The 143,470-nt window shown below is 47.4% G+C and overlaps 3 protein-coding genes across 3 annotated transcripts in view; 2 read left to right on the top strand and 1 right to left on the bottom strand.

Moving 5' to 3' along the window:
* Positions 1-2,966, top strand: part of FKBP14 (FKBP prolyl isomerase 14) — a 7,264-nt gene extending 4,298 nt beyond the window's left edge. The window contains exons 3-4 of the mRNA XM_016222321.2: positions 1,278-1,405; positions 2,595-2,966. Of these exons, the coding sequence (XP_016077807.2) occupies positions 1,278-1,405; positions 2,595-2,753 (287 nt within the window). The 3' untranslated portion in view covers positions 2,754-2,966. The remainder of the gene's footprint in view (positions 1-1,277; positions 1,406-2,594) is intronic.
* Positions 2,967-23,424: 20,458 nt separating this feature from the next.
* On the top strand, positions 23,425-44,455 carry SCRN1 (secernin 1). The gene is made up of 7 exons (XM_016222322.2): positions 23,425-23,583; positions 32,899-33,080; positions 34,262-34,464; positions 36,500-36,694; positions 37,806-37,971; positions 41,315-41,495; positions 43,182-44,455. Exons 1-7 carry the CDS (start codon positions 23,425-23,427, stop codon positions 43,338-43,340), a joined length of 1,245 nt encoding a protein of 414 aa, XP_016077808.1. The 3' UTR covers positions 43,341-44,455.
* Positions 44,456-50,090: 5,635 nt separating this feature from the next.
* On the bottom strand, positions 50,091-134,063 carry WIPF3 (WAS/WASL interacting protein family member 3). The gene is made up of 9 exons (XM_087820875.1): positions 134,000-134,063; positions 78,681-78,793; positions 68,197-68,329; positions 66,386-66,517; positions 61,086-61,823; positions 58,841-58,990; positions 57,785-57,886; positions 52,567-52,643; positions 50,091-50,677 (listed from the first exon to the last, which is right to left on the bottom strand). The coding sequence occupies exons 1-9, from the start codon at positions 134,061-134,063 to the stop codon at positions 50,654-50,656; spliced, it is 1,533 nt and encodes a 510-aa protein (XP_087677001.1). The 3' UTR covers positions 50,091-50,653.
* Positions 134,064-143,470: the final 9,407 nt, after the last annotated feature.

The raw sequence follows: 143,470 nt of genomic DNA, 5'->3' as shown, positions 1-143,470 counted from the left end.
CAAGTGTATTCTTTCATCTTCCTGCCTTTATTGTCTCACCTTTAATATTTAATATAGTATTAGTCCCTTACTTTTTCGCCACACTGCATTTAACTCAGCTATATAACAAGTAGAGATCTAAACTTGAGTCATTTCCTTCCAGCTGAGCACCATGACACTAACTCCGCTACTATGTATTTAACACTAGTTCTGTAGTCCTGTAGCACCTCGCTTGCATGTCACCTTTGGAAAGACACCGGTTCTCTCGACGGCCTAGTGCATGTCCCTTCCCTGGGTAGACCTGCAACGGTAAACTTCAGCACGCAGCGTAAGTCTTGTTCTCTTCGGCACTTACAAATGCCCTTTCATGGAAATACATGGGCTGGGGAGACGAGAAATATTTGTCCTATTTACCCAGACCTGTATGTTAAATATAGTTATAAGGAAAGAGTTGGAAAAAAATGGTCTATGCTACCCAGAAAAAAAAAAGTTTTTTAAGGTCTCTGAGACTTTCCCAATGCTCTTATTACTTTTAAAGATTTTTATCTCCCTTCTGAGGAATGTGTTTTAATTTCTCCCCTCTCCTGAAATTTCTTCCACATGTGTGTAATGTCCTAACTTTCTGGTTTGTAAAGCCTGTAAGAGAATTATATCTGAGTAATATACGTGGAGAGCTTATTATTTATCAAGCATAATGACAACTATTTTGCATGGACTTACTTTCCTTCATCCTTCCAACAGACTCTTGAGTGGGCGTTATTGTCATTTGTATTTTGCAGATTGGGAAACTGAGGCTCAGAGAGGGGCAGAAGTAAGCTGCCACCTAGATAGAAGGACACCAGAGCTCACTCAATTATAAACCGCCTCCAGTGGTAGAAGTGGCAGTGTTATATATATGTCTAGGTCAGGACTTTCTCACCCAAGTTACTAAATCACTTGTACTATAGTTAACTCTGAAATAGCTAAAGCACTTTAAGTCATTCTTGACATGTAATATGTAATACTTTAATTATATTTGACATTTTAATACCCAGGCCATTGGGCATGTGTGTATATGTAAAACAATTTTTAATTGCAAAGCCCAAAACAGACTGCTTTTGGTCTATTAGTTTGGGTTATTTCTTCTTTATTTGTTTGAGTAAAATACGGTTATAAGTGATTTCTGTTGTAAGTGGCAATCTTAGGAGGGCTCTTCATTTAATTCAATTAAAAGAATATTTTGTCCAGTACCCTAAGTTTCCTGTCACCCAAACTTTGGGTTCTTTTTAATACAACTTAACCCCCTCTCCCCATGTCAGGTAAAATACCCCCAGAGAGCACACTGATATTTAACATCGACCTCCTGGAGATCCGAAATGGACCGAGGTCCCATGAGTCATTCCAAGAAATGGACCTTAATGACGACTGGAAGCTCTCCAAAGACGAGGTGACCGTTCCTCCCTCCCGCTCTTTCTCTTCCTGTCTTTCAGCTCACTTTTCTAGAAATATGTTTTTAAAGAAAATTTATTGTTAATTTGGGTAGAATATTATTTAGAAAAATCGTCTTGAAATCCCTGTGCTTTGAAAATGGACTTTTCCCTAGGAAATCCCAATAGGCCCTGGAGATGTATTCTACATTAATCCACAGAGCCTTCCTCCGGATGCTCGCCTGGGCCAAACCGAGCATGCGAGTTGCTTGCTGCTGAGTGCTAGGAGCTCACTGCAAAACACGCTTAACAGCCACTCTCCAGGCTCCCACAGAAGCTGCGCAGCAGGTATTTCTCAGGACATCCACGTTGCCTGTGTGGCAACTCCAAAGTGCGAACTGTCCTGGCAAAACGGATCTTTCAAAAACCCAGGGCAAGGCAAAACAGTCCATCTTACGCACCGGGCAGAAAGAAAAACAAAAAAAGCCAAGGAACAAATGTGTAGGCTGGAAGCACGGTTTCTCCCTTCCTTACACAAAAAGTAGCATTAAACCACCTTCATCTTAAAAGTAAATTATATACCAGACGCTTGCCTGTTGGTGGTAGGGGGAGGAGAGAGGATTTGAAGTTGCTGATCTTGTGGAAGGAACGATAGGGATGTGACTGAAAGTTAAAATGCAGGTTGTAATCCATTATAGCGAATCTAGCATTTAATTGGGAGCAGCGTTTTGTTGCAGCTTTAAATACCTGAGTGAAAACGGAGACTTGAGTCTAAGCACCATGCATCAGGTTGGAATTTAATTTCTGAGATTGGTGGGTCATGTGGCATGATCGTAGCCAGGCCCGCTGCGTGGACTCTTCTGGATAACTGGATGGACGGGAAGACAGCGGCCTTTCCAATGCTTGGCTTTATTCGGACTCAGATTAAGAACAGGTGGTTTGCTTTCATTGGGTGTCCTGCAGATGATCTCAGTCTGACCTTTGCTGCTGAGCAATATTCCGCATTTCTGCTGTAGCAGTATGTCAAGAGTTTTTAAGGGAAGGAAGTCTTTGTAATTCTCTTACTATCATTAGAAACATGCCATAAAGTAGTTGTGTACTAGTTGTTATTTATCATTAAATGAGCGACCGGTCCAGTCTGTGATGTGGATCGACTCGGTATGGGTATCTTATGAATTAGAAGTATTAACGAGACCCATTCTTTCGTAGGTTAAAGTGTATTTAAAGAAGGAGTTTGAGAAGCACGGTGCGGTGGTGAATGAAAGTCATCATGATGTTTTGGTGGAGGATATTTTTGATAAAGAAGATGAAGATAAAGATGGATTTATATCTGCCAGAGAATTTACATATAAACACGACGAATTATAGAGATACATCCTCCCCCTTTGTGTAGCATCCATCCCCAAAGAGAGGGCAGCCGTCTTTAAAGAAAGTCTTATTTTTTAACATTGTTTTATTCTGTTCTTGCTTTTTTATTTTTATATATTTTTCTGAATGTTATTTAAAGAACCCTTTAGGGTTTCTAAGTACCCATTTCTTCCTGGTGAATTACTGGGAAGAAAAATGTATTTGTCTTTGAATAAGAATTCTGGGCCATTTTCTACTTTCACATATGAAGTCTTATGGCTTACTTGTAATTTTAAAATATTACAACTGTGACCACATCTAACATAAGAGCACGTATAGCACAAATCAGCACCCTCTGCGTCTGCTTCCCTCTGTTCTAAGTTAGATGGTGACATTTGCAAAGCCTTTTGCAGTAGCCCAAAGCTTGCTCTTTTCATGTTATTGTGAAACAGTGTGTCTGTACCTGCCTTTGAGTCTCTGCTGAAGAAACAGGAAAATGGTTGTTGAACTCTACTTGTTAACAGTTACTGCTTTACTGAGGAGATGTGCAATGAGGAGTGATTAACAAAGTTAATAACTTATAATATCGAACATTCTGCCTAGGACTTAAGCTATAGTATACGTTTTGTTCCTGATTGCTACTGACTTACCATGATACATAGAACAACTTATTTATATGTTTGTTTCTTCTTAATAAAATGTGTCAAAATATTGTAGACGAGGTAGAAAGTTGTATTTAGTCAGTGCTTACTTTTTAAGGCTAACAGAGTACCCTTCCTGGTTTTTTAATTAATAGTCTATAACTAGTGTATTTTGCTATAATAACATTGTGTCATGATTAGTTAACCAGTCAAAATTTCCCCATTTCTGCTCCACAGCAACTGCTATTAAATAAGGTCTCTCCTGGGTCAAAATTTCGATAATTTTATTATGTTTTCTTCAATTGGCTTTTATCCTTAATAGTTTAAAGTGTCCAAATCCCCATTTGTTAAGAATAGTCTTTTATCATTTACAGAGTGACCTCAAATGTATCATTGACTTTCATTCTCATTGGTCTGAAGCCCATGAAAAAAGCTGGAGGATCTTAATGTACCTGTTTTATAGATGAGGAAATGGTCATTCAAGGCGATTGTTGTGACTAAGGTCAAAAGCTAACTTAACTGAACCAGATTTCAGCCCCCAAGTTCATTACCTTTCTACCGCCCTCTACTATGGAAAAGTAAAAACGTTCTTTGCATTCCCTGGGTCTAATTTTCTCAATTGGCTTTCCTAGCTGTCAACTCTGTTTTTTTGTCTTTGGGTCTTTATCTTTTGAAGATACTTCACTGGCTATTTCTGCTGCCTTAGAATTCTCCCTGTGACCCAGAAGTGGCTCTGGTTTTGTTGAATTATCTTGGGGTCAGCAATGAATTGCATCAGAAACCCTGTGTGGTGTGGGGTTCCCAGTGTGTATCTTAGGCCTTTCATTCCTGTTTAGCTCTAGATCTTCTGTCTTTGCTTTAAAGGATTATGAACAACTGTTACATCATATGTAGACTCCTTTCACTGATTCTATGTTGACCTTACCCTCACTGACACCTTTCTCTGACGAAATCAGCTAGAGCTAGAAGACTTAAGTTCACTGCCATTCTCCTCAACCTGCAGGAGTTAGAGGTCACAACACAGAAAAAGCCTTACCTATGAAGAGTGGAAAGGAAGTAAGCAGCTTGTCACGTGGTGCCACTTTGTAGAAACGTTCCCGATGATGCTGTCTACGGCAGAGCGAGAAGTGAAAAGAATTGTGGTTATTCAAGCAGCATATTCCTTTATCTCATGTCAGTTTGTATCAATTCCCATCTAAGCATTTAGACACAAGTATGAAATGAAAACATGGAAATAGGTTAGGGTTGTCTTTAAGTTACCTGTCTTTTTTGGCTGAGTTGTCTCTTTGCACCTTTCCATTTGTGGGAACAATCAGGCACGAAAACTGTGACTTCACTTGTATGTAATTTGACTCATTAATACCGCTAGGTGTGTCATATTTAAATTTATAGGACGACGCGATGGTGTTCTTATCAAAATAAAATTTATTTGGGGAATAATTGGTTTTATGAAAAAAATCTTCAATTTCTTCAGCAGTTTTATTGATTTTTCTTAACTTTTTTCTAGGTTTTATATCAAAACCAAGTGAGGAAGATGGACAGGTAGTTCAGGGAGGGATATAGTGACACTTTGAATGCGTCTGACTATCTGCTCTGTTTAGATATGTTTACAAGAAAAGCTGTGGTTGGGTTCAAGTTGTTTTGAAATAAATAAGCCTTAAACCTTGAGCATTGAGAACAATAGTTAATAGTGGATTCTGGGTGCTGGAGAAAGTGTATGTGGGTTTTTTGTTTGTTTAATGGTGGTAGTTAGAATTGTCCCCATGAGAATTGGTTTGGGATTTTATTGTGTATCACGGGTGGGTGTTATGATGATTAATGCCTGCAGAGTAAATCAGTGCTGTAAATTACCTGATGTAATTAAATGAAAAGCGGGGGTGCTGTAGAAATAACCAGGAAATGATTTCTGACTCCGATGGGGACTAGCTGTTTGAAACTTTCCCTGTGGAAATGAGCTGTAGGCCTCATCTGACTGATACGGGCTGTGGCTTACCTCCGGGATGCTGTTTAGATGTCAGCATGCTCTCTCTACCCTTGAATTGAGTGTACGGGCGATTCCTTAGTGTTGCTTGGAAACTGCAAGAGGAGAAAAGAGAACCTGGTGCCATGTTATGGGAAAAAATACATTCCTCACCTTTTTTGTTAAAAAAGCAAGTATCGTTGAATTAACAACCCAACTAGAAGAGAGAAAAGAGCCTCGAACTTTCCCCAAATCCTTCTATGTTATTGTTTCAGAATTACCTATCACCCCCACTCCTTTAGAAGAATACACAGTCAAGAGATTTTGGAAACAAATAAAATTATATTATCTTCATAATATAGAGATGTTTATATGTGTATGCATGTGCATATTTGTGTGTGGCACGTAGTGCACTACTGCGTACAAACTATATGGTTCGTGCATATAAAGTTTTCTCCTGAAGGTAGCTATTGAAATGCTCTCTCTGGTATATGATGCTCCCCCTGAAAACTCGTCTTTAACTTTAGCATAAAGCTGTTTCACTTATCATTTAGGTAGAATTTTTTACTAGTTCTCTAAAACCAACAGTAATGCTTTTCACCCCTTCAGCTTGAGGTTTGTGGAGGGGATTAAGTGGCTCGTTTTGATGTAGTCCGTAGGTGATGGTTCAGGAACCGGGTAAAAACAGCTGAGAGGCTCCTGGAGACCTGAGACACTAGCACTCTGTCTTCGGGCTCCTTTGTTTGCAGGCTCTCTGTGTCCCTGTGCTGCTAATGAAGCCTCTGGGGTGCAATGACTTCAGTGAGGACGGGTCAGCCAGTGACCTCCAAAGCCAATCCAAGTGGCTGTGAGCTAGACTAACATCAGTTTTATTTTACGATCTAAAAACAAATGACATGAGATGTTTCCTGAGGCTCTACTCTAAAAAATCTAGAGTAAAGTGAATGCTGTCCCCGGGTCTCTAGTTACAGCTGAATCATATCCCACTTGGGAATTTCTGGGAATTTACAAGTCATTTCATTAACTTAAAATTCCACTCTGTAGCAGGCTCAAAATAATGTGCTCTTTGGTAAACAGTTGCAGGAAAAACAATTTCACACATAATGCAAATTGAGGTTTGGGGGGGGGTATAGTTTTCATTAATATAAAGAATGAAGTAAGGATAAGGGGGCCCTTTGGGGCTTAGTTCCAGTTTCTCACAGCATTTTCTCTTTCATCTGTTGGACTCACTCTGGCAGAATGCATTTTATGTTACTGTAACTCTAAGTCTGGTTTTTGGCCTCTGGTTAGAAGCGGGGAACATTATGACGTTCAACCACATATTGGTGGTTCTTTCCACTGTGATTGTACCTCCTGGAATTGTGTAGCTGTTCTATGCAGAATGCATTCTGTTTGAGGCATTCTAGATATTTAAAAAGTGGTTCTTAAATTAGTGGGTAAATTTAATTAAATGGGTAATTATACCTGTGTAGAATAACCAAGAAGAGTACAAATACAGCAGATTTGCCTTAAAGTAAGAGTTGGCACTTGTGGAAAAATAGGAAAGAATGTAAAAGGCTCTTACAAATCCCCACAGCATAATTGTTCTAGAGTTTCTCTAGAGGCAGAAATTTCATACATTCTGTCAATAGGTGGAATCATTGTTTAATCACCTATAGAAAGGACGTCTTTATTTAATTTCTAGAGCAATTTAGACAGACTTTGTTTCCTTCTTTCAAGAATTGGAAAATAGCCCTGGCCAGTGTGGCTCGTTGGTTGGGCCCCTCAGGTGCACCAGGAGGTTGCTGGCTCTGTCCCCAGTAGGGGGCGTGCAGAAGGCAGCCGGTCTATGTCTCGCTCTCACATCGACGTTTCTCTCTCCCTCTTCTTCTCCCTCTCCCTTCTACTCTCTCTAAAAATCAATAAACTATTCTTAAAAAAGGAATATTATTATTTTTAAAAAAGACTTGAGAAATAACTAATAGTAACTTCTGTTTAAAGTCATATCTTATCTCAAGGGAGCAGTGGTGTTAACATGGCAGATATAAGAGGCTCAACTTTTACAATTCTGGGTAAGGTTTCATCTATAAAAATGTGCCTCAGGTGTCACAAGATATTAAGAACAAGCCCTGTTTTAAAACTGTACATAGCATAAGGTGGACCTCTTCCATACAGGTGAACTAGGAAAACACATCTGCAAGAAAGGATTAGCTGGAAACTCCCAAATCTCATCCCCTGGCCTGTTCTTTGATGGCCACAAGGTGAAGACTCAGCGATTCCCCTTTGAATTATCTGGACGGTAGACTGAGCCCACCAATGGCTCCTAAAGGTTGAGCCGTGAGGGTGATGTACACATAATAACTCGTTTTTAAAACTAGGTTCAGAACACTGATGAACTGTCATTTAAAATGAAATGGGAACCATTCACTGAAATGACACATTGGAATAACTGAATTTGGAAACCCATCGCCTCAATATAATGAGCAGGGTTTTAACACCTTTTGCCAAAATGCAGCTCATGGTTGTCTAAATGAGCAGTATTCAAAGGGCTCGATGGAGCATTCCAATTCTAAAAATAATTTAAAAATAGATTTTAATATTTATATTCTCTCCTTGTCTCTACTCAGTATGGGCAGTCATTCTGTAAATTGATCTGAGGGTGTTCTAGAGGTCTGTTTCTATGGTAACCAAATCCAGAAAATCAACCTCCTAAACACGGCTGGCATGGAATTAAGGCGGGCGGCCGGCTAATCTTGACCAGTACTTTTCTTTCTCATCTCTTCATGGCTTTTCTGTTAGCTCCTTTCTCTGGTTCTCCTAAGATGATATCCGAGGCAATTACACAGGCTTTCTTACCCACACCCGAGTGTCTCATTCATGTAATATCGCCTGTCATTCATTCCCATGAGATTTCCCCAGTGACAGGTCTTTTCCTCCTATTACAATTATACAGGAAAAGAAGCACCAAGTGGAAAACACCTCTATAAGCAACGGGTTAAATGTATTTCTCAATTACACACGTCTTTTAAGCTCCTCCAAAGCATTGCATAGGGTTCTTTAGACAATAATACTGGTTAGAAGGCCAAATTGTCATTGATGATTTTTTCCTGTGGCCTAGGTTTGAGTAACCCTCATTTTTTATCATCTTTTCAACTTGTTTACATTTCCCACTATGCTAGATCAATGTATTTATCTATGCATAATTCTCATATTACCTTAAGGGCAACATATAATATATGCATACATTCTATACTTTTCTTGCTTGCCTCTGACCTCTTGAGAGGAGAGCCTATGACATGCCTTTTTCATCTTTGTAGCAATAATGTAATTCCTAGCACAGGTGTTCGATACATGCTTCTTGTTACATTAGTATGTTGAAGTTCTGTCAGTAAAGTATGTATTTGTAGTTCTTAAAGTTGTGGGTCTAGTTGAGTCTATATCAGGACACTTAGTTCCTTAGAGGCATTAAGATTAGAGTTCCTAGGCCTCCACATCTGCCCACGGAGGAAAAACTGCTGTGGGACTTGCTATCCTCATTGGTACGGTCACTTTCCATTGGTGTTCGGTTACCTTCCCTTCTTCCAGTCCAGGCCAACTGATTACTCATGTCCAAATCAAACTAGAAATTTATGAAAGTACTTCATAGTAATCCAAATTGGGGGATATGTGAAGAAATACAGTTCTGACATTTTTCAGACCTGTCAGGATCTAATAGTTTATGGTTTCCTCATTAAATTTATTTTCATAGTTGTGTTTGTAAAGAAAGCCAGAAATGTTTCCGTAGTGCTTTTCCCCTGACACAGGGGACTAGAGGGAGATTTTATGAGCATCTCTCCGTGACAATGCATAAAAACTGAAGTTACCAGCCCCCCTTTTTTATTCTGGAAAAAGAGAAATTTTTGCCACCTTCTATGAAAATAAAAAAGGAAATCTGGTATACTTCTATTTATTAGCTCTTAAATCTCTGAACATGGCTAGACAGAGTATAAATGACTGTGTAATATTTGCAGGTTATTTTAGACAATTTTTTTCCTTGCAAGGTAGCTCACAGAAACCTTGTAATGTACTCACACCTACACCCCACCTGACTGATAGAGGCCAGTGAGTCAAACCCTTATTGGTATTTCTTGATGTTCTCCATGCTTGTTTGGCTGTTCTTTCCCTTATCTCTATTTGTGAGGCTTTCCACAGCAGCAGGGGCTGTCTCTTGCATACGAAGCAGAGACAAAGTGTATTTAATAAATGTTAATAATACTATATAACTAGCTTCTTCGTGCAGACCTTGGGGAAAGCAGATGCCTCTCTCTTTGCATGCCCCTGGGCTCTTGGCCCCAATGCCCTGGGGTTGTGTAGAGACACATCAGTGGGCTTCAAAGATTTCAGGCCAAGCAGGTAGCCTGCAGGCTCCCATGTCTGTGTTTCATGCCGCCACCGAGGGAGCAGCATGGTGTGCAGGTGTCACCCTTTACATGAAAACTGATACACTGTGGCTACAGGAAAGCATCGAACTGGGTTTGCTTTTCTAGAACTGATGACTTACTGAATGCCCTTAAACTAAGCATTTACTACGTCGGTGGCTCTCAGGCTTCAGTGTTCAAGAGAATTAACGAGCTAGCGTGACAAAATGCAGGTTCCCTGGGCTCAACCTCAAAGGCTCTGAATTCAATAGGAATATTTACTACTGATTATTTAAAGTCGTCGGGCTACGGTTTCCTTGGTTGGACTAACTGCACACTAAGGTCGCTTTGTGGAGTGTGCACCACTGCTGTCTACAGTATCTGCACTGATTCCCGCAGCCCTCTCCTCCTACCCAGCTGCTCCTGCGGCAAACCACGAGCATAAGCACAACATCCAAAAGACATGCAAAAGGGTCTCCTTTCCTCCCCTCCATCCAGGCACCCGGTCCTCCCTGGTGGCATCTATTATTACAGTTGCTAACATATCCTTCCAAAGACATTCTATGCATTTGCAAATTAGAGTACAGACGTATATATTTTTTCTTCCCACAAGCGATAACACACACAATGTTTTGCACATGGCTTCCCTCCCCTGCTTAGTATAGGCTGGAAATCTCTCATGTCAGTGCATAGAGATCTTCCTCATTTTTCCATAGCTGGATAGCACTCCATTGCACTGAGCTATAATGTATTTGAATAGGCCCCGATTGACACATGTTTGTTTCCAATCTTTGCTAGCACAAATAATACAGCAATGGATAACAAACTCATATCATTTTACACCTGTGTCATATCTGTAGGATAAATTCCAGAAGAGGAATCCTCCAAAGACCATATATGTGTTTATTAGTTGGGGAGATACTGCCAAATTGTCCTCTGTGGAGGTTATAAAACTTTTTTATTTTTCCTAATCTGACCGGTGGAAAATGCTACCTTGTATCTTAGATTTGCAGGTAAGTGAGCTCGAGTATCTTTTCATGCGCCTGAAGGGTATTGCATTTGTTTTCCTGTGAACTTGCTCCTTACAGGATAGTCTTCCCTGCGATTCATAAAAGGCAGGGTCTGTGTTTTGTTAACAGATAGACGGGCATGTCAGGACCAATGACCTTGAGGCCAGCATTCACACAGACACCTCCCCCCCCCCCCTTTGTCGCCTGTCTGTATGGAACCTTGGCTTTGCTACTTGCTGTGTGACCTTGGGAGAGTTACTTAACTTCTTTGGGTCTCATCGCCCAAGTACCCAACATAGGGTCTGGCATATCGACATGGCACAGGATGGCATCCTTAAAACCAGGGAATTGGCTTGAACCTGTGAGTCAGCCAAGCACAGGACAAGCTTCTCCGCAGGGAGATCTTGCTTAGGCGCCAAGCCCCGCACGTAGCAACCCCACGGCGGGGTCCTGGCGAGGCGCCCGGAGGAAGCGGGGCCTGGCTGCTTAAAGCCCGGGTTCTCCCTTTAGAGGCAGCTGCCACCCTGGCGATGTAAAAATCGAGCGAGAAGCACCTCCTGCCCCGAGAGCCCCGGCGCCCTCCCCCGCGGAGCCGAGCGCGCGCTGCAGCCCGGGTGGCGCGCGGCCCCGGGGCCCCGGGCGCGCGGGGCGGGTGGGCCCCGCGGTCACGTGAGCCGGGCGCGCTGCTGGCGGGGCGGCGGGGCCCCAGCGCCCGGAGTCTGGGGAGGGGGAAGCGCCCGACCGCCGCCTCCGCCGCCGCAGCTGCAGCCCCGGATGTCGCCGCAGTAGCCGCGGCCCGGCAGCACCCGCACCCTCGGCGGCCGCAGCCTCAGCACCGCAGAGCCGAGCCCCGAGCCGCCGCCCCGCAGGTGAGCCTGGGCGCGCCCGACCCCCAGCGCGGGGCGCCTGCGGCGGCGACCCGCCGGGTTCCCTCCACCCGCCATCGCCACCTTCTGAGCCTCGTCGCCTCCGCGGGGCCCGATCGCGCCGGCTGGGGCTGGGGCGGGCTGGGGTCTCCGGGGAGCAGGGAACTGGTGGCTTCGGCCCGGGGTCGGGGGTGACTCGGGCTTGTGGGCTGCGGGGGCGCAAGAGAGGGACGCCCCACCCCGGGCGCGGCCACCGCACCAGGTGCGCACCGGTCCGCGCTCCCCACGCCCAGCCCCCTCCTTGCCCCCACTCCCTCTAACGCTCCCCCGCACCCCCCACGGCGGCTTTTCCTGAGTTTCCTATTCTCGGTTTGGAAGTTGCGGCCCCCCTGGGGTGGGTGCCTGTGCGCCCCCGCCCCGCCGCCCCCCGGGCAGCTCTCCGGGTGGGGGCCCCGTGACGCGCGGGAGCCGCCGGCACCTCCCCGGGAGGGAACGCACCTGCCGCGCGGGTGGGCTCGCCGGGCGGGGTCGCGGAGGGTGGTGGGCCCCCGGACCCTGTCCTCTGGAATGCGCGACCCCAATCCTGTCCCCGGGACTGCGCGACCCCAATCCTGTCCCCGGGACTGCGCCCTCCCTAAGGGCCAGCGCGCGCGGGCCGGGCTGTCGCTCTGGTCCCCAAAGCTGCGGGGCCGGACTGGGACTCGCCCTCGGGCCACACCCGGGCGGTTCTGGGGGGGAGGGGTGTCGGGGCAGGTTCACCCGATGGCGCCGGCATGGGGGTCGGGGCGTTTGGGGGGCACTGCCTGGGCAAAGGCCCTGGGGCACGCTGAGATGGTTTCCCACTGCAGCTTGCTTTTGCGTCCCCGCTTCCCTTGCCTGTCGGGGGCGCCGACTTATTTGGCGACGTCTCCCGTGAGGTCTGAGACGAGGGTGGCCTGCGAAGCGGGAGGAGCGCTGGAACTTCAGAGACTCGACGGGAACCGGGATTTAAGGGTTAAACATGTCCAGCCACCCAGGTGCCCCGAGAAGCCACGTTTGGCTCGAGAGCGCCTTGGAGGCGGCGGTGGCAGCCTTCCCGCAGATAGGGTGTGTGTCTGCGGGGTGCAAGCCCGACCAGCCCTGCCTCCCTGGCGGAGGAAACCTAGGATAGTGCAAAATGGGAGCGCGGAAAACCAGGCCAGAGGCCCGCGGCCGACCACAGCCACCCGGCCACAGCCACCCGCCGCCCTGACCCGCCCGGGGAGGGACCCTGGGCGCAGGAGGCTCCCCTGGGTGTCGCTGCGCCCAGCCCCAAGGCGTGGGTAGGGAGTGATTTTTGCAGCCGGCTAGATTTTAGGGTGCTGTAGGGTCCTGGGGAGCTTAAGTGGGAGGACCTGTAATATATTTTCTCTAACTTACCCAAAGCTGGTGCAAAGCCCTAATTAAAACTCTGTGGTTCTGATCTGGTTTTCTCCAGGCTCCACTGCAGCTATGTGTGTGGCTGCTGGTGCCTGGGTGTGACGGTAACTCCAGTGCCGTTTCCCACCGACCGCTGGCTTTGCAGAGAGAGATGGGTGTCTAGGGTCAGCATCCTCCTAGAACCGCAGACACAACAGATACCAGGGGCTCAGAGCGGGTCTCACTGCAGGGACGGATTTAACACCCAGCCAGCACTGACTCACTTGGGGATTTCTCTCTCTCTCTCTGTCTGTCTCTCTTTTTCTTAATAGCCCCTCTTTCCCTTTCCACTGCTGTAGTGCCAGCCATCTTCTCGCTGAGGAACAGGAGATGCCTGCGGAGGCGTTTGTTTTGGGGGTGATGGGATGGAGGGAGATTAGCAGGAAGGTGGGGGTGGTCATGCTGGAGCAGCCTGAGAGAGGGAGCACTGTGCTCTCAACCCCCCATTTACAGCCGGGAGGCGGCAACCAGCCGGGGCATGGACCGCACCCAAGGGCACACAGCCGGGTGGCCGCTGGCAGTGAGGACTGAAGCCCAGGCCTTCTAACTCCCGCAGTTCAGGGCTCCACATGCAACATTTCAGGGGGCGCCTGTCATGAGGGTGGCCAACAGAGCAACCCACCCCAAACTGTACCATGATTTCAAAAATCTATAGGTTTCCTAATTCAGGCCCGTTTAACCTCTGACACTGTGCCTCATGTTCGCAGTTTGCGGTGGCGAAACCGCCTCTATATTTACACTCGGAAAACATTATTTTGTCATAACCTTCGAGGCCAGCAACGCATTCTCTGATAAAAATTAGTAGCTGATGCTTGTGGAGAACTGATAGGCTATTTTTTTTTTTTTTTTTTACAAAAAGAAAACAAAGTGGGACATGTATCTAACTTTAAGTACAAGGAAACAAGCCCAATTTAAAATACTATGAAGCAGCACTGCAGACAGAGGCCTTTTCTATAATTGGAACCAGAATCCTCCGAATCGTATACGATGACCCCAGATCTGCTGAAGCAAAACTAGAAATCGCGCCTGGGTGAGCACTTGTGCAGAGGCGGGAGAATGTGGACCGTGCCCCTTCGGGCACTCTACCTCCACCCGCGTGATCTGCAGAAGGTGGGCGGGTTGCAGGCGGCAGGGACCTCCCTGGCCATGGTGACGCCGTTAGGAGTGAGGTCTGGCTGGACATGTTGAAGTGAGGACAGCTGCTGATGCCACGTGTGCCAGTGAAAAAATAACTTGCATTAAAGCATGAATGTGTAGATTCCTTCATGGAAATTCCCCTGATGTGCCAAAGGTATTTAAAAATCACAAGTTTTAAAAATATACAAGCACTGGCCCCTTGTGTGTGTTGGAGAAAATAAAAAAATATATATATATATACATAATCCAAAGTAATTTTTAAAAAAATCACCCATGATCCCTTTATCCAGCAATAACCAGTCATTATAAAAGTTTGAGGTCATCCTCGTGGGAGCCAGCGAGCCTAGGTCTGCGCTGTCCAATTCAGTAGCCGCCAGCTACTAACCGCATGTGGCTGTAAACACTTGAAATGTGGCTAGTCTGAACTGGGGTACGCTGTGAGTTTAAATTACACATCAGATATCAAAAATTCATATTAAAAGACTTTAAAACATCTCAATCACTTTATATTGATTATATACTAAAGTAATATTTTGGATGTATTGAACTTAAAGGACATCTACGGTTAAAAATAGTTTCACAAGTCTCTCTTTCCTTATTTAGATGCGGCTGCTACAAAACAACATTACCTATGTGGTTCGCAGCCATCTCCCATTGTATTTCTGTTGGACTGTCTTGGTCTAGGTCATTAACAGAAAATGGGGCCTGGTTGAGGCATGTGATTCTGTTGGTGGAACTGGATGTGTTAGGAGAGAAGCTGAACAGAACCTGGAGGGGAGGTGGGCTGGGTGGGGCAGGGGTTCAGGAGTGAGCGCTCAGGGGACTGGAAAGGGAGGGAGCTGAGGGCTCCCCAGCTTGAGTCTCACCTGATGCAGAGCGAAGGAGCTATAACCATCTCATGGTTAATAAGATGGTTAACCTCAAGCTCCTTCTGTCCTTACTGGCTAGACGTTTAACCCGAGTCTCCCCTAAGGTGAGCTAGACACCCTTGAAAGCTCCCATAGGCATTTCCAGTCACCATTTTAAGTTGGGTTACTGCCTTCCTCTGTTGCTTGTGTACATGAGGACCTCTTATTGTAGATGATAAAGAACTTGAAAATATGTTTTTAGCTCCTTTTCTCCTTGGGTTGGACAAAGCTCAAAATACACGCTGGTAATTCATCAGACTTCTTAAAAATCCTAATTAAAGTGATGTACCCTTCTGAATATTTTTTACTTCTCTCAAAGAAAAACCTTAGTGTATTTTAAAATTGCACTTAGCAGTGCCCCAGTGACCTGAAAGGATAAATGAAATGTCTTAAAATGTCCTTCTTAATCACTAAAGTGATCAGATTTTTTACATAATTAAAAGTCCAATAATGTGAGCTTGCTATAAAGAGATTTAAAATGTATATATACACACATATGTATATATACATACTCATATACTCATATACATAGATTCACATGTATCTAGACATGTTCCTTTTGATAATAAAATGGGATAAGTTTCCAAGTGGTAAAACACAGCAAATGGCTGAGGCATGAGTGGGCACTTACAAAGTTGTTTTTAAGCCCATTTTGCAAGGTATAACTTAACCCTCTGGTTACTAGCAAGATATAAATCTTATTACTACTTTATTTTTTCTGTAGGAAGTAAATGTTTAGCTAATATTTTTACAGGGACAGGGTATAAACCACCATTTTAAGAATGGGAAGATGCTTTTAAATCCTACTTTGCAGAGTTAACAGGTACGCATAAACCACGTTAATGGGAAAAGATGGGAATAGACAGTGTATTGTTTAGATGGGAGGGAAAACAGATGGTGGGAAGAGGAAGGTCACAGTCCAAAGCAGCCCTGCCAAATTAGTGGACACAATGGCAGCAATGTAAAAAATGAGAACAGAAGGAAACGAGAGGGCCCTGGCTCTTTCCCACAGAGAATGCTTTGGGCTGGTAACCGCAGGCCTGCCTGTTTCACACAATCTCTTGCTTTCCCTCCATTATCATCACATCTTCAGAGCCCCGCTCAAGAACAAGTTACGGGAACACATCTTTTTTAGTGTTTCTCTATTTTAGATACTCTGCATACATTATCTCATTTAACCCCCATAACAGTACATGGTAGACAACAGGACCACGTTTTATAGATGCAGAACTTAGTAAGCGGTGAATGGCACCTGGAATTCGGGTCTATCTGACTCTTCCTTAAAAAGCCATAATGTAGCCTGGCTGGCGTGGCTCAGCGGCTGAGCATTGACCTGGGATCCAGGAGATCGAGGTTCGACTCCCGGTCAGGGCACATGCCCAGGTTTCGGGCTCGATCCCCAGCAGGGGGTGTGCAGGAGGCAGCCGATCAGTGACTCTCTCATCATTGACGTTTCTCTCTCTCTCTCTCCCTCTCCCTTTCTCTCTCTGAAATCAGTAAAGATATATTAAAAAAAAAAAAAAAAAAGCTATAACGTAAGCATAGTCGGGATTGGCGCAAAACTGGCAAACCCATCACCAGTGAGTAGCAGGAGGGAGGAAAGTGAACATTTATCTAGTGCCCACTGTGTACAGCTACAGGACTAGATGTGTTTCACATGGGCAACGTTGAGTGCTGCGGTGTGGATGGGGCATTGGTCCCATTTTCATGTGTGGGACCCCTGGCTCAGACCTTTCATAACCTGCCTGTTTCTCACAGTTAGTGGGGGGAGCCGGGAGATAAACGAGGCCTCTTTGTCTCTAAACTGTGTCATTCTCCTGTCCCTGTGAACATGGGGCCAAGCAGGCAATGCACATGAGTGCAGTTGACCTGACACTGAAAAAAGGAAAACAGCAATAGCCCAACGGGGACGGTGGTGGTGCTTTCACTGGCTTCTGTCAGGCAGTGGAGGGGACGGTGAGAGGAGCCCATACCCTACTCCAGTCTCGCTGTCGTGTGGGAATGGGGACCTGGTGTTGCCAGATCTTTTGAATTTTCAAGAGAAGCCAGACTTTCCATGGAAAAATCTCTAGATTTTAAAATGTTAGCTGCTATGTTCAGATTAAAAACCACTATCTAAGCCAACCAACACTCTGGGCCAAAGCAAAGGTGCAGCCTGGCACCCCAGTCCCATGCCCTGCCGCTCAGAAGAATGTTAGCTGGTGACTGGCACGGAGAACCACAGGCGCAAACTCCCAGAGGTGGGTGTTGCGCTTGAAATTAGAGAAAGGGAATATTAAGCAGCCCTTAAAAGACACCAAGTGTCAGTGAAGAAAATCTTCAAAAGGTGAAAAAACATTTCCACACTGCAAAGAATAAGCCACAGCTCTGCAGCCTGAGCGGATCAGAGCCTGAGGAAGGAACAGCCTTCATCATGTGCCTGCTCTTATCCTCATGATGACTCAGTTCTCCTGTGTCTCAGGTGGTATCCTGAGCACCTTATAAGTACTTGCAAGTTTCCGCTCCTTCAAACCTCACCACAACCCTGTCGTTAGCCCCATTATAGAGAGGTGACATGGGGCTGAGAGTCAAACCCAGGATGACTCCAAAGTCTTCTTACTTAATATAGTCTTTCTTTCATTAGATAGTTCCTAACTCTAGGCGTTGGCTATTAGAAGCTGTAATTCACTGGCCCCTAATAGTCGGCTTCTAATAGACTCCTAAAGCTTTATGCTCTACTATTTTTTAAAAAATATATCTTTATTGATTTCAGAAAGAGGAAAGGAGAGGAAGAGAGAGAGAGAGAAACATCAATGATGAGGCCATTGATCAGCTGCCTCCTGCACGCCCCCTACTGGGGATTGAACCCGAAACTGGGGCATGTACCCTGACTGGGAATCGACCTCCTGGTCCATAGGTTGACGCTCAACCACTGAACCACAGAGGTCGGGCTGTGCTCTATTATCTTGAGCCTTCTATCTTCCACTAAGAAATACTTAGCAGAATCTCTTTTTCAGGCAGAGCTGGATGAATCTGAGCTAATTTATAAGCCTTTCATCAGCTGGTGTTTACAACCCAATTTTTTGTTGGATAATTCCTTCCCCACACACCTTATTTATTCCTTCCTATTCCAATAGCAGACATATGAGAGAAAAATCCATTTATAAGTGGGTATCATTTGTCCTATTTTCAGTCCAGCAGGAATATCAATACTTTAAAAAATAAATTTATCCATAAATAAAATGATAAAATAATTTCTTCTTTGCTTTTCTGGAAGCTGGAAATTCACAGACATCCGATTCAAACTTATGCAGTCTGCTCAGTAAAGCTGGGAGCTTGGAGAGAAGGCAGGCTAGCCAGACGCTTGGGTTTCATTACCTTGTACAAGTAAAGGCACTTTGTCATAGTGATTTGCAAGACCGTTAATAAGGCTGTAGCTTATAAAGACAGTCATTTCTCCTTCTCGAGATTCAAGGCTTTCTTATAACTGGATAAGGTGACGGAGGAGGGACACTCTGTAGCTATATGGAGATAAAAGGCAGGGCAATTTGGCTGGCAGGCAGAGAAAACCCTAACTGGGCTCAGAGCATTCACACCCCTCAATGACTACTCACTGAACTTGAGGACAAAGACCTTTTCTCCCAGGCAGCTCCCTCGCTCCCAGGCCAGACATTCTGTACGTGGTCTCCTAGCTACAGGGGTGCCTGCTCCACCGCAGGCCTCCCCCAGCCTCCTGCCACGAGTCAGAGGACGAACATTGGTAGATGCAGCTCCGTGCTGTGAACCCCAGGGAACCTGGACTTCTAATATCTTGTTCCCAAGAAGTCCTGAATCCTGAAGGGAGCTTGATGAGGACAACGAAGGTTAGAAATTGAGCTGGAGGATTCTTCACCGTGGCTAACACCACAATATTTGAGGCTGCACCCTCTAGTACCACAGTCTCTAGCTACATGTGGCTGTTTAATTTAAAAAATACACATTACGTGAACTCGACCACCTTAACCGTTGTTAAGTGTGCAGTTTAGTTGTGTTAAGTATGTTCACACTCTCGTGCACCAGTCTCCAGAACTTTTTTGTCTTGCAAAACTGAAATTCCATGCCCATTAAACATCTCCCCACTCCCCCCCCCCCCCAGCCCCTGGTAACTACCATTCTCCTTCCTGGCTCTATGGATTTGACTACTCTAGGAACCTCATGTAAGTGGAATTATACAGTGTTTGCATTTTTGTGCCTGGCTTATTCCACTTAGCACAAAGAACAGATAAATGTGCTTTAAAATATTCTTAACGAATACTTCGTAGGAAATGGCTGTCGGTTTAGCCATCTATGGGAGTTCAATGGGAGTGTTTCATTCATTGGGACTGTTAGTTTATTGCTAACCTGGCAAGAATCCTAATGGGTATTTAGCACAAAGAAGCCGTATTCAGTAGAATAAGCGTGTTGCTTTTAAAGGGTTCTGCCTGAAACCCACAGCAAGAAATGCTGTATTTCAACCCAGTACCTGCACACACTTACATTTTGATGCCTGAACTTGAAGTTTCTTGTACCAACACTTATCCTTACTATGTGAAGTGCATATATTTTTTCTAAACAATGATTCTCTTAAAAAAACTGATCTTACTAAATTGAAATCTTGTCCACTCAATTGATTTCATAGCCCAAGAAAAGGCCACAACATACAGTTTGGGAAACACTGTTTTTGACACGCCTGGGTTCAGTTTCAGGCCTACAGTGTAACACCCACCCCGACCTCTGGGTCCCCAAGCTCAGCAAGTGGCTTCAGAATTATTCCTCAAAACAAACAAGTTAAAAACACAGCCATCAGCAGGGCTTCATTTCTGGGAAAGCTCTGTTCATTGATTTTAATGCTGGTTTAAGTAGAGTTAGTTACAATTGAAAATCCATTCTTAAATGGTTACGCTCTGTTCCTTGAAGCCAAATATAAACGATGAAAAAAAATTTATGCAATAAGTTTCATATGGATGAGAGCACATTTTGTCGTTTGAATAAGTGAAAGACTTCACAAATAAGTACTCCTGGGATCGTGGGAAGCCGTAGCATGAAAATCTTCATTTCTGGGGTTATTGGGAAGTCGTAACGTCCTTCTGTTCAATAGGCTTCCTACTACCCAGGTGTGACTGTTTAAATGTAAACTAATTAAAATTTGTAATAAAATTAAAAATTCAGTTTCTTAATCACACTAACCACACTTCAGTAGCCACACGAGGCTAGTGGCCACCACGTTGGGCAGTGGGGACAGAGCATTCCCATCATGTGGAAGGTTCTTGGCACAGCACCGGTCTACGGAGCAGAACAGGATCCAGCTGAGTCATCGCCGCGGCTCCAGTGTGTAGGATGGGGATCCAGGGAGACTAGATGGACAGTCGCCTTGGCTAGTTTGCTGCTGGTTGTGATACACAGGTTGCTGGTTCATCTTGCATTTAAAAAAAAAATAGACATTAAAACCCTGCTCCCTTCTGGCATTCCCAGTCATTTCCTGAATTCAGTGGAAAATCAGCATCCCTGGCTCACATACCCCTGGCTTCTGCTGCGTCCTCATCATGGTCAAGTGGCCCCGATGACTGGGTCAAGCTGACCAGGCAGATGTCCTGGCTGAAGAGGAAGTGCTTGTCAAAAACCCCGTGCCTTTATTTTCTATAGATGCATCTCTTAACTGCAAGACCAGTGGGTTCCTGCTCTTTTTAAGGATCAAACACAGTAAGGTTTTCTCATAGAAGAAATGGCCCAACAATCGGGGGGAAGGGACGTCATATTTCACACCAGAGGCATACAGGCACAGATAGCTGGGTCCTTTCTCCATCTCATTTTATCCTGGGTCTCTTTCCCTTTATTTGGCTCAGCCAGTAATTCTTCCCACCCCCAAATTCTAGGAGCCCTCTCTAAAGGCACTTTATCTTATAATTATTCTAGGTCTTTCTTACACATACAGAGGCTTTGTTTCTCTCTCTCTCCTCCTAAACTCTGAAGACAATGCAGTTTTTGTGAACATGGGAAAGGTTAAGGGGAGAAAGAACTGGAGTCTCTGTATCTTCCAGCCCTTTCTTTCTCACAAAGCGGAGAGGGCCTGTTTCTCTGAGCTGGGAGCACATTATTTTCAGAGTTAGGGGCTGCCCTGAGCAACGCAGGGAAGAACTCTGACAGCCCTGGGCATGCAAATACAGACTAACTTGAAGTAGCCTGTATGCAGACATAGCAATACGGTCCCTCATGAAGATGTTTCTAGACATAGAATGTAGCTGACTCTGCAATTTGATAACTGCTCCAGTTATGAGTTCTGTTTTGATTGGCTTGCCCAACAGCACTTTTGAGATGCTGCCCTATTTGAACAGTCAAAACCCAAATTAAATATCTTATACTCATGTAGCCTCCAGAGTTTACCAAATAGGTTCTCAAGCATCATTACATTGGATACTCATGATAAACCTATGGGCTGGGGCAAAACATTTGCAGAAGAGAAAACCTAGGCTCAGAGGGGTAAAGCGACTTGTTTAGGGTCACACAGCTAATAAGTAGTGGGGCTGAGTTTCGAATCCCAGTTACTTTTCTGAGAACAGTGCTTTACTTTTCATTTATATTTTGGATTTGTAAAGTAAAATACATTTAAGTTGGGTAATTAATGACACAAATACGATAGTTGGCTCAATAGATAATGTTGAGTGCCTATAGTAACGGGGTGGGAGAAAAAGCATCTATAGTTAGGTGGCATGGGTCCTGCCCTCAGGGAGCTTTATTTGAAGAGCAGCAACGAATGCACCTATCCTAGAACAAACTGGGTGCATTAGTGCCACGGATGCCGAGAAAATGACCGAGTACTTTACAGACGATTTTCTGAAAGAAAAGGACTTTGAATCAGATTTTGACGGGAACTCACTATGACTAAGAGAAGAGCATTCATTCTCGCCAGGTGCAGAGGCGGGGGGTGAGAAAGAGTTGCACAGTCAGCTTCTGTTTGGTGGACTATTAAGAAAGGAGAACTGAGCACTTGTTCATTACTTATTGAAAATCTACCCTGTCCTGCAGAAGACATTGCGTAGAGCTGGGTTTACAGCAGTGTGCAAAAGACACATGGTCCCTGCCTTCATATGGCTTAGATTTTTGAGAGGAAAAGACTTAAGTATTGATGATTGGTAACAAAATAGTTACACAGATATTGCAGATCTGATGGTTTGTATCCTCTGGTGACATAAATGAGTGTGGCATTTGAGCTTGTATGCGAAGGAGCAGTAGTTAACTCAGCAGACGGTTCTGGTGCAGGGATCAGGGAAAGGAGTGCTCAAGAAAGAGGGCACAGCCTGTGCAAAGGTCCTGGGAGTACTGGAGGAACTGGGAGAAGGCCTGTGTGCTAGAGCTGAGAGAGTGGAGGGGGCAGTGACTGGAAATGAGCTGGGGAGGGGGCATGAACTTGGTCAGATTTTGGTCTTTACTCTAAGAGCTGCGGGAAACCTATAAAGGATTTTAAGTAGGAATGATATGGTAAAATCTATCCGTTAAGAAGACCACTTCAGCTACAATGTGAAGAATGTTCTGGAGGGGGTATAATAGCTGTTACAGAGTCATCCATTAGGACGCTACTGCAGTGGTCCAGGCTAGAGATGGTGGTGCTTGGTGCAGGGGGCTGGTAGTGGAGATGGAGAGAAGTGATGGTTTCCATGGAGATTTGGGGGATTGAATCTACAGGACTTGGTGATATGTTAGGTTCTGGAGAAGCGGATGGTAAGATAGTTCCTGAGGTCTCGATGATCTCGTGGGCTGGAGGTGGAGCTGGCCACTGCGATGGGAAACCAAGCAGCGAGGATGCTCAGTGACCAGGTAGAGAGAACAAGCCAGCTGGAGAGGAGGGAGGGAAACCAGGAGGCCCTGGACTGTCATGTCATTGAGAGGCAGGAATAATATATAAAAGGGGGAGTCTCTTTCGATCTAAATCTAGACCCATTTCCATCACTACTCCAAAATCCATTCCATGGCAGCCATGTACCTCTAGGTCTGAGGCATCTCCGTAGGGCTCCGCAACAGGTATAAGGATGGCTTTTTCTGTTGCTGGGACAGGTTGCCGTGTGCGTGTGTTTGCTGCCTGGAACAATAACCTCCTTTCCTTTCTCCGACGTCATCTCATCGCACTTTTGGCCGGCACTGCTGTTTGTTGCAGATCTGAGCTTGTTTGATCCCACGGAGCACTAAACACTATCTGGGCTCCGCAGCCTGGTAATTCTACTCCAGGCGCCCGCCTCCGTGTGCCAGCTGGGAGCGCGTCCCAGTTCAATGCTCAGGCTGTGTCAGCCGGTGAAATGGGCCCCAAGGACTCAGGGTGGGAGCTAGGCCCGCTCCCATTCAGCCTGTGGCGTCGCTCTCTTCTCAGGATGGCTGCAGCTCCTCCCAGCTGCTGCTTGGTGGCCTTCCCGCCTCGTGCCAAGGACGGTCTGGTGGTGTTTGGGAAAAACTCGGCTCGGCCCAGGGATGAAGTGCAGGAAGTTGTGTATTTCCCGGCCTCCGATCACGAGCCCGAGAGCAAGGTGGAGGTAAGTGAGGTTCTGCGGTCTCCCTATGAGTGCGGGCGCTCTTCCTCTCGCTACGCCCAGGGCGCCGTAAGGTCTCCCCTGGAAGTCTGCCCTCCAGTCCAGACGGTCAGGCCAGCTCTGTTGACTCCCACGTCCATGAGGTTTGTGTATGGCCTTCAAAACAGGGTCCTGTGGAGGATTCCGGGTTTGTTGCGATGACCCCTATTTTATAATTAAGTAAAACATTTGCACGGTTCCAGAGTCAAGTCTACAGAACAAGGCACAGGCAGACTTCGGAGATAACGCTTTGGTTCTAAGCCACCGCAACAAAGCGAATATCATGATAAAACGAGCTGGGATCTTTTTGCTGGTGGAGTGTCCGGCCTTCCATTTGTAAATAACGCAGCCTCTGTGGAGTACTAACTGGACTGATCCAAAGGGGTGACCATCTTTTAAGTTATATAAATGTCTAATCGCTGTGCTGACACCCGAAACTGATACGATATTGTGTGTCAACTGCAACTGAAAACAAAACACAAAACAAAGCACAATAAAACGAGGGGTGCCTAGAGTCCGAGGAGTCTAGCTTCTGTTTTCCTCATTTCTTCCATTTCCTTTTTCTCCTATTGGTAACCATGTTTGGGAAGTTTTCTGGTTTATTCTTTCATTAAAACAATGACACATATATGTGGTGAACCACACCCACCCACGCAGGTGCACATCCACGCCCCCTTCCCTCCTCGCTCAGGTGCCGTGCGCAGTCCGCTTCCCTCCACTGGGCTTCCTTCGGCTAGACCAGATCTGGGAGACCCTCCGCGTGGCTGGCAGAGATGCCCTCCATTCCCCACTTAGAGCCGCACGGTGCCCCCTCCTGTGGGTGAATCATAGTTCAGCCCGCCCCCTGTTGCTGGAAATTTGGGTTGGTTTTCAGTGTTTTGCTATTTACGAGCAGTGCTGAAGCGAATAGCACTTCGTCGGCCACAGTGTCTGGTCTTGGTTTATCTTTTCTTATTATGTTAAAAAAAAAAAAAAAAAAATCCAGCTATTCCTACTTTGAGTGCTTACATAAAACAGTTTTTGTCAGTGTTTCTTTGGGATCAGTGCCTAGAAGTGGGATTGCTGGGCCACAGGGTAAATCAGTGTGCACTTCTGTTAGATATTACCAGGTTTCCTTGTAGGTGGCGTTCCATTTTGCATTCCCACCAGCAATGCAAAACAAGGCCCACCTCCCCGTATCCCTAGAGGGTGTTGTCGGACTTTCATGATGGCTGTTTTGTTAAGTTTACATTCTGCTATTTTACTAAAATACTTTTATTGGCTGGGCCAGCACTTATCATAGATTCTTTTGGGGTTTCCAGGTAGATCGTTATGAAACCTGCAAATAGAGGTAGTTCGATTGCTCCTAAATCTAGTTGTTTTCTTGTCTGATGGGCCCCTAGCTTGGACTCAACGTCAGTGGTGGTGGCGACTGTGGGTGCTTGTGCCTTTGTGCCTGACCTGAGTGGGGCAGCCTCTGATGCTTCCCCATTGAGCGAGGTGCTGGCTTTGGGACTGAGAGTCACACAGCTTTATCATGTTAGAAAGTAGACATCAATTCCTATTTTGAGTGTTTCGAAACCCCCCCCAAGGAATAGATGCTAAACTTTGTTAAAGGTCTTTTCGGTCACTTAGCAGGCATCTCGGATTCGGACTGTCGAGGTGTCGCGGTGCTTGTGTCCACGGAACCCTGGTTTGACTTAGCAGTGGCCCGAAGCTCGAGAGTAGTGACGCTGGCCATTCGGCCACGCCGAGGGGAAGCCGGAAAGTGCCTCCCTTAAGTGAAACGGTGAAAGGTCTCATCTTAAGGTGTTTTAGCATCTCGCAGCATCACAAGAAGAAGGGCGAGGTATTTGGGGAGACAGGCTGTATTCACATAACTCTTATCACAGTATATTGTGGCTTTTGTTGTTGTTGATAATTCTTACCCGAGGATGCTTTTTTCAGTTGCTTTTCGGAGAGAGTGGAAGGGGGGAGGGGGAGGGAGAGAGACACGGATGCGAGGGAGCCACGTCGATGGGCTGCCTCCCGGACGCCCCGACTGGAGCGGCGACCTGCAGGCCCGGGGCATGCCCTTGACCGGGAATCGAACCACGACCCTTGGGTGCACGGGCCGGCGCTCTCACCACTTAGACATGCCGGCCAGGGCTACAGTGTATTGTTTTAATTGTTCTATTTTGCCATTAGTTATCGTTCATCTCTTACTGTGCCTAATTTATGAATTAAACTTTCCCACAGGTATGTTGGTATAGGAAAAAACATAGTATAGAGAGGGTTTGGTACTATCAGGCATCCACTGGGGGTCTTAGATATCTCCCCCGCAGATAAGGGGAGGCTACTGTATAAATACGTCTGAAATAAATATTTTAGAAAAATTTGTTTTCCTTTTTGGGGCATAGGCTAAATAAATATTTTAATCTCACGGTTACAGTCGTTTTAGGAAATAGATTCTTTTCACTAGCTAGCCCACGGTATGTTATTACTCACATACACTGTAGGTTGAAGTTTGTCCCCTTGCATGAATAAGTGTAGCTTGATACGCCCCAGAATGAGTGTCTCAGGCAGCCCTGACCTCTTTTCTGGGTCTCATCCCTGTGTCTTGAGCTAGCTCTGCAGGTAAAATAACCCCACACGCCTGAAACCAAATTCATTTTTCCCATCTCATTTGCTCCATTTCTTTGAACAGCTCTGTTGTTTGCCATGTAGTTTAATCTAGAAACCCGAGGGAAACATCGGCCCTCGTTTCCCCGCTCACCCCCAGATGCACGGGGACAGCTGTGACTGAGTCCTGCTGTTTCCTCTCCTGTGTCCCCATCTCCTCCCACTGCCCCATCTCATTCAGACCCACCCCCGTCTCCCTTCTATAATCTGCTTATTGGTGTCCCAGTCTCATTGTCCTGGAGTCTTATCCCTGCGGGGTCACCAGAATCCCCCCTTCCCCCAAAACACAGCTCTGTCACTGCCTTGTTTAAAAGTTCTGGGCTGTGTTTACAGGACCAGAGTCCCAGCTGATTTGTGTGCCAACAGGGTGCTCACTTTTCCCTCTTTCAAATTAATAGACTTAGTTTTTAGAGCAGTTTTAGGTTTACAGAAAAATGAACAGACAGTACAGAGAATTCCTATACATAACCCCTCACCACCCCACCCCACCTGCCAGCTTCCCCTCTTATGAACATCCTGCCTCGGTGCGGAGCGTTTGTTGGAAGTGATGAGCCAGTAAACACCTGCCATAGTTTACATTGGGGCTCACTCTTGGTGTTGTACATCCCATGGGTTTGGACAAATGTGTAATGACACATACCCACCATTAATTACAGTACCAGCCAGCACAGTTTCCCTGCTATAAAAATCCTCTGTGCTCCACCTGGTCATCCCTCCTGCCCCCAACCCCTGGCAACCACTGATCTTTCTACTGCCTCCATAGTTTTGCCTTTTCTAGAATGTCACGGAGTTGGAATCACACAGTATGTAGCCTTTTCAGATTGCCATCTTTCACTTAGTGATTTGCGTTTAAAGTTCTTCCATGTCTTTTCCAGGCCCGACAGTGCATTCCTTTTCAGCGCTGAGTAATATTCCACGCCTGGGTGTACCATCGTGTACTTTTCTTCACCCGTTGAAGGACATCTTGGTTGCGTCCAAGTGTTAGCAGTTAGGAATGAAGTTGCCAGAAACATTTGTGCGCAGGGTTTTTTTTGTGGACATAAATTTTTAACTCACTTGGGTGAAGATACTTTTTAATGTAATTTTACATTTTGAATAGGTAATATATTAATGTGGTTCAAAGATTAAGTGATACAAAAAGGTTTACAGTGAGAAGTCTTGCTCCCACTTATTCCAGTCGACTCAGATTCCCACGTTATGTAGCCCTTTCTATTAATTTGTGGACATAAATGTGAATACTTAGCCTTTTCTTTTTCTTTTTTTTATGAAAGTAGCACATTATATACATTATTCTGAAACTTGATTTTTTTAAATATAGAAGTTTAAACTTATTGAAAAGGCCTACAATTTGCTTTTTCCTGTTTAATAATATTTTCTGAAGAGTTTTTACTATCTGTACGTAGAAATGATGATTTTTTTTTACAGCCGATAGTAGTCCATTGTGGAGATATTCCATAACGTATTTCATCAGTTTTAAAGAACTGACTAGTGCTGGGAGATTCTGTGACCCTAGGTCTCAGTTCCCAAACTCCTCTTTAGCACATGCTCCTGAATCTGCTTTTCAAACTTAAGCTCACGCCTTTCATTCCCTCACAGTTATACCTGTCACTTGTTCCAAGGACCGAAGGGCAGGTTCTTTTCCATATTTGGGCCTATGAGCCACCGTAACTATCATGCTACTTTCATAACAGCCCCCACTGGCATATAGAAGTTATTTTTTCCACTATGGGAGTGAGAGCTTCCCACAGAAACCCATCTATCCCTCAGCCATCTCGTGATATTTTAAACATGCATATTCTGTGCTTTTCCTAGAAATGTTATACTGAGTGTTGACGTCCCAGACACTCATTTTCTGAGAATGACCACGTGCAGAAAGTCATCCTGATGACTCATCCACTCACCCACCCACCGTCCCAGCTGGTCCATCCTGGCAGGCGGTCTTCCCTTCCAACTTGTCCAGCTCCCCACCTTTTAACCTCCCGTCAGTCCGTCCACCTGTCTGCCCATCCATCTGTCATCTACTGTATGTCAAGGTCACTTTGCTGGAGACTGCAAGAACCAGAGATCGGGTCCTCCGGTGCAGAGCTCCTATTTCTAAAATTACATGCCACGCTTCCATTCAGTGCACAGTGTCTGAGCCCAGGCCTCTGCACTGCCCATCCTCGAAGATCTCACAGCTTCAGGGAAATAAAAAGCAGCTCTTCTAAAATGCAGTCGACATCTTTTGTCTTAATTTAGACTCATCTGAACCTTAAGGGCACATTTTCAAAACCAGTCAAGGAGCAGACAAGACACTGGGATACAATTTTTTTAAAAAAACCCAACGAACCAAGCAAAACCTGTCGGTGAGGATGAGCAGTGCTGCTTGAGAGTTGCAGATTTTCTGAAACTAAAAATACTTCTCTGAACGCAGCCCGTTGCCCCGCCTTCTCCTTTCCTACGCTGAGGATCCGGCTGACTCATCAGCTCCCTCCGTGGCTCCCGCTAGCGGAGCCGGGCTGCGCTCCCATCTGAGGCCAGCAGGTCGGACAAAGGCTGTGCTTCACCCACTCAAACGCCCGCTGTGTGCGTCTCTATCGCCCCTTTCACGGGCGAGATCCAGAAATAGTATGTGCCGGAATGTGCTCGGGCAGGCGGCCGCCTGAAGCTGACGGTGCTTTTCCATTTTTGAGACAATCACGCAAAGTAATAGAGGGCTTGCTCTGCAGGAGAATTGTCTCCTGTCCTTGACTCTAGGGCCTGGTCAAAGCTCATCTTTTCACTCTCTGACCTGGCACGTGTCCCCACGAGCCACCTGAAGGGGTGGCAAGCTCCATTCAGGCGATACCTTTAAAACCTCCACCATCAGGCAGTTCTGAGGTTTAGAAGTCGGCCTCCCCACGCTCCCCGCTCTGGGCGCTCTCCTGTTGCTACGAGGCCGTGGCCTGGTCCCCCAGAGGTCACACTAGCCGACAGATCTGTTTCATTAAAGGCTGGTTAGGAGTGGATGTGGGGGAGCAAGACAATCTGCTCGTCACTTTCGCAGCTTAATAACCAAAGCTGATGCCAGACCCGTCCCTTAAAGATTGATCGTTTAAGTAGTGAGTGTTTTATGTTTTCTTTCCCTTTTCTAATATAAATTTGGGCCCTGGCCGGTGTGGCTCAGTTGGTTGAGTGTCATCTCAGGCACCAAGAGGTCACTGGTTCCATTCCCCGTCAGTGCATGTGCCGGGGTTTCGGGCTCAATCCCCAGTAGGCGGCCTGCAGGAGGCAGCCATTCAATGTTTCTCTCTCACTGATGTTTCTCTCTCTCTCCTTCCTCTCTCTCTCTCAAATCAATAAAAACATTTTTAAAAAAGAAATTTGGCTAGGAATTTTGACTAGGGGAACTAAACTGTAATTGTTTTCACCTCACTGAAAGATTTCGGGTGCTTTTTGTGTTTTTTTTTTCCTGGTGAGGCCTCTGCTACCTCAAATCCCACTTACTCTCTGCCTCGTTAGTAATGTGGCGAATGTGAAGGCCGTTTGAAAAGTGCCTGCCTGCCTGCCGTGTTCATGCTCTAGGTGTCTGACTTACAACGTTTAGTTAATTATGTCCTGTGCAAATGTCCCTTATTTGGAGGTTTGCTCCCCAAGTGGGGCTTTAAATAACCCATCTGAGCAAGACAAGCGTGTCCATGCTCCCCAGCCCTCCCAGACCTGGTGCGATTAGCCAGATTTCAAACACGGGGGAGTGCGTGTGAGCTGCAGCCACAGAAGGGCCCGTGTCAGGCCCGGGCTTCTGCGGTTCATGACAAAGATGCCCCGAGGGGCGGGTGTTCGGGCTCACCAAGGCCTGGGTGCACGCACATGCCTCCTCCGCACCCCCCCTCTGTAGCCCATGAGGGGGATCCTGGGCCTCGGCTTTCCGCCCACTGCTTAGGAGAGACTGAGCTGGCCCATCTGGCTGCTTGGGGATCTCCTTCCTCCCTCCTCATTATGAGTTTGGCCTGAAAAGTGTCAAGTTGGCTGCATATATTTTGAACTCCGACAAAGACCATATGGTCTTTCTGATTCAATTGTCAACAGTTTTGTTAGTCATTACTTACTGAACTCCTGCAGTCCTGCGACTCAGTGGCATCACAGTAGTTCTCCTAAGTGGTACGGTGGGGACTTCCCTGCACCAGGAACACACCTGTGACATCCCCCATTATCCACCTGTGTCCTGCCCTTTATTCCAGACCGACTCAAATGTCACCCACTTGTAAAGCCTCTGGCCGCTTGGATGTGTTCCCTCTTCCCTTTAAATCTCTATTATGCTCCCTTGACCTTTGTTACTCATTCACTCATTCACTCACTCACTCATTCATTCATCCATTCAAGAAAAGGTTTATCGATGTCTCGTATGTACCAGGCTTGGGCTAGATCAGTGAGCTGAACAGCAGAGACGCCTCCCTGCCCCCGTGGCAGGAGCACACACAAACAGCACGTGCGATTCCCGAGTCAATCAGATGTTGTTTTGGGATAAATGTAATGGATGAGAGAAAGCAGAGCAGGGGTGGGTTGGTCAGAAGTGTAAGGGGATGGAGGGGCAGGATGCAGTGCATTTTAAGTAGACAGGTCTCAGTGACACTTACTGAGGCTGGCCTGGGGGTCATAGCAATTTCTGCTGTGCCTTCTCCATTTTTCCCAACCAGAAGGATGGGGTTGGACATCTCATTGATTTATCTGCCAGCAGCACTTAGCACAAAATGCTTTGTGTGTGGTTGACACTCTGTAAGTAATTGGTGAAATGGAAATGAATGTGTAAAAATGAATTTGAGGGCAAATAAGTAAACCCGTTTCCTATTTTCACTTTTTTCTTGCCTGTAAAAAATCATGATAAACCTGTGCTTAAGAATCTGAGATTCCTTCCGACTTATTCTTTTCAAGACAGAATTTGTCACTGGAGCTCAGTGCACACAGGGCTTTTGAAGACTGTTGGGCAAAGCCTGGACTCCTTTTTACATAAAAGAGTGCAAGTTTAAGATATAAACTCCAGTTACATGTAGACGAACACAGAGGACCCTGGCTTAGTTGTTTACTGCTTTGGCCAGGTTTTGCTCTAAAAGAATCATTTCGTAAAGTAAATGACTTTTGGCAACCGAATGAGGGAAAGCACTTCAAGGGTATATTTTAGTATCAATTCACCATGAAAAACTCCATGTTGTCCTGACAACCTCCGGCTTTCATTAGCTTTCAGTTGACAAATATTCGTCAGGTGAAATAACATTATCCCAGCGCACAGCCACATCCACCATGGATGGCGAAGATGCAGATGCCACGTGACCAATGAGTGTGCATTTCGGCTGTTACTTGTGGGTTAGAGATTATGGAAAATCAATGCGGTGGAACTTCCTGGGCTGCATTCAGCCGATATAATTGGGTCTTGAGACAAAAAAAGATCTAAGGCTGCAGTTGATCCAATGCTTTCAGCTTCCTCATTTAAAATGTAAATGGCTGCTGTAGCTGATACAGTTGTCCCTTGAGAGCTGAAGCGCTCCGTGTGATTTAGAGCCCTGACTTCCATAGTGCATTCGCCACACACGGGGCGCATGGCAGACTGATGGAATGTCAGACAGGAGGCCCCTTCTGCGTGACCTGGCTTAGTTATCCAGCCGAGTTCTCCCGTGGGCCCAAAGTGGGGGGGGGGGGAGCCAGCAGGGAAGGCTCTGAGGTACCCGACCCCAGGCCCACGCCTGTTCTTCCATTGGCGTCTCAATGCACTTCAGCCGGTTCTGTTGTTTTCACTCTTCCATGTAAGGGTTTGTGTGAAGGAAGGGTTCTGAGGCTAAAGACACTTGGAAAGAACTAGTTTGATCTCGACTGGCTCATTCATTTTCCAGGTAAAGACACAGTACCTGGGGGAGGTGAGACCACAGCTCCACGTGGCATGACTGTGGTTCTCGTAGCAGTTAGAAACCCACCTCTTTGGGACTGTTCCCGTATGTACCCACCTCAGGGGCTGAGTGTGGGGATCAACTGGGACAGACAGGGAAGCACAGTGTACAAGAGAGTGTGCGCTTAATGCGTTAGTTAAATGTAAGGTATTGTCATTTTCTCATTTCTACCACTACAGCAGTCTTGTAGGTTGTCAAACTGTGCTCCAGGGAACCCTAGCGATCATTGCCGGAGGCTTAGGGACCTCCCGTCTTCACACAAAGCATCTTCTTTTTTCTACGTCAGGCTTCTAGGTAAAGTTTCTTTTACAGATAGGGCTCTATACTGTTAACAATGTCTGAAAACCTCTGATAGAGATGGGTTTTTGCAACTGAGAGTAAATAGCTATGTCTGTTTGAAATGCTGGCATTCATCTGTGTCTATTGAAGTGATTAGCCACAGAATATTCAGATGGGCTGAATCCTGGTTCAGGAAGATGACCGCCATAGATGTAGCATCATGGACAGGCCGGTTGGAACCAAAGAGACTAAGAACTGAGTAACTGGCAAGACAAAGACACCGTGGAGACCTGTCAGCCGCACTGAGATTTGGGGTGTCTTTTAAGTCCAGTATTCCCAAGGCCTTTTATTTACTTATTTGGTCTGTTTGTAACTGATGTGGTGGTTCAGTGTAAGTACCAAGGTGAGAACTGAGTGGTACCTGACAGGCGATGGCCCCTTCTTTCCTGTCTTCATTTTTTAGTGCACTTACATTTCAATCGACCAAGTTCCCAAGACCCACGCCATTGTGATAAGCCGACCTGCCTGGCTTTGGGGGGCAGAAATGGGAGCCAATGAACACGGAGTGTGCATCGCCAACGAGGCCGTCAATGCCAGAGAACCGGCGGCTGAGACGGAAGCCTTGCTGGGCATGGATCTGGTCAGGTACTGGTGATTCTTTGAAACAACTGCCCAGGATGAGTGGGGGATGGACACAGGATTTATCTCCCTCCAGACCTCATATTTTATAACACAATGCTCCCCAAGAAGATGTGTGCCATTTGATATAAACTTTGAGGTGATGGGAAAACAAAGAATAGATTACAGTGATTATTCAGTAATAAAAAATAAACAGATATTGATACATGCTACAGCATGTCGAATCTCAAAAACATTATGCTAAGCGAGAGAAGCCAGACACAAAATGTCACATCCTGTATGATTCCATTTCTATGAAATACCTAGAAAAGGCAAACTCATGGAAACAGCAGATTAGTCATTGCCCGGGGAGCAGGCTTCCTTTATCTCTCAGTCATTTGTTTTTCGGCCACAGTGTGCTGCTTCTCCAAACTTACTGATCACTTGTTTGATCTTGGGCACCTGTGCTATATATTTTCATGTTCATCATCTCATAAAACCCATCCTCTTATCGACCCAATGATATAGGCGCTTATTTTATAGGTGACACAAAACTGAAGTTCAAATATATTATGTAACCTGCCCAAGGTCACACGGAGGGCAAGAGCTGTGCCCTATTGAAGGGGTCTATTAATTGGAAGTGCTGGGAGGAGATCGCTGTGTCACTTCAGAAGAAATACTTTTTGATAGCTGACGCTGTAAGCCACCCAGTAGAGATAGGCTCATGGGCAGGCTGAAAGGCAGAAAACCATAGGAAAGGATTGCTGGCGTGCTGAGCAGCAGCCCCTTCCTGCCGAGATCTCTGAGCCGGCTGTACGCACCCAAGACGATGGCTGGCTGTGGGACACTTTGATGACCGACCAACCAACCTGATGTAGAACAGCAGCGAGCAAGGCTGGACTCGGCAGAGATTTCCTTTTGCCCAGAGGTGGGAGGGTAGAGGCAAGAGGGTGGATAAGCCAACAAAAGGGGTCTTGCTAAGAGCTAGAGGGGAGCTGGCCAGGTCCATGGGAGACAGCTAGAAAAGAACAAGGGAGGTGGCTGAGCCACTGGGGTCCTGACTCTTCTGTGTATGTGGGCTGGGGATGCCCAAAGACAGAAAACACCCCCACACTTCAAAACTCAGCCTCCTCCCAATCTTTGGTTACTATGGTAATACTAACATGGCAGGAAATGAATGAGGTATACCTCTGGTTATCTTACTTCAGGCTTGGTTTAGAAAGAGGGTCAACGGCTAAAGAAGCCTTTGATGTCATCATTGCCTTGTTGGAAGAACATGGACAAGGTGGGAATTATTATGAAGATGCAGGCTCCTGCCACAGCTTCCAGAGTGCTTATCTGATTGTGGACCGTGAGGAGGCCTGGGTGCTGGAGACCGTAGGGAAGTACTGGGCTGCTGAGAAAATCACAGGTGAGTGGGTGTGGATGGCGAAGAGCTTCGTGGGCAGAAAAGGCCGGGATAGATGTTGCCTGCTGCTGCTGCAGACTGTCTCTGTGTTGCCTCTCATCTCTGGGCTGCTGCTTCTAGAGAGGGAGCTGGAGTCTTCTGAACCCAGAGTGAAGGGATGTCCACACTTGGGAAGCATACTTCTGACATTTCCTATTTTCTGTTTGCTTTCTGGGCAGGACCCATTTTAGACTACCAGCAGTTTCATGATCCAAAAGTGTTACTCTGTTAATCGGCCAAGGGGATGGTGATTTTTTCCATTCCATTTATGATAGGTCAATGGGTTACTGCAACAGGGAGTTGCCCCTGATCACCCCAGCCCTGGAGCTCTTTGTGCTTGGACTGTTCCTCTAAAGGAGGAATTTGGATTTGTAGGACTGTTGAGTTCTTCTGCGCCAATAAGCCCATGTCACTGGGAGACAATGTTTCTAGACCAGCAGAGGCTAGGGAATCTACCTAGAGGGATTTGCTGCCCAATAAATTTCTGCTCTGTGCTTCCTGCAGCATCTTGTTCTAAGACAGTTCTGAGGAAGGAAATGTTAGGGATGGGAGTGGCTGTCTTGTATCATCGCCTCAGCACCCTCATACTCTGGACAGGATGGAATCCCAGAGTGGGCCCAAGGGCTTCCAGGAGGACTAAAGAGTTCTAAGAATTGGATAGCGAAGCCCCTCTTATATTCCTTAGGCCTGGATGACAAATACATGGCACGTTCACGCAGCTCTCCACTCCCATGCCCATGGCAGACATGGCTAGTAGATCACAGAACTCTTCTCTTGTTGAACTGAAACTTGGCCTATGTATTTTTTGCAACTGAATTTACCAGGAAGCTTCTTCCAGTTCTTTAGAAATAATGTCAGGGCTGAAACCTGTTTGCCATCTGTCTGAGGGGTGACTGGAACCAAATCTGAGCTGAGTTAGAAGCAGAAGATCTGTTGCAATAGCTGGGAATCAAGGCTGTTGTTTTCTGTGGCCTAAGTCAGTCCAGCGATCAGGGTTGCTGTGGACAATGGGCACGTTGTATCCTAGAAAAGGTTGCTCCACCCAGGCAGTGAGATCTGGCTGTGGTTTCTTGACTAAGCTGTGCAAAGTCTGTCTCCCTGGAGGAGGGGGCGGCTTCTCATTCTCACAAGGGTACAGAATGGCACCTTGAAGCAATCTCAGAGCGTTTCTCCACCCACATCTGCCCCATATACCCAGGTGTGCCTGCCTGCCCTACTTCTATAGTAGCTACAGAACTAATGTAGCTGGTGTGGCCCAACAGGTCTCCAAGCCTCCTGCGATGCTGGAACTTAAAACTCCCTTAAGAAAAATTCTCCTAAAATAAAGTCTTACTATTGAATGGTCCATCAAGGAGACTATTGGTTCATGCTGAAAAGCAACCATATTGCTTTTAATTACAATGTAAAACTTTTTGATATATTGCATTTTAGCTTAGTCTCACTTCAAAATACAGCTTAAAAATCCATCTTATCAAAATGAATGTTGTCTTTAACTATTTAAATTGAAAATATCCCAACCATTCCTTGGACTCATTGATTTCATGTCTCCTGATTGCAGTAGTGTGATTGCAGTAGGATTTAATGAACTCTGGCCCCTGAATGCTAAAATTTTTGAAAGCAAATGACTATTATAAATCAGCCCTCTAGAAAAATAACATGTGTAGAATTATTCACAAGTCTTAAAAAAATCTTAGTGTAAATAATGTCAAAATCAAGTATTTAGGCCAAAGCTATTTTTAATTTTTATTTATTATTTTTATTTAAGATCAAGTGACCGTTGCTCGTTTACAACGTGATGACGCTGGTGGGGATTGGTCAGACCTTCTGGGAGATCTTCTCAGAAGAGGGCCAAGGATTGGCTGTTTCTCTCTTCAAACATGGAATTTGTTTCATCCCTGTAGTTAGTCACGTTTCAGGAGAGAGATTCCCTGTAAATTTCCTTTTCTTGATTAAGTCTTTGTTAGTGTATTTCCAACTAACTGGGCTTTGTACTCTGCAGAGGGCGTCAGGTGCATTTGCAATCAGCTTTCACTCACCACTAAGATTGATGCAGAGCATCCTGAGCTCAGGAGTTACGCTCAGAGTCAAGGCTGGTGGACGGGAGAGGAGGAGTTCAATTTCTCCGAAGTTTTTTCTCCAGCTGAGGACCAGCTACACTGCTGTGCAGGCAAAGACAGCTTAGAAAAGCAAGAAGGTGAGCCATTACATCCCTTACGACTCTCCCTCTCACACCCTTTGTCTTGTGGCTATTTTAGAGAACTCAACTTAGGAGGGTGAGCATGGAGGAGCAGAGAATAGACCTTGTATATAGAGACCGACTTGTGTTAAAGTCCCTGATGTTCAGGCAAGATGAGACGTTGCATTTATTCTTACAGGATGCTTTCTTATCCGTGGAAGTTTGCTGCTGCTATTTCTTCTTTAAACACTGTCATTGTGATGCTTATTGCAGCCTTCCTTATACCTCAGCGTTTGTATATTTCAACGATCTTCTCCCTAATTTAATCTTCCCATTAGCCTGTCTTTTGGGAGCATTGTCTTTTACTCATCTTAGGATCCCCTTGTGACACCTGTTATAGTCCTTTGTTCCATGAACATTTATTAAGTTAACTGTTGAATTTTCTTCATGAGCCCTCTGTCTTCCACCCAATTATCAACTTAGTCAGAACCCATATTTAGGTAAATATGGTGATTGGATCCAGCTTGTTACTTTTGTGCCCGAGCGGAAACCCTTCCAAATAAATCTCAACGGCCACATTTTATATCTGCTAGTGATACATGTGTTTTGTTTAGTCAAACCTTTGATCATTTAGAATACCAGCCAGCACACTATGACCTGTCGTCAGCCACCTGTTTTGTAACTAAAATTTTATTGTGACGGAGCCACACCTGTTTGTTTGTGGCTGCTTCTGTGCTGCAGGGGCAGAGGTGAGCGGTTGCAACAGGTAAGTTACAACAGAGATTGCATGGCCCATAGGTCTAAAATATTTATCTGGCTCTTTAAGAAAAAGTTTTCTGACCCTTAATCTAGAAGAACATTTAAAGACTTTTCTGTAGAACTTAATAAATATATTCTGGACAGGATGTTACACACTGGTCAGGATTTATTCCATGGCCACACCTAGCCACAAGGGAAGCTGGGAAATACAGTCTATAGTTAGGCAGTTATGTTCCCAGCTATAATTTAGGGGTTCTGTTATGAAAAAGGTAAAGGAGTGAATGGATTTTGGTTAGCAACCTGCCACAGTTAAATCTCTCTTCTCCCTGTCCCTGTCCCTGTCCGTCTCCCTCTTCCTCCCTCTCTTCAGAAAGCATCACTGTGCAGACTATGATTGACATCTTACGGGACAAAGCCAGTGGCGTCTGTATAGACTCCGAGTCTTTCCTCACCACAGCCAGTGTAGTGTCTGTCCTGCCTCAGAGCAGCAGCTCACCGTGCATCCACTACTTCACTGGGACCCCAGATCCCTCCAGGTTCGTCTGAACACAGTCACGTAAGCAGAAAGCCTGTGCCTCCCTCCAAAGCTTGTCCAGCAAGTGTGCACCGAATTCCCGCACCGCCTTTTGCACAGCCGAGTCACACTGTTTAGTCTTTCTCAGTGTGGCCTTGCAGCACAGAGAGCTTCCATTAAAAGATGTCCTTAGCTTTAGTCACACAGCATTCATCAAGATCATGGGATCCAGTTGTTTTAAATTAAGCAAATACGTATCGAGTGTGTATCACGGGCCAGGCATTGTGCTGTATGTGGGGGATGCAAAGCTAAACAAGACACATTGAGGCAGCGATTACAGGACTGCCCAAGACTTGTCAAAACAACCAATTCCCATGAGTTAGAGGGCAAAATGGCCCAGAGGTGAGGCGGATGGGAGCAACTTCAAGTGCCCTGGCTAATACTTTCAGACATTGTATTTTAAGGGGTTGCTTTCTGCCCAGGAACTTCAGCAAAGAGGTTAAGAGCATAGCTTCTGGAGTAAACTGCCAGGATTCTGAATTCCACCTCAGTCGGTTAGTAGCTGGACAAGTTACTTAATACCTCTAGGCTTCCGTCTCTATACTGTACAATGGGGATAATGCTGGTCTCTAATTTTACCTGCTTGTTGGGCCTCATTTGTATTTTTCAATTACAGTTTACATTCAACATTATTTTGTATTAGTTTCAGGTATGGGCCTCATGTTTTAAACTACTGCCAATATCAATAGATACTTCTAGCAGGACCTGACTATTAAGTTCTGGATAAGCTATTCTTAGTTTTTCATTCACTCATTTATTTATTCAACAAGCACTTATTAAGCATCTACTGTGTACCACATAGTGTGATTTTTGGGTACTAGAGACCAAGTGTGTACAAGGGAAGAGGTGGCATAAAGGAGACGACGAAGAGGAACACTTCACAGAGAGAGGGACTCTTGAGCGCTGGGCATTGACGGAAGAGTAGGAGTTTGTTAGGGACAAAAAGCAGGAAGGACATTCTGGGTAGAGGGAACAGCATGTGCAAAAGCATAGAGGCATGAAAGCTTGTCTCCCAATGCTGGTGACTCAACAGCCTCTTGTGAGCGCTCCCTGCTGGCCTTCAGGGGTATGTGCGGGCACTGGAAGCGCCTGGAAGGCTTTGCCGAGTGAGGTCTTGGACCAATATTGCTCTGTAGGGAGTAGGAGCCTTCAGAGAGGTGGGTTGAACTAAAGAATGATTGTACCTGCCCCCCTCCCTTGTGTCAGACGCCTGCTCTGACAGTGCTTAGAAGACAGGCCTTGGTGACACCAGGGCAGTAAAATAAAGGAATTCTGTTTCCTGGGCTGAAGTGCACACGGCCTAACACAGTTAGAGAAGTGGGCTAGGGTATAACCTTCATATATTGCAAATGGGAAATTTCAAGTAACATTAAAATCAAATTATTCATGGGTCAAATTAATTAAAAAGACCTGAAGGAAGATGAGGAGCCTTCCGGAAGACATTCATTTTTATCTCCCGTGGTCAAATGAGCTGCATTTCCGACAGTGACTGTGGAACTGTCATAGGTTTTCTTTCTTATTCAACATTTCAATATTTCTCTGTAATTGGGCATGTTCAACGTTTTGTATTTTGTCAGCAGGGAGGATAATTACCCACTCCTGGGTTTTAGGTAGTAACAGGAGGGACATTTTACTGGTTCCTGTTAACAGTGAGAGCGTTAGGGAGGTGAGTTGGGGCAGGAAGATTATGATCAAAGAGCAGGGCTGCCTGACTCATCCCTCCCAGGTCGTGTGAGAAACCGCAGGACACGGGCTGACTATTGTTCTGTCTGCTGCCGCCCTTCTCTGCCCTTTGCTCACTGTATCAGTTGTGGATCCTGTTCTCCAACAACTTGTTCTCGAATTCTCTTCTCTCTCCTTCCCTCCCTTCTTTTCCTCTCCTGCCTCCTAGCAAATACCAGGTACTATGTAAGGCTGAGAGTTGGAAGGAGGTGCAGAAGTCGGAGTGCAAGCTAGAGGGAGATACAAAAGAGCTTTAATTCCTCTAAAAGGCAAATTCCATCTTATCAATACTCTGTTGTGTCAGCTGGTGCCTCAGTCATCCATATAGTGACACTGGTTGGCTTTTGTGCACTGGTTCTGTCCTTTGGAAACAGTTTCGCAGTTGTAGGCCAGTATTTGTTAAAGCTCCGCTGACGTGAAGATTCACAGAGGGAAAGGGTGGAGAGGTATCCTCACATTGTGAGACTGTAAAATTCGGAGTTCTGCAGTGAACTCGAGCCAGCAAGAACCGATTACATGAGTACTTCCCGACTCTGTGTTCAGTGATGTTACGTTAGTAGCTTGAAATGGGCCACAGTGGGTGTATTTACACCACAGAAATTGGCAGACACCATTAACTAGGGCTTATTTCCCTCCCCTTTGACAACAAGATATAGTTGTCAAACCAGCACACCACTGGAGGTCCCCACATCTGGAAGACACACACAAATACTCAACATACAGGGTGGATAAACCAAGAGGGGGAGAGAATTTAAACATTTTCCATTTTAAATAGTAGATGGCTATTTCTCAATCCATTTGTATTAGGCTGTGTACTTCGGCCCAGGAAACAGAAAATAGGGAGGAGGTTCTAGGAAACTTCCTAGAACTGGTGTCTGATGTACTTCAACTAGAGACATATGCCCAGGTATGCGCAGGTATATACACACACACACACACACACAGGTCCATTTTCCCTAAGATACATCCATTGTGCCAAGAGAGCTGAATCGGAGTGTTTGCATTGACCACCTACTGTGCCCACAGCTACCCGCCTTCTCACAGAGCCAGACTTCTGTTTCTCTGTGGTGTGTCCTCTCTGGGGTCCTTTTTTGTCATCTGTCTTAATCGGTCCCTTCCCTGAGTCTGTCAGAGATATTTTTAAAATTTCCAAATGAGGTAGAGCCTAAAATAAAAGAGAGCGCGAGATGGGGTCTCAGAGCCTTCCTTTCCAGGAGGCCACTTTCCAGCAAACCGCGCTAGAGAAGGGCTGCCTCTCTCAACTTAGAGAGAGGACCACGGCGCTTTCTACTTGCCTTACCTTACACGGCTGAAAGGGGCCTCGAATGGTCTTCCCAGAACAGAGCAGGTCTGTCTAGATGTCTCCTCCCTGTAAAGCGGAGAAATTGCAGCTTGGGAAGTGGCAGTTTCACGAAAACATTTACTAAAATATGCAGTTGTCTCTCTCTTCACATGCACCCACCCACCACCCACAACCTACCACCCACCACGGGTTGGCTCAGGAAAGGTTTGCCAAGTGAAAGCACCGCTTCTGGGTTTCCTGGAGCCCCAGCCTGGCTGAAGCACCTCTCCTTTCTCTCCAGGTCCGTATTCAAGCCTTTCATCTTTGTTGATGATGTAAAACTTGTCCCCAAAGCACAGTCTCCCTGTTTCGGGGACGATGATCCTGCCAAAAAGGAGCCTCGGTTCCAGGAGAAGCCAGACCGTCGGCATGAACTGTACAAGGCCCACGAGTGGGCACGTTCTGTCATTGAAAGTGACCAGGTGAGCCTGGGGGTGGGCCCGTGGAGGGGGTCGAGGCCAGAGAGAACAGAGCCAGGAAAGCAGCAACGAGCGAGCTCACCATTCCCCCCCCCCAAAATCCAGAGCCCCAGCAGAAGGGAGGAGGAAGGACCGTGGGTGTTAGATGCTCATCTGCCCACAAGCATTTATTTAACAGCTTGGAACGGGTCCAGTTTCTTTGGAAGAAAGGGACACTTTTTTTTTTTAATCCTCACTTGAGGATACTTTTTCCATTGCTTTTCAGAGAGGCTTGGGAGGGATGGGGAGGGAGAGAGAGAGAGAGAAACATCGATGTGAGACACATCAACCGGTTGCCTCCCATCGGGGGTCCGGGATCCAACCTGCAACTCAGGTACATGCCCTTGACCAGGAATCGAACCTGTGACCCTTTGGTGTACAGTCCGACCCTCTAACCACTGAGCCCTGAGCCAGACCTGCCAGGGCAAGAAAGGGCCACTTTCAGGTAAACCGAGCCTGCATTCTGTGTGGGCCGGGCGAGCACAGGGGACTATACGTGAGGAACATAAAGGGCAACGCAGGCGGCAAACCCAGTGGGTTCAGGAAGCATCTCTGAGAAGGGCGGTCTCAGTCCCAGAACTCACCCTTCCATGCCACAGAAGTAACCATTTTTTACGTGTGAAACTCGCACGGTGCTGTTACATGTTTTCCCTGCCAACCATTTCCCTGGAGCCCTGAGTCCCTCTGGTCCCTGATACCCAGTTCAGTCCGGGGCTGTTCCCAGGGGTTCCCGCCTGTGCATATTCTCTAGGTGGGTGACAGTAAGCCCCGGGTGAAAACATCACCTTCAAGGACATGGTTTTGTGGATATCAGGCAGAGGTAGGAAGGCTGTGCATGCTGAACTCTTCTACACAAACTTTCAGAGACGAGACCGATGGATCGGATGGGTTTTGAAATTTAGAAAAGACTGTTGGTTTGAGTCAGGGGTGGGTGGTCACAGCAGCTTCTCCCTTCAGGGTCTAACTGGGCAAATGAAAGTTTCTCACTGTCGTCCCACTTAGAAGAAGAGATCTCACCGTCTCAGAAAACAAGTGAACTGGGTTTGTTCATGGACTCCTTTATTCATCCAACAGACACTCACTGGGAGTGCCTACGATGTCCAAGGCATTGGAGGGTCGAGCTAGGCCCAGGAGCCCAGGGTCTAGTGGGGACACAGGCAGGTAGACAAAGCTTCACGCAGGAAGAGAACAATTTCCCAGGCCGAAGGGAAGAGCCTGGACTGGGGAGCCCAGAGGAGAGGCTTGGGAAGGGGCCTGAGGATGGGTGCCGGCTGACCAGGCACCGAGGGGAGCACGCTGGCCTGTGCAGCTGTGAGAATCAGTATTGAGTATCGAGTATTGAGTATTGGGCTGGAGGAGTCCAGTCAATTTCAGTCTGGCTGGAGAGAAGGGGCCCTGGCCAGAGGTGGCTACTGAGTAAGAGCCTGCGTGTCACGTCCGGCCTTCTCGCAATGTCACTCAGGACTGTATCCTGAAGGCAGCGGGAAGCTCTGTAGGTATTCTGAGCAGAGCAGTGATGTAACTACATTAGCATCCTGGAAGGATCCCTGTGGCTGTCATGTAGGCCACACTGAATAGGGTGGGTCCCTCACCCCGGGAGGCTTTCAGGGTTCATCGCAATGACCCCCCACTGTGTTTGTCCTTCCCCAGGAGCAAGGTCGCAGGCTGAGGAAGACCATGCTGGAGCTGGAGAAGCAAGGCCTGGAGGCCATGGAAGAAATCCTGGCCAGCCCCGACCCCCTGGACCCCGCCGAGGTGGGGGACCTTTTCTATGACTGCGTGGACACGGAGATTAAGTTCTTTAAGTGAAGCAGGCACCCCCTTCCCCCGTCTTATTTAAAATTTCCCACCGTACTAAGTTACCAGCAAAACAAACCGCTCTCCTGTTCGAGTAAGACGAGAAAGGTCCGCCGGGGCCGCCCCTTCTGAAGCCAGATCGAACTGTAAACTTGTGTTCTGCCCGGAAACTCGAAACGCCCCCTCCGCCGTGTGGTCCCCATCCTCTGCCGTGTGACATGTATCCCGTGTGCCCGTTGTTTTCCTGTGTGACTAGTTGTGGATGTCAAGCTGCTGTTATTGTATTCCAGTGGCAATGGACACATTAGCCTCTTTGGGGGATGATCAGAGTTCATCGGGTCTTGAAAGGCAGGCTCCACAGTGGGAAAGCAAAATCTTTTGAAGTCTTACACTCTCTCAGTGACAGTTTCTTTCAGGTTAACAAAAGCATTGCTTTGACTGGCCCAGGGTCCTGTGTGCGCACCCGAGGGAGAAGCTTCCCGGTGTCCCTTAGTTTGAGTCCTAGTCTGTCTGTATCTGTAGCGCAGAATGTCTCCAGCTGTGTCTTCTCAGGGACACATCTGGAGGGAAGGAATAAAGGGGTCCTGTCCAGTCCCAGCTCTGTCCCGATTCCCGTGACCCTCAAGAACCTACCTTCTGTGCCCTGTGCTGTGTGCCGGGACCCATAAACTGCTTCCACGTGCGGGAAAGCTGGGCGTGTGTCAGCTGACCCGCCCACTTTAGAGCGCCAGAGGCAGCCACACCTGGGGCTTCCCGAGTCACCGCGTGGATCTCCCGGGGGCACGAGGCCCGGCCTGGTTGCCGCCACCTAGTTTAGGGTTCATCAGATGGCCCCAGGGCATAGTTCCACCCCACAGAGCTGCGAAGCTCTCAGCTAACGAGGGGAAGGAGGAACTTCTGACGGTTTCGATTCCAGTTCAAGTAGCTGGAATCTGAGCAGCCGCCACACCATCTCCGCGGAGACTCTCATTAAACCGATTTGTTTCCAACGTCGTGTTCGCGTGAAGGATTGGACTTATCACCGGAGCACAGAAAAGCGTGTGAGGAAGAGCAGATGGGCTCAGCACTGGGAACACAGAGGGCAAGCAGGCCACAGATGGAGAAGCATTTCGCTCCAGAGTAACTGCCCAGCCTGTTGTATCCCACAGAGCTGTGTGGGGAGCAACTGGCTTTCCCTGGGCCTTCCCTTTATCACCCCCGCCCCCCCCCCATGTGTCCCAGTAGCTGCCTTCGGACTGGTGGCTGAAGTGGGCAGGTGGTTTGGGGGGACGCTTACCTCCAGCTACTGGAACTCTCAGCCACTCTGGGAACGGCAGGGGGCAGGGATGATGAATGTGGTAACACACCAGCTGGCGGGAGCACAGCAGCTTAATTACTCCTGGCGACCCCTCAGAAGCAGCGCATCATAGGCCACGAGAGCTGGAAGGGACTCGCGTCCCATGTGCAGGTTTTATCGGAACAAATGTTTCCCACCAACTCCCCTTGGCATGAGAGCCCCATGATCTTTTTGCCCAGCAGGTATGTAAATTCCGGATGTAAAATGACTACAGGTGGTGAGAGCCGGGAAGACCGAGCTGACAGAATTAATAGCAGCCGTTGGAGGTGGTTTGTGGACTTTGAGACTTTTGTCCAGGTTCTGGCTTTCACGGTTGATTAACTGAGGGTCTCCTCTGTGGAGCTGCCATTCTGAGAGGCTGTCTGCAGCTGCTGAGGGAGGAAGGGTGGGGGTCCAGAATGACGGGTCCCTCATCTCCCCCTAAACGCACCTCCAGAGGGGCTATTTAAAGCAAGGTCACGTAGAAAGCCTGTCTAAAACGTCACAACGAGGTCTCACTTCCCCCTGTTGTGGAAACATTTCCTCGGACCTGACATGTCTGGGATACCCAAGGTGATTCGGGGCTTGACCAAAAGGAATCTAGTGAGAGTAAATTACACAGAGGCCTGCTTTTATTATTACGGGCCAAACAAAGGTCACGGGTCACCAGCCAGCCTTATGCCACCTCCCAGCCAGTTGTGCTGTGGGAAACACAATGGGTGCTTCTGTTAGGGGGCATTGACCTTAGCCCAGCACTTCAGAGAAGGGCCAACCCTGACTGAGAGCCGCCTGGGCTAACGCCCTACATCACGATTGCAGGGCCCCTGTGTGAGCCCTAGAGGGCGAGGCAGCGCTCCCTGGCACAGCCTGGCACAAGTTAAAGCCGCTGGGAAGCTTCCATGGGGCAGAGAGGCGGTCTAGGTACAGTCAGAGCCAGTGACCGCAGTGGACAGATTCTCCGCACACCGGGAATCCCGGGGAAGGACAAGAAGAGAGCAGGGGATCTGCCACGTGGCCGTACTCACTTCTAGTGACTTGTATTTACTTATACTAACAGCTTGAAATACGCTAGCAGGCTGTCGCTGGGGGGGGGGGGGGGGGATGTTTGTCTTTAAATGCTCCAGACAGACTCCGCTTTTGAGAAATGCGTATCGTTACACGGATAACGTCTTGACCGGGGATTGCTTTTCTAAAGGCAATATGGAGAAAATGGATAGCCAAGATGAACTGTGAAAGTAATGCTTAAAGGCCAGAGTGTAAATAGCTTCCTAAAATGCCATTTGTGTATCCATTAAGTGTTGGGGGGGGGGGGGCTGCATGCTCTGTGCAGAAAGACATGGCCATAGAGGATAGACTGTCCCCCACCTGCACCCCGTAACCAAGCATAAGCTAGCTAGTTAGCGTTGTCTAGTAGAAAGGATTCACCATCGAGGGGGGCGGCCCTCGTAGTCTGGGGGAGGGGGCAGGAGAGTGAATTCAAGCAGGAGGAACGCTTTCACTCTTGGAGGTGGTTTGGAACTTTAGGTAGAGTAAGTATGTACTTGAAATTATGGTGGTTCTTTAGTGCCCTGTAACACAAGCCTCAGTGTTATTAGAAAGTCTTTCTTACGAGCTAACAGCATTAGCAGTGAGGTTCCTTCACTACCGGGTGGATTATTAGGTATAAAAAATAATTATCAACCAGGCAAGCGACTTCGCTCCCTAACTGATGCCACCCCACACTGGTACAGGTGTGCACAGCTGTGCCGGCCCCCAGGGAAGCCGGGCAGGGCCGATGCGTCTGTTATGAAGCCACTAACCGAATTCTTAACTGCGGAGCAGACGAGCCCCTTATGGGGAAGGCCTCTCCGCTGAGCTCCCAGTGTTGGCAGGGAGGCGCGTGGAGGAGGGAGGGAGGGGAAGCCACCTAGCTGGCCACTCCCGTGTGTGGGGAGGGATGGTGGGTCCCAGGCACATGCTGGCCTGGAGCTTCCCTGTGCTTCCCGCAGCCGTGGCACGTCCTTCAGCAGGACCCTGAGCCCCACCTCCCCTCCCCCCCGTGGTTTTCGTGGACCGTGCTTTACCTGATGGACTGTAAACATCCCTGAGTGTCACGTGCAGACTTCCCGTGGGGATGAATACGCACGTGTCTGCAGCCACGTTGTGAGACGTTAACCGTGTGAGCTGGAAAATGCACTTGGCAGGGATAAAAAGGGAAATCTTTGTTTCCTGCGGTGGGAACTGACTGTGTAGTCGTAACAGCCTTTTGTACGAATATCTACAAGCCAGACAACTTCCCCGCCCAGTGCTTGCCCTTGGAATTGTCTCTGGATACATCAAGCATACAATAAAAAAAAATACTGACACAAACGTCTGGTGGCCTCTCCTGTCTCGTGTCCCGTGAATAAACGTGGGCATCAGTCCCAACACAGAAAATGTGTGAAAGGGGATCTAGTTTTTGGACTTGAATCTTCAGAAAACCCCATCAGTCCAGCAGTCTCCCCCATCTTGTACCATTCAGTACATACATTCACTGTCTAAAAGTAAATACCTTCATTTTCTCATGGCGTTTTCCCTGTGTGTGTGCGTGTCTGTGTCCAAACTTCCCCTTTTTATAAGGGCACCAGCCATGTTGGGTTAGGGGGTCCACCCTACTCCTGTAGGACCTCATCTTAACTAGTAACACCTGCAATGGCCCAATTTCCAAATAAGGTTACATTCTCAGGTGCTGGGGGTTAGGACATCAACCTAAGAATTTTGGGAAGATGTAATTCAACCCACAACAGAAGAGATTCGTGAAGGAAGCCAAAGCCTCTGGGGCTGGTAGTTGCTTCTGGAGTCCAGAGCACTTCTCAGTCCGTTGCTCCTTCCCCCTGCAGGCAGCACCTCTCCCCCCTTCATCTATAAGGGGTGCCTGGGGTGGTGGAGACTTCACCGCCCTCCACGGCAATGGCTTTGCAGTGCATCACCCGCTTTGTCAGTTCTCCCGGACTATTGCTTCTCTCCGCTCAGACTGGCGCTCGGGTCATTCACGAGCTTACTGTACCTCCACAAATAGGAGAGCGCATAAAACAAGTCAGGCCCTGAACTCATTTGGATGCAAAGCGTGTAGCAGCTAACTCTGAAATCAGCTTCTAGAGATTTATTTCCAGAACATCTGTGAATTCTAATGACTGTTCCCTCCGTTTCTCCAACAGCAGAGCTGGTGGAGTGTGGTCTGGGCACTCAGCAAACGTCTAAATGGCCTGCCTGGGATGCAGCCAGCGAGAGCTCCATGCTGAGCACGTGGTCAGCAAACTCGCTGTACCCTGGGGTGCGGGGGGTGCCGATCCCTGGGTCTGCTGTGACCCAAGGGGTAAGGGCTTGCCCAGGCATGGAGGTTGGGATGATACTGCTGCTCCAGACAGGAGGCTTTTTGAGGGGCTTGCTAAGGTGGGGGGGGTGGGGGTGCTAAGTGCACTTTAGGTTGAAAATCGTTCCTTTTTAACACAAGTTAGGAATTCATAAGCAATACTCTCTGCCCATATTGATAAAACTGAATAGAGTGTTACCCACTTTTTAAAAAACTGCATTTAAAGTTTTCCCTCGGTTGGTTTTTCCAAGTACTCATTAGTTTAGTTAGCTTGTGGACACCAGGAAAACATTAGATGAAACTTTGTGGTTTAGTGGGAAATGTCAGCTCAAAAAAGAAAGGCCCTGATTCTAACACAGGGTGTCACAGCCACGTGCTGGGTCCTGTGTAAGTATCAGTTTTACTCTGTCATTCTTTTTAAAAAAATTATTTTTATTCTGAGAGAGGAAGGGAGAGGGGGAGAGAGAGAAACATGGATGTGAGAGCAACACATCGATCAGCTGCCTCCTGAACACCCTGATAGGTTTCAACAAGGAAACAACCAGGAGCATTACCACTTATTAAAGTTTATTAGGTACAGAGAAATGGATCTGCAGAGGGAACATCAATAAATATAAAATACGTGTGAAACAGGGGAGCACGGACGACAGTGTCCTGTTGCGAGAATATGCGAGGATGGGGGGCGCCGTGACCCGCTGTCTCTGTGTGAGTTTATGGTTAAGGGGCTCAGCCGTTGTCCTGCGAGTCCAAAGGGCCCGAATCCAGCGATAGGTCTCGAGAATGCGACGCCGGATTCCTGAGATTTCTCCCTAACGGCCATCCGTGGTTTCTGCTCATCCTTAAATTTATTTTTAAGTTTCTAGCCCAGCGGTGCAGACCCCGAACGTATCGACACCTCATCAGGGATATCTAAACACCTGCCTTTGTCTAGGGCCTTCTTAACGTGATGATTAAATCCTTTGTAATTATTTTGTACGACTGGGAGGGAGTAGAGTGGATACTGTTTATAATAAAGAAATTCCGACCTTTCGGAAACTTTCCAGAACCCATGAAACAAATCAGCTGTGCCCAGAGCCGGTGACCTGGAAAAGCTTTTCATGGATTTAGCTGTTAGAATTTGGCTCGATTTCGTCCCCAGAGAAGGGAACCTGACCTTGCTCCCTGGCTTCTCTCCGCAAGGAGGAGACACCACAGTGATGCAGCGCAGCATCTCAGCCTTCGCTCGGCCACAGTGAGGTGTGTGCAGTCACCTGTTTGCCAAAACCCTCCTATCCGGCTACCGTTTTTGGACGGCTTGGTCTGGGCATGATCCCCTCGAGGTGTGAGCTCTGAGCGCACGAGAGGCTGGTTCCAAAGGAAACATTTTGACTGCCCTCCCAGCCTCTCCCTCCCCAATTTCCTTTAATCTGCAGCGATTTTGATAACAGACCAGGGATCGGCCTGTTTCCTTCTGTTTCCCCCCTTCCTCTGTCACGGCCTTCCTCTCCGAGGACGGGGGCACCTGGGGTCAGCAAAAACACACTCCATCCCCTCGCCAGCTCCAGACAAAGGGTGTGAGCAGCGGCCAGAGCCCATCCTGACCCGCCCCACACTCTGGGTGGCTGCACTGGGCCACTGCTCCCCCCCAGAGAGGTGCCCGCCACCAGGATGTCAGACCCGTTGGTCTTCAGCTCAGAGGGCCCTAGGTTTTGCCTGATGGCTGGTCCCAGGGATGGGGGTGGGGAACCAGAGAGTTGAGGCAGATAGCTCATAATATGTTTCAGTTCACATTTTTTTCTGGCCATGGAAATCCAGCGCTTGGGGGAGAGAAATGAAAAAAGGCCTCTGAGCTAGAATTAGTAACTTACTCTAATCATTAGTTTTGCAGGTTTCTCACTTGTAGGGAAAAGAGCGAAATCTCATAAAGCTGGCTCTGCCTCACCCTGGCTGCCAGGATGGGGCTGGGAACGTGGGGGGGGGCACGACAGGAGGCAAGTCCTGGGGACTTGGGCACGAGGGGCACTGTAAACAGAGCATTGGCTACGCGTAGGGTCCTTCAGTTACAAAAGGGGCCTCGCCCGCTCCTGCCTGGACTTTGCGTTATATTTACATTAGGCAGCAAAAAAATCCCTGTACTGCGAGACGGAAGCGAGACGGGGCGTCTCGTTCGCTGGAGGCTGTGGCATTGTCTGGGTGTGGGGACACCGGGCCTCTCTGAGCTGTGCCACTTATAAGGCATTATTTGGTTTGGTTCTGCAATTTGTGTGCTGAGAATATAAAATCAGGCCAAGAAGAAGCCGCCATGGATACTGCGACGTTGGGGCTACTTGCAAACCAAGGAATCTTCTAAAAATGGTTCTGAATCTAGGAAGGGCCAGCCTGCCCGCGTATATACAGTTATGGGGTGGACGCTGTGAGGTGGGGCAGGGTTCTGTCTGCACCGACAGACGAATGTCAAGATGCATCTTAAAAAATGGAGAAATGGTGAGTGCGGTTTTCTTAAAAAATAAAAATCGACTATAATACCGAGTTAAAGCCTGTGCAAACCACGTATTTACAATAAATAAATGCTCCACTCGGAGCCTGTATGTCAACTGCATTGCAACGTGAGTCCGGTGAGGTCAGATGCGGCCTCCTGGGGACGCCGTCCCACGATAGGGAGCCCCGGGTGCTCGCGGGACGTTGGCTTCCTCGGTCTCCTCACCGGAGCGTCTTCAGAGATAACTGCGGGAAGACGACGACATCGCCAGGTGGGGTTAGAACACTCGCCGCACACAGATGACCCACCCGGGACGGCACTGAAGCTCTCTGTGCAAGGCCGCCAGGGCCTGATGGTCCCATTGTATGCAAGGAGCTGATTTTCACTCAGGGGGGGTCTCGGGTGGGAAAAGGGAGAAATGGGACATGTAGTTGATGGCATGAGGGGATTTAATGCCATTTTATAAACATGTACAGGACCAGGCAACAGCAGATTCCCTTGACAGGTGCTCTGGAGAAGCAAAGAACTTGCTGGAGATCCCAAGACGAGGTGACGGGAAAGGAGAAGGGCCCTTCAGGTTTGCAGTCCAGGGGCCCACCTGTGCTCGCCTCACCTGGGCCCCGTATCCATGAGAACACGCCCGCTGGGGCTGTGTGTGGGACCCAGTGATTTCTCCGGGCGATTGCTTTCTGGCTCACTGAAGTGAAGACGAATTAAGATGGTGACCAGCTAGACATAAGGAAGACCTGACTATGGGGTGACCAGGACGGATTTTGCAATCCATCCTTGACTAGACATTTATGGGCTCGGTGATCTAGGCGTGTGCCTGCCACGAGGCCAGGGACCAGACACTGCACAATGGAATGGCAAAAATGCACTAGGAAGAGAGGAAAACTCAGTCCTAATCTCCCAGAGCAAATGCCTGCGAATAGTCTTTTTTACTACTGGCGTATGCTTCCCTTAACTGCAATCGTACACCCAGTTTTGAGCCTATGACATTTGCGAATGGTTATTGCAATTCTTGGATTAGCTGTGGTAGGAAAGGGGGCTGTGCTCTCTTCCTTCGAGGAACTCATCCCAGCTTCCAGGAACCTAACCCCTTCCTTCTCACGGGACTTTCCTTGAGGCTCCATAGAGCTGCAGAAGGGCCCAGTTTAATAGCGGGTCACCCTCTGTCACACAGAGCTCAAGACAGGAGGCGGCCAGGTAGGGCCCAATAGGTGCTTTCAGAGAAACAAAGGGCCTTTAAATATGAGGCCCTATCATGTGCAGGGAGAGACGTCATCTCCACCTAGGTTAGGAAACACTTGTATGCAAGTTGCCTCGGGTGAAAATTGAGGGAATTTCTTGTCTTATCACACAGGCACCTGTCTGATTCTCCTCCCAGCTTCCTTCTACAGGACTTGAACTGTGACAAAATCTGGCCCAAATAAATGATATTGTTGATGTCCATATGGGATTAAACTTAAGATTTCCAAATTTGGAACATCAAATGATACCAAACCATAGTAACAGAATTCTCTCCCTTTAGTTAAAAAAAGAGATTCTCTAAAAACATATTACATTTGTTGTCCTCAGTCTTCTTGGTATATCATTGTGTCTAATGTAACTGCTATCATTCTCAAGACATGATGCATTTAATACTTTCCAATATTTTTTCAGCTCTTTTTATGTCTCACACATTCTTGCTTTAGCCAGAAATTTCAAATAAAAATGCTAATTAAAAAAGTAAAAAAAAAAAAAAAGTATAATGTTGATGGGGGAAGATAAACCCCCAAGGGTAAGAAACTATGTGTTCTACAGACGAGAGAGGACATGCAATTATGTTTTGTAAATGTTAGAGCCTTTCTCTCAGGCTCCTCAAGCCCACATAAGGAGGGCAGAATGAACGGGGGGTGGCCCGGTGACTGGCAGAATGATTCCACGGGGGTTCTGGCCACCCGACTTGCTTCTGTAGGTGGTGGTGATTCCAGTGACCCCCTCTTTCCCTCTCACTCTCTAGATTTTGAAATTCTGAGTGTCCCTGCAACACATTTTCCCTGAGGAAAGAGTCTGAGGAAAGATGTGAAGCTGTTAGGAGAAGACACACCCTCACCGTCTCCGAGGGCCCCGAGGGCCCCGAGGGACGCGATACCTGAGAGTTTCTGCCTTTGATGTCATCGGAGCTCTGCCCGGCAGCCTCAGCGTGGAGCCAGGGACCAGGTGTACGGCCTGAAAGACACAGGGACAATCTCATCATCTTCTGGCGCGGGGCCGGGCCTCGCACGTCACAGACTCAGGCTAAACCGTGCTGACAGCAGCGGCCGAGGAACCGGAGTAATGCGAGCCGGTCAACCTGAGACCTGCGGGCTGCTGGCCCCAGACGGCGCGTTTCCACCGCTGCTTCTGCGTCCCCGGCTGTGAGTACACAGGTCACGTTCAACATGCTGGGGGAACAGGTCCCGGAGGCCTGTCATCTCAATGCACGGGACAGCGTCTTAGCTCAGAACACCGCCAGCGCTGGTACCCGAAACGGGCCACGCACTGTACCAGACTTGATTTAGAAAGAGAGCAGAAGCTGCCCTGGCCGGTGTGGCTCAGTGGTTGGAGCACCGGCCTGCGTACAGAAGAGTCGTGGATTTGATTCCTGGTGAAGGGCACGTACCTGGGCCGCAGGTTGATCCCCGGCTCCGGTCAGGGTGCACGTGGAGGCAGCTCATTGATGTGTCTCACTGATTTTTTTCTTCCCTCCCTCCTTCCCTCCCTCCCCCTCTAAAAATCAATGGAAAGAATATTCTTGGGTGAAGATTAAAAAAAAAAAAAAGAGCAAAAGCTAAGTACATGCTGACAAAGTCAGGCTCTGTTCCACCAGGATTCAACTTATTCTCGAAAATATATTATGTTTAAACATTACACAAGCTATATATAAATATGTTCTCATAATTGAGAATTCAACAAATACAGATGAACACAAGGAGAAAGAAACCAGCCTGATGATCCTTCTCTGCCTCCCCCCATCCCCATTTTCCGTCCCAGTCGCCACCGCTCAGAGCTGGGTGTTTACTCCTGCAGGTGTTTTTTCCTGTGGCATCTCCTGTGTATGTACGTGTCTATATGCAGATATGTGTCTATATGCAGATATGTGTCTATATGCAGATATGTGTCTATACGCAGATATGTGTCTATATGCAGATATGTGTCTATATGCAGATGCACGGGTTGGTTGGTCTATCTAGCTGAGTTTGAAACCCACATTCCCAGACGTTCCTGTGAGGACTTTTCCCGAGAGGTGTTCCGAACGGTGGCCCTGATGTCCCTTTCTTTGCTGCATTTGGTACAAGACTCTTCTGTCCTGCTTCTGTCACAGACTAGAATTAAATAACGACATCCCCAAGCCCTCCAAACCCCCAGCTGCTGTGCTCCTTATAAAGCAGTGCGAAAAGCAGAAATATTCATCACAGGTTATTTATAATAGTGAAAACCTGATAATAACCCGTGTTCAATACAAGTGCTTAGGCAATCTAAGTTTATTACCATGTGATGGAGTCATAGCAGCTGTTTGAATGTTTACAGAGGCTCAAGTAATTTGGGTGATGCTGAAAAGTAGGAGAGAAAGGCAGGCAGGAAACTGTATAAATAGAATGACCTCGGCTATTTTTAAAATTCATAAAAATATGAATAATATACTGAATGGATTCCTCCCGGATTAACTGGTTTACTTTAATCTCTGAAAAAAATACTTTTCAAGTGTTCTACAATGAACCTAGAAGTCATCTTAGGAATCTGTTCAGGTAAGATACAGTTTTTAGAATGAACTACCCCACAGGAGTTTACAACTTATAAACCATTAATCCAATAGGCATTGCTCTTTTCATTAAAATGCTTTTTAAATGAATGAGTGCATTTGTTTTAGGATAAAGGTATTTTCGGGTAAATGACATAAGGTGTGCTAGATTTTAGCCAGTTTATTAACTAAATAAAAAGTAAAAAGACACCGATATATAGCCCTGACCTAATTCCACGGGGCAGTGTGACCTCGAAATGACTATTCTTAGATTTAAGAACCTCCAGTCTACTGCAGGAAAGGCTTCCTCTGGGCCAGGGCTTCTCACTGTGGCCCATTACGGGCTGGCTCATCGTGTGGGGGCTGCCTGTGTGCTGCGGGCTGGTCAACAGCATCCCTGGTCTCTACCCACTGGATGCCAGCAGCACATCCCCTGTGCCCCAGACCATCCATCACAACAAAAAGTGTCTCCAGACAGCGCCAGTGTCGCCTGGGGGCAGCCTTCCCCCACTGGAGAGCCACTGGGCAATACAACAGGCTTCTCCATAGCTCAGCAGCGCTCACCGGTTTGCAGAAACACCGCTGGCAACCAAAGGAGAACCACTTTCTTCATACGACAGAAAGGAAAGCTCTGCATCTCTCCTTATGCATCGTTGATGGGACTGGAAGGTGACGGAATGGAAAGTGGAAAACACTATGGTGGTTCCTCAAAAAATTAAGAGTAGACTTTCCCTACGATCCAGCAATTCCACTTCTAGGTAACGCAAAAGAATGAAAAGTTGGGTCTCAAAGAGATAACTGTACACCCATGTTCACGGCAGCATTTTCACAGGAGCCCAAAGGCAGAGCGGCCCAAGGTCCACTGATGGGGGAGTGGACAAACAATATGGTGCAGCCACACAACGGGATGCTGCTCAGCCCGAAGAGGGAAGATTCTAGCACACACTCCAGCGCGGGCGAACCTCGAGGACATCACGCTGAGTAAGATAAACCAGTCTCAAAAAGCCAAACTCCGCGATTCCGTTTACACGAGGTACCAAGGGTAGTAAAGCTCACCGAACCAGAAGGTAGAAGGGGGGCTGCCAGGGGCCGGCGGAGGGGAGAATGGAGACCTGCGGTTGCATGGGGACAGAGTGTCCGTTTTGCAAAATGAAAGGAGCTCTGGAGAGCGTTTGCTCAACGATGTGAATGTACTGAACACGACTGAGCGGTGCACTTACAAAGGTTTGGGTGGAAAATTTCATCTTATGTATAATAAACCACAATTAAAAGTAAAAAAAAACAAAAAAGAAGGAAGCGTTAGGGTATCTGTGCTGTGTGCTTGTCAGGAGAGAGGGGGGCGGGAGGAGACAGGGGCCAGAACTGCCACGGAGGGCGAGCACCGTCTCCCGGGCCGCAGAGGACTCTAATCTGGGGGAGCCAGGCCGGCGGGTGACAGGAGGAGCCCTGTAAGGAGAAATGCCATCGGACAGGCATGGCCCATATCAGATGCGCACTAATAGAATTAACAAGGTTCTACCCTCCGGCGCACAGGGATGGCAGGGACATGCTCATTTAATTCTGCTGGGACGCTATGTTAGTGTTTTGTGTCTGCCAATTACAAATGCCACTTCTGCGCGGCAGGACGTCAGTTCACTTAGTAGGTGCGCCCCCCTCCCCCTTCCACCTGCGCCTGCCTGAGCGTCAGGAGGTTGATTTGGCCTGGACGCTGGTCTGAACATTTCTGTGGGATGAGAGGAGCGCAGCACAGACTGCCCGCCGCGCCCTCCTGGCGAGCTGCGTGGGGCACAGCTCTCCGTGTATTTTCAGGGATGAGACTGGGCACTGTGGGCTCAAAACGCAGAAACTTTACATTAGCGCTCCCTGAGCCTGGAGGCACAAGGACTCCAGAGCACTTTACTGAGAAAGGCTGTGTAACAGAAAGAGATTTTTAAGAATCTGCTTTGCTGGAAAGGTCTAGGGCAGAGCTCAGCAAAATTCCGTCAACAGACCAAATCCAGCCAGCCCCTGTGCTTGTGAATCAAGTTTTACTGGAAGACAGCCATGTCTGTTCACTGACGTATTGTCTGTGGCTGCTTTCACGTGCAAACGGGCAGAAGCGAGTAGCAGTGGCAGAGACCGTCTGGCCTGCAGGCCTCAAATATGTCATCTCTGACCCTTTAGGTGCAGAGGTGGGGAACTCCGGCCCACGAGCCATATAAGGCCCACAAAATCGTTTGGTCTGGCCCTGCCAAGGCCTCACCAAAGAGAAGTAGTTCCAGCCATCACATTAGGGGTGAGTTAATTAAATGTTTGACCAAATATTTTTAATGTTTGACCAGGCTAATTTTTAAGTTGATATTTTTGTATGGCCTGTGAATGATGTTATAAATATCCAAACGGCCCTTGGCATAAAAAGAGTTCCCCACCCCTGCTTTAGAGAATACATTTCTGGACCTCTGGCTTAACCTAGGGGTCAGCAACTGAAAAGCCTTGGGGCCAGGGGACCAGGTGTGTTGCAGTCTGGGTGTAACGGACAGCAGTGGGGTTTGACATGAAGGGGGGCAGCTGCAAACCAGCAGGAATCTGGCCCTGGACAAGGGACCTCACCAAGGTCCCTGTGAAAGAGACTCAAGGAGTTCCTGGTCTGGGGCTAAGCCCAGACACTGATGGTTTTGTCATTTTCCATGCTGGTCCACAGAAGCCTGGGATTGGGGCCTTGCTCAGGTTGTGGGTGGGGAACACAGCCAACCTCACCCCATGGGGTTGACTCTGTCCTGTCTTATGGGCTCCTGCGCAATCGGACTGGCTCAGCACCAGACAAGAACTGGCCCTGTTGTAACTAACTGGCAGCATCACTGTGCGGTCAGCGCCCCAACTTGTTTCCTTTGCTTCCTGGGTTCCTAAAGTACTTGCCTCCCTGGCCTTTGGGCCTGAGGGGCCGACTGGCCAGCTGCTCCCTCTTCCACTCTTGGGGCTGAACAGGTCAGCCGAGGGAAGGCCTCCCTAGGAGCCTGGCTACGCGATGAAGCCAAAAGGAGGCAGCTCTCACCGGGCTGAGACTTTCAGCCTTAGCTGGACATTGGAATCACCTAGCAGCTTTCAAAATTGCCAACACCCTGGTCCTGTCTGGGTGTTCTAACTTAGTCGGTCTAGGTGTAGCCTGGCCTTCAGGAATCTTACGTTCTCTAGGTCATTCTAATGTGTAGCCGAGGCTGAGAACCACTGACCCGTGGACACTCTTTGTTTCATGGTGTGCCACAGTTCCGAATTGGCCTTTTTTGGGTTCTTCCTGGCTATTAATGCAAAGTTCCTGTATCCCATTTTCCTTGGGGTGTTTAGCTCCCTAGTCAAAAGCCCCAGAGAGGGGAGGGACAAATGGTAAATTCACCCAACTCTGATGCTAAACCACTGACTCTGGCATTCTGTAAAAGCCTCTAAGTGAATCCTTGGGGACTGGGACTAATCAATGTTCTGAAGCTTCAGCCGTCCGAGCAGCACTGCGTTGCTGTACAGTTCGGCGAAATCGGAATAGGCAGGCTGCAGCCAAGCGGCGAATTCTGGAGTCAGGGAAAACCAGGAGTCCTGCCAGAATCCAGGTGGTACTTACTTCTGGGGATCTTGCTGGGGTAAATCTTCTGGCAGGGTTTATACTCGTCTGGAGGAGGGAAGTCTTCCACGGAATGGAACGTGAATTTAGACTCGAAGTCATCTGCACAGGTGGGAAATGGCAAAGTTGCTCGGGTTACTGTGATGACCCACGTTTTGGTAATTTCCAGGAGCACATAGGTTTGTATGCCCATCGCCAGGGTTTCAATGGCAGGGCTATTCCCCGCAGACACCCATCCTCCTCTCAATTTTTACTGTTTAGCTGGGACAAAGGGAATCGGGAAAAATGAGATCAGCAGGCTCTCCCCATCACCCAACTCAAGTTATGTCAACCAACATCTTAAGGAAGCTTCTAAAGGGAGAAGAGCCACAGGGCTCTCCGGGTCCAGAGTCAGGGGTGGGGAACGTGGCAGCAACAGGGACAGCAAAGTCCCCATGGCCTGAAGCCCCTCCTGAAGTCTGGGGTAGGGGGGCCTGGGTGGGGAGGAGGGGGTGGAACAGAAGCCCCCAGCCTGGCTGGCGAGACGGAGCATGGCCTGTGTCCAGTTGTGGACCTGGGCTCCCCAAGGCAAGTAGGTTCTGTCCTGAGCTCTTGATGGCAAGAGGAGAGGGGTCATGAGTCTGCTGTGTGATCTGGGCTTTGTGTCTGATAGTAGCTCAACCCACAAAGGGATCCAAAGAGTTTTGGTCACATCTGACCCTATGTTGACTTTCCTTCCTGTCTCCGTATTTTTGCCCTGATTGTCCCCTTGCCTGCTGGGCTTCTGTCCATCCACTCAGCTTGTCCGAATTACTCTATTCTTTCTGCCTCATGCATGGATTTCTCCATGGAGACAGATACACAGTTTAAATGTTGGTTTTCTTCCCTCTCTCTAAACTCAACTGGAAGGTTAAGAGTGGGTTCTGGGACCCTCCGGAAAGCCGCCAGAGAAATCCTCTATTTAACACAACCTGTGGGCTGTTCTATGCTACAGTGAGCTCCCTGTTCTTGCAGAGCATGCACCCTGGGCTGGTGAGCTCCCTGCTGGGTCTGGGGTCCCCCCTGCCCCCCTCTTACCAATGATGTGCAGGCTCCCGTTCCTCAGCTGACCTCCGGGCTGCGGAGTTGGGGTCCAGCCTGGGGCCTGTTGGCTCCTGCTCGAAAGCTCCGTGGTGGGTGATCTTGCAGGGGGCACTGGGGGTGGATTTAGCTTCCCCCCGCTGGTCCCTGACAGAGAAGATGATGGTGGATTCAGATACAGGAATGAATGGGGACAGCCGATGCTATAAGCTTCTGTGAGGGGTGAGGGATTGAGACCTTCGGATCTAATATGACACGGTGAGTAGAAGGGAGCCCCTGGAGCCAACCTGCTTGGGACTGAATCCCAGTTCTCCCACTGGGATAGTAACACGACCTCTTTGTACCTCAGTTCTCTCATCTGTCAGATAGGAATAATAATAGTACACACACCTCCTAGAGTTGTGGAGTTAAATGAGCTGTTTAAGTCAAGTCGCATGCAGTAAGGGCTCAGTAAGTGTTAGCTGCTGCGATAACCTTAGTGACAAGGACAACCTCAGTGACAAGGACAACCTCATCATCAGATGGTACAGCTCCCAAAAGGGAAACCACTGCAGAGCCCTAAGAAAGGGAAGGACTGTGTGTAGGTGAGGCTCAGGGGGAGGCCAGGTGAACAGCTGTCGGGGGCTCGCTCCTGCCCCGTTTCTGTTCACACTGTTCCCCTGCACTGCAGACCCTCGTTTCTCCTGCCAATCTAAATCCACCCGCCCACAGGGCCCAACTCACACCCCACCCTCCTCATCGCACCCTCCCTGATGACCTCTGGGGGAGGCTCTCTCTCCTTTACCAAAACTTTTCTGTCTGACTCCCTGGGCAGCTAATACCTGCTGTCTCCCACATCAGGGCAGGCAGGTGTTCTGCATCCCACACCACAAGGTGATGACCATGCTCCGCCAATACTGTGCCAAGGTGTTCACAGCTACAACCGCTTTCTCTCACCCCAGAGAGAGGAAGTAAAACACAGCCAAATATGACAGTTTTAATCCCTGGATGATGTTATTATAGGTAATTTAAATTCCTTTCTAGGCCCGGCCGGGCGTGGCTCAGCGGTTGAGCGTCGACCTAGGATCCAGGCGATCGGGGTTCAATTCCTGGTCAGGGCACATGCCCGGGTTGTAGGCTCGATCAATGACCCTCTCATCATTGATGTTTCTGTCTCTCTCTCTCCCTCTCCTTTCCTCTCTCTGAAATCAATAAAGATATATTAAAAAAAAGAAAATTCCTTTCTATTTGCTCTGCAATGAACTTGTATTATTTTTAACGCAAGGAAAGACATTTAGAAAACTTTATGCATCAAAGGATTTTCTAAAAGACCAAGGAATATGTGTATAAGTGTGGATGTGTGTTGGGGTGTGTATGTTGTTAAAAATAATTTTGGGGAGTTTATGAGTGTGCTCTCATGGATGGATGAGTGTGCAGACGGGTGGGTGTGCTTCCCATCAGGAGGACACCAAAAGTAAATGGAGCCGTTTACTACCCGGACATCAGTCCTGGGGCGTGCATGCTCAGTCCAACATCACCGCTGCTGCGTAGGTGAAGGAATTATCCTTAATACTTGGCTGAAAAGGCAGACCCTCAGTTTTCTTGAGTCAGCAGGAGAACCTGCCAAAACAAGGCAGAATGCTAATCCCATCCACCGAGGGCCTGTGAACATCGTGGCTGGGAGCCAGGCTGTAAAAACTCAGGAAAAATTCAACAGGACAGCTGGATCTGAACCAAATGCATCCACGGCCCGTCCACCCCGGGAAGTAGGTTTGGGGTCTGAAGGGCGATGGTGAGAAGAAAGAACCCTCCTCTAGATCTCCCAGTTGCCAGGCCCTGTTCCAACAACTGCCTGAGGGGGGAGCTATTGCTACTCTCATCTTACAGGGAGGAGCCGGAAGCACAGAGAGGCTGAGATTGCCCAGGGTCACACGGCGAGGAAAGGCCAGGCGACTGAGGCCAGAACCCCCGGTTTTGGTCTGCGTGACCTTGGACAGGTCTTCCCGCTCCCTCCATCCTGGTTTTCTGTCTCTAACATTAATACCTGTGACAATAAGTCCCACAAGTCTTTCTTGCTCTCCACAGGGGCACTGAATAGGTCTGTTCTAACCAAAATCCCACCAGTTAGGACATCCCGAGGTACTGCCAAGTGGCTCACAGGAGCAGGCCTCCGGCTGAGGCCCTGGCACCTCCACAATTGCTGGCAACGTCAAGTGGTCCTCAGACCCCCCCCCCCCCCCCGGACCAGGACAGCTGTGCCCACCTGGACCCCGGCCCGGTCTCCGCTTCTGCAGGAAAGGCTGGGACCCGGGAGGGACGGCGGGCGGAGCCGGCAAGGTCTGCACGCTGGGCTTCGGTGGCTGCACCTGGAAGCTGGGGGACTTGGGGGGCAGCGGGGGTGGGGCTTCACCACTGTTGTTAGCCCCCAGCATAGGGGGCGCAGGCAGCAAGGCCCTCGGGGTGCAGGAGGCGTAAATGGCGAGTGGTGGTGGTGGTGGCGGTGGCGGCGGGCAGGGAGGCTCCGGAGCATCCTGGGTGGGGCTGGCGGCATCGGCATTGAGCCCGGGGTACCCACAGGGTGGGAGGAGGGGGAGCGGGGGTGGGATGGGCGATAAGTGCAAGGGGGCCAGCTGAGGCTTCACCGCCCTGTCGCTGAGAATGGAGGTCTGGGGAAGTGGGGGTGGCGTTGGGGGAGGTGGCGGAGGGGGAGGTGCGGAGGGCAGAGGGGGTGCAACCGCCAGGGCATTCCCTTTGGTCTGTGAGCCAGGCGGGGACACCATCGGAGCTCTGACGGGGGAGGAAGGGGGCAGGGGTGGGGGTAAGGGCGGGGGAGGTGGGGCGGGCACGCTGGGGCGCAGAGGGGCCGTCCTGGCTGCACCCTGCGCCTCCGAGGCGTTGCCCAGCCTGGGAGACGCTGGGGGGTTGAGCGGCCCGCTGATGGTTTTGGTGGGAAGCCGGGGAGAAGGCGCTCGGGAGCCAGGGGCCTGCCCTGTCTTGCCACCTGGAAGTGAGACAAGTTCCGAGTTAGCTCAGCGACAGAGGAAAGAGAGACCTCAGGTGTGTGGGCAGCAATGCCCGGCAAGACTGTCCGCCTGGAGAGCAGAGGCTTCCTGCTTCCTGAATATCTAAGGTGACTCCCAAGCCAGGGGGAAGGCACCCTGCTTCGGGGATCCAGGTCCAATGACCCTGAGCCTCCTTGTCGCCTGGCCTCTGGAAGTCCCACGCTCCCTTTCCCGAAGACGGGCCCACTTCTAAGGGGCTCGCTGCCTCCGGGGGTCTTGGCTGCCTCAGCCCGGAGATCCTGCACCCTCTCGGCCACACCTGAAACCCCACAGACTGTCTACGGTCAGCGTTTGTTTGTTGGGCTTCATGGAAGACTGGGGCGGGGGTGCTCCCTGGGAGTGGCCTTGTGTCACTGTACACTTGCATCACGTGTCACTGCACACACTTGCGTCACGTGTCACTTCTTTCCCGTTTGTACCTCGGTCTCTCTAAGGAGAAGATGTTTCTCTCCGTTTACTGTACAGAAGTTCTGTAATCACTGCGTATGGATGCTTCTGTTTAGGAGGCATTGAAAGTATTTCTTCCCTGCCCCTGCCGTTACGGTCCAGTTGGTGGAGCATCGTCTCGCGCACCAAAAGGTGGCAGGTTTGATTCCTGGTCGGGGCACATGCCCCGGTTGGGGGCTCCATCCCCAGTAGGGGGTGCGCAGGAGGCAGCCGATTGGGGGTCCTCTCTCATGGGTGTTTGTCTCCCTCTCCCTTCCTCTCTCTCCAATCAATACAAACATATTTTTAAAAACATTTCTTTCCCCCAAAATACAGTGATCTCTCTAAGAGGAGTTCTGGGGAATGCTTTTTTCCATGTTTCAGCACCCTTCCATTTTATAATTCCCGAGAAAACATGCAGAAAACCCCTTGAAAACATGCTTGCTTCTCCCACCTCTAACCTCCCGGATGCTGCAGAATAGGAAACACAGCTTTCACATAAGATCACTACCCCAGCCTCTGTTGGTGGCTCGGAGCTTGTCAGTCGATGAGTCAGTCTCCAGTCTGTTTTCCCAACCGGGTGCTAAATCCTACCCCAACTTACTTGATGCCAAAAGCCAGGCCATCAACACAAGGTATGGTTCAGGTCACTTGGGCTGAAGCTAAGTGGACAGGACTGTGGTGTCTGGCTTCCCAAACAGAGGGTCCTCCTCTGTCTATGATGTGACAGCCACCTGGACAACACTACTCTTTACAGTTCTCAGCGATGGAATGGCTGACTTGATCCCCCCGGGGTCTAGGGCAGGCATGGCCAGAGCAGCTTAGCTGACCGTGACAGGAGGGGAAGCCCCCACCTGGCCTTCTACCTCCTGGATATCCAACATTCTGTGTGAGGTCAAGGGCAGAGATCAGGCTCAGGGCTTCCTGCCTCCGGCTTCTCAAACCTGTTTCCATAGTCCGCAGAGATGGTGGAGCCCCAGGCAGCTTCCTAAACAAGGCAAGGCCTCCCTATGCCCAGCTGCTGGGTGGACTTTAAAGGGTTAACAACGCTGAAGAACAGAATCAGCCCCTGAATGACCAACCCAAACTCTTTAAGTGGCTGCGGACACCATGTTTCCAAGATTCAAAAACCCGCCAAGTGAGTCAGTTCGAAGTACAGGAGCCTTTGCTTACTAAGCAGCCAACTAAATGAGAAACGGGCAAACCCATTCTTATCATAACATGAGCAGAGAAGCAAGGATGGCACTAATCCTCCTTGGCACTAATCCTCATGCCCACTCTGGGATCACGCAGAGCTGGCAGCCTGCGTTTAAGGTGAGACCCGCGGGAGAGAGAGGAGCTGATGGCGTGAGTGCAGCGAGGAGAGCAGCCAGGCACCTGGCCAGCAGAGCTCCCGCAGCGAGTGCCAGGGAAGGAAGGGAGGAGTTTGCCAACATGGCATAAGCGCCAGGCCCTAGAAGCCCAAACAGAAGCACGAAAGGAGCCCGTGCGTCGGGGGAAAGGCCAGCTGGGGTGCACGCAGGCGGCTCCGCTGATAGGAAAGGAATCAGCGTCTAGGGCCTGGGGGTTATCAGAAGATGAAATGTCTTCTTTCAATGTGCACATGTTTCCAGAAGACCTTGGACTGCACGGAAGTCTCGTTCCACATTCTGTACAATTGTATCTTATTTTTATGATCACTCCCTTGAGCTCTAAGTCAGGGCCACAGTATGACTGTTGGAGACCCTAGGCACTCCTGCTTTAAAAAAATATTTAATATTACACTTTGCGACTGCACTGCTATAAAGACAAATATAATCTTTGACGCTAAAAATTCATGGTTTTTTCTCCCCTGATTTTAAAAGAAATTCAAACGTTTTCATGGGCCCCTAAAAGTATTGTGAGCACTAGACTCTGTGCTCTCTGGGCCTAATGGCTCTGAGCAACCATACTACCCACTCACACATTTCATTCAACAAATACTTACAAAGCACCTACTATGTGCCAGACATTTTTAAGGCAATAAACAAAACACCGTTCTTGCCTTCCTGGAGCATAGATAGAGGGAGAAAATGAACCAGTAAATATGTAATATGTCCAATGGTGGTAAGTAATACAAGGAAAACAAATCAAGATAGAGGGGATATGGAGAGAGTGGGACTCATTTTATATAGATGATGAATAAGCCTCACTGATAAGTTGACCAGATGCCATTTGAGCAGTGACCTGAAGGAAGGGAGATAGTGAACCATGTGGACATTTGTGGAGGAGTGTTTCAGGCCAAGGGAGCTCAGTGCAAGGGCCCTGGGGCAGCAATGTGCCTTGTTTGTGTAAAGAACAGCAAGGAGGGCAGTGTGTGGCTGGAGTGCAGGGCTTGAGCCAGCAAGAGTGGTAGACAAGAAGACCAGAGATATAGCAAAGGCCAAAGTCCTTTTCTCTGAATGCCAAGGGGGCTGAGGGGAGAGTTCTGAGAGAAGAGCCATGGTGTCTCACCCTGACATGGCACTAAGGCCATGCATCTACCTATTGGCCCTGATCTTGAGTTTCCTTCCTGTTACAGGCACCATTAGTCACTTCATTATGGATTTTGATCTCCTCTAAAGAGATCAATACTTGATTTCTCGTAGTGGCTCTAACATCTGACACGTGTGTCCTATTGGAGACAAGTGGGAATACTGTTGGCTCCCTTTATCTGATCCCTCTTATAACCTGACTGGGGTTATTTCTGTTAAGAGAAACTAGTGGAATTTTTATATCCCAAAGGATGTTTCTTTGGTACCATGCAGGAAGTTTGAAAAAGAAGTGGGTGCAGAAGAATGCCGGGTCTCAGGATGACCTTGGTGCTTTCTTGTCTGAAAAACCCTCAGCAAAAATGGTGAAATGAAATGGCCTCTGAGAAGGTTCAGGTTAGATTTCAAAGCATCCCACGGTCCTTATCTGTGCTAGCCTTTATCAGTAGGTGACAGCAGCAAATGCATCCCTTAATGTCACACAGCCACAGAGCCCATTACGAAAGTTAGCCAAGTCACATGGCAGAAGATTCTATACCAGGGATGTTTGGGGCTTGATATTCCCTGGATTAATGAAATTCGTTGAGCTTATCAAAAAAGAAAAAAAAAAAAAGGAAAAACACTTTTTCTGCACATAATATATATTTTCCTAATTTTAATGCAATGTTTCCAAAACATCTGATACCCACTAAAACACAAAATGACTGCGGTAGACTGGTTGCAAAAATTACCTCGATTATCCACTTATTCCTGATCGCACAACCTTTGAAATGTGATCTTGCAGCTCCTCTCACCAAGGGATGAATCTCTTTCCCCACCCTTCTCTCTGCCTGGCCTTGCGACTTGCTTTGGAAAAGAGGGTAGAATAGGAAGTAATACTACGACCCAAGTCTAAGCCTGGAGAGGCTCTGTATGCTTCTGTCCTCTCTGTTGGAACCTTGCCATCACTATGAAAACAAACCCCGAACAGTCTGCTACATGTTGAGTGACCATATGGCTCAGTCAGGTCGGTGGGCCCAGCTGAGGCACCAAAGATATGAGATATAAGCTGAGCAAAGCCACCTACCCAACCTGTAGATACTAGAGGGAGTCCAGCTGAGACCACCCTAAATTGCCAACCCACGAATTATAAACTACATAAATGGTTGTTAAAAGCCCCTAAGTTTTAGGGTATTTTGTTACACAGCAATACCTAACTGATACAATGACTAAGAACCTTTAAGACTTAGTCATTGCCAGCGAGGCCACAGTGAGGTCACTAAGATTTCCTAATGTGACTTACACCTTCTGTCTGTGCTTTGCAGTCTGGGCCACACGGCACCATCACAAAACACTGTGCACTGTGGCCAATCATTCTTCATTAATCCAGAGGGAAGATTTAAACAGAAGGATGACTTAAAAGATCCCTCGAGCACAATTCTGTGCTTTGGAAATTTCTGGTGCTTAGGCTCCCAGGTGCATGATCTCCTACCACACAGCTGCTCACTAGGACTGTGTCACCTACTGGCATGTGAAGGATGGCCCAGTTGGGTCTACAAGCGAAGGGAATGAAGATCACAAGGTAGCTAGTCTGGATTCCTCCTTACCTGCTGCATCCCTCTGGCCTGCTGGTCGCAACACAGGAAAGCCACCAGCAAACAGATCTCCCAGGGCTGGGGGCGTGCTCCCTCCTCGAGAGTTTGCAGAGCCTCCCGCCTCTTTGTTGGTTCCTTTAGGACCTTTAGAGAGAAGAGGCAGATAATGGGGACTTGTGAGCAGAGCTGAGCAACCAATGCTCACCCAGGGCCACAGTCTGACACTGCCCGTGGCAACCTTCCCGTCTCCCGGGCAGTGTTACTCTTCTGGATGGATCTTTCCCAAACACCCTCTGCCTCGATACCTTGCAAACTTGTGCCCCCCCCCCCCCATGTCTGCTGCCCTCTCTGGGCCTTCCAAAGAACCAACCATAGGTAGTTGACCACTCTGAAAAGTGACCAGAACCAAGGACCTATCTACTGCCAGTTAATAGATGCCAATGGAGGAACTGGCAGCACCTATCAAATGAGAAAACCCAAACATTCTACATATAGAGCTGGTCCTGTTTTCAACTTGACTGGTTGTGGGGGGACTAGGCAGAGAGAACCCGCAGATTTAACTCAGGCAGTGATTTTAACTTCTGCGCACAGAGCCTGGCCCTGGACGGCAAACGGGCAGTGAAGGCCTGCAGTGATCTGTGCTTCAGTGTTTTCTGTTCCTGAGCTCCCACTCCCCGAGCCCCGCAGGCTTCCCTGCACCTGTCTGTCTATGCAAGAGAAAGCTGAGGAGCCCTGGAGGGGAGGCGTCACTAGTTCTTGCCTTCCAGATGTATGCGATTACTATCTACTTAAGACGAGAAGACATCCAGCTTAGAAAAGGACTCCTGGCAGAAAAATCTTCACGACCTGAAGTTAATGTGCACAGAGAAATTAATCCACAGGGCCCACTGGTGGGTGAATGTGGCCGGGTTATTCTAAATATTAGTATTATCCGTTACGTACTCATTGCAATGATTAGGAAGTGAGCATTTCCATAAAATGGACTTCTCTATTGGGCTTAATAGATTATATAGTGGGTCTCACCAGAAACTAGTTTTTATTGTAATTGTTGAAAATTTCTTAAAATAATTTGTCTATCCTTGTGTGTTAACATATATAATTACAGATACTAGATACAATTATATTTTGGGGGCTATCTTTGAGAATTGACAGAATGCTCATCAATGAAAAATGTAGGAAGACATCATAATGCCTGACAATGATAAATAATTCTGCATATACTGATTGTATCAACCTTTCACTATCTTGACACATACATAAAGGAGCAGGCATTATTATCTCTCCCATTTTGCAGGTGAGCGCACTGAGTCTGGAAGAGGTCCTTGGTTTGTCTGGTAGCAGACGCAGCAGCCGTCTGACCCAAGCCCGGGGCTCTGTTTACCCTCTCACATTCTAGAAGACACAGGAAGCGGCAGCCATTTGATCCTGTGAGAGAATTTAGAATAAATCTTTCTCCTGGTGGAAAAACAAAAACTTTGCATTTTTTAATGCTGAGGCTTTTCTTTTTCTCTCATTGAGTTTGAGGACTATGCTGACATAGCGATGTTTAAATGTTACCTTGCAATGGATAAACACAAAGCTGACATAGCGATGTTTAAATGTTACCTTGCAATGGATAAACACAAAGCGGTGTATCCATACAGTGAAATATTATTCAACAATAAAAAAGGGGTGAAGTACTGGTTCCTGCTACATGGATGAACCTTGAAAACATAATGCTCAGTGAGAGGAGCCGGTCACAAAAGGCCACATGCCGTATGATTCCCTTTATAAGAAATATCCAAAATAGGCTCACGGCAGCCCTAGCCCCTGCGCTCGCTTACTCTCGATCTGCGGGGCGCTGCGGTCGTTGATCTGCGTGACCTTCCGAAGGCGAGTCCCTTGCTGGATGTCGGCTAACAGTGCACTCCGACCTTTGGGATCTGTCTTTTTCAAGCTGGAAGCATCTGTACTCGCCTGTAAGAGGAATGCAATTATAATCAGATGTAACATTTGCAGATAAGCCCAAAGTCCTGTCCCCTGTGAGGTTTACCTCCCACAGCAGGTGACCGAGCATCCAGGTGAGCCCCAGAGAGAGGAAGGCCCCTGAGACTTCAGCAGCGGCCACATCTGTCAGGCTGAGCACGCTTCAGGGGAGATAAGGGGCCTTAGGAGGTCTTTGAGCTACAGATAGGATTTATGAATCCTTGCTGTGGCCACTTTTTTTTTTTTTGCTATTGTTCAGAAAAGGACAGCTAGATTTGCTTACTAGTCAGAGACTCTGCAGTGCCACAGACTAGAAACTGAGGCAACTGTGGTTTTAGTTCAAATGTGCTGAGTTTCAGCATTTTCGCCGCTGACTCTACTGCATGATGAGTCTCTGAAGGGCACACTCTCCAAGTCGGGTTCTTGTTGCCTGGGGACACGATTTTTGAGTCCTTGAGAGGGGCTCATGGTTGCTGATGAACAACAGGGCGCTGAGCAAGGGCCCCAACCCGATTGCTGTATCTTTTTCAGGAAGGAACGTAAGAACCGCATGTACATGGGGGGGTTCCCCACACAGGATGCTTAAAACCCCCCTATATATATAAAACATTAATATCAGTAAATTATTTTAAACCGCAAAGTTTTGAGATTTTAAATTTTTATTTAATTTTTTTTTTTTTTTGTAAATAATTAGTGACAGGAATAAAGGATCGACAGGAATATCATGACTCTAGCCCAGAAGGCAGGGAAATCTTGGTAAAAATCGGACACTGTAGTCTCAGACATGCGTGTGGTCAGGGATAGGGGAGAACACGTGTCGTCACTTTCTTCCCAGTTACAAGGCAAACAGCACCGTGAATTACAATGATAGTCACGACCCAGCTCAGGTAAGGGCCCGGAGGAAGGAAGGGTTCGCAAGGGGTGTTCTTCTGCTTAAAGAAGTGGAGACGCACAGGCCTTAGCCCTAGGGACATGCGGGGGTCGTCTCAACGAATTTAGACTCGATTTTTAATTTATTATCAAAATTCATTCACCACTCCCTGACCTTGTCCATCCCAGGCTTTTCAAGTGAGGGCTACGAAGAATCTATGTCCTTAGGATAATGATTTTAAACAGATTCCCTACGTGGCACGGGTCTCGAGATGTTCTTGATGAATCCACACGAGAGATTTGTTGATAGACACCTTCCCAGTCAGCAGGAGGATATGGCAAGGCCGGTCACGTTTGGGTGCCACAGTCACCTCGCAGGACTAAGCGTAACAAGCCTCCTGTTGCCCCGACGGTTTTCCACTAGGGGGCTCCCCCTCCCCTGATATTAGCTGGCTACCCTTCAATCCCCTCCTGGGAGGTAGAAAGGAAAGAATAACTTCATGGCCAAGGCGATCACGTATATACAGGCTTAACGGGTGTCGCAGAAAAGGGCATCTAAGGACTTATTCATTTCCACATCGCAAACTACAGTACACAGCGGCAGTCATTCCCGTTACCTGCAATATTTATTAACAGTTAAATCAAAAGCTGTTTCTTAAAAATCTACAACCCTAAGAAGCCTTGTTACTGTGGTTACAGGGTACAGAAACAGGAAAGGGATTTCCAAATATCCCCTGGGCTTTTGGTCTAGGCAAATCCGGATTACTGGCCACTTTACTAAAACTATAATTAAGGGGGAGAAGCCATTCCTGGACACTTCCCAGGGCAAATCTATCCACCAAACCCACCTCCTCCCCTGGAACCCCACTGCCCCATGAAAACTGCTAAACCGAAACATCACTCCAGTGTCTCCTCTGGTTCCTCGTTAGCATTGTCACGGGGTGTGACGATCTGTTGGGTTCCACACAAGGCTTTTGTGGACTCAGTTCTCCTAGAGCAAGCTTCAAATGGAACAGCCCTGACACTAAAAAGATGCAAAGCAGCAGAACAGTAATGCAAATTAGCCCATCGCGGGGGGTGGCCAAGGCTGAAAAACTGAAGTGAACCAATAAGATTAGAAATACAAAGACTGAGTGGCAGTAGCAACTGAGCCAAGGGTGGGGAGGTGTCTGCCCTCCCTTCTGGGTAAGTTATAAAAGTTTTTGCATATCCATCTGTCGTCCCCACAAATGACTCCATCAGGTTTCAGTGTAGTTTGGGGGTAGCAAGGATGGCCCTTCAGCCCAGATCAAAACTTTAAAGTGCACAGTCTTCCTGCTATTTGTCACCCTGCCACCAAAGGCCGGGACTGCATCTGTCTGATTTCAATACCGGTTTCTGTGTGAAACACTGATAAAAACCTGGCCAGCTGACCCACACCTAGCAAGGATGACCTAAACCCTGTCATTTTCATACAATTTCAGCCTTGCAGCCTCTAAAGATACTTCCTCCATGTGGCTGTTACTCCTAAAATTAGGACTCAGGTCTCTCCAGGCACACAGCCTGCTCATTGACCCAGACCTCAGCCTCTTTCTGCCTCCTTCAAACTTGGGGGGCACACAGGTAGGTATCAGCAGCCAGGGTACCCGCATTTCATTAGCACGCCTAAATCCCCAGGACAGCCAGCATGGCCCGTAGGCTAACACAGAGAGCCTGGGCTCCCAGAGAGAGCCTGTGAATATTTTCAGATAACTAACTCCCCCCTGCCAGGCCTGACACATTGTTCCCTGCACCCCAGATGTCTGCCACTCAGCTTGCTCCAGAATGAGGCATATTGCAACCTAATAGTTCTATTTTCATCCTCAGAAATGCATGTATGCAGTTAAAATCTATGAGCAAAAAGAACAAACCATTGCCACCTCGCTTATCAAGAGATAGAGCAGAATTAGGGCCTTTTTGTCGGGACTATAGGCTATAAGAGGTGAGTCTGGTCCTATTCTCTACACCCACAAAGAAGTCCCCCCATCGGAGTCATCTAACCCACTGGCATGGCCTTGGTCACTATGTGCCGGCAGCTACCTCCTTGCCCAAGGACCTGGAGGCCATCTCAGGCCCTTCCCTCTTCCTCTCTCTCTCTCTCTCTCTCTCTCTCTCTCTCTCTCTCTCTCTCTCTCTCTCTCTCTCTCTCTCTCGACAGCCACGCCTGTTGACTTCTCCTGAGTGATTTGTCTGGAATCTGGCTCCTTGACTCCATCTCCACGATGCTGACTTAATGTTGGCCTCCGCCACCTGGATTCCATCACCTGGTCGCGCCTTCCTCTACACAGCCGCCAGAATGTTGATAGAGGAACACGTCACTTATCATGTCCCGCCCCTCCAGAGAACACCGCAGGCTCTCCCTGCCCTCAGAGTCATGTTCAAGTCCCTTCATGCTGAGCAGGCCCCTTCGTGACCAGCCCAGGCCTCGCATCCCTGGGCCTTCCAAGGGGCTTCGGCTCGGGCCAGGCGCTCTGCTCCCGTGACACCGTCTCCTGGTGCTGCGCCAGGAAGCGCCGATCCTGGAAGGCCAGCAAAAGGCCCTTTTTTGTTCCTAGAGCAACACGCTCCCTCTTAGCAGAGCACCCGCCACCCAGATCATGTCACTCTGCTCAAAACTCACAGTGGTTTTCCATCTCACTTAGGATAAAGAAAATGCAAAGTCCTCATGAACATCATCTGCTGGGCTTGACTGCACTTCCGCATGGTACCCCGCGGTTACCCCCAAATGCCAGCACTTCCCCACCCACGCCAGTGTCATAAAGCGGCTCCACTGTGTGGCAAGAGGAGCTTCTGGTACTCGTTTCTCGCCACAGTGACGAATCTGATTCCAACGCAGAACAGGGACCTGAGAGGTGTATCAGCAGAGCCCAGGGGGCGGGTTTCAGAGGCAGGGACTGGAGAGTGGACTGTCCCAGAGCCACACATTCAACAGGCGGAGAACATACGGATGGTGGGTTAGACACCGGACAAACACACGCCTTTAAGTGCACGGGGTGGTTATTTAACCTGCACCGCAACAAAACGCGTTTGTAAGGAGTTCACGGACAGTGCTGGAGAGAAGGAGCTGAGAAGATGGCAAACAGACGTCAGCAGAGCAGACCCCTTGGTTACTAATGTAGCCCAATAATATTTAAGATTTGAGCGCCGACTGTACCGGGCATTGGGTTAGAAGGGAGGGACCGCCAGCATCCTGTTCTCGGGGAGTGTATGTAACTGGGAGGGTGTGTATTCATGTGTATGTATACACATACGTACATGCACGTATAGAACACATATGCACACACACATGCATTTGTGTGTATATGTCTATTACATACATACGTGTATATGTACATCTATGTCCCACTCTTTATTTTCTGGGCCTGAGCGGCCAAGCTGGGCCCGCACGGGGATCTAATCTGTCTTGGAGGCTGCCCTCAGGGCTGTGTTGACAGCACCCGCGTCTGACTCTCCACACTCCACCGGGTCACAGAATCCAGCCACGCTGCCCCAAGGAATCCGCCCACCGCTCGTCACATTTCTTGAGGAGCTAAAGCTGCTGCGGAGCCCTCGGGTGCTTCGTTTCTACTCCAGGCCTGGCTCAGGCTTCTGCCTCTCCTGGAACTGCTCCTGCCTCCCTGCTCCCTCCCCCTGCTGTACCTGCCAAGGCCTTTACTGCTATTTTAAGCTTTAGATCAAAGAGTTTACTTTACAACATCTTTTCGCATGGAAACTCTCCGCATGCAAAAACGAAGCCGTCCCCCTTTAGTATCTGCATGTCCTGCTTTTTAAAAGCCATGTGCACGATCTATCAGTATTCTGTGGAAATTAACTCCGTCCCCGCCTTAGCCCCTGGGTCTCTGACCTCTGTCTGCTCGACAGACATGCAGGTACCGAAGAAAAGACGTTGCCTTGATTCGTCAAAGTGCCCCCACACTTTCTATCCTTTGGTCACCCTGTCCCCAGAAATGAGAATTCAAGTCAGCACCATTCTCTTTTTTTTCATGACGCCAATATTCTTAGGCTTTTAAGACTAAAATGAAATGATGAGAGAACCTCATTTTAAAATCTACCTTGGATCTGGAAAGAACCACCTTGTAAACTCAAAAAAAAGGTCAGCGTTGAGAGTCAAGGTCAAGAGCCTGGCAATAGGCTGGGAATGGCTAATAAATAATACATAGTTTGAACAGTCTCAAATCTGGTTGAGGTTTCATATCTCCTATTTCTTTTAGACAAAAAGTACTACCAAAAAGAAACATGCTTGCCCACCCCCCGCCCTCCCAGCAGATTGATTTGCAAGTTCAGCTCAGGGCTTCGGCACAGTTGTTTCTTCACGTCTCCCTCCTCTTCATTCCAAGCTTGAAACCTCTGACTCCTTTCCCTCTTCTGTCCCTGAGACCTGGCTCCTCCCTTTGACCACACACACGCAGGTGATTCTGGGGTCTGGGTAAGAAGGCTGCACCTTGCAAAGGGTGACAATGACAACAGCAGCAATGGCAAAAAGAAATGAGAAGACATCTGGGTGTGCCAGGCATTCCCAGTATTTCATACGCGTTAACTCATTCAGGGGGCACTGGGACAGCCCCTTGATGTAGCTGCTAGTTATGAGTCTTATGTCCAGTTTACATGTGGGGCGCAGAGCAGAGCAGGCTGTCGATGTGCCGCTGGTTAGTGGAGAGCGGAGAAGTGAGCCAGGCAGCTCGAACCACCATGGTCTACAGCCTCGCGGCAATACCACCGCCCAGGAAACCTGTGACGGCGAAACACCCAGGAAATCCATGGCGAGCCCGCCGCTGGGGCAGGAGCTGGCCCAGCTGCCCTCTGGCTTGGGACCATGGTCGATATTGCCTCACACAGAGTGTGCCAGCCAGAGCAGCAAGGAGTGGGCAGGGAGAGAGACGGGAAGGGTGGAGGGAGGGAGAGAGAGAGATGCTCCTAAGAAGGCTGGGGCCCAAGGAGCGAGGTGCTAGGCCTTTGCCAGGACGACAGACTCGGAGCCAGTCCGATGAGCGCATTAAACGTGAGCCAGCAGCCGTCTTGGCAAGGGGAGCACTGTGAGCCCTTAAAATGGAAACTGCACAGAGAAACCCTATGCTGCGAGGCTGATACCCCCAACTGTAAATAGCCTGCACCTAAACCGCCCTCGTCAGGTAACACAGAACCTCCGGGCCCAGCCCTGCTGCTCTGCCTCTTTCTTTCCAAGCGCCAGCCGCCTCTCTCCTCTCACAGCGCCCTGCGGGCTGCGGGCAGGAGGGTGTTCGGCACGTGGCCTCCCTTGGTTCACTCTGAAACAGGTAACGATGGACATTGCTCAAATGTGAAAGGAGACAAAGGAAACAAAAATAACCCAGAGGGGGGAGTTCCAAAATTTCTAGAAAGTTCAAGATGTTTCCAAAGGACTGTACCCGTTCTGGATAATAACGTAGATGGATCTAGGCTTTCTTTTCTCACAGTGACTTTTCTAGGTCCTCTGTATTGAGAATCCAACAGAATCCTCGGGGGCCCGACTTGGATTGGATGCTAGAGAAACAAGGACTCACAGCTCAGCCCGAGGGGGCACTGAAGGGGTCTCGCTGCTGGATCTGATGATACTCCCATCTATTCCAGCACTTGCTTCCAAACCTCTCTGGGTTGGACCCCCAGCTCACCAGACTTGGGCTCTGTAATTACTCTTGGTCATAGGTCAAATATAAGTAAATATAGAAAATTATTTCCATGCCATATTTTCTGGAAAAGTGTACGCTCTTCTTCTAGTCCTTCTAGCATTGCCAAACTGAGGCTGTTGCTCTCACCATTCAACAACAAATATTCGTTGTGCATCTTCTATGAGCGGGGACAGAGCAAGGGGAAGCCAGACACTTCCTTCTACATATTACTCGCTGGGTAAGACTCAGAGATGTGCCAGCAGAGCAGAAAGTCCTGGAACCTGCTCAGTCTATCTTTGGACCTCGCTGGCATTTATGTAACATAGATAGGTCACTACAGAGGAGCTGAGTTTGCACCCCAGGTTTATGTTTCCCACTGGCTGCCGAACACCTCATATAAATGTCCCACTAGCACGTTAAACTCAACACGTCTGAAAACAAGCTCGTTTTCTCCCCCATATCACCCACCAAAGACGGACAGGCACACAGGAAGACAGGCACACCTGCCATTCCTCTTGGGATATGGGTCTCAGCAATACCCTCCTAGTCCGCCAGACTCAAAATCAGGGTCTCCCTAGACCGCACCCTTGGCATCCTATAATTCCTCAAATTTATCCACCTATCGACTTTACTTCCAGGACGTATCTCTAATTCCTACCACTCTTTCTAGGTCCTCCACCACCTTTTGTGTTCACTCTTCACTGATACATAATAAACACTGTCTTACATACGACACCCACTCCAGTTCACTAAATAAAGAAAATCACTAAAATAAAGTTAGTTCTTTCATGTGAAAAGACAGTGTGAGTTAAAAATAAAAACAATTATTTTTGTCATGAGAATCACGGAAGGGGCCCGCTGGAGCACCCGAAGGGAGACTCAGACAACAGACGCTTATTAACGACATTCCTGTGTATTTTTAGTCAAATGGGGCCACCTCAAAGCCTCCCTTAAAAATACAGTAGCATCTGTTTAACCGAATGCCAGCAGCTCTGGAGGAGGGCAGAAATACACGGGAGGTCAGACAGCTGCAACGAGTCAAAGGAAACGCAGGCTTTCCGTGTGCTTAATATCCACCAACGTGGCTCTGTGACAACTGTGACAGGCAAAGAATCAATCGCGCTTAAACGGAGCAGACCTATCCCCCGAGGAAGTGAATTGCAACAGAAGGAAGGGGGGCTATTTTTAGTTCATTTCTCTCAACTGTATTTTTGCCTTAGGCCTGCTGGTTGAGGCTGCGTGGAGTCAGAGCCGTGTAGGCTGACACAACCACGGCTTCTGCAGGCGGGGACATATCCCACCCACTGTCCTTCCTTTGCCCCGATGGATCTCTGCCTCCCTGGCATCTCAGAGAAGCCAACCCTGCACAGGAAGGGGCTACAGCCCTGCTGGGGGAGAGGCCGTCTAAAGCCCACCAGGCTCCTGGCAACACTGACGACAGCCGCTCCCCTTCCAGGCTGAAGGCTGTTCTGATGATGACGGAGCTTCTGGAAGCCACCAGGCTCTTGACGGAACAGAGTATCAATAGAGTCGGCAGGCATCGGCCGCCTTTGCAACGCCAGCTGCTACTCTGATCTCTAGTTCGCGGGATTCCATTTTAAGAACCAACAGTCTCATACGGGCAGGAAGCATGACCGCGTTGTATGAATGGAAGATGCTGTAAAAAGTTCATACATCAACTTTTTTAAAAATCACATTTCAAAGATTCCACTAATCTTTGGCATTTGTTCTGTTCATTTTGAGTCATCAAATGTCATCAAAGAAATGGTTCCAAAGATGACGAATCTTTCACAAAACAGAGGATTCAAGTCTTAATGAAAAATCTGATGTTGACAGTGGGGAGGCCATGCCGGTGGAGGCCACAGGAACAAGGAAACTGCACTTTTTGTTCAATTTTGCAGGGAACCAAGACCTGCTTTAAAAAATAAAGTCTATTTAAGAAAATCATATCATAGACACATACAGAGATACACTCTAGTGTTTATATGAAAATATGTTATAGAAAATCATAATATTAAAGTACTCTAGTCACCAAAATCACGGGGTGGGGTCGAGGACTGGTGGGAGCCCCAGATAACACCCACGGCCAACAGCTGGTGCCCAGGGCTTGGTCTGGAAAGTGGTTCATCACTGAATCAGTGGTGTCACCTGTACAGGGCTTCTGCATGTGTTTTGTTAACAAACGAATCAGATAAAAAAAACTAACAAATCTTAGAGCGAAGTGCTGTGGAAAAGTTTGTGGAAGCAGAATTCTAAACAATGGCTGTGTCAACTTTTAGTAGAATGGGCTGGAGCATAATGAAATAAAAAAACAGTAAGTTCATTTATTTATATTTTTCTCAAATAATTGGGGGAAATGCTGCCATGGTTCTTTTGGAAAGAAAAACAACTCGATTTAGCTTCTGAAATGGTGAATTATGAGGGAGCAAAGTTTAATTGCACTAGGTCACAGCGCAGAACAAGGGGGAGCTGAGGGGGGCACCCGGCCGCAAAGCGAGGAGCGCGGTGCCCAGAGGAGTGCAGTGCCCGCAGGAGGGGGCCCTGGGCACCTCCCCTCTGGCTTCCACTCCGAGAGGGAGGCGGCCATTCTCACCTGACCCCTTCAGGACTCAGTTCAGGCTTAATCTACACTCTTTGTTCTTGGCTGAAACGAATACATGTTCCTTTGTATTTTCCTTTTCATGTGTCTTATCTGAGAGAAGAGACCAATAGGCCTCACTGATTTGGGATTACAGCCTGGAACAATGATTTGCAAAACAAACAAAAACAAAAAAACACACCAACAACCAAAAAACAGACATTAATTTATGTAGGTTGACAGGTAGATTTCAAGATTTCCTAATAAAATGGGATGAAAGTAAAAGTAAAGTATTATTCCCCAAGCTTCTCATGGTGCCCATGAGGTTCTTACGTGACACGTATCCGACCCCATCAACCTGTCCAAGGGGATCAGCCCATTTTATAGGAAGAGCCAGTGATCCAACAAGGCAGGATCGATGCAAATTAAAATAACAAAATGCAAATTAGAATAGCTAGGCTGAGAATGACTCCGTTACTGGTGTTTGGAGAGAGAACTAATGATCGTTTCACTTCTCAAAATTTTCAAGTGAGAAGGAAACAAAGTTATTTTAAGTATGACCAATACTTAGGGAGGAAAAAGCTATAGTTTTTAGAGATAGATAAGAAAGATATATAACGGAGGTAGGGATGTGGGAGAATGGACAAAGGGGAAGGGAGGAATATGTCTAATCACCCCATACATACAAATAAAGGAGGGGAGCGCGGGTGGTGGGTTTACAGGGGGAAAAGACAGATAAGTAAAGTCTGTGAGGTAGACTTCTCTCTCTCTCTATCTCTGTATCTGTATCTCTGTCTCCATCTCTGTCTCTAGCTCTTTATTTACATAAATATACACAAAGGGAGGCATATTGAGAGATAGGGTTGCCAGATAAAATACAGGATGCCCAGTTGAATTGGAATTTTAGATAAACAACAAAATTTTTTAGCATAATCGTGTCCATATTTGCGCCCTACTTATACTAAAACAATGACTGGGTTTCACTGTTTAATTCAGTTGTTTACTAACTGAAATTCAAGTTTAACTGGGCATCTTGGATTTTCGTCTGCTAACTCTAGCAACAGAGATAAAGGAATAAAGGGAAGGGGGCGTGAGAGAGTAAAGGAGGCGGGGGGAAGGACAGGAGAAGGAGGGTTTGTGTAAAAAAATGAACTTGCGCTTCTTGTGGTTTCTCCGTTAAAGACTTGAAACCATTCTGTACTTTGGCAAGTGCAGGTCTACGCAAGGACCCCCTGAGGCTGACCCTGGCTACCTGGTCCGAGCCATGATTCCAGCAAGAAACAGTCACACCGGGGCCCCGAGGGGGAGCCAGCAGCTGCTGCGTGGTGTGGGCAGAGCCACCTGCCAGGTGATGCCGAGACCGTCCTGTAAGGGACACACAAACGAGCTAAGGTTGCAAGGCCCGGACACACCTCTCCCTCCAGCGTCTAGAAACAGCTCTCTGCCCACTGACTCTGCGATGCATCACCCTGGAGCACACCCAGCACTCTGTCATCAGAAGCCAAGGCCTTAGAAGCTTTACTCAAGGTCTTAGAGGCAGAAGGCCCCTTCCAATCAGATCCTGTGTTTTTCTAACCAGTAGACAAAATGAGATAGAACAAAATAGTTTAAAAAAAAAATCACAAAAACTTGGGCAAAGGATGTGTGTACACAGCCGGAGAGTAAAGATACAAGATGCAGGTTGTGTCTGGGGATGCGGACTCGATTTGCCCCAGTGACCTGGCCTCCAAATGCGGTGGACCAGCAGCGGCCAGGAGCTGGGGCGTCCCTGACCTGGCGGGGCTGGTGAGCGGTTTCCTACTAATGAAGGCGCTGTGCCTTCGCTTGCTGGGGCTGCTATAACAAAGCGCCACAGCCTGAGTGGCTTAAAGGAGAGAAATTTATTTTCTTACAGTCCTAGAGGCTAGAAGTTCAAGATCAAGGTGTTGTCAGGGTTGGTTTCTCCTGAGGCCTCTCTCCTAGACTTACAGGTGCCCATTTCTCCCTGTCTTCACATGGTCATCCCTCAATGTGTGTCTGTGTCCCACTCTCCTCTCCTTATAAAGACACCAGTCACATTGGACTAGGGCCCATCCTAATGACCTCATTTAACCTTACTCTCCTTATTAAAGGCCCTATCAGTCACATTCTGAGGTCCTGGGGATCAGGGCTTCAACATAGGAATTTAATGGGGGACACAATTCAGCCCACATAACATGTTGGGCCCGTGACTTGGTGGCCAGGCTGTGTAGCCATAACTTACCTCCCAGTCAGGGGAACCTATGACATTTACCTGAAAGAACTTGGTAGCTGTGAACAAGCCACCTGGCTTGGGTCGGTTCTGCCTCAGGGCCCTCTGCACGCCTCAGTGCGTCCGAGTTCCTCGTATGTGAAACAGGACACCCAACTTGACCCTGACCAATTTTAACAGTGTGTTAAGGTCAAACAGATGTTAAAATTAGTCCACCTGTTGCCACATAGCACTAATACCAATAATCACTGGTAGATGTTAATGCTGCGCATGAGAATGTCACACTCTGTATTTTAGTTTCCGATTTCATCTCACTGAGGTCTGAAGAGCTGAGCCACAGCTGACAATTCTTTTGAGGACCTCGGAATAGCATTCCATAAATACGGAGGAAATTCTGGGAGGAGTGCATCTTGGGTGCAACCTTTCAAATTCTTTCTGTGCTGATGTCACCACCAGCAGGTGGCTTGGCTGTGTAATCTGAGCTTCCGTGTCACCAGTGAACCCCAGGGAGGGTGGGCTCTCATACATGGAATGTGAATTTCTCCAGCAGCTCCCAAGGCCATCCCGTGAAGGGCATGAAGGGCGAGGCCACACGCCCTTAGGGGGTCATCTCCACGAGCAGTGAAGACAGGCAGTAAACAGATCATCCAGACTGCGAGGGGCTTTTGCTTTATAATGAGCTCACATGAGATCTAAAGCCAAGAAAATGTTAGTAAAAGGAAAAAGAGGTCAGTGCGCCCCAAAACAACACCAACTACCACTTTTATAGCTCCATCGCCTGCTAAGTGCTTTACATGTGTTTATTTACTTAGCCTCTGCGTCGACATAAAGAGGCAGGTAGGGTTTTAACAGAGAAGGAAACTAAGGCACAGAGGGGTGAGGGGTCTGCCGGAGGATACAGTTTCCAGAATGGGCACACAGGAGGTCTGGCTCCAGTCTTAACCACCATGCTACGTTGCTCTAAAAGTAGGGCCACAGCTGTCATTCAGAGGTCTCTGCGGAAATCAAAACGTGAGAAGCACTATCCGAGGGGGCTGTTCTGCCAGTCCTGCTTTTGGCCTCTTAAGCCTGGCTTCCCAGCCATCTCTGAGATGACCACAGCCCTGGAGGCGATGTGGTGCAAGGGACAGAATACAGGCCAAAGACTCCACCAGCTGTGTGACTCTGAGCAAGTACTTAACCTCTCTGGGCCTCGCTTTCTTCCCCTGTGAACGGACCATGACTATAGCAAGTGCGTCAGTGCCCACACATGCTGACTGCTTGGTGGGTGGTCTCTGCCAGAGGGATTCCCTAGATGGGAATGGACCCCCTGCAGGCCTGCAGAGAGTGCAGAGAATGACAAGAGCGGAAAGATAACCCCAGCCCCTGGTGCCCACAGTCTCTTGGGGTCCCCTGCGGGATGGAGCTCCAGTTTCCCTCGCTTTCTTCTCTGGCTTCCTCACTCCCCTGCCTGGGTTTCCTGAGGGTTAGCCCTTCCTGGCACAGAAGCCGAAGGCTCACCCACCAGGTCCCACTGAGGCGAGGGGACCTGACACGGGGTAGGGCCTGAACAGCCGAATGGGCTGCGGGTGGGCTTACTGTGCTGGAGGGGACAGCGTGCAGCCCAGGGAGACCCTGCCACCCGGACGCGGGGAGCGGGGAGGGGCTGCTGCTGCAGAGCTGCCCACTGGTCTGTGCCACGCACAGGGTGGTGTTTCCAAAGCCCCATTTTAACCCATTTCTTTACCATCCCATTGCATATTATGATTTCCTTTTTTCAGGCGAGGCCAAAAACAATGTTCCCAGGTTCCAGTAGCCACTAAGCTTGGAGCCAGGTGCGTCCACCCGACACAGAAGGCTGCGGCCACCCCCCGCAGCTCAGGGGTCCTCCCACCGCGGGGGCGGTGCACATGCCTGCCCGGTGGGCACAGCGCTCTCTGCCCCCCGGGGTCACCAGCACTACTGCTGGCGAGTCTCCACTATCGCTGGCGAAGCTCCCTCGGGAGGGTCCAAATGGCCTTTGAAGACGTGAGAAATGACATGCGTCAGTGCCAATGAGCCTCCCTGAGCAACTGGCTTTTTTTTTTTTTAAAACACACACACCTTTTCTGTTGCATATAACAATGCATTTTGGTGGACATTTTTTAGCAATGGTTGTGAATTAATGGCAAAAAAATGTAGCTTATTTTCCAGCCCTCAGTCTTGTCTGCACGAAGGGCCCTTGAGCTGAAGGAATGGGTCTCACTGGGCCACCTGCCCAGCGGGCAGCCCTGAGGGGCGGCTGCACTCCCTCACTGTCGGACACCTGACACCCAGCATGGTCGCCCTTTTCACCCTTCCGTCAGACCAATAATAGTTTCAGAAAATTCGACAGTCTGTAATGCCAAAAGGCTAAAAATCTGCATGTCCCTGTTGTGAGGTTTGAAGATTTGCTTGGGGGCGGGCCTGTGATTTGCCGTCTTGAGGTCCTGAGAGTCGTCTTGAGAGTCGTCACCTGCTCCTGTACCCACAGGGTTTTCTGATTGTTCTGTTTTGTTTTTTTTAAACTGGAGCACACTTCCCAAGCTGTCTCCACACCCAAAGGTGTAGCCTCCGAGCTGGTGTTAGAGCTCCTTTCCCATCACCACCCTCTGGAAGCCTCCAGCAAACAGTTGCCAGAGGCACTGTGTCCGAGAGGAAGGAACGGTGAAGGTGAAAATTCCTCCCTTCTGGGTGACCTTGGTGTTGAGAAGAGCTGCTGGCTGGGAAAGTTTTGCTTTAATCATTCCCACCACTGTCCTCTGTGCTTTGTCTGAGGAGAAACACCAGATAGGGCTCGATGTCTTTGTCCCAGGGTCAGAACAGTAAATGCGACAGTTTCACAAGCCACCGTTTGTTATCTGGTGTTCACGCCGGGCCTCAAGGTTCACTTAAATATAAAGTAGTGAGGGAGGTGGTGACGGCCAGATTCTACGACATTCCCTTTCAAAGTCACTGTACCAGTTCTGTCTTAGGAGGAAAAACCCCACCCATTCCATAAATCAACTCAGTGATTACGGCTGACGCAAACTCTGTAGGGAAGTTGCACTGAAAATTTACCATTAATTGCTAGAAAATACAGGAGCCAGACTAGGTGGGGAAGGAGGCAACAAGGAGAACTTCAAGCAGACATCCCGAGCCTACATGGGGCTTATTTTTAAGATCAAAAGCTTATTTTTTAGTCTCAAACATCCATCTGAATTAGTGAAACCGGGCTATGAAACTCCCTCTTTGGTTCTGCTAAATCACCTCTATTTTGCACATTTTGAGGTTGCTGATGTCTACTAAATATTTTTATGATGGAAAAGCAACACATAAAAAAGTCAAATAGTGTAATGAGCACCTACGTGCCGTCAGCCAGCTTCAACAATTATCAGCTCACAGCCAGTCCTGTTCTGTCTTCACCTAAAACTGCTTTCTCTGCTTATTAAAGACATGGATCTAACATTGGATGATATATTAAAAAAGAGCTCTTTAAAATATAACAATAGCATTAGTAAATAAAATTGGCTATAATTTCTTTATATCATCCAATGAATGCACCATTAGTGTTCAAATTTCCCCAGTCAGTAGAGTTTCGATGAAACTTTGAGCCATTTGAGATTTAAATGCTACCAAACTGTAGCATTTGAGTCTCAGTTTCCTGGAGCTGCCACAAGGCCCAAAGGACATTTTTCTTTGCTTTCGATAGGGGCTCAGAGCCAGGAGATCTAGAATCCTTGCATAAGCATCCACTGTTGAACCTCCCAGAGACTCGTGTGCCCTTCCTTTGGGCAGCCTCTTGGTCTGCAACTGCCGAAGCTGCTTGTAAAATGGCAAATCAAAGAGCAGCTGAGAAAACAAAGTGCCCTCTACATGCTGAAAATATTTGCCCCAGGCTGCCGTTTTCACTGGAGTGGGTCCTAAGGGAACCCCCCGCCCCATCACCAGGTCATGCTCGCTCACAGCCTCGGTCCCACAGCTGAGGGCGCATCGCTCTGATCTGTGGCTGATTCCAGTACCTCCCGCTCTGCCCCGTGGACTCAGGCCACTCGACTCAGTCCAAGGCATGAAAGAGGAAAGCTAACCACCCAGCTCCCCAGAACCATGTCACAGCAACAGCTACTGGAACCCTGAAAACCTAGACATGGTCACCTCTGCCCACCTGTTTTTGGACTATTTCCCAAATGCTGGCCTGATTGCCTACTTTGAATAACTCAGGCTCCCAACCTTGACCCTGACTTGTTGGCTGCCCTCCCACCCCTCACTGACCACAGGGGCCTCTGCCCTTGGTCAGTCCCAGATCTGGCTACTTGCCCAGTTGCGTTCTGGTCCTTGAGATAACAGTGGCTACTGTTGACTAAGCTGGTGCTGGGTAAACACAGCTTCTATAGTTATTAGATCCTCACAATGACCCACAATTTGTGCATTCAACATATATCTGCCGAAAGCCTTCAACATGCCAGGCGCGGCTAGGTGCTGAGGATGCGCAGTGAGCAAAACAGACAAAAGCCCCTCCCTTCGGGGCCACTCTCAGGGCCGTGTGAGCTAGGAGGCAGTGATTATTAGTCCGATTCACAGGTGAGGAAACTGAGGCTCAGAGCGACGTGAAAATCGGCTTGACATCAAATGGCCCAGCAGGGACTCCGTTTCTAATCTGTATGACTTGGAAGCCCACGTTTTTGTTTTGAATGAACCACACTGCATCATTACATGATCCCCAGTGACACCCACGGCCTGGCACAACGAGTGCTGATGGACGAGGGGGGCACAGTGTGCTTTTACACTTTTGTGTTTTAAATACTGTATGTGCCACAGGGGGAATCATGCTTCACCAGCTTGCAGACACATTCAAACTCCTCTGTGGTGAACAGACCTAATGACAATGGAAGCTGATTGCCACCCCGTACAGAATGGGTACTGAGTGTTGCTTTCCCTGATTTTTAAATGCCTTTAAGTAAAGCAAAGGTACAAGGTCTATTCTCTTTGAAAACAATGGAGAAGATTGTGCCAAAGGACATTTTTATGGCTTTAAAAATAATACCTGGGTGTTAATGTTTGCTATCCCTAAATGTTACTTCTGATAGAATTGCATTTTGTTTATAAAACATTCTTACTGAAACCCGAATGTGTTGGTGGTGTTCTGGCCGTCGGGGCTCAGGCAGGTGGCAGGTGGCAGCCGTGGCTGGCTGGCTGGCTCCCAGGCTTGCCCGGGAAACACAGTGTCTTTGCTAACTCGCCAGTTCAGGAAGCAGCGCAAGGTGCAGGTGCGTGCTACGGGCCTGGTACTGACCCAGGCACACGTCCCCGGTCTCAGAGTCACTCGCTAACTGCTCCCTGGCCCTAACTGCTCCTTTCATCCCCCCACTCGTCTGTTCTGTTTGGAGAGGTCTCAAAGCATTGAGACACAGCCAGCACCTGGAGCTCAGAGCAGCAAGCTCAGGGAGGTGGAAAGAAACTAATTCAGAGGACAGGAGGGCTCCTGAGAGATGAGACTGCAAGGACCCCATACACAGGAGATCCGTAAGGACAAAGCAACCAAAGGAGCAACATTCTGGTCTGGGAATAGCCAACTGGGTTCTCAGGATTGCCAGACGGAGCCGCGATCAGTGACAAGTGCCGGCTTCTCTGGACTCAGCTTCTCATCTCTTCAGGGGCAGCCTGGCTCATTGCGGGCAGCCAAAGCTCAGCGTTTGCACGGCGGCTTGGTCGAGGTTAAGGACAGTCTGCGGTCACTGAGCTCAGAGGCACCTACTGTCCCCACGGTGCCCACATCGCTAGCAGCAGAGAGCTCTGTTTTCCAAGCCCATCAACAGCCCGGCTGTAAACTAAAGACAAAACAAAACTGGACTCCTCCGCATTGTACCTGCTTCTCTGGCACTGTTCTCTGCTGTTAAACCACGGTTTATAGTAGAGGGTAACTGCAAAATGTGTGGTTTTTTTTTTTTCTATTAAAAAGGAGAAAGAAACCATTTAAAATGGAGAAAAAAAAACCAACAAGCAAGCGGGGAGAAATGATGGAACCATAAAGAAAAGTTAAAAGAGCAATCGTAGCGGGAGCCTTGGGGATACAGGAGGAAATCCGGGTGTGGGAGTCGGAACCACTGACCTCCTGGCCTTTAGATTCCAGGGGTGGGGCAGGTCTATATGAAGGGACAGTGGATTTAGTGGCTCAGAGCAGGGGCTCTGGCACCATCTACCAGTATTCAAACCTGCCCCTGCCGGAGTCTGGCCGGTGATCCAGGGTGAGTCACTTCCCGCCCCGTGCCTCAGTGAACGCCTCCGCTAAAAGAGAATATCAGTGCCTGCCTCAAAGGGCTACGTGAGGATTAACTCATTTATGTGCTAAGCACTGGGAACAATGCCAGGCATACAGCAAGCGCTGCGTAAGTGCTGCATGCCGGAGTCATCAGCGCCTTTGATTCCACCTGTACACGCATCTGGAAGCAGGAGAGCACAGAGCAGCTAGGCTCTCAACGAGCCCAGGGAGGAGCCGACCTCCCCCGCTTCTGGCTGGGCGTCCCTGGGCACCTTAGTAACCTTCCCGTGCCTCGGTTTCCTCATCTGTAAAATGACACTACCCCGGCCCATCTCATGGGATTGTTGTAAACAGGAATTCAGAGGATCCACCTTTAGTGCTTAGCACAGTGGCTGGTACACAATAGCGATTTAGCAGGTGCCTGCTATTATTATTGTATATTATTGTATGACCCGACTCAGCCAGTCGGTAAGCGATCATTATTTTTTTAAAAAATCTTTTCCTCTAATGATAAAAGTAATAAATGCTTTGTGTAGATATTTGAGAGAACACAGAATCATACCAAAAAGAGAACAGAAACCACCCATCCCCTGCACCAGCGGGTGAGAGGGGCTCTTGCCTTCCGGCCTTTGCCTGGGTGCACAGGGGCTCACATGCCCACACAGTCCGTTCTGATTTCTCTAGGTGGGACCACACTACCTGTCCGTAGTCTGCTTTTTTCACGCCATGTTACCTGTCTCTTCACTGACCATCTTAGGAAACATGACTTTACTGTCCGACAAGCCCCCCTGCGGAGAGGTGTTCCAGCCTCGAGGGTCCCAGGGCCCCTCCCCTTTGCTTACAGCTTTAGCCGCCAGGTCTGGGCTGAATATCTTATTGTCAGCAGCAACCCGACCTTGGTAGTTTTTTTTTCCTTTTTATGGCAAAAAGGGAAAGAAGAGTTTGGGGGAAAGGAGAACATGGCCCCAAAGAGCCCAGCTCCACACCAAGGAGGCCCTCCCAGGTATAACAGTGCACATGTGGAGAGACTATGTTCCCGGGCAGATTCCGAGGAATCCTTAGTTCCTCTGTAATTCTAAAGGATTTCAAAGGCGGAGAGCCGCGGGTTAGGTGTGAATGAAAGCCTCGGCTAGAGATGCGGGAGGTCTCTGCGGCACCTGTCGCATCCCTGGGCTCGGAGCTGAGCGCGAGCCCTGGCTGCTGCTCCGGGTTCCCAGGGAATTTGACGAAGGCCTTTATCAGGCGCTGGCAGGCTTTTCTCGCCAAGCCCGGGCCTGAGGGGCGCACAAAGTGCCTCCCGCACGCCACTCGAGCCTTCCCCTCTTTGTCCCTGCAGCCCCTCCCACCTCCCAGCTGGGAAGAAAGAAACACATTTAAACAGGGTCCTGAATGGCCCTTTGGAAGGGTGAGTGGCAGGTCCTGCCACACCCCTCTGGTTTGCACTGGAGCCGGGAGCCTGCTTGCAGGTGCAGGGGGCAAGTGACAGGGAGAATTCAGCTTTTAAATGGACTCGAGGACAAAGGTGTAGTTTTGCAAACTGCGAAGCAGAGAACAAATGTAATACTATATCCTAATAGCTTAGCCTAATGCAAAAGCCTTCTCCTAGTCCCAGGGGCCACTGGCAACCCTGGGTGAGTGTCCCCAATCCCTTATTAGGGGCACCAATCAAAGCACCAGTGTTGGGAGACTCTGAGTGAGTGACAGTATTTAAAAATTCTTAAGCCTCTCATTATTCCAAATGCACCAGTAAACATGCAAATTACCTTTTCCAGAACATAGGGTAATATGCAATTCCACTAAGCCCCCTTCCACGTAGCTTTTTTTTTTTTTTTAATCACAGCAAACACAAAACTGAAAAAGGCTCTCGTGGGGTTTCAGCTATGACTCCATTTTACGCGCTTTCTTTCGCAGACTGACGTGTTTTGTGCACCAAACGAGCTGCTGCCTCCGAGAGACGGTGGGAAAAGCTCCCCACGGAAGCCACTGCGGATGCTTCCTGACGCTTTGCAAGATCTTCCCCGCCCACGCGTCATGCGATCCTTAGACTACAAGGAGAAACAGGATCTCACTGAGTTGCCTGAATGCAAAGACTCCAGCAAACAGTAAGGAGGGAGAGGGCAGGGAGGGGCCACAATATGCTTTTCATTGTAATTTCCCTTAAGCATTTTTAAACTTGACCCCTAGGAAGAGGCAGGCAGAAATACAGGCACCAGGGTGTCTTCCTAACTTAGGAATTTTGCTTTTCATGGTAAATAAATGGTTAGCAAACCAGTTTCCCCTTTGTTTTATTTTGTTTTTGTTTTTTGTTAATCTTCACTGGAGGATATTTTTTCCATTGATTTTTAGAGAGAGTGGAAGGGAGGGAGAGAGAGACAGAGAGGGAATGAGAGAGAAACATCAATGTGAGACAGGCACATTGATTGAGACATCGACACATTGATTGGTTGCCTCCTGCACACGCCCTGACAGGGGCTGGGGATCGAACCTGCAACCCAGCTACGTGCCCTTGACCAGGAATCTAACCTGGGAACCCTTAGTGTGCAGGCCGGTGCTCCAACCACTGAGCAACACCAGCCAGGGCCCCTTTGTTTTTAAATAAAGAGTAGTTTCCTCCTTAGGATATTTGAGCTGGAAGAGTAACATTAAAAAAGCAATGCTACAAAAACTTAGAAATCTACTTTTTAATAAACTCATGCTGAGGCCATGACCCTACTGTCAGGCTTTGCCTGGGCACCCCAATCCCCAAATCTATCAGCTGCTCGGAGGCACATACATTCCCTTCCTCCTGTGTAGATAGTGTTATGTGATTGTGACAAGAAAACAAATCACAGGCTGTCATAGTTTATTCTTTCATCTTGGACACTACCAGGGGGTCAAAGCAGATTTGAAAACAAAGTTCAGTAAAATTTTGCTGCATTTCAAAATCAAACCCTTTGTCTTTTCTTTAGATTTTAAAAAAAGTTACATCCTGTAACCAAAGCAACAATATTTAATTATCAGTGGACCAGTGCACCACGCAGGTAACTTTCATATTGTTATTGGGTTTTAAATGGATGAGAAACGGAGTAGAACCCAAAAGACAGGAGAACTAGGGGGCAAGAAAGACGGTGAAACAGGATGGTGAGGACTGTCTGGCTTTAAGCCTGCTCCAAAAATCGGCAGGCTCCAGTGGCCTTTCTTCTGTTTTACTCCCATGTTCTTGGAAAAAGAAAAGATGCTCATTAGAGGAAGAGACCAGAACGGGAGGGGCAGGGAGGGGAGAGGGGAGAGGTAGAAGGAAGAAGCCAAAAACCTCTTAGCCCCGATCTAAGCCCCAGATCTCCCTGAGCTAAGGTGAAGCCTGATAGGACGCTTTTTATTACAGATGATCAGACATGTCACACAAAGATTACACATAAAAATCAAATATTACATATAATTATCTGCCATGCTGGCCCAGAGCATAGATGTTTAAAGTCCTGAACACTGGTTATGAAGAGGTTTAACTCCATTTCTGAACCCTATTTACACATATATTCATTCATGCTGGCATTCATTCATTCATTCATTCATTCATTCATTCATTCATTCAAAGAGCAGAGTGCCTCTTGTAGTCAGGCACTAGGGACAGAAAAGACCACAAACCATAAAATGTGGACCCCAGTCAAATAAAAACAGAATTAAAAACTGATAAGGGCTATGAAGGAGGGGTATGAATGTGGGCTGTGAGGAAGTGATGCTCCAAGGAAGTGACATCTGAGCCGAGATGAGCAGAAAGAGTTTCCGGACCAACAGAACAGTTATGCCAAAGCCTTAGAGTAGAAGACACGAAGGCAGGGGCACAGTATGAGGTCTGAGAGGTGGGCAGGGGCCCGACCATGTGGGTGGAGTGGGCTACAGTTAAGAGGGGGATGGGAAATCCTGGAAAAGTGATGGAGAGGAGGGATCTGATCTGATGCAAGATCACTGGCTGAACGAAGCCAGCTGTCTCGTAGGACAGGTGTTGGCAGACCATTTCCATAAAGAGCCAGGTAATAAATATTTTAGGCATTGTGGGCCAAGAGGCAAAATCATGGATTTTATGTAAACACCATATCATGAAAGAAAAACAAATTTCCATAAAGTTTTTGATGAAATTCAAAATATAATAATAATAATAGAATACAATTTTAACAATAAAGGGCAACTAGTGACAAGAACGGAATTTTTTTTTGGGGGGTGAGAACAAGTAGTTTAATTGTTTATCCTGCCACAGGAGCATAAAAGCAGCCACAGACAATATGCAAATAAGTGAGCACGCCTGAGGTCCAATAAAACTTTATGAATTTGAATTTCATATAATTTTCATATGTCACAAAATATTATTTTTCTTCTGATCTTTTCAACCATTTGCAATGTAAAAACCACTCAGCTCGCAGGCCACACAAACACGGACCACGGGCTCCACCCTCGTTTGCTAGTCTCAGCTGCAGGCGGCCCCGCGTCCTCGCTGTGTCTAAGTGTTTGCTTATGGGTACATTCATTTTTGGCAGATTACTGCAGGGTGATGCCAGGGGTTTCTTGTTGCCTCCCAGCAAAGGGTTTATGATATAAGGTCATTCCATTAGAGGTAAGTTTGATTCATTTTAAAGCGACATTTCCCCTTTGTAATGAGAAGTAATTGATGCTTGGGATTCTGTGAACATACTGTCCCCCCAAAACTTTTCACTAAGTGGTTTCAGCTTTTATAGATGACCCTTGCCTGAGTTAATCATTTTCCTGGAAGTTACAAAATAATTTTGATATGACTTTTAATGTCCACCGAGTATACCACTTGTGGATTACATAATCATTTATTTATTGAATTGCCCGGTATTAAAAATTTAGATTTTTTCCCTTTCTTTTCTGGCTGCTATTACAAAGCAATGCTTTCATTAATACCCTATAGCTAAATATTCCCTTACATCTATAATTAGTTACTTAAAGAAAATTACTTAAGTGAAACTGAGTCAGAGAATATACCCATTTTTTAAAGGGTTTTGATCTATGTTAATAAGTTATGTTTTAGGGAATTAGACCAATTTTTGTTGCCATATAGAGTGCTTGGTTCCTAACACTCCAGCCAGCATTTAAACAGTAACGTCGCCAAATCGATAGATGAAAATGGGTTCTTATTATTTAACTCATCTATTCAATCGTAGTGAGGCTGACATTTATATCTCTTCCAACCTCCTCAGATCCTGTGCCTATTTTCTATTCATCCTTTCCATGCTTATCTGTAAGAGCTCTTTATACACCAAGGACATTAATTATTTGCCTTTAATATGCATTGCAAATATTTTCCACAGATGGTAGAAAAATATGTTTTCGAAAATATTAAAATTTACATGGTTATTTTTATCCTAAATTAATCTGTTCCTCCATAAGATAGGTGGCAAAAATAAAAAATAAAAAAATGACTGGGAAGGAAATGCAAAAAATAATTAACCAAATACAAAATTATTTTTATTATGAACTTAAGCATCTTTCAAGAAAAAGAATTCCCTAATGAAATTTAAAAATTTATCAGAATTAAAAATTCTCTTCTGATCTTTGTCATTTATTACATATATAGCTGATTTCGTTATGTTTTTAATCCATCATTCCATGTCTTTTTTCCACAGTCAGCACAGTTGTAAATGTAATTTTTAATTACCGCTATAGCATAATACAATTTTTAATTAATAGCATGACCTAACACATTTCATTTAGTGCTCATCAACTGCTGAAGATTTAATTTTTCACTAGAATAAATGGCAATGTTGTGTACATCCTTGGATAAATCTTTTTGGTTCCCTTGGGGTTAATTCTTAAGTCAGTCTCAAAAATAAAACTACTGGGTCACCATGGGGAAAAGTACGATATTTTAAATCCATTGTTTTCCCCCTGAGAACACTCCAAAAAGACTCATTCAACATTGAGTCCCAGGTATTTGGGTGACACCAGCAATGTTTTAAAAAAGGGCTTATTTCCCCAAATCCCCAATAATAATGGATTTTGATACGTTCACATATTCTGGCTAAGTTTACGGGTGTATTGTGATATTTGAAGCGACTGTAAGTGGCATTTCTTGGAGCTAGCAAGTCTGTAAGATCCCTGTGACAGTTTCATGTGCGCCTCCTTTACTTATAAACTCCATTTCCTTTCTCTCTTGTCGGTTCAAGTTCAGCAGCGGAACTTCCAAGTTTCAGGCAGGCCTAGGTCCTTGGCACTTCGGATATGGTCAGTGTGCAAAGGTAACGTCATAGGGGGTGACATCCCAGGCCATGCGTCGGGGCCTCAGCCCTACCCTCACAACCAGCACTCCCCGTGGTCATGTCACCCGAACACCCGAGGGGAGGAACGCACAGCGGGGCAGGGTGGCAGGTGAGGCTCGATCCCCGGGCTCCGCTGACTTGGCGCACAGCATCCCCACCAGCCCTGCCTCCGCGTGCCATCTGCCCTGGCATCCGGATCTTTCATCTTCCACTGAGAACAGGAGACGCCTGCTGCGCACATCCCAGCGCACAGAGCAGCCCTCCGTGACAAAAACGACCGGCCCTAAAGGTCGGCGGTGCCAAGGCTGAGAATTCCTGCTCTACAACTAAGAACAAACCAAACTATTAAGCCAAGAGAGAGCATCCGGCGACACGAACAGAAAGGGACCGAGTTGGGTCTGGTGCGGACGGGCCATTTCCCTTAGAGATCCGTATTCCGTGGTAGAGTTTCACATGACGCTTCTCTGCCTTGGGCCCGGCAGCGGAAGCCCAGGCTGTCGTTACCCCCGTCCGATTACGCCCTGGCCCCGGGCTTTGCAGCACGGCCTGGCCCCGAGGCTTCCAGCGAGCCGGGAGATCCATTAGGGGGCTCAGGGAGCCTGTGCCAAGCAGCAGGAGCTGGAAGCGAAATTACGTGGACATCTGTAGATAGACGACACTGAGGCTGAGGGTGGCAGCTGCCCAGGAATAGGTGGAGAAATACCTGGCCAGCCTCTTTGGGAATCAGGCCCTGGAGCGGCCACAGCCAACTATCTGAGATGCCACCTGTCACAGGGGAGCTGGGTGGCGGCAGGTTCTGAACATTGAAAACCTTCTGCTCAAGTGTATTCAAAGCAGCTCATGCTGGACAGTAAATCAGACAGAAAAACAGGTCTTACCGGGGGTGCTGGTGGTGGGGGAGGGGGGGGAGCTCCCAGAGGTGGGGGAGGTGGAGGCAGAGGAGGAGGTGGTGGCGGTGGTGGCACTGGCATATGTCACAGCGTTGGTGTCTCTCGCTCGTGAATGGTCCCAAGAGAATGGTTTCAGCTCTGGAAAGGAGGAAAGATAGGTTTAAGCCTGAATGCCTTTACTCACGCACAGGTAATACGTGTCAGGCGGACATACGGATACTATAGCTTCATTCATTCTTTCAATTACTCCTTCAACAAATGCTGAGCGTCCACTGAGAGGTAGGCACTGTGCCAGGTGCTGGCGACGGAAAGAGCAGCCAGATTCTGGAGAGAACCGGGAGATGGAACTGATAAAATGCAGCTATTTCAGTACCAAAATTAATAGAATATATAAATAGCAACACCTCATTCCATGATTTTTCCAAATAACTGATGTCTACCTCTTTAGCATTAAGCTTTTAGTTTTATCATTTCTGATGCAATTGAAAACTATTCTGTATCTACTTCCCTTTTCCTAAGCAGAGCAAACGGAATGAAATGCAACCTTTCCAGCATGTCGCAGGCTCCACGTTGCCCAGGATGCCAGCCTCCAGCGAGGCTCACAAAGGGCATCAGTCATTTTCCTGCTCCCTGCTCTACCCTCAGCTCTTACTTTCCTTGCTGCCCCTCTGTGGTTTCTATACAACCATCTGGGTTGGGGCAGAAACAGAAATAAACATCAGCCCTAGGCCGGGGTGAACTTGTGTTTCTCTTTTCTCTTTAGTCTTGGGAAGGTCAGACAAGGCTGAGGCCTACTTCTTCAACGTTGAAATCCTATGGCATCTGTATTATTCCATGCTAATATTTTTATCTCCTAGGGGTAGAAAGCGGTTATGTAACACAGCACTTTATGCTTAACAGAGTCTACTGTTTTGCTCATTTAATACATGTTAGCTTTCTTTAGCGTGATGGGCTCATCATGCTAATTTCCATGACAGTCTTCTTAGGTCAGTACAACCTTGTTTTCAGCAGGGTTAAGAATCCCTTAAATTGTATAAAAATTTTAAAATGTAAGTTCAACTTTTAATGGAAAGAGTCCATGCTAGTTCCCGTAAGAGTTCCAAAGAGGTGCGTGAGCTGATCATTGTAGGCAATGAAACTTTTCTATTTCCCTGAAAATTACTAAGACTGATAATTACTGTGCCATTGCCTCTTCCCTTGGTAGTAAAACAAGGACAGAAAGACTGAAAAAAATAATACTCAGCAGTCCACAGCATAAAGCTACAGTACACTTGGGCAGAGATCCCAGAGGGCAGTAGATCCTTCTTCCAGTTAGTGTGGGTGATGTTTTCTTACACAGTCTAATGCACTCAATTACGTAGCGTAGGACAAAGCCGGCATTTTGGTGGCTGAATGCTAAAGCAAGTTGGATGTGAGCCCACAATTTATTTGGAACAAATACAAATGATCAGTTATTTGTATTTTAACACTTTCTTTCATAAAAGGCACTGGGTACATTCTTTATGTGATCCTTAATGCAGTGGCAAAAATAATTACAGTCAACAATTTACAGTAGGGATTGAAGGGTTGGCTGAAGTATTAATAGAACAAGACAAAATTTGTATAGAGGTCTCATTATATGACGATTTCATCTTTTATCTAAGACAGATGAGAGGAGACAGAACTGCTTCTCTTGATGATGAACTGGAAAGAGATTAAAAAAATAACTTTAAAAACTTATACGTTTCTTACCTAAGGACGTCACCATTTATCTAAGGAAAAGTGACCATAGGAAGTAACCTAAGGAGAACTGCGGCAGACCTGTTCACGTAGCCCCTGCGCACACAGCTAGGTAATGTTTGCCAGCCTCCTTCGCAGTTAGCGGTAGCCATGTGCCTGAACCCTGGCAAGAGGAAGAAGGCAGAAGTGACGCGCTCCACCTGTAGGCTGGCCCATAAAGGCCTATTTCTCTCTTCCTTCATCCACTGGTTAGAAGCAAAGGCCCTAGGTGTGGGCAGAGCCAAAAGGCGTCAGGAGTCTGGGTTCCTGACTCACTTTTTAAAGGCCATCTGCCAGACACCTGATTAGACTTTACCTGAAAAATAAACTCCTACTGTGTTAAGCCATGAACAGTTTGGAGTTAATTTCTTATAGCCACTCATTTTTTAAAAAGATTTTTAAAATTGCTTTTTTAGAGGGGGGGGAAGGGAGAGGGAGAGAGAGAAACATTGATGTGCGAGCGAAACATGGATCGGCCGTCTCCTGCACACCCCCGACCGGGGATCAGGCCCACAACCTGGCAGTGCCAGCAGCACTGTCCCTGGCGATGGGAGGAAGCTAATCTCACGCACACATTTCCTGCACCAGGCATGTCCCAGCTTTCCTGCTCCCAAGAGCACTACACAGAATCGGAGCATTACGCTTGGAGGGCCGTCTAAACCAGCACAATCACCAACAACAAGCACCAAAATTTGAAAAGCACGGCACTAAAGAGAATGTGTCAAGGACACTAGTGTACAGCGTGGGAGCTGAAGCACGGAGGCGGAGTGGCCCTGTGTGGGCCCTCGGCTGGGAACATGTGCATCGGCCACTCAAGCTTTTCCCCACTTTGTACGCGTCTTCGAATGACTGTGAAGGTGCCTGTGGGTACTGGCTCTGGGGTTACAAGTAAAGTTTAGCAAGTGGGCAATTAGCAAACTATGGAGTCGGTGAGCAAGGAGGATTGACTGTGCAACTTCTGAGCCCCCTCCTTGTGCTCAGTACTGGATTAGGTACTTAAAACCCACTGTTTTAGTCAATCTTCTCAGCAACTGCATGGTGGACACTGTCATTTCCATATGACCGATCATCCAATTTTGTCTCACAGGGGTTATGTAGTTCTACATTTCAGAAAGCGGACCAGAGCTGAGTTAAAACCCTGGCCTTTCTGACCCCAAACCTCATTTCTTTGTCTTACTGACTTGGGATAATTTAGGCCATATCACTTCTCTGCTTCCATTTTGCAAAGATCTAAAAATATTGGAGACTCTCCAATGAAAGGGACCTCACCCAGGTAAGTGTAATCTGACACTCCCCCCACTAAGTGAAGCATCCTTGCTCCCCACTTAGCCTATGCTCAGAAACCTGAGAAGAGTAGGTACCACCGGGCTTCTGTCTTGCTGAAATCACAGGAGTGATTTTTCAAACTCTGAGATGAAAGGGTATTTTTATATGCGGCACTTGATGGCTGTGAGGCTCCTTCCTGACAGAGATAATAATTAAGCAATTGTGGAGCGAAGACTTTGTTAAAATCTGACAGTTAAGAAGCATGCAGAGCTCCAGGAAGACTCAGGCTGCACCCAGCAGCTCTCTGATGCTTTGTGCTCTCCCGACACATTGAAAAATGTTATTTTGCTCTGTAATGTATGAAAAAGTGCTTAGGATAAAAAAAAAAAAAAAAAAAAAAAGCCAGACTCTCAAAAGCTTTTATATTTTCTCCCAACGCATGAAATAACTCTGAAAAACAGGGTGGAGGCGCAGGTTAGATATTCTCGCACCCTTACAGGGTGGCAGCGGTCACAGAATGAACTCCGCTTCTATGCGAGACCCGAATACAGGGGGCAGTGCTGGTCTTCCTGTCGCACAGACCTGGGTTCTGTGTCTCTCTGCATTTTCCCAGCTGCATGGCCACGGTCAAGTCCCTTAACCTCAGTGGGCCTCATTTTCCTTACTTGCAGAATAGCTATAATGCTGAACTATTAGTTTGCTATCAGGGTTAAAACGAAGACTGTGTATGAAGAACAGAATACAGGTCCTCACACATGGCAGGCACTGCATTTATCATCACCCCACCACTCCTCCACATCCACAACTGAGCTCTGAGTTACTGCAGAGAGAAATAACTCCTATTAAGCAATTTTTCATTCTAGTTGCTCTTCTCATACTCACCCCCCCCAAGAGTAGTTTGTCAGATTGCAGCTGTTCAAAAATAGAAAATGTGCCTATTTAAAAACTATAAGCAAGAAGGATTACTGCCACTATTCGACAAAAGCATCTTTTGCCAGTTCTGAAAATACATTTCAATAGGAATCTGAAAATAAGGCCCTCCGCGCACTCATCACTTTTCATGCTTTGACACTGTTCCACCGAGTCTCGTTTCTTTGGCCATGGGATCAGGGAAAAGAACAGATTTCTCACCTCTGAACTAATGAGGGTGGAGGAGGCCCAGGAGGCAGCCCCTTTCTCACATTACCGTCTCAGCAGGGTCCTGCCACGCTACACATCAGTCACTTATTTATCAGAGGTACCCTGCAGCCAGGAAATCCGAACCCAGAGCCCACAGTCATACAAGAGACAAATAAAAAGGTTCTCGAACAACAGGTGGCAAAGCCGCCAAAGCGCTCGGTAAAATAATAAAGAATTTCTTTGAAACAAAAAACTCTCTCTCATAGATGATGTGTGAGTGGTCACTTTCTGTGGTCACTCCTCACTTCAGGATCGGCTTCTTGGGGCCCAGCCCTCTCCTGGGACTTCCCACCTGTACGACCTCATGCCCCGGGCACCAGCTCACCCTTCACAAGCCAAGTGGAAGTTGCTGCTCTTACTCTCCTCAGTGGTACAAAATCCTGGGGATATTTAGCCCTTTGGGGTGGGGGTGGCGTAGGCCCGAGTAAGCTGAAAACAGGGGACAGGTCGGGGGAAATAGAAAGCACAGCATAAAAAACCCTTGATGTTTGCGTTTAGCTAACAGTAACGTAAGTTCGCTCCAGCACAGCCCTTAGCATGTGTCAGGCACTGTGGTTACAGCTTTTCATATATTAACCCATTGAGGCCCCAAACACTCCAACTGGATAGATACTATCATTATTTCCATTCTCCAGATGAGGAAGCTGAGGCACAGAGAGGTTAAGAAAGGTGCCCAGAGTTGGACATTGACTCAGTGGAGGAGCTGGCTTTCGAATGCAGGCTCTGATTCACTAGGTGTGGGGTGGGGCCTGAGGTTCTGCATTTCTAACAAGCTCCCACGAGAGGTCAACAGTGCTGGTCCGGGGACCGCGCTTTGAACAGCTCTTCAATGTGGAAGCACGTAAGAAAGGCACAGTCTCCACCCGGACCTACTGAAGCAGAATCTTTTTTTTTTGCAGGGAAGAGGGTTTGGAATTTTTTAGGGTCACAAGCACCCCAGCCTCCTGTATTCAGCATTCCTGAGCCATACATGCCACCCCTTTTGTAGCCTGGGACTCTGAGTTGTCATCAGCAGGAGGCCGCGAGCAGTGGGGAGTGAGCAGAGTACAGGGTCCCTGAGGCGGTTAGGTGAAAAGACCCCCAGCGGCTTCCACTGAGGGCCTGGCCAAGAAGGCGACTACATCTGCCACATCCTCGGGGGTCCCCAAATGTCCCATGCATCAGAATCTTTGGGAGTATCTTACCAACAAGTGATTTTTTTGGCCCCCTAAAGTTTGAAAAGACCTGCTCTAGAACACCTGGGATGATGACACTCTCTGCCCCATACACTTGGAAATTACGTCCTGCACTGAGAAGGCTCTTTCTCTGTAGACTCAGTTAATCTCAGCAGACTGGATCCCGTAAATGGGCACACTGCGCTTGGAATGGGAACTGACACACAAAACTGAAAGGGAAACCAAGCCCAGTGCCCACTCACCTCTCACATAGGTGATGTGAAGAATTTCTGACACCTGAGAAACACCAGCGCCAAAAACAGGTCCTGAAGCTGAGTCCGCTCAGCCCTAAGCGGATATTAATTATCTACTGAAATGCCTAAAGGATTATCTGTGTGAGCTCTGAAACGAAGACCAACTTTAACCACTATCTAATATGAAACCAAGTAAGTCACACCTACAATAAACTCATAAATTGCTTTTTTAAATGAGGTTCTTATTGAAACGCAAATTGTTCCCAGATTATTCATGGAACTCATTATACTATTTGCATAGCATTTGGTAAAGGGAAACTTGGGGATACTGATAATATTTATCATTGACTCAGATATTTATATTATGGCTAAATGCCATAAAAATCATGTATGTGAGTCCCAAGGGAGAAAGGAGAAAAGATTGCTTTCCTGTCTTTTATTTTTAATATTTTTAGCTGCCTTTGAATTAGCTAAAATAAGAACTAGGCTTATTAAAAACACATGATATTAATCACACATTTTTATATAACTAAGCTTCTGAAAAATGGCATCTCTAATTTTGGAAAGTAGAGGTATGCTTTAAATATACAATGATAGTTTATTATTCAATGATAACCCAGAATCAATGTTATAAGAAATGAGTCATTTTACAAAATAAAGGACCACCTTCTTTATTTTACGATGTTAGATTTTATAAAGAGGGCGTGTTTTACTCTCTCAGGATAAGGTGGTAACTTCTCACGTAGGATTGTAAGTGCCCCTGGAAATGCTCTCCTGAGAATCACTGAGGAAACAGTGTAGAGACCTGAGGAGGCCCGGGGTACAAGTCTACAAGACAAATCCTTCTTTTCAAGTTTTACACCTGAGACTTCAGGTTAGTTTAAGTATTTTCACTTTATTCCTATGGCTACAGCTTGGGCCAGAGAAGGCACCTTCTGTCTCTCATCCAGTTTGAAGTTCTGCTAGAATCTCAAATTGTTAGCGGTGAAACACCATCAGAATGTTACCGGACCTTGGTTCAGCAACCTCGGTGCTTGAGTTTGGCAAAGAAAGAATTCACAGCCAAGGAACTCAAATGATAAGAGAAGTTTTATTTAGAAAGTCACAGAGATAGAAAAGGTGAGCCAGCTGGGCTGCATGGGCTCAGGAATCTAGTTACAGAGGCAAATGAAGGGCCCTTGGAGCTTAGGAAAAAGAAAGGCATAGAGAATGCATCTGGGGGGAGGAGAGGGAAAAAGGCACGGGTGTGCTCGAGAGAGAGAAAGAAGAGCCACTGGGTTCTAGGTCCTAAGGGTTTTTATCCCCTCTCTAAAGGTGGGGATCTTAGGGGAGGTCCTAGGGGAGGCTCTCAATAGAATATTCCTCAGCTTTTCCAGGTGTGCCCTTTCAGGATTGTGGTCTCTCCTGATTGGTGAGCGCCCAAGGGGGTCATTAGCCACTGCAGCTGGTCCTGATGTCAGCTATGGTGTCACTCCCCCTGGTTTTGCTGCTTTTCTGGGCCTGGAGCTGAACCACAACTGAGGCCTAAATGTCATCTCTAGTTTGACCAAAACTGTATGTGGTCAGCAGACCCGAGGCTTTGTTTCTAAAGTTATTTGATGCGGGTCAGAACTTCACTGTCCTGAGGACTTAGTGCTTAAGGGACTGGTCATGCAAAGGAGTCATTTGAGGCTATTCTCTGGCCCCCTTGTCACTCCGCCAAGGGGGTCTACCACATGACAATGGACATGTCAGGGGAGGAAAGGTCAGGGGAGGGTCCAAACCGCCTGACCAGAGATCTGAAAGGTTGGAGGAAAGGCCACCCTGTGGGTGAGGTCCCACCGTACTCTACTTGTGTTCCCAGTCTAATTCTTCTGTTAATACACGGTTAATACACAGCAAGGAACAGCTTTAAGGCATGACTGTCCATGAGTCCACGAGGCATGAATCATTTGTGAGCTGGTTCCAGCTGTAACTGATCCTTGTCATTCATTAAATGAGAGAACGCAGGAGAGCATGGTGAGAGGGTGCATGGGTCTGAGATAGCAACTGGTGACTTTCTTTCAATAACCACAAAATGCTGCACCCCTAGATCTTAGTACAGGGATCCTGACCCATATTTTTTAGGCAAATATAATTTATGTGGAAAAATGTCAAAACGACTACACTTTTATATGGCCCGCTTATATGGCTCACTTCAAACTCACTGAGCATCCATGAGTGCAGGAAGACAGCGCCAGGCATAAACCCAGATCCCCTTTAGCTTCTGCCTAGGAGTCTGCAGGTGAATTTCTAAAATCTTAGGCAATACACATTTGGGTGAAAACAAAACAAAAAAAAAATTTAAAAAAAAATCCTACAAAAGCTGTCAGAATGTGGGGAAAATTCATTTTAAATTCGGGAAACGTTTGCCAGCTTGTCTTGTTTTAGGCAATTATCTTACCTGTTTCTTAAGCTGCTTTATTTTTCTTCCGATTTGCTGGAGAGCAGCACGATTGAACAAAACCGTTTCACTCAAAAGTTTAAAGGGGTGCTGGAGTAAACAACAGCTTTCAGGGTTACTAGAGACTGAAAAACTACTTCTGTCATTAAAAGGCAGTGCAGAGTACACCCCTGGTCCTTTTTCTTGGTCCTCCCATATGAGGAAACACCGTCCTCTGCTCTACTAGGGCAGTGATAATTTATGTCAGGCATGTAGCAAAGGGGCCAATGTCGGATTTACTGGAAGTTTATTCCCTGGGCCAATGTCAGTTTTTGCTATAAGCTTTTCCCTGGGGAGACATAATTGATGTTTTAACACTGCCGTACATGGTTGGAAGAGTGCTTTGTTAGCAGTTCACTAACAAGTCCAAGTTCACATGGACTAAGTGAGTCACCTGTACTAGGAACTCTGACTGTTCTTTACATAATTCTTTTTCATCCCCTAAAACAATCCTGCACGACACATGTTATTATTTCCATTTCACAGATGAGGAAACAAAGGCTCAAAGATGGAAAGTAATCCACCCAAAATCAAAGAGTCGGGACGTCACAGAACCACATCCAACCGAAGTGAGTTGAGCCCGAGCCTGGTGAGACTCCACATAGTCAAAGCAACAGAGCAAATACCGACTGAGCTGCTTCTCTCTGGTAGACACTGTGCTAGCCACTCAGGGAAATCATAAACATGAATTGCAGGAATCAGTATATATTTGATGAATAAATAAGTCTATAGACACATGGCTCCTATCCACAAAAGATTGTTTATAATCTTAGGTACTGAAAGTTACTATGTATTGAAAGTTACTAGGAAAAGGCAGAAAAGGGGAAAAAAGGAAACAAAAAAGCATATGGTTCCAACATAAGTTCCAATATACCAGTAATCACAATAACTGTAAACAGGTTATTAAATTCCCCTACTAAAAGTCAGAGATATTCAAACTGCTTTTAAAAATCAGCTACACGTTCTTTATAAGAAACACAGCTAAAACAAAAGGATGTTTAAAACGCCAAGAGTAACAGAATGGAAACAATATCCAAGACAGACACTAAAAACTGGTGTAGAACCCTCACGCGTTGCTGTAGAATGTCAACGGCACAGCCACTTTGGAAAAGTCTGGAAGTTCCTCGAAATGTTAAACAGTTATCATTAGACCAAGCAACTCCACTCTGAGAAATGAAAACATATGACCCCACAAAAACTTAAGACATGGGTGTTTATAGCAGCATTGTTCATACGAGCCAAAATCTAGAAACCACCCAATGTCCATCAACTTATGAGAGGATAAACAAGCTGCAGTGTGGCCATGCAACGGAATATTATTCAGCAATAAAGAAGAATGAAGTACTGGTGCATGCTACACATGGATAACTGTCCCCCAAACAGTGTGCTAAGTGAAAAAAGCCAGTCACAAAAGGCCACCTATTGTATGATTCCATTTATATAAAATGTCCAGAATAGGTAAATCCATAGCAATAAAAAGTAGATTAGTGGTTGTTAGGGATGAGGGGGCGCTGGGAAGTGATTGCTAATGGGAAGTGATTTCTTTTTGGGTGTTGAAAATGTTCTGGATTAGATGATGCTGTGGTTGTGTGACTCTGAATATTTTAAAAATCACTTAATTGTATACTTTTAAAGAGTGAATTTTAGGGTATGTGAATTATATCTCAGTAAGGCTGTTATTTAAAAAAAACAAAAAAAGGTGCAGCATGATTAACGGTAGGCAAAACAGAATCCAAGACAAAAATATTAATAGAAATAGAAAATGCTTTGGAAACAGGCATAAAAATTGTACTGAATTGCTTCCATGGGTTAGGACAAGTAACAAACACAGGACACCTCTGAGCCAGGCCTTCCACGAATGAAGGGCGTGGGGGGTATGAGCAAAGCTCTGCTGCGTGCACATGGGTGGCAACCAGTGACCATGGGCATGCGCTCCCTGAGCCAGGCTGTCAAGGAGTTTGAGCTTTACTTTGTAGGCTTTTAAAGAAAGGAAAGATATCCAACATTCCTGTTTTAAAAACAGCACCGCGGGGGCCATGTGTAGGAAATAAATTATGGGGAGAAGCGGCAGCAAATAGGTAGGATGGAAGATGGATATTTATTTGAATTAGAATAGGCAATGGGCTAGAGCCAAGGGGTATTAGTCTGGCTGTCTGGGAGGAGGAGAGCCCAGGATAACCCCAAGGCTCCTTCCAAGACAGTCTAGTGCTAACTAAAGAAGACAGGAGTAAGTGTTGGTGGACCTGGGGGGGGAGGGAGGGGTGTAAGGCAGGGAAAAGTGAGTTTAATTTGATGCATATGAGGTGCTTTAGGCAAATGGATATTTAGATCTGAAATTTAGAAAAGCAGGGCTGGCGACAGCGATTTAGGAGTCTTGATATAAGGAGCTGGGTGTGTTTCATTCTCTACTGCTCCCTGCGTAAAGAACTAGGAAAGTCTAACAATTTAAATTACTGAGTCACCTTCTGCACTTTCGAATGAAGTCAGGGACGGGGCTAATAATGGAAGTCAGTCAGGCGGCCGGTGCTGCTGGCTGCCTACTCGATAACCACTCCCTCCTCTTCCTCCGAGCAGGAGCCCTGCTCTGAGAGGGGGAGGGGGTGCAGTTGCAATTTGCTCAGCTAAAAATATCTGATTTCTCAGACTGGCATACCTTTAGAGTAACCCTGTGACATCATTCTGGCCGAGACGTAGGTGGAAGTCCCTAAGGAGGGCATCGCTTGCTGAATAAAAAGGCAAAAGCTTCCTAATACAAGGGCCCACACTCTTTGACTGTTCACACTTTCCTTTGCCCCCTGCCTGTCCTGCAGATGCGAGCCCAGAGGTGCAGCAGCCACCTTGTGGCCACGAGGCAGCCAGACTGAGGATGAAGTCCTACAGGCAAAGGCGACGAAGACAGGCTGTTTCTCTGACAGCTGTCCGAGCTCCTGCATCGGCCCTGGGCTGCCTTTCTTGGGAGTCCAGCTCCATAAGACAAATGAACCGGTACGTGTTTAAGCCAGGTTCTGATGTGTGCATTGACTTGTTTTGGTTGCTGAATGTAATCCTGACACAGGTTATACATGCGTGGGCACACACTCACACATATATTATACAACATATCCAAATTTTTAGTATATATATGTGTGTGTGTGTGTATATATACACACACACACTAAAAATGACCATTATTTCAATTACTAAAAAAAATTAAAAATAAAATATTTATGCTTGCCACCAAGAATTACCGAAAGCAATAAAGGGCTTAAGAGATAGTAGAGAGCACTGGAGTCTTCTTTTTCCAAACAGTGTGATCAAATTGCAGCTAAAGGGAGATTAGGGGACTACCAGTAATAAAAAAATTCTGCAACACACACTCATGTACTAATGAGTAGTAAGTGCAGGATGACACCCTTCGGACTTGGTCTGGGTCAGGTAAACTAACCTGGCTCAGTTAAATGGCCTCAGCCAGAACACATGCTCTTCGAATGGGATCGTTCACCTGACTCCCAAGAATGATAACCTTTGGAGAAAGAGTCTCTCTGCTCTCCCAGGCGCACAGTGAACAGGAAATAGCTTGTCCTTGAGCCACAGACTTCGGGCCTTCACAGAGGAGCTTTCACTGGGCTGTGGTCTGGGATTACCTCTCCGGAACTACAGTCAATGACATTCTAGGAAACACTTATTGTCGCTTTCCTCCACAAAGCTTCCATTGTCTTCCCTGCAGGGACCCTGCCGAAGCCTTAGATCTCTATGGCAACAGAGACTGTTTTGAAGATTCATCAGGAGAAAGTTATCCCAGTTTTCAGGACCAGGAAAAGCTGGGTAACTGATCTGTTTTTATCTCATGGTCACTGTGGGTCGGGTAACAACTAGTTGTGTTTTCCTCTTTGTTTTGGCTACTGGGAAGCTCTGACAAGTTTTTAATCCCATCTCCAGAAACTACATTAGACCTTCTAGTAAACTCATCTCTAGAAACTACCTTATGATATATTCTTATTCTCTAAAATAGCTCTGATTTTATCTCATTTTCTAACCTTTGTGTTCTCTTTACTCTGGTTTCATTATCTATGACTTTTATGTTGTTTGCTACCTATTTTTATAAGCTCCTCAAATGCTTTATGGAACAGGGAACATTCAAGGTGAACAACTGTTAAAAGCATCAGATAATAATAATAATAATAATAATAATAATAATAGAGTAATCGCTAATTTATTGAGCATTGCTATGAACGAGGCATTGTTATAGTACTGAACTTATCTTAATTTATTTGCCCTAAATATGAGATAAATACCATTATGATGATGCCCATTTTACAGATGGGAAACCTGAGTCACAGAAGAGTTAAGCCCCCAAATCACACAACAAATAAGTAATGAAAGCAAGATTTAAACCCAGTTATTCTGAATTATATAAGACATACAAAAGAAGAAATAATAATATTAAATTTCTAAAAGAAACAGAGGCTTCTGATTTTATAGGCTGAGCTTAGCACTTTTCTTTTTAAAAGGAGATATATCTTTTGTACATCTTGTCCATATAATGATGCCTGATGATCCATATCAACAGAAGGGAATGAGCCAGCAAAAGTCAAAAGGACAGATAATCCAAAAATAATTGGCTTTTTATCTTGGATCATAAAGATATTCATTCATTCACTCACTCGCTCATTCACTGAGTACCCATCATGGGCAGGCATGGGGCAGGTGCTGGGAACAGAGATGAAGTGGACCCAGAACCTGCCCTCCAGGAGCTCAGGTGCAATAGGGCAAGTCAGGCAGGTAAAGGTCACCAGGTGTTATGAGTGAGTTGACGGCAGACCAGAGCAGGGTGTGACACGGTCACCTGAGAGCAGTTTAGCTCTTGGACTCTCTGTTCCCACTGATAATGGGAATAAGAAGAATCAGCTCCCTTGCAGGGCCGTTTCGATGACTCCATACATAGAAAGCTCTTAGCCTCGCCCAGCGCCCTAAGTGGACGGCACCTGTGAGCCTTGAAGCTCAGACACGGTGGGTGGCAGCCTGGGCGCCTCGCTGGGACACACACGGGCACTCACACGCGCACACGTCCTCAGAAGCTCCAGGACAGAGGCTGGCTACTGTCTTCCTACCTCCTTCCCGGAGCTGACTTACAGTCCACAGGCGGGCCTGGCACTCATTTCTGGATGCCACCATCTCGGAAGCAGTGACTTGCTGGAACACATCGCCCACGCAGGGTGAATATTCCTTCAAGATGCACTTGGAAACCTCCCTCCCCAGTGCCTGGCCCCCCTGGCGCTCACGTTTGCTCCGTTTCACTCTGTCTCTTTGGACAAGATCCCCCCGCGGCACAGCAGGTCAGGTTGCCACTTGAACAGGTCTGAGGAAAGACCCAGCCAGCATCGCAAAGGGGGAGTTTCAAGGGTGTTACTGGCCGAACAACAGAGAGAACACATGGCTACGCCCGCCCTGCGTCGGCGGGGGACCTGGCGTCTCTTTGGTTGTGTGCAATGGCCGAGTAAAAAGGAATTCATCACTGTCTCGGGGACCTAACTCAGAGGGAAGGGTTCCCTCTCCGAGTTTGTTCTGTCACGCCATCAGCAGGGTCAGTCAAACATTACGGTTCCTTTCTAAATATTCCAGCAGCCAGATGGCAGGGACGCTGCTGTGACGAGGCAGAACTCGCCTAAAGATAACTCGGTGATGCATCATCATGCTCGATGGCACTCGGCTGAGCCGGTTCACCCAGAGAGACCTCTTCGGTCGCCCGGCTTCATCCGGGTTCTTCACACCAAACATCATAACTCCGAGAACAAGACAAACGTCCGCCTCTGCAATAGGAAACTGGCTGGTAAAACAGACACCTTCCCACTCCTCTAGGCTCTGAATTGCAGGCAGCAGTGGAAAATTGCCAGGAGACCCCACATTAGGAGAAATTTCTCAAGAGTTCCCTCTAGGTGTCACGTGACTGTACCCTAAAGTTTCAAATATTTCTGCACCAAATTTCATGGATATTTATAGCAATGTTTGCTAGAAAACAAATTTCCTTCCTTCTGCAGAGTCACTTTTGTGTTTTTGGTGGTTTGTTTTTTTTTAACTTAAGCATTAATGAACATATAGTTATAAATTCCAGAATGTAAGAAAGTTGCCTGTTCCTCCCTGGTGAAAACTACATGTTCTCTTCTAGAGTTACTTAATTACATTTTGGTGTCAGGCCTTTTCTAGGTTATATTATTAATTCTGTGTGTGTGTGTGTGTGTGTGTGTTTGAGTGACTGCAAAATCACAACCTGTACTATATGGTTTCTGAACAATAAATCTCCTAAAAAGAGCATTGCCAGCTGGACCAGCTGGCTTTCTCCGGTTCCTAAAACTGTACGTTCGCACACACACTGCCTCCATTCCTTCTGCTCTGGCTCACTTCAGTCTGTGTGACACCATCTCACACTCACAATTACATGAAAACAACAGAGACTCCCGGAAAGGAACAAAAGGGGGCATGGCAGGGAGCCAGCCTTCAACTCTGTCACTCCGCTGGCTCTGCCCCACTCAGGTGGCTGAAACCCCCTGTTCACGGCTGCAGGTACAAAATTTGAAGTCTGGGTACCCAGGTTCTTACCTCTGCATTTAACTTTGCGACCTTTTATTTTCTCATCCGTAAAAAGGCGCAGCAATTGTGTTGTGTCCTAGGAGGGGATGCGTGTGAAGGCATTTGGTAAAACTCCCTGCCCTGTATGTTCCATTTCCTGTAATCCCCCAAATTTCTTTTGTTCCCCTGTCCTTTTGTTTTTCCTGATTTGGTTTCTGTGGTTTTTAAATGTCTTTCTAAAATGCATTGGCTGGAAGACGGCATTAAATTTTTATTTACTTTTTTATTGCGGTAAAAGGTACCTAAGTCAAGTGCACAACTCTCAAGGGAATGACTTCTTACGTTTCGATGTGCGCGCACCCCTGAAGCCGCCCTCACCCCCGCCCAGGTCATCACCAGGCCCAGAGGCAGCCCCGCCTCTGCCCTCGGTGGCCACGGTTAGCTTTGCCTCAAGTTAAAGAGGAGCATTCAGGGGAGGCCGGCGTCCCTGATGACTGCGATTCTGACCACAGGCAAGGAACTTGCAATCCTCCCTCGGAGGAGCTGAGCGAGTCTGCAAAGGGGGAGAGGGGGGAGAGGGGCACGAGCTTTCCAGACCACACAGGTCGAACGAGGCCCTCCTTTTGCAGCCAGAGACCCGAGGCTCGGGAGCGGCCGCTTACAGCTCCGCTTCCTGCTACAGAGTAACTTTCCCCCGCGCATCCCGCGTTCGCCAGGAGCAGCGCGCGCTCGGTGCCGGGGCCCCGCGCTCGGGCGCCCCCGCCCACCGACACCCGCGGCGCCCCTCCCGCACACCTGCTGCCCCTGCGGCCTTCGGGGGGCGCTGGGGGGGAGGGGTGTCCTCTGCCACCTGCGCCCCGACTCTTCCAAAGGGCTCTAAAGCCTATTCGTGGGCAGATCTACATTTCCGGAGCACTGGGCGGGGAGTCCCGAGACCGGCGCTCCGGCCCCGCCCGCTCACCACCAGCTGTGCGCCCGCGGGCTGGTCACTTCGCATCTCCAGACCGGCTTCCTCACTGGGGCTGCTTCTGTACCCCCAAAGCCACCCCCACTTCGGCTCTTTCCCAGTTCTTGAGCTCGTCCCGCGAGACCCCAGCCTTTTGTTCGGGGGCGAGGCTGGGCAGGGAGCGGGGGAGGGCTCCGCGGAGGGCCGGCCGCGGCGCCAGGGGCCGCGCACCCGAGAGCCGGCCGGAGGAAGGCACCGGGCAGCCCCGCGGTGACCTCCTTCCGCCCGCGATCCCGTTACCGCCGGGCCCGGGAGGCGCCGCGCGACGCCCCGACGACGGCCCCGGGTGACGGTCCCCGGACGCGGGCGCGCGCGCGGCATCCCGGTCCCCCCGGGGTCCCTACTCCGCCCCAGGACTGCCCGGCGCCCCTCCCTCGGCCCCCCGGACACGCGCGCGGAGCCGCTACCTGCCGCCGGCCTGCGGGGACCAGACAGGACTCGCGCTCCGGCCGCCGTCCCCGCCGCTCCAGGCTGCGCGCTGCGGGCTGCGGGCTGCGGGCTGCGGGCTTCGCGCTGCGCGCTGCGGGCTCCAGGCTCCGGGCCCCGTCCCGCAGCGCCCGAGCTCCCGGGGCGCCGCTGCGGCCGCGCTGCGCTCGGTGCTGCGCTCGGTGCGCCGGGCGCGCTCCCCGCCGCGGGCTCTGGTGCTGCCGGGACGCGGAGGCGGGGCCGTCGCCCCACCTGCTCCGCCGGCTCCCGCCCGGAGGCGACGCCCCGGGGCGCCTGCCAGGGACGCGGGCGGGCGCGCGGGCGGGGTCCGCGGGGCCGGGAGGCGGGTCCGGGCCGTGGGGCGCGCTCCCCGGGACAGAGCCCCGTCTGACTATGGAGAGAGTGGGGCCTAGGAGGGGCTGTGGTGCGGGGGACGCATGGCCCGGCACCGCCACCCGGGACTCTCCACTCCTTCAGTTTATTCCAAAGTATTCTGAGCCCCTCCTGTCTCCAGGCGGTGTCCTAAGAGGCGGGACTAAAGAGAGAACCGATGGCCTCTCGCCCTGGCGGAGTTCAGGGTCTAGAAAGGAAAACCGCCTCATGGGCAACTGCAGCCCTGGGCCAAGAGGGGGCAGTCTGCAGGGGGCACCTGATCCAGGCTGGGGGAGGTCGGGGAAGGCTCCTCGGAAGAGCTGATGTCCATGGGACCTGAATTATGCGCAGAATTATCCGAATGAAGCAGTGGCCTCGGGGAGGTAGGTTGTTCCAGGTGGAGCCCAAGGGGAGAGGAGGCAGACGGTGTTTGACGACTGGAGTAAGCCTGAGGAGCCAGAAGCACTTGGCATGGCCAGAAAATCCCTGTCACTCTTCATGTTCAGGCCCCTTGGAAGATGCTGAACGTCTGCGTCCGGGCTGGATGTGTTCCTCCAAGAGCTGGGATGCTTTGGAGAGGGTTCTGGATGTCTCCTCTCCCGGGCTTTCCTGCTCCCCGAGGAGGCGGCCGGGGCTTCTCGTGGGGGTTCACTCAGCCCTGTCAGGTTTGAGCGTCTACCAGGAGCCAGGCACTGGCAGGGCCCAAGCCTGTGCTGCGGAGAGGCAGGGACTGGCCCGGAGTGGAGGCCTGTGTGACCCAAGCGGGAGCACAGGTGAGGGGCCGCTGATGCCAGCAGGAGGATCCCACACGTGCATTTCCACCTGTCTCCAGGTTTAGGTTCTGTAGCAGCTGCTGTCAAAGCTCGTTCCCCAAGCAGCCCTCAGCTGTTTCCTTAATGACCCGTGTTTATAGCCTGATAATGTTGTGGGCTTATATTTATAGCGAGGGTGATGAACTCACTCCTGATGTCTTCCACTCCTGTGTTGTCAAGAACGTGGGCTTCTGCTCGAGTTAGGTGAAGAAAGGGACACGTGTAGCCGGTGCAGGCCAGCGAGGCACAGGCTTCCCACCCGTTTCTTCTCTGCTCCTCCTGCCTTTCCTCCGTTACAACCGCAGATCATGGGCACAGGATCTGAAACACTGTGCTCGACCTAAAATCCATACACCCTTTTGCACAGGTGATCACTACTATAAAACAAACCAACAACCCCCCCCGCCGAAACATCGCCAGGCCCTCTCCTCTGGGTCCCTAATGCTCATTCTCAGCAAACACGTAACTATTAGTATTCTACAAATAGAAGGAAAGCTAAGTGAGCAGAGGAGACCTGCCCACGAGCCCAAAGAATTCCCCTGAGGCTTCTGCTGAGTGGCCCCAGTAGGAGCTAGTTGGACCGAAAGGTTGTTGTCTTAAGGAACAGATAAAATAATATGTGAAAACAATGCTACGGGCTGGAAAGGCTGGGGAAATTGTGAGCGAGGAGACTATTTGGAAAGGGGGGACATTTGGGGCTGAAAGCGTCAGGTGCCCGGTGTCTCGTACCCATGTGAAGTGACTCCCGATGGTGTCTTGTTTCCGTGGGCATCAGAGAAAGATTCATTCCCGCCTTGCTCCATCGAGGTGCGAAAGAGCAGCACTTACCATTCCAGGCGATGGTGTCTGTTTAGTGGCAGACACTGGGGGTCACCTTCCCAACGGCCAAACCACTCTCCCTTTCTTTCCCGTCAACAGAACTGAGGATGGCGATTGGTCCGAGACTACCATGGCAATCCCCTTTCTGACTTTCCAGTCTTTCTTGCAGCTAGAAAACCATTGGCCCATTGAAACAGGGAGTTTGGATGAACAAAATAGATCCAGAGACATAGAAGTGTGGAACAGACGGAGGAGTCTCAGAGGGAAGGTGGGGGTGGGGAGAGATTGATCAGAGAACTTACGTGCATATGTGCATAACCCGTGGACACACACAGACCGTGGGATGGGGAAGGCCTGGGGTGGGGCAGGGGTGGGGTGGAGGGGATCAGTGGGGGGGGGGCAGAAGGAACATCTGTAATATTTTCAACAATAAAGATAAATTAAAAAAAAGAAAGAAGGAGTTTGCTGGGGGCTTCTGAAGAATCTTTTGCTCTCCCTGCCCTTTTATTTCCCACGTTCTTTGGGCCTCGAACGCAAACGAGATGCCCAGTGATTCTACAGCCAGCAGACAGTGAGCCCAAAAGCCAATAGAATCAGGATGACAGAGTGGAAAATAGAGCCGGCGTGGTCCTGCAGGACACCCACGCCGAAGCCCGCGACGGCGCACCTCTGACCTTTCTGTTACGTGAGAAGAGCAGCCCCCGTGTGTTTAAGCCGCAGAAACTGGGTTTTCTATTTCCTGCGGCCAAATGTATCCCCACTGGTACAGGGACGCCTGAAGGGCAAACGGCTCCTCCCACTGCGCTCCGACGGCCTGCCTGGCTCACCTCGGCGCGCCTACTTGCGCTTATGTATTTATAGCCGCTGTGACTTACTGAGCTCTTCAGGAAACAGGCACCGCCGAAGTCTTAAGTGTCCTATCCCGTGTCCGCACCAATCCCTCAAGGATGTGCAGGGCAGCCATTGGATGGTGATAATATCCCAGTTCTGGGGGCGCAAAAATGAATTCACAGCCCCGCCCCCGGGGAGCTGGCAGTTAGGCAGAGGGCAGGAGCTTGTAAAGGGGATGTCGCAGGGCCCTGTGAGGGAGTTTGCCCCGGCAGAGGGGAGATGCCGGGAGGAAACGGTGGTCTCTGTCTGGTGCGGGTGGGGAGGCAGGAGACGGTCACGCCTGAGCTGGGCTCCCGTGGATGAGCTGGACTTGCCCCGGTCAGAACCAGGGGAGGGAGGCATTTCAGGGAAGATCTGAGTAACATCTGCCTCCCCAGACTAGACCGCGGGGAGAGGGGACGAGGAGTAGCTGCTTAACGGGTAAATTTTATGCTATGTATATTTTATCACATCAAAAACAACAACAAAAGACATTTCAGTTTAATCCCACCATGCGGCCTCCAAAAATTCTCCAGTTCCAACATGTGCTACAAACACAAAAAGGTTGAGATCTGCCCTGTTCCGCTGCAGAGTGAGAAGGGAGAACCCAGGGCTTTCCTGAACCGGCAGAGAGAGAGGAGCCAGCCCACGAAGGAGGTGGGGGGGAAGGAAAGAGAGAGAAAGGAGCCTGGAGAGAGGGGGGCTGTGGAAACCGAGGGAGAGAGGATGGCTGGTCATCAGTGTCATGCCGCTCGGAGGTCACATCCAGGGGCCCCAGATTACCCTGGTGATCTCAGGTTCGGTGCAGCAGGCCTAGCAGAGGCCTGACCACAGTGGGTTGAAATGTGCCAAGGAGCCGAGGGAGTGGAGGCCGCGCTTCGAGTGTGCGCTGTTTTCCCCAAACCTTGATCAAGCAAAGAAGGAGAGATCCTGTCTCCTTCTAGAAGGGGAGAGAGAGTGAAGGAGGGGTGGGGACCCTACCACGTGGAAGGTTTAGAGAAAGGAACCAGTAGGAGAAAGGGTGTCCAGAGTTAGGAAGTGTGGGGGTTGGAAATGGAGGGAGGAATTCTCTGAAATACCTTCTTAGGCCTGTTCTTTGAGACGCCGCCAAGGGATTTGCCGAACGATATTTCACAACGTTTCTTTGATCCTTCTAAGTAAATACCATAAAATAGTATCAGAAACCTTGGTCTTGGAGACAAGAGATGTGGATTCAAGCTCTCATTGACTAGCCGTGTGAAGTTAATGAGCTTGTGAAAGTCTCCAGAATTTGGATGGATACAAGTGCCACGGCACACGACTCATCTCATCGCACAGCGCCTGGTGCAGAGCACATTGGTTGCATGCACAACTAGACAGGTGACTCATTACCATCTCAGCTTAGTTGTGCCCAGTGCAACCTCCCTCCTGGTAGGAGCTATCATGCCATCCCGGAGCCTTTAAAAATGGAATTAACCTTTCTTCTGGATTACTGGTTTCTGTCAATGGCGCTGACCCTCACTGATTCTCTCACGCCAGACGCCCGGGTCATCCTAACCTTCCTGGCTTTCACCATGATGGTCTGGTCCCTCACAAAGCCCTGTCCCCTGCCTTCCAGACGCCTTCTTTCCTGGCTGTTCCCTATTGTTGCCGCTTTAGTTCAGGCCTGGTGAACTGCCATCATCTCCAAGCTGGTGTGTCTGGCTCCAGGGTGCTACCCACTCCTGCCAACTGTTCTCTACTCTGCATCCACAGTGATCTTCCTGAAGTGAAAATTTAATCATCTAACTCAGTGCATACACTCCTTCAACGGGCCTCGTCTGATCTCAGGACAAAACCTAAATGACTTAGTAAGCCTCTGAAGCCCTCCCGGGCGTGCCCCTCCCACATCCCCTTCCATGCCTCACCCTCTTCTCCATAGTACACTGTGCTCCAGCACCCCGAAGGACTCGGACCCCCATGCCATTCCTTCGTCTTAGAGTACCTCTCCCTCCTTGCTACCTGGAGAACTCCTCACCTCTCAACACCAAGGCACACTGCCTCTAGGAGAGCTTTCTGAGCCCTCGAGGAAACCAGGGGCCCCTCTTCTGAACATTTAACCCCCCATTCCTCTCCTTGTATTGCAGCGCTCGGAGCATGGTGTCACAGCTGTGGGTTTATTTGCCGATACAGTAGCCCCCCCCCATCCATCATTTCACTGCTGTGGTTTCAGTTACCTGTGGTCAACGGCAGTCCAAAAATATTTAAATGGAAAATCCAGAAATAAACAATCCATAAGTTTTAAATTGCAGCCCATTCCGAATACGTTAGTTCATCTCAGCACTTAGGCATTGTGTCATCTCACATCATCCCAAGAAGGGTGAACACAGTACGAGATTTTTGAGAGAGAAAGAGAGAGAGGCCACATTCACGTAGCTCTTGTCATAGTGTGTTGTCATAATTGTTCTATTTTATTATAGTTACTGTTAATCTCTTACTGTGCCTAACTTATAAATCAAACTTTATCATAAAGATGTAAGTAAAGGAAAAACATAGTATATATAGTATTTGGTACTATCCACAGTTTCAGGCATCCACGGGGGCCTTGCAATGTATCCCCCGTGGATAAGGGGGACTGCTGTATCCTCAAGGGTAGAAAAGGTGTCATTGTCCCAGTGTCACCAGGACCTAGCACAGTAGGTGTCAGACTGTAACTAGCATTCAATACGTGTTTCATTTAATTAACAAAAAATTGTTAGCCCTCTTATTCTCACCTGTCTAGGAAAACTTCTGCTTAGAGGTGATGAGGCAGGGAAAGTGGATACTTTATTTCTCTCTTGGTGAGAAAGGGCCTTTGGCTAAACCTGAAATCGCAGAGCAGTTTGGAAAGGGATCCTAGGGTAAGAAAGTTTCCTAGCAGCTCCTGAGTCAGAGCTTAACTTTGTAGCTTTGTTACCCTCTTTAAAGTGATGAAAACTTCTGAACAACAGCCGCACACAGTTCAAATGTGAAAACAAAAAAGTAGCTCAAGGTTAAATGGATACTTTAAACTTTTCTGCCCATTCGGGCTGGCTGTGTTCAACTGCCTGAAAAGAGACACCCTGTTGACAAGGATAATCGAGAAAAGTCCAGGAGTTCTGCACATTAAGGTGATAACGAGGGGTGGTATGTGACCTGGTGTTAAATTGCCACTTAATGGCAACAAAGGAGAGTGACAGCTCCATTGTCTGAAAGGCCAGTCAACCAAGTGACTCAACCAGGCCTCGGTTAGTCAAGTCTCAAAAATAGAAGGCTTAGCCTTCCTCTTTGTACATCTATGAGCCTTGTTTTCCTGTCATTAAAAAGACTGGTATTTCTACCTTTTTCCCCAATGCTGGTATTTCTTGATCAGAGACGACATAAGGTTGAAGGAAGACACTGTGTCCTGCAGAAAATAAGGCGAGCATGCTTGCCTAACAACACTGCCCGCGGGTTCTACAGCTGAGTTAGAATAAAAGACTGTCTCCTGAAACCACCTGAGAAAAAGATGCTCATAAATCAAAGTACATCTGAATCAGCTTAAAGTATTATCCTCCTTGGCCATTAAAGAATAGTCTGGAGGCACTTAGTGACGATGGGGGAGGAATGATGCGGAGAAACATCTGAAGAATGAAACCCCAGCTGGGAGGCCAGAGTAGGGCACCAAAGGCCACGTGATCCAGCCCAGAGAAAACGCAGAGGAACTTCAGGGCGGCACTCTCAGTACATCTCCACACATTCAAAATAACGAGTTCCACCCTCTTAGCCGCCACCCTACACTGTCTCTGAGATCGAAACTCAGTAGGATCTTGCAGGTGTGGACAAATGAAGACCACAAGCGGCAGGTTGGTGCACACCTTCCTTTGCTTTAAATAGTGAAAAGTTTTATTCAGGGTTTCTCTTATTTTGTTTTTAATGATGAAGTAACATGTGTTCTTGTCTCCTTGTCAAAAGAATTTGGAAAACACAGAAAACTACAAAGAAGAAAGTTTGCAAATGACCGCTATTTATTCTACAATACTGATAAGCACCGGTAACATTTTAATGTATTTCTCTGAAACACACACAGACACTCCCATCCATATATATGACATATGTATGCACACCTTCTGCTTTGTTCACTTAACGTTATATCATGAGCGAAATTCCTTGTCATTACACAGTCTAGTGTTAAGAATAGAGGGACCTGGGCGTCTGAAGCTTTGCTGCAGTTCACTCCAAATTTGATGGGTCAAGCTGGGAGTGACATTATTCTTGAGGGCAACTGGGTTTCAAAATCCAGCGTTTATTTGGAGTGAGAGTGAGGGCTAGCAGCTTCTAATGAATTGAAAGTCTGCATCTGTAAAATAAAAAGACAGTCCACTAGGGGTCAAATCAAATTGAAGAAAGGCATGGAGCTCAGTTCTTTCTCTTGCTTGAGGTCAGCAGGGGACAGGGCTTAGCCCGTGGCATCAAGGAGAAAGGCTTGATGCGGCCCTTATTTTGCTTGCCTCTGTCATATACACTTTCAAAGCCCATTAACTGCCTTCCGGTTGTTATCTGCCAGGGAGAAAATCTTCCTGAGGCATTTCAATCAACTCTGTCAGAGAGAGAAAGAAGAAAGGAAAAGTCTGGGTACTTTGGCACATGTAAAATAACACCGTACGTACACATTTATCAGCCCAGGAAAATGCTTTGAGTAGCTGTGATTCTTAATGACAAACTTGCACAGTGAGCTTTCAAATAATACTTATCTTTGGGGAGATGTTATGTGAGCCGTCTTCTTCCCTGATTCCGTTGGACAGATTCCTTCCCTCCGCAGTTTATCTCATTAATGCATTTTGACTCCCCCCCCCCCCCCACCATCAGCAGTTAAACTGGGTTCTTAAGAGCCCAGAATTTAACAGTCTTGTACTTATAAACCATTCCAATGTATCTTTTGTTCTAAAGCCTTCAAATCGAGTCAGTGAAACATGGACAGAAATGCCAGGTGCACGTGCAAATGCGTGTGTGTGTGTGCGCATGTGTGTATGCATTTGTTCTCAACCTTCCTGAGATAAAACAGCATTTCTCATAGGTGCTGAGAATGAGATAGACTTTGAACATAGAAACTTTGATTTCCAGAATCCATAGGATCAGCTGATAGAAGTATTGAATCCCTAATAAAGATAAAACTAAGCCAGATCAATCTATTAGTTTATTTCATTTAACATTTCATTTCTCAATAATTATCATTGAGGACACCACTAAAGTAGTTTGGATAATTTAGTAAAGGAAGAATAACACGGCTGTTTGTTTTCATAATTAAAAAATTGACTTTTGTAATCAAAGTGATAACGCACATGTTTAAAAATAGTGCTAAAAAACTTATATAAAAAATAGAATTCCTTTACTCCAATTCCCACTGTCTTCTGCAGAAGCAACCTCTCTCAACTCTTTTAAAAAAATCTGTGCCTATATTTTTAATGATATGCATAAGTGCTATTACTCATCAATCTATTTTAGACATTGTTGTCTAACTTCTATCACGGTAAAGATTTAGCTTTTGTAATTGCTCTGTTTTGCATTTTTTTTTAAGTTTTATTTTTATCTACTGCTAAGTTTTCTTACACCCCCTTATAGATTCTCAGGACAAGTTTGAGATGATCTAGTCCTGGAAGTTTCCTCACCCTTCCTCCCATGTTGGGTGTTCTATTTCCTGGCATCCACATTTTCTTCTTTCTTGGCTTCTTCCCTAGCACATTCTTCGGTAGTTGAGATTTTACACACATGATTGCTAGTTTTGCCAGGTATAAAACTCTAGGATGAAAATTATGTTCCTTGAAATTTTGATGGCACAGCTCCACTGTCTTCTGGCTCCCAGTGGTGCAGTTGACAAGTCCATTGCTATTCTTAGCTCCAATCCTTTGTTTGTGAATTTACCTTAGATCTTCTCTGTATGACCAGGAATCTGAAATCTTATAAGGATGGGCCTTGGTGGAATCCCTTCTCATTTATTATGCTTGGTAATTAGGATTGAAAGTGCTAGACTTTATATTAATAATACGTTTATGGGTGTTTGGAGGGTGGTGTAGATTTGCAAAGAATAATTAAAAAATGATATAAGCTTAGTGGCTTGAGGAAGTTGAACTCAGTTGTCCAGAAGTCTTCTCCATGCCTCACTCACTACTTCTCCAGTGCAAAGTTTTACTGGGTTGTGCTGACTGTTGCAAGTGAAAATTTGTAAAGGTGCTTGACTGCTCCTGGGTTTTGAGTTCACTGGGGTGGGGGTGGGGATATGGCATATAACCCAGCAAATAGTCTGGATGACTCTTTATCTTTTTCTTAAAGAAATAGGGCAGGAAAAGAGAAAATATTGCCACTGCAGCATCTTCAGGGTTGTCCAGTGGGCCAGATTTGGATGATTCCAGCACAAATAAATTAGACACATTGAAACTGTCCACATGCTGCACCACGTTGAAAACTCAGGACATACTAAAGCCCTCGGATAATGCCAGGTTTGATATAAATCAAATGATAAGACAGAGGGGGGAAAAGAGAAGCGGAACAAAGCACTATTGAAGCTTAGAACATAAACTCATTGCATTCTGTTGGAGAGGCAGATTTTTTTCCCTTTGAAATTATCTGGGAGAAAAACAGAGAAAGACAGAGGCGGAGGGTGACAATCTGGATTGTGTCCCCATACGGATTTGAAAAAAAAAATGTTCCTTAGAGTCTGAGTTTCAAGTGCTGCCCAATTCAGTGTCTGCCACCCCTCAAATTGGAACATCGCCTGCACTATCTGAGTACCAAGTGTGTCCTGGGGTCCTTCTATGGACCCATAAAGTCTCAAGAACGTGCTCACACCATCTTGTGTGAAGAAACAAGACAGAGTCTGACCCTCCTCTTTCTTCCTAGGTTCCTACTCTCCTCTCTCGGGGGACCTCGGACTAGGCTCCCAGCTTGGAAATTTATCTTTATTTTGCTAATATTGCTTCTTGGCTGCCCTCAGAAGATGGAATCATGGTTCATTTTCCATTTGAGTAATGACAGATTCACCATTTTCCACCACACAGGTTTCCAGGAGCTTTTAAAGACATCATTAAGGTTAAATAACCAGGGGCAGGGGCCTTAATGCACTCTTGTTGGCCGCTGCTGTTTCTCCAGTTCAGAAATTGAACAGTTCTCTCTCTTCCCTTCTCCACAAGTGCACTGGAGACTCTTTTCTACTTTGAAAAAGAGCTGAGAGAGGAGATAGGAAAGAATCAATGTTTGCACTAAAATTGAGAGATTTTCAGGTTTAGTAAACTTAGACAGAAGGTGAAAATCTCATTAGTCCATGAAAAATCTCTTCTCTTTCTCCTTAAGAGGGGGTTGGGGTTGCCCAGGGAATCGGCCCCAAAGAAGCTTAGAGGCTTGGTCTACGAAAGCCTCACACTATGATGCAGGCCCCACTCCCTGGATGTGTACAATAGCTTCTGAAAGGGTTTTGAAAACTCTGCCCCAGGCCCCTCTGGCTGAGTGGGCTCAGGGGAAAGAACATGGGCCTTGAAATTGCAAGCCCTAGCTCATACCTGAGTCCCTACGTGAGATCTTGGGCAAATAGCATGACCTTTGGGAAAGTCTCTTCTTCTTTATGTGGATTTCTGGGGCTGATGACAGGAATAGCATCTATTTTGGAAGGCTGAGTGTGAAGCATGGGGACATTTATGAGGACCCTGTGTATACCAGGTGCTTAATGAATGACCAGTTATTATTATGATTGTCACTCGATTCCTTAACTGCCCACTCAGCAGCTCCACTGGATGGGTCCTAAATGTCTGAAATGTAACGTGCCCAAGATGGAACTCTTTGATGCCAAGCCCCACCCCTTTCCATGGTATCTACCCCCAGCGATCTACCGTAGCCTTTTCTATCCCAGCAAAATGTGTCCTGGTCCCACAAGGGGCTTGGGATGAGCTTTGCCTCTTCTTTCCTTTAATCCCCCACAATAAATCTAAATCAAGCCCTGTTCTGCTTTCAAAGTTTACCTCAAATCCCATCGCTTTTCCTAACTCATCTGCTACCACATGGGTCTCAGTCACCCTCGTGTCTCACCTCTATGACTGCAGGAAAAACATTCATGAATGCCTCAGGTATAAATTTCCTAGCGATAGTCTTTCCTGCACACCTGTCCTGCCTCCAACCACTTGAATTAAACACAGGGAAGCATTCAGTGGCCCAAATATTAGGCTCCACCCAGTAAAATAACCCCCGTAAACTTCACTGTGTTATGCTCTAAACCTAAGGAAAATTGAAAATTAAGATCAGCCTGGATTTAAACGTTTACTCTCCAAAACTATCTCTCACTCCAAGCATAGAACATTTTCACAGCCTGTGGCAGGAGGCTCTGATCCAATATTCCCAAGTTGTTCTTGGCAAGAGATGCCGCTGGCTGAATGAGAAATTCACGGAACTGGGAGCATCGCTAGGTTGTAAAGGCCACAGAAGGAGGCCTGAGTGTTAGGAGTAGGCGGAGGAACCAGGCACCAGGAGCAAAACAGAATAACCAAGGAAGGGGTGGGGAAAGGGTCAAGAATACTTTACTAAATAAGATGAGAGCCACAATAAAGAATAAAGAATAATTCAGTAAAAGGTTACATTTCAGTCTATAGTGAGCATGAGTATCTTTTGACAAATGAAACTGTATCATCATGAGGAAGGGCTGCTTAGGCATGCATTTTGGAGCAGTAGGGAGTAAATCTGTTAGCTCGATGACTATTTCTTTGTTTATCTCCCCGAAGGAAGAACAAATTGTTGGGAGGAGGGCTGGTGGAACCCGATCAGTGGTCCCAGATCTAGAGATCTAAACCCAATGGCAAGAAAGAATCATAACAAGGAGAGAACTGTGTAAGGACGGTTGGAGTCCCCAACAGGGCCAACCAGTAACTAAGGGCAGCCTCAAATGGGATCAAGTGTAGGAGAGATTTGACATTCACCTCCCAACCATAGTTCAGTTAATTTTTATTCTTATCACTAGGTGTCTTCCTGTCTCAGGACTCTCATCTTCATAGAAGTCACCCATGAAGAAGTTTGAACTACTTTACATTCCCACCAGTAGGATAGGGGTTCCAGTCGCTCCACACCCTGTCCAACACTTGGTACTGTCAGTCTTTCGTTTTAGCCATTCCGTGGGTGAGTGGAATAGCACAGCGCTGTGATCTCACACTTCCACCTCTCTGATGACTTATGATGAACACCTCTCTACTCACACCTTGGCCACTGGGGTGTCTTCCTTGATGAAATGTCTGCTCAAGTCTTTGCACCTCTCAAAATATTGATTTTGTTTTTTAAAACTTAATTTGTAGGAATCTTTTATCACCATAGGATAGGAATTCTTGGTCAGATACATGTATTGCAAAATGCCATCTACTTCACTGGTTTCCTTTTAACTCTCTTCATGGTATTTTTTTTTTAACGTTTTTATTTATTTCAGAGAGAGGAAGGGAGAGAGAGATATAGAGACAGAAACATCAGTGGTGAGAGTCATTGATCGGCTGCCTCCTGCACGCCCCCGACTGGGGATCAAGCCCGCAACCTGGGCATGTGCCCTGACCTGGAATCGAACCTCGATCTCCTGGTTGATGCCCAACCGCTGAGCCATGCTGGCCCGGCTTTGTGGTATCTTCTGATGGACAGAAAGTTCCTAATGCTAAAGACAAATGCTTTTTATCGATATTTTTCTTTCACAATTAGTTTTCTTTATGATCTGGTCAAGAAATCTTTGCTTACCCCCAGGTCATGAAATAGTCTCTGTTTTCTTCTAGAAGCTTGATTGGTTTGGCTCTCGTATTTAAGCCTATGCTTCACCTCAAATGAATGTTCCTCACTGAATTGTCACAACCTCTCTTTCTAGTAATGCCTGTCAGATGACTTAAGATACTCTGAAATCTTTTAAGTCAGAGATTTACAGCATCGTTTTCAGGTTGAGCCTCGAAGGGAAGCTATGTGCTATTTATGTCCCCCTGGCGGAGTTTCAGCAGCACTCTGGGTGCATTTCAAGGCCCCAACAAGGTGCAGACATCATCCTTCCTGCGTTTCCACCCACGCTGCGAGGTCAGAGCATGTTCACCGAGTACCACAAGCAGAGCGAATGGGAACAAACAGCCGGTGATTAAGATCTTTGAAGCCTTGACCTTCCAATTTGAAGTATTTGAAAAACCCTTCAATGTAGAAATACAATTGTCCTGAGGTTGCATTTGTACAGGGATTGTAAAGAGTTGCTTGTAAGCAAACCTCTCCGGCTCCTTGGGCTCCTTCAGCTTCCTGAGGCTCCAGAGGGCAGTCGAACTGCAAGAGCATTTTCCTGGGGTGTTGTGGAAAGTGTGCTGCTTCTCCACAGGCCACCCAGGCCCTGTGCAGGGAGGCGGGTGGCTCACCACGGCCCCTGGCCAGCAGCCGTGGGAACAGGCAAGGCAGGACGTTTCTGCCGTGGACCCAGACACATAGATAGATCTCTCTCATTTTGAGAAAGCATCACCCCTTTTAGAAGTCCCTGCTGTATTCCAGAGAGGTCCACTGCTCCATATTTATTGGACGCTGCTTCCTGGAACATACCTGCATGAGCTTCGGTTCATTTAATCCTGGCTGCCAGCCCATGAGTATTATTACGTCAGCGAGGTTAAGTAAGGTGCTCAAATCCACAGTCCTGGTGATGGCACAGCTGGCCCGTAAATCCAGACCTTCTAACTCCATATCAAATGTCTTTTACACTAATTCTGCCTCTCATTTCTATACACTTTCCTGAGCACTTAACTTTCTTCATATGCGTCTCTTAGGTGGTGTCTTAGGCAGCTCAGGCTGTATAACGGATTACCATAGACTGGGTGGCTTATATAAGAGTTTATTTCTCACAGTCTGGAGGCTGGACGTCCCATGATCAGGGAGCCAGCACAGTTGGGTTCCTGTAAGGCTGCAGATAGCGGACTTCTCACTGTATCCCCACAAGGGTGAGAGAGCAAGCTCTGGTCCCTCTCTCCCCCGATAAGGCCATCAATCCTACCACAGGGACTTGACCCCATGACCTCATCTAAACCTCATTACCTCCCCAAGTCCCCACCTCCAAGTACCATCACAGTGGGGGGAATGGCTTCAACATATAAACTGGGGGGACACAAACATGCAGTTCATAACAAATGGGCAGTTTTTAATCTAGAGTCCCCTTTCCGTGTCTTGAGAAGGATGTGAACCCCTGAAATCTTAGGGAGATGGTGTTTGCTTGTGCGATTATGCCCACGGAGGCCCCTCCCTTTCATTAGAGTCCTATTACCCAAAGGCTCCATGACATCAAAAAGTTCCAGAGTCACAGGGGTGCGTGGGGATGGAGGCGGAACCCCTGAGGCGGCCTGGTCGCCCTGAGGCCCGAGCAGCCCAGTGGCTGGCAGTGGGGATGTTTGGTGCTGTGCTCAGCTCTTCTGGCTTTGTGAACATGAGCCCTCCTATGTGTGAACCCCGAGAGGCCCCCCAGTGCTCCACAAATATCCCTCAACTTCAACAACATGCTTTTTTTCCTCGCGTGCGATTCCAGGGAAGAAGAATGCTTATAATAAATAATCAAGGCCGCTTGTAAGGAAAACGCAAAGCACAGAATGTTCCTTCCCGCTTTCTCGCGACTGTCTCCCACGTGCTCCTCCTCGCTGCGCTGTGCACACGTCCCACAGCAGGGAGCAGCCTGCGGGCTGGCTGGAGCCCGCGTGCAGACGTGATGATTCGCGTTACAGAGGCTGACTCCGGGGGGGGCCGGCAACACGCGCTGCGTTTGCTTCGTGAAAAACCCAGTAAGGAGGACCAGGGGAAGGATACTCAACTGAAGCTGTTCCAGGTGGGAAAGAGGCGAAGTAGACGGAGGGAGGGAGAGTGCAGGAGGGAGGGGGCGGAGGGGGGCAGGAATAATCGGCAGGGAAGGCCTGAGGCAGCAACTGGGACTGCAGACTTTTTGCACATGAGAGGGTCTCCAGGGGTGTAGCAGGTAGGCCCGGGAGGGGCCGGCCCTGGAGGCAGCCCCGCAGGTGCGCACCGCGGGCAGAGAGGGAAACACAGCTGGTGCCTGTTATTCCGAGACAGGCCATGTGTTGAGCTTGTTTATCAGAGTTTGGTCCGTGGACTGGCAGCGTTGGCATCACCTGGGAGCTTGATAGAAATGCCGAGTCCTAGGCCCCGCCCCAGACCCACGGAATCAGAATCTTTATGTTAGCAAGATCCCCAGGGGATTCGCCGGGAAGCACTGACCCAGGGGACACTCGGGCGGGTGGCAGAGGGGCCGGCCATGTGGGCTAGCGGGAGACCAAGCACAGAATGTTCTTTCCAGCCATTACTAGAAGGAGCCAGAGTCTAAACTGATGGGAGAGGCTCTGCAATGAGGCCGTGCAGTGGTAAGGACAGAATACGGGCCCAACGCTGCGTGGCTTTGGACAAGGACCTGACCTCTTTGGGCTTCAGGGTCGTCACCAGTGAAACAGTGAGATAGCGCCTCCATTAGGGGGTGGTTGTCCGGAAAAATTAAGTTTACATCTACCAAGCCTTAGAACTGTTCCTGGCTGGTGGGTTCCAGTAGTTGTTATTATCGTGATCATACATACGGCCAGAGCAAGGACACTGAGGGTGGAGAAACTGGAGGCAGGGAAAGCAGCTCCAAGTTTCAGGAGGAGTCGGGTCAGCTGGGAGGAGAGCGGCCCCGGTCATCCTTGGAACTTGCCCCAGCAAAACCCCAGCTGGTTTCACCTCCGCGTAAGCAGCTCTCCCGCTTACCCAGGGCACTAGGAATAACCAGCCCAGGCATCTGTCCCACACCTCACTCCCCCACCCCCGTGGGCTCAGGAGTGCCGTCCCCGTCCCCCGCAGACCTCCCGGCCTTCCTCCTGCTTCCCGGTGGCCGCATGGGCTCAGGTCGAGCATGCCCCAGCAGGTGGGCAGCAGGGTGCGTGGGCAGGTATGTGGCCCAGCTCCCAGCTCCGGACGCCAGAGGAGGTCTGGGCCCCGGGCTGCAGGCATTTCTCTGTTGAACCGCCACCGCTCAGCTGCCTTGGGCCAGCTGTGTAACTAGGAGGTCATCATGCGGGGCCCCCGGCGCTGGAGGGTCCCTTAGATACAGCTTCCTACGGCTCTGAGCCTCGAGTTTACGAGGACAGGAAAGGATGGACAACTTTCCCAAGGGTGTTGGCTCTGGGGCGCAGCATTGGTGGTTTTGTTAGCTTGAGGCAAGTAGTTCAAAATATTTACCCCCCTCCCTCCATTGTTCTACATACAGTGGTTAGCACCTCTTTTAAAATGTGAATACTCCTGGAAAATAAATGTTAAAATTATAAGTAATTTCTCCTCTGTAATGAGTAACTCACTAGGTGATTTTTTATTTGTCAACAGCATGAAGGGAACAGCTGAGCTCTCGATGGGGTGGATGGGGGGAGGGCTGCTTTTGTACAGTAGGGAACTCACTGCAGGAGGTCGGGCGGAACAGTGCGGATCCAGGAATCAAGAGCTTTGGGTGGAGGCGAATAATATTAAAGGGGAGGCAGGAGGAGGTTGAACACAGGTCACAAATGAGACGGGACGGCACCCAGGGAAGTCTTGACTTGGGCATGGGGCCAACGGTTGGTGGAAACAACTACCTGAATGTAATTACAGATCACCCGCTGGGCTGCTCTGGGCATTTATGGGGTCAATGTTTTGTGTGCAGAATAAACTCAAGGTACTTCAGTGGACACCCGCAGCCCTCCCCTGTTGAGCAGAGCTCAGCTCCATCACCCACCACTGCCCTGCAGGAGCAACCCGTTCCAGCAAGAACGCTCCACCTCCACTCTGCGAGCGGGCCACTGTCCTGGCCTGCAGTGCCCTCCCCCTTCCTCTTTGCCCAGTGACACCTGCCCAGACTTCAATGTCCAGCAAAACCTGTTTCCCGTGAGACCATTTCTAACATGTGGTCCACAGCGAACTCCCCTTCCAACAATTTCGTTTACCACTGGAACCTTTTTGCATAACTTCCTCATATTAATTATTTACCTTTTAAGAAAACAGATTGATTTTTTTACATTAAAAATTAGCATATTCTCTGCTAATATAGAAAATTTGGAAAACATAAAAACGCAGAAAGGAAATCCTACAGAAACTGTTAAATTCCAGTATACTTCCTTTTAGTCATTTTCTCTTTATACATTTCTTTTTTACTTAGCATTATGGACATGTGTAAATTGTTCTGATTTTTGTAAAAATAATGCCCATCTTTAATGATTACAAAATATACTCGTTAAAAATACTGAAAAGTAGAAAAAAACAGATTTTCTAGATTTCCAATTTATAGAAATAATCACTATACATATTAATATATTTCTTCATAGTCTTTTCCCCATATATTTTTATAAGAGCACATTGTACAAGAGCACATTGTCAAGATCATGTTGCATGTATTTTAAAGTCCAGTTAACCCAGGAATATCAGCAGATCCTGCTGCCATGAAGAGCGATCTGGTGACAGGTGATCTCTTCCCCTGGGTAGTTTATTAGATTTCTCCTACTTAAAAGACTCCTCAGCATCATTTAAAATAAGTTTAAAGACCCAAAATACCATTATTCAAATTGCTCAGCCATAAAAGTACCCATTATGTTGTTCCATGCTTATACAAAGGGGGAGAAAGACTCCTTGTTAAGTATTTCTTCTGGCACAGTGTCCCACTCGGGTGGAAACTTAGCCATTGTTAACAAGTTCTGGAAGGACAACAGCAGTTATTGTTTTCAATAGTCATCAAACAAGTCAAGAGATTCCATGTGATTAGCTGGGTGGAGATTATAGCTCAAGAAACATTATATGGAGAAAGGGAGAGAAGAGTAAGGTAATTAGTTCATTAAAACAACACAAGGCCAAGCTTTCTCCTGAGACGGCAGGATCCATCTGGAAGCACACAATTCAACCAGATTCCCAAAGTTGGGGTACAAAATGAATACGGGGGGATCTTCTTTCCTTTGAACAACATATTTTCCATCCTTGCTGGCTTGGCTAAATTATGTCTTCAAATAATATTTTCCAAAAAGTGTATAGGAGAGGTATCACTTATGAATAGTTGGACATCGATTGATTGATTGATTCATTCATTCATTCATTCATTCACTCACTCAAAACTTGCTAGGCATTGGGGCCATAAAAATGCTGTGATAGAAAGACAGGGCCCTAAAAAAAAAGGTGGGGGGCACATACTAAACCTGACAGGCTCAGGGGAGGCCTGACAAACTCAGAGACCGAAAGTAACCACGTATGTAAGATGTTCTGAACATAAAAATTCCTAACTAAAAGCAGGTCATGGTGGTAGTTGCATCCTAGGCCTGCAGCTTCCTTGACAAAGGTTAATCTTAACTTCATGTGAGCCTGTCTATTGCCTTTTTGCATCTGAGATAACATACCTCTGAAATGTCGGAGTAATCTTTTTTCCTAGACCCCTCAGGGCACAACAACTGCACCAGAGCACAAGACCACAGAACCCCTCATTGTTATCGCTTCCCCCGCCACTATCTCTACATGCTGTAAATGTTTATTATTAAATATCCTGTACCCATCAATGTAAAAGAAGTATGTGTCTCTCCAACCCAGAGACTTCCCCCAAGTTGCCTTCTACCGCCCCCTTAATCTACCACCAATGGATTTTATGTAACCCTCCTTATGTTTCTTTCTTTGAGTCTAATGTAATAATTAGCTGCAAAACCACCATTCTCTGGAGCATTTTTATAGTCTATTGAGAGTTTGCTTCTCAGCAATTGCTGTCAGTTTGGCTCAAATAAATTCATACAATTTCTCTAGAAAGAAAGAGAGGAAGGAAGGAAAGGAGGAAGGAAGAGAGGGAGGGGAGGGAGGGAGGGAGGGAGGGAGGATTTTACTGTAGGCCAGCCAAACAATAAAAATATGCCCTAGGGAAATCTTTTCCCTATTTGTTTCCTGTGTAAATTCGATCGTAACATTGCATTATTATAATTTCCATAACAATGCCTTACTATCCTAGTTCCTGAAAATATTCACAGATTTAATTTCCCTAACTACGCACAACTCTACAATTTTGAAGAATCTTGTTCCACAAGCACACAGACTCTCTGTGCTCCAGCATGAAGAGATTTTATGACACATCCGATGAATTCACTGTGACTCAACTGAACATCGTATAGCATTGTGTTTGTTTAGGCAGCTCATTTAAACTTATTTCAACTTTCAGGAAACTAGCTTAACTTTTGTTCCTATTCAGGAGTCGTTTTATGTGAAGTTCTATTTCAATGTTGGTTGCTCCTGAGCTGTCTGAAAAATAGACATTTTGTGGTCTAAAAATAAATATAATAAGTTCCCTTCCTCAGAAATGGTAGAACAGCTTTTATACAACTGTTCCACCAAATTTACTGCATGACACTGGGTTTGGAAATTGTCAACACCCAGAATAATACCATGGAAACTTTGGGCATGAAAACAAGGGCTAGAATAGAAAGTACTTCCTTTCCTTCCTTGTGTGAAGAGAGATAACATTAGCACTGCTTGCTGGCAAAGACAGGAGCAAAAGTACACAGTGTTTTTGGATTCCATATAGGACCAAACACAAAACACAAAACCCCCCTCAGGAATGCAAAAACAATTAGTTCTCAAAGTTTTCCTTGGCCATTCCCCAAGCTTGTCAAGAAGGGCTTCTGTCCACTAGCAGACAGGCCTTCTCACTACACTTACTGTTCAAATCATCAGACCACTGTTTCCTGAGGAGTGTGCCAGCAATTACTAGCTATGAAGGATAGGTGTTATTTGAACAAAGGATTTCAGGGTAAAAAAAAAAAAAAAAAAATTAAAAAATCAAGAAACACTGATTTAGCCCTGGCTGGTGAGGCTCAATTAGTTGGGCATTCTCCTGTGCACCAAAAGGTTGCTGGTTCAATTCCTAGTCAAGGCACATGTCCAGGTTGCGGGCTCAACCCCTGGTAGGAGGCGTGCAGGAGATAGCCAATCAAATTTTTGCTCTCACATCGATTTTTCTTTCTCTCCCTCTCTTTCTAAAAATCAATAAAAAATCTTAAAAAAAAAAGAAACCTGATTTAAACAAGCCTTCCTTGGTTTATTTATTTTAGGACCTCAGAATGTGCTGATGGACCTGCAATGTGACTCTCCAAAGGTGAGCTAGAGAATGTGGTTTGGGACTCCACTTTCCAATAACATAGTAAACCAGAGATCCCAAAAAACAACAAACAAACAGAAAACCAAAAACTTTTCTTTACAAAATGCCCAGAAGTTCTGGATAAAATATATAATTTAAAATGAACAACTAGGCAAAATTAGAGAAATCTCCAGGGGCAATAAAAAGGAGGAAACCAGACCAGTAAGCTAGTGCTGAAGCCACATCTGAACTGGGAGCATTTTCCAGTCTCAGAAACCCAGCACTCTGAGTTTTAATAGCTGTACGAGAGTCAGGGGTTGGAACGGAGACACCTGCATTAAGCTTTAATCCTCACGTGTCTACTCTATTAGATGAAAGGGGAAACTAGAAAAAATCCCTTCAAGAAAAGGGAGATGACATGGGGTATTTCTATCTTAAGCTCTGTTATCTATGTGGGGGAAAGTCTCATAATGTATTTCATAACAACAGACTACCTTTATTACCTGAGAAACCACCAGGTAGGAAATTAACATCATTTCAGATGATGATGCTCTAGTGAACCTGGCAAAAGAAAACACAAATCCTTCCTGGAGGGACTTATTTTCTACCCAAGCCTTTTGGTTTCCCCCCACACACAACCCATTGAACAAGAATTCAAAATAAACATTACAGAGCACTTGAAAAACAAACCATCATGAGTTTGCAGAAAAGATTAACATCTAAATTCTATCTCAAAGGATTTTATATTTAGGATTACTGGATATTAAATATAAAAGTAATTACATCATTTAAAGAAAGGAAAGAGGGATTTGAAGACATGTACTTTAAAAAAGAACAAATAGATTTGAAACACTGTATTTCTAGAAATAAGAAAGATCATTATTGAAATTAAAATGTAATGTTCCAGTTAAGTGGCAGATAAGATATTGCTAGAAACAGAATGTATAAATTAGAAATTATCCAGATGACAGCACAGAGAAATATGGAGAGTTTAAAAGAAATGGTGGAATCTGGAGATGTGACTACATCCAATAGGAGTTTGAGAAGGAGAGAATAGAGGGAAAGAGAAAAGATAATATATAAACAGACGACGGCAGGAAATCACATGGAATTTATGGAAGACATAAATTTATAGATTTAGGAATCACAATGAATCATAAGCTTAATTAATAAAAATAAATGTATGTCTAAATCGACTGTAATGAAACTATGAAGACAAAGAAATGATCCTTTGTCTTGTAAGAGATAAAAGACAGATTACATACAGAGAAATGTCCATTAGGCTGATACCGTGACAGCAGACTTCTCAATCACACCACCAAAGCTGGAAAACAGTGGAACATTGAGTGGGATGTTGGGAGACAATAACTGTCTCAAACTATCTTCCAGAGAAGGTGAAATAAAGACATTTTCAGACACACGAAAACAAAGAGTTTGCTACCAATGGACTTTCACTAAGAGGAATTTTTAGTTCTTTCTCACTAAAGGATGTCCTTTAGGAAGAGAAAATTGATCCCAGGAAAAAGGCCTGAGATATAAGAAGGAATGATAAGCTGGTTTAAAAAGGTGATGAACCTAAACAAACTTTTACGTATAAAACTAATATTTGCAATAATATTTATTGTATAGATAATACTACATATCTTATGTTATACATAATTTTACACACATTATATATAATAATATTACTTAGATAATAAAACAAGATAAAACCAAAATACTGGACAAGAATAACCTGTAAACTGGGGTGGAAGTGATTGGCATTAAAGGGAATGAAGAGTTTTTCAAATTTATCTGAGACAGATCTCTAAGCAAGCATCTTGAGGCATTTATGTTTCAGGAAATGGACTTTGTGTTTAGCTTGGCAGATACGGCTCCACAGAAGCAAGCCCCTTAACATCCTGGGTCCCACATAGGAATCATAGAGCTGGTGTTCCTCCACCACTTAGGAGGCCTGGCTACACGCGTGTTCATCGTGGGTAGATGTAGATGAGCCAGACAGAATGCAGAACACCTAGTTAAAACTGAATTCCAGATAAACCACAAATGAAAACTAATCACTGCTTATCTGAAATTCAAACTTAACCGGGTGTCCTGTGTTTTCACTCACTGAATCTGGCAACCCAGGTGGATGAAGATGATGGGAAAGTATGTGGGCCAAGGAATGATGGAGGCGAGGAACCGCCTGTCTGCCTCACCTTAGGGTACTTGAACTTACAATGGACCGGGTTCCAAATGAAGCACTTTACACGCATTAGCTCAATGCACTCCTCTATGGTAGGTGCTGTTTTATTACAACCCCTTTCACAGGTGAGGACACTGAGGCTAGAAGCTAAGCATCTTCCTCTAGTCACACCAAGTAAACAACAGAGCCAGGATTTGCACCCAGGAAGTGCTGTTCCAGAGCTGCTGGCTCTACTGTCTGTTCTTCTAGGACTGAAGCTAAGGAAGGGCCACGGTGATGTGACTAGAGGCTAAACTTGAAGGGGCAGTCTGGCTGCATTTCCTCCGTGTTGTTTCTGCACATCTGGTGGTAGGTAAGTCATACAGGTACAATCTCTCCGACTTGTAAGCCCACGTTTCTCAGAAAGTAGACTGTGATGAGTCGCTATATGTGTACAATGCATTTGAAATTTACAAAGTACTCGTCGCTAACATTAAGGAAGTGACAGAGTCAGGATGTGACTTTACCTGGAACATAGACGCCCTGCATCGACCATCTCATAGGAGGGTATGGATGCAAAACCATTTGTAAGTGGCACAGTACTAGAGTCAATGCCTGCTGGTTTTGCCTGCCCAGCATCTGCCCCCCTCCTCTGCAATAGCATACGAGTTTTCTTTGGGAAACTTTCCTGCTGGATACACTGTTCTTGGAACTTTCAGTCAAGGTGCCAAAGGGCAGTTTTATGAGCCAAACAGAACCTCTTACAATGGATTTGAATCTTGAGAGTTGGGGTCATGTGATCTGAAAATGGTAGACGTCAGCACCTCTCAGGTGGTTTTCTGAGGAGTGTTTCCATCCTTGGTCCTTGCAGGCATCCTGGTTTCTGTCTTTTCTGAGGTCGCTGCTTTTCCTTGGATTCTGTGACCCACTCCATGTTTTCAAAATTTCATTTTCTCATGTTAGCCAGAGTTGGTTTCTGTTTGCTTGCAAATGAGGAACTGGAACCATTACAAGTGTTGTATACTCGTGGATGGTTGTTACTGCACGTTGGTGTGAACCACTTCACATTTCCTGTGTATCTTCACGTTACAGTTGTGTGCTAAGACCTTCTCCCAGGGCCCAGACTAGGATGCCTCAAGGCTGGTGTCTAGGGTGCAAAACTTACGGAGGTGCTTGCTCTCAGCTTCATGCAAGTGCAGAGTAGGCACCTGGGGAAAGTTTTTCCTTAAGGCCTGAGGGAAGCATTTACTTCTGCATTAAAGTGAACCAATTCTACAATGTATACATCATAGACTAATAACAGAAAGTTCTGGAACATTCCGTGAGGTGTTCTCACCTACAGCTTGTTCAGAGATTATTCCTTAGAGAGGGTGGAGCAGACACTATTCCAAATAGATTTCTGACATGAAAGTCTTAGGAATTCCTTTTTAAAGTTTAATAATATCCTTTGAGAAACGTCTCCAAGCGGACACGTACACACACACACACACACACACACATATACACACATATATATATTAACAAGTTTATGGCTCCTCCTAAATATATATACAGTATATATATATTTAAATTATTTATACATACATATATACTGTAAAAATAAATCATTTAAATATATATATTCATTTATATTTTATGTAAATATATTTACTTATATAGCACTATATGAATAAATATTATATAAAAATACGTGTATATATTCAGGAAAAGCCATAAACTTTTTAACATACACAAAGGGATTTTAACAACTGTTTTCCTTGGAGTTCTGCTAGAACTAATCTGTAAGAAGAGCTCCCTCTGCTGCTACTTGTATGAAATAGATTTTCTGTCTGGCAATACTGAGAACACGTGAAAAGGCTCTTAGGCTATCTGGTTGCTGCCTATAACAAAAAACTAAATTATTAAAAAAAATAAAATTATATTTCAATGAGTAGCACCATCACCTCTTCAACATCCTCTCGACTTTTTTGGCTTTGTAGAAAGCCATGTTGCCAGATCTTTCTATTTGATTTTACTCTTTCAGTGGTAACAGTAATGCAAATATAACAGGAACAGAGACATTGGATAACAATGCAGTATCCACTTAGGAGCATTTCTTCCAAACTCTTAACTAAATGAAGTAACCGCTCTCTCCACGCCCAGACCCATAGGTCAGAGGTCATGATTACCCCGTCAGGAATAGCTCTTGATAGAGGCCAGGAGGAAATGGCTTTATTTACTCCAGAGCCCCCAGGAAAAGTGAATGCACTGAGGTTGACGACCAGCTCTGCTGGGGATTTCTGGGGACAGTAGCAAGGAGGGGGGTTGGAGAGGGCGGGCCAATTAATGATCTATAACAATTCCAAGGCGGCAATGGCTCAGGAAAATAAAGGATGCATTTGCTTGGCATTCTGTACTAAGCTGTAGGTCGGGATGGATTGGTCCTGGGTCCTCACTGCCCCGCCCATACCTGACCCATCTGGGCAAACAAATATAGACGTGAATGGCATCGGGGCCCCAGGTGTTAGACTGGAAACTTCCATCGGTCCCAGCATTCACACCTGCTTTCCTCTCTGTCATTTGCAGATTCCCTGGCTATATGCTGTGGCTCCCAAAATCAGCTTCTGAGCTCTCTTTCTAAGTAGAGAATATTAATAGATGAGCATCGGTGGTTAAGACCAGGCCAGAGGGAGGAAGGTTAAAAATCAAGGGAGAGACAGTGTGTTGTGCATCAGAAGAGCCCTGGGCTCCAGTTCTGGGTTCCCTGCTCTGGTCTTGGCTCTACCCCTTACCAGCCAAATGATTCTGAGTAAATTCCTTACCCGTTCCAGGGCTGAGTTTCCTGGACTTTAAGGTGAAGGGGTCCAGGTAGCTCTTAAAGGCCATGTTAGCTCAGAGACTCTAAGGTCCTAGGGCAGCATTCTAGGGACCTAAGCACCAAATGGTGAACTGCCCCATGGTTAATCAAAAGCCTCGCAAATGACACATTTTCCTCCCTTCCTCTTGTTTTGCGTGTCAGTCTTGGCTGCTAAGGTTTCTCTGCTCTGTTTGCTTTCTTTTGTTTTGTCTTCTATTAATAGTAAATGGACATAAAATTGCAGTTCCAGGGAATTAGAGGAGTTGCCATGGAAACAGCCTTGATTCCTGGATGTAAACATTGAGCTGTTGGTGCCCTTCTCCGAGGTGCCGGCAAAGAGAGAAACACGAGGTAAAGGTTATAGTGAGAATGACATTGTTTTCGGGGGCATGGCCCACACTCTGAAGGCCTGATCTGAAGGCGGTTGCAGAGGTCGGGGTGGACCCCGGGTCTCACGCTGCTCCCTGACTCAGTGGCTGACGTGATGGAGCGGGACTGAGATGTGGGTGTCCATTCTGTCCCTCTCCCCAAACCCCTGCGATTAACACAAAATAAACACACCTCCCCTCCAGGCTTATTGGTTGTGGCTCTAAATTGTTCCCCTTTGGGGGTGGAGGCTATTGAAATTTTATTTCTTCCCTCAAACCATTTTATTTCCTTTCAGAAAGAAGATCTCCTATTCTTGGTTCTTCCTCCCTCCCCCCTCCCTCCCTCCCTCCTCAGCTGCTTCTTTGTGATTGAAGAGCACATTATAGTAGAATATTCAGAAATGCACCAAAACAGGCTTATCCCTAATTCCTTATAGAAGGTGGGTGAGAGCTGAGTGCAGTTGTTTTTGCTAAATAGCGCAGAAATTCCATTAAAAGATTAATTCACTAAGGAGGGTACGCTCTCTTCTCGAAATGAAAGTAGCCGTAAAGTAGGGGCGATCCCGCCGAGGCCACGCGGTGGCTGCTGCTAATGGGTTATTTTTGGCAGCATGTTCTGGAAGGGAGTACAGGCACTGGAGACGCGTGGAGAATAAGGCCCTCGTTAAAGCAGAGCGCTCGTTTTTATTCACAAGAAATAAAGGTTGGGAAAAGTTTATGGGGAAGGGGCTTTTTGGAATCAGAGAGCCTAAGGGGAAATAAAACGTATTCTTATTTTGATGTGGAAAGTCTTCTTTTTGTTCCCTTGCTACAATCAGCCTTCGTACCTGGTCTTACGCTACTGAATTTGTGGTACTTTGTTACTGAAGCAACAGAAAATGCACGCACGGGGTCTTATAGTGACTACATGTATAACTTTATGAGAAACTCAGTGTTTTCCAAAGTGGCTGCATCGCCTTGTGTTCCTACCAGGAGCATGTGAGAGAGGTCCTATCGCTCCACATCCTCATTAGCACTTAGTATTGTCAGGTTTTTAAATTATTTATTTATTTAAAAAATATTTTTATTGATTTTTTAGAGAGGAAGGGGGAGAAAGAGAGAAACATCAATGATGAGAGTCATTGATCGGCTGCCTCCTGCACGCCCCCTGCTGGGGATCGAGCCCACAACCCAGGCAAGTGCCCTGAGCCTGAATGGAATGTGACCTCCAGGTTCATGGGTCAATGCTCGACACTGAGCAACACTGGCTGGGCTTGTATTTTTTTTTTTTTTTTTTTTAATAACCATTATATTGGAATGTGATTTTAATTTGCATTTCTCTGATGACTAATGATGGATGATTATTAGCCATCTGTCTTTTTTGGGTAACATGTCTGTTCAAATCTTTTGCCCACTTAAAAAATTGGTTTGTTTTCCTATATTGAGGAGAATTATTTATATATCACAGATGCAAATCATTTATCTGTTGTGTTTTGAAAATATTTTCTCCCAATCTGTGGCTTGTCTTTCAGCTTCTTACCATTGCCTTTTGCAGAACAGAAGATTTAATTTTGATGAAGTCCAATTTATTATTCTTTTCTTTTATGGGTCACCCTCTTTTTTTTTTTTTTTTTGAATTTAATAAATCTTTGCCAAATCCAAGATCAATGATTTTCTTCCATGTTTTCTTCTAGAAGGCTTATAGTTTTAGCTTTTCATGTGCTTCTTTTAAAGATCTCAAAGACACAAGCCTAGAGAAAGATGAAGGTATAAATTCCCGTAGGAAATGAAATAAAAAATACATAAATTTATGTTTTAGTGGACCCGACATCTAGATAAGATTGACCACCTCCCATTGTCTGCACAGCCCTAAGCTAAACATACAAGGCATTTACGACACCCACAATACGCGAGAGTACTCACTGCGTATGTCTGCCTTCCTCACAAGGTCCCAGAGCTCCCTCAGGCCAATGCCTATGTTTGACTTTATATCCTGAGATTTCAGTCCAGTACCCTGCCCTGTTAATAGGGTAACCAACTCTGTCAGTCTCTAGAACCGTCCCGAAGGGCCACCGGCATCATGAAAAAGCTGCCTAGCCCGGGACAAGGGGTTGCATTCACCGGTCTCATTTTTTACATCCTAAAAACAAAAGGTTCAAAGAGATGGTCTCTAAGGTCTCTTCCAGCTTAGAAATTCTAAGATTCTGGCTGGATCGTTGCCTGGGATGCGGAGGGCAAAGGAGACACAGGTGGAGGGAGATCTGCCCCCTCCCTTCTTGCTTTACTCTCTGTGCAGCTAAAGCTGATACCTGAAATGTCAATAAACGGTGTCTTCGGGCCTTAAAAGAAAACTCTCTGTTTAATCTCTCTCCTTTTTAATGTCTTTTGTGTTCTCTGATTCACAGTCCACTCTGGGTTTTCAAAAACTTTTAAAAGGCTTGAACCAACCTTTCTTGCCAATTGTTGGGGGAGGGCATGGGAAGAGAGAAGAGCAGGGAAACGTTCTCGTGACCCCCCCCCCCCAACCTCCCCCCCTCGCAGCAGCAGCCTCTGTCCTCGATTAGGACAAAGCGGAGGAGAGGGGAAAGGAGCTCTTATTGATTGGAAGGAAAGAGAGACGGCAAAGCACAGAAGCTTTTCTTCGGCCAGCTTCACAACTGTGCTTCCCCCTCTTCACTGTCCTTCCAGGGGCTCGACACCCGACACTCCCACCGAGGTTCTCACGACGCTGACAGTTTAGCTGGAAACCCAAGTCCCCACCCTGGGGGATTGCTCACTGCCTTCCCACGGACTGTCCACCCGGCAGCCCTGGAGGGCGGGTCGGCTCACAGAGAGAACAGAGAAGGCCACTGCGGCAGGTGCCAGGCGGCATGCCTGCTCCGGGCAGCCCCCAGTGGCCCTTGGCCAGCCAGGCCGCGAAACCAGAGACCAGCCACGGTGACTTCATTACTATGCAACTAGGGCACCTGGCCCCGCCGGGGGCTGCTGCAAAGGCGTGAGCTCAGGGAGACCGTCTCTTCCTCACGCGGGGCTGGGAGGATGGATGGCCCGGGCTTCTGTCCCCTCCTCTCCCTTCCCCTTTCTTTCCCCAGTTCCCTGCTCTCCTGGCCTCCTCACTTCCTCTTCGATGTGTTCCTCTCTCTCTCTGTTCTTTGCCCCTTCCCCTCCCGTCCCCCCACATCTCCCACCTCTCCCCAGCCTTCCTCTTCCCTCTTCCCTCTCTCGCCGCCTCTTTTAGTGGTGGATTTGCCCAGGAGCTGCTCACGGTCTGGCCTCCCCAACCCGCTGCTGGGGCACCAGGCCCCCGAGCAGACACACCCACACCAATGAATCCTCAACAGAAACTCAGCGATCCTTGCCTAGAGGATGGGAGGAGGTGTGAGACATCTTCTTTACACGCATTCCTTTTTTTGGACAGAGTTTTATTTTATTCTATTTTATCTGGACATCATGCACCAGTTGGATTACTGCTTTTGGATTCTCTCTCTCTCTGATGCCCTAGTGAGGGGCTGGAGAGCCTCCTTTCACATATCATGGGTGGTAGAAGTGAGGCACTGCAGCACCACTGCTAGGTCAGGACCGGATCTCACAGTTTAGAAGAAGGAAGTTACTCAGTAACCCCCATTTCGTCGCATGCCAACGTTCCCTCCAAGTCTTTCCTTCTCACTCAGGCGGGGAGTCCTAGGAAACTTAAAGCCCCAAAGAAGTTCCTCTACATGAACCTTTCCACATGACCACCAGTGAAACTCCTTTCCACGTAAAGCCACGGCCTGGGTCCCAGGGCCCTACTCTTTTGACACAAGGACAGTGAGGAAGATCTCTCTTCCCACCATAGTGGGAGAGGGGACAGTTATAAATACGTACTGGGGGGCCCAGCGATGCTGTGTGGGAGAAAGAACCATTCCTGCTGCCTCCCAGGCTTGGCTGTAGGCGTTGCCTTGTAGCAGCCACACAGAACACTGCTTCTCCCCGCGGTCATGGAGAGACAGGCCCTCAAGTCAAAGGCCCTTGATGGCAACTAGAACATGGGCATTGCCCATTCTCAACCTCTCTCCTGTCCCTGGAGCAGTGAATCTCATGTTCTGTTCGATGGCTGCTGTGGCCTTGGACTCCACCAGCAAATCCAGGGGAAGTCATCTGAAGTGGTCTCTACTTTATGTGGATTTACATGAAAGATTTCTGCTGCTTCAGTTTCATACATTTCAATGAGGTTTCATCAGAAATAGTCAAACTTTATTTCCCCATTTGGTTGGGTATTTTGCAGTAAATGTTGACATTTCATTGAACTTAGTAGTCTCCAAAACCATGATGGTGGAGATGGTGTATTCTTTTCACTGTCGATGAAAAACAAACTTAACATGATTCTGGGACCAGAAATGTCAACACTCTTTCCACTTGAAAACTGAAGAATCAGGGGAGGTACCATCTTTATTGTAAACACAAGTGGGTCTTATAAATTCCATCGGGTTCAACAGTAGAAATAGCAAGGCATGCATCTAAAATGCGTATTACTGTTCAGTTTTAAATGTATGAAAACTTCCTCTTCTAAACTAAAAATCTACCAAGTCTAAAGATCTAAAAAAAAAAAAAAAAAAAAATCTAAACTGAAAAAAATCTACTCAAAGTTGTGAAAAAGTCAATATTATCCTTTCTAACCTCTGGTGTCCAAATCCCATAAGCTGAATCTATGCAGCTTTCTTGTTTCCTTGGGGTGTGTTAAAGGAAAGGGTATTGGCTTTGGTGTCAGATAGGTGAGGGTTAGGATCCCAGCCCCACATGGTACTTAATCCCTTGGCGCCTCACTCGTAGATACTGTAATACCTACAACACAAGGTTGTTATGAGGATTAAACAAGACAACAACAAATATTGTCTTGTTCAACACAATGCCTGCTGCCCAGTGAGTGAGCAATACCTTTACCTTCCCTTCCCCTTTGCCCTTGACACTGGGAAGAAACCTGCACTGCAACCTTACTCCACCAAACCGCTAGATGGCACTAAATTGAGATCCTTCATCTACCATCTAAAAGCCTTCTGGAATTTACCACCATCCCATCTCCTCAACGTCTACCCAAGTGTTGGTGATCTAATCTGTGGATTCTCTCCTCCTGGCTTACGCCCAGTTATTGAGGGTGAATTATTGGACTGACATGCCTCTATTAGCAAGCCACACACTCCACCTAGGCCTGCAGGAAAAGTGGTGCCAAATCTAGTCCATGGAAAGAAAGGGGTAGGGAAAAGAGAAACAAAGAGAATGAAAGAAGCAAGAAAGGAAAGGTCACTGGGAAAAAAAGAGAGAGCGATGGGAGAGAACAGTAAGGGGCTGGGAGAAGAGGGAGAAGCTATTCATGGCGCAGGACAGCTTGTTAGGCTCAAGGTTGATTCTTCAAGACAATGAGCCGCCCGTCACTAAAAGGAGGCAGGCCAAGGGTAAATGATTAGCTGTTAGGGTGCTGGGAGTGGGGGTGGGAGTCCTGCACTGAGCAAGAGGGTCTCCCAGTTGACCCTTAGAGTCCTTTCTGATGTTACCTTGTCAAAAACAAAGAAAACAGGACTAACTGTGGCAGGCAAGAGTATCTAGCAACGCCCAAGGCATGCAAATTTGCTTTACAGTCATCATATGCTAAGTAGCCATGTTCCGCATGAAAATACAGGGTGTCCCCCAAAAATGTAAACATATACATCTTTTGATAGCTCAGTTGATGCTTCTTTCTTTTCAGATTTAACCCACTGGAATTAATAATTATTCAAAGTGCGTATACATTTTTTGGGACACCCTGTATATGTTCAACAGGCACTCAGATACCACCTTATCTGGGTCAATTAAAACTAATTAAGAAAACTTACTCAGGTTACAAATCTAGTAATTCTTTGAGAAAAACTGTTTGAAACAAACTTGAAGTCCATTTTTGTCACTAGTTCCAACAATAAAATTAGTCTTACTTCAGCAGATTTCAAACAATGTTTTGTAAGCTGACTTGGAAACTGAGTTCACATTTTTCATCTTCTGGTCCAACTGAAGAAAACTGCAAAATACTTGCTGGTGGCCAACCTCCAAATGGTTATCTGTCATCCAAACTTATTAGTAAAGATATTCCCACTGCTGTCTAGACAAACAGGCCCCGATTTATTTTTAGTGTGCAGAAATCCTTCCTGTCTCAGCATGTTTCACGACTCCCACACGTGTGGTTCTTGGTGCTCCAGTAACTCTTGTGTCCTTTCGAAGGGACATTTCTTTCCCCTACTTTGGCCCGTGTGCTGGGATGGGGAAAGGGCAGGACATGTGAGACTGGGCAAAGCTAATCACAAGTTTCATTCCTCTGTCCCAACAATTGACTCAGAGATGGTCAAGTCACCTATCCCAACAGGAGGCAGAATGAGACCTTTGCTGCGAATTCTGGAGAAGATCCCGGCTGCCTCTTGGACTAGGTGTTGAGAGATGAGAGCCTGGAGTCCCGCACCCCCTCTCTGGGCCTTAGAAAGGAGCCACTCTGTAGAAGCTCGAAGAAAGACTGGTCCTTGGTGACATCATTGAAGCCATATCTTTGCCTAGGCTTTTCATGTAAGTGAGACGATGACTTTTTCATGTGTTGATCCAGTTGAAGTTGCTTGCCAAGAAACTGATGCTGACCACGCAGGACTGGTGTTTGAATTAATGAGAGAGCTCAGGAGGAAGCAGCGAGCACAGTGCCCGGCCTAGGGACCCCCCGTGCATTAATCGTCTCTGTCGGCAGTGGCACCAGCCCCAGGAGTCACTAACTAGGTGTCCTAGGATGTGCAAAGAAAGCCTCGTGAAGGGCCTAAAGATTTGGGAAGGACAGAAAGTGAAGAAGGGGAGAGGAATGCACGAGAATTGCAGGTAGCAAGAGTAAAGGTGGGAACGGATGATGCATATTTGGGGCACCCTCAGAAGACCAGTCACTAGAACGAGGACCCGTGGAGAGGAAACAAGATCATCCAGATCATGCACCCTGGGTGACTGCAGGTCTCGGGTGCTGGCTAAAGAGCTTGGACTTGGTCCTTTAAGATATAGGAAGATGCTGATCTCCAGCTTGACCAGACAAGTCAGCATTAACCTGACAAATCCCTGCCGCAGGATGCAGGCCAGTGACAAGGCAGACCGATGCCAGCTCCGAGCACCAGATGCCCCTCAGCCTTTATCCCCGAGCGAGGCGAATGGAGCTTCCTGGCGCTCGCTTTGTTTGGCTTCCTCGGTGTTTATCAGTCTCCCGCTTCTGTCCTCTGGCCGCGCCCTCTGACTCACCCTGTGTGCTAGGGGCGTGTGTTCCTTTTCAGAGCTTCAGGAGGAGTTCCTTTTTCTTCTACACATACCTCGTTGTCAAGAGTGCGTTCAACTTACATCACTTTACATTGACTTCTTGTGAGATCAGAAATCTGGCCCACTAAAGCAAAGAGGAATTAAGCAATTCATTGTTCACTTGACACGCAGATTTTACGAAAACGTCAAAGGTGGAACAAAACAAAAGCTTGCCCTTCCTAACTGTTAACAGGTATTGTGAGAGGGGCCCGGCGAGAGACCTGGATTCTAGTCTCAGCTCTTGCACTGACCATCGGTGGCCTTGCACAGGCTCCTTAGTAGCTCTGTCCCTGAGTTTTCCCTTCCATAAAATGACGTGGCTCCATCGGAGGCCCTCCGAACGGGCTCCCAGCTCCATAATTCTAAACACCTGCCCTGAGAGCCAGCAGCCGGGTGCAGCTCTCTGAAGGGTAAGCGCAGGTGAGCTTCTGCCGTGTGTGGAGCTGAGCACTTCCAGGAGTGGTCCTCACTCCAATCTGTGGTGGCCTCATTAGTTCTGTTGGTCTGTTGCAAAGCAGCCTGATGAAGACAAACTTTCTTTTTCTTTTTTTTTTAAAAAGTATTTTGGTGAGTTTATTTGAGCCAAACTGTCAACAATTGCCAGGAAGCAAAAATCTCAATGCATTGAGATAATGCTCCCAAGGACAAACTTTTTAAGAAGCCCTGCATTTTATTTACCTCTCTTTGGACCTAGAGATAAATTGAAGCCCCCTTTACAGATGTTTTTGCCATAAGTAAATCAAAGTATAATTTACGTAGGCCTGTTTACACGCCAGAGGGAGGCATCACAGTTAGAACCCCTCAAATTCCCACTCTGCTCCTTACAGGCTGGGTGACCTTGTAAATAGACTGAACTTATTTGATCTTTTTAAACAGTTTAACAGGAGAAAATAATACAAATCTGATGGCTCTATTTTGAGTGTTAAATAATGTACATAATGTGTTTAAGACACACCTGGCACTTAGCAAGGGCTCAATAAATGGCAGCCATAAGAAGTGGTGAAAACTGCTAGTTTCACAGGCTTATTTCTGCAGGCTCAGTTCCTCGATCATGGAACTGGATCTAAATATTTCTCTCTCTCATAACCGCTGCCCAAACCATCTAATCAAGAACTTAACTGACCTATGCAACCACAGGGCAGCGGACCTCCCTCCTCCACACAAAGAAATGTAATTTTAAAAAGCATTTCGTGCCTGCCAGGCGTGGCTCAGAGGCTGAGCATCGATCTAGGATCCAGGGGATAGTGGTTTGATTCCTGGTTGGGGCACATGCCCGGGTTTCAGACTTAATCCCCAGCGGGGGGTGTGAAGGAGGCAGCCGATTGATGACGATTCTCTCATCATTGATGTTTTTCTCTCTCTCCCTTCCTTTCTCTGAAATGAATAAAAAGATATATATATATATTTTTTAAAAAGCCTCTTGTTGGAGAAGAGCGCTGTGCATTAACAAGTAGCAGACCACAGAGCGCTGGGCTATGTGAGCGCCAGGCAGTCACCCAGTTTTTCAGTAGCTGAGTCAATTACTCCCACGCACCAGCCTGGCAGGAGACAAATCCATGTCCCAGTAAAATGACAGCTCTCTCTGTGTCACATACCATTGGGATAACTGAAGAAAAGCTGAAAGTGCTACTATTTAATCCGTGATTGCCAAACCCATAAATGCCAAGGCACTCAACTCAAATTGCTGGAGGGGTCCAGAATAGATATAAGAAAATCAGATATGTCTTCTTTCAAAACAAAGGAAGAGACTGGGTGATTTAAAATGCCTGGAA

The sequence above is a fragment of the Miniopterus natalensis genome, chromosome 10 (assembly GCF_054644295.1).
Source record: "Miniopterus natalensis isolate mMinNat1 chromosome 10, mMinNat1.hap1, whole genome shotgun sequence".
In the NCBI taxonomy this organism is placed as follows: domain Eukaryota; kingdom Metazoa; phylum Chordata; class Mammalia; order Chiroptera; family Miniopteridae; genus Miniopterus; species Miniopterus natalensis.
Note: the sequence above shows the minus strand (reverse complement) of the source record. Positions and strands in the feature narration are given on the sequence as shown.

Excerpts from the sequence above, each read along its gene's own strand:
- SCRN1 (XM_016222322.2), top strand. The coding sequence starts at position 23,425 with ATGGCTGCAGCTCCTCCCAGCTGCTGCTTGGTGGCCTTCCCGCCTCGT. Across the intron at positions 33,081-34,261 it reads CTGGGCATGGATCTGGTCAG|GCTTGGTTTAGAAAGAGGGT; the intron begins GTACTGGTGATT and ends ATCTTACTTCAG. Across the intron at positions 36,695-37,805 it reads CAGCTTAGAAAAGCAAGAAG|AAAGCATCACTGTGCAGACT; the intron begins GTGAGCCATTAC and ends CCCTCTCTTCAG.
- WIPF3 (XM_087820875.1), bottom strand. The coding sequence starts at position 134,063 with ATGGCCTTTAAGAGCTACCTGGACCCCTTCACCTTAAAGTCCAGGAAA. Across the intron at positions 78,794-133,999 it reads GAAACTCAGCCCTGGAACGG|GACGGTCTCGGCATCACCTG; the intron begins GTAAGGAATTTA and ends TGTCCCTTACAG. Across the intron at positions 61,824-66,385 it reads AGGCCAGAGGGATGCAGCAG|GTGGCAAGACAGGGCAGGCC; the intron begins GTAAGGAGGAAT and ends TCTCACTTCCAG.